The sequence below is a fragment of the Lygodium microphyllum genome, chromosome 29 (assembly GCF_053477565.2).
Source record: "Lygodium microphyllum isolate KBCC chromosome 29, Lygodium_microphyllum_v1.1.10, whole genome shotgun sequence".
In the NCBI taxonomy this organism is placed as follows: domain Eukaryota; kingdom Viridiplantae; phylum Streptophyta; class Polypodiopsida; order Schizaeales; family Lygodiaceae; genus Lygodium; species Lygodium microphyllum.
Window position 1 is genome coordinate 28,641,355 of NC_141163.1, and position 144,179 is coordinate 28,785,533.

Here is a 144,179-nt window from a genome sequence, read left to right on the forward strand (position 1 = left end):
GAAAAGTTAGGGTTTATAAATCAACTTATACGTAGACAATGAATCATGTGGTTATGGAAATGATAGCATTATTATCTTCAAGATTAGACAAGTTAAATTGGTTTAAACCTAAACACCTAAAAACCGCGAGAAAGTCATTTAGGAAGGGCTAATTCAATGTAACATATCCCAAAGAGCTAACTAGGATTTAACACGTTGAGGACGTGACCTATTCGCTTGTATTGCCAAAGCTGAAACTCCTATACCCTAAAGACTTGCCCACATTCACAGAATGTAGGGACATTGGAACATACTTGCGAGAAGTGATCTAGGGTTTTTCCTAAGAATCTCTCGCTAAAAAGATGAAACTCGGAACCCTAGGACCGACAATGTCGGCCTAATGCAATCAGGAATGGATTGTTATATCTAATCATGATACCGTGATTAGAAGACACCGTTGATGGGTAGAATAGTCCCATAATCGATGTGACACTTGTGCAACAAGTTGCAGAGTCGCATAATCTTGTGATGTGATCACAAGGGAATGGCCAATTCCTCGGAATGAGATTGGCAGATTCTTACGCAAGTTTATCTTGCAAGAGGATAAATAATTGTCCTGATATAGTACCTTTCTTGGGTAAAGTGACCAAGATACGGGGATTAGATTTTTGATTGGAAGCAAAGGACCAATCAGTAAATTGAAATAACATATTTACTGTTAATAGCACTTAAGGTTTTGGTTAAGTTGGGTTAGTAGGGTACGGCCCTAACCCAAGGATACAAGGGTTAACAGTGAAACTCTTGGGGAACTTGCCAAGTTGCAATTGATCCCGGATCAAGTGCTGGGATGCATTCGGAAAGAAGGATTCACTCCTTAGCAGCTGGCCAAATAACGACCAATGGAAATGATTGTGCTTGTAACAGTTTTAAGAGCACTATTTTGCTTTGTTTGCTCAAAGAATTAAAGGATAAATGGATATCTAATGCTTCAGGTTAAAGGCCAGAAGGGAGAGGCAGCTTCAGTTACCCCCGACTGCCTGCCTGACCCTAACCAAGGGGGTTGTTAACCGCGCCAAGAAGGTGGACCGAACTCGCCGCGAGAGGTCTCTCCGTTGAGCGCTACTTGGAGCAGGAGGACGCTTGGGTGCCAGGGGGGCTCTGGCTGTAAATCCCTCGCCTTCCGGGCCTTGCACAAGAGGCCAACGTGACTCGGGATTGGATCTCGAGGTCCGCATACTAGTCTACGGGCGGAATCTTGGATTAGTAATCCCTGTGGATTGCTGGATAGCCTTCGAGTGGATTATGGATAAGCCTACAGACTGGACTTTATGTATTTCAAAGATAAATATGATAACCTGTTGAAAAGGAACTTGTTTGACATTGTTTTCTATGTCAAGTGCTATGATTACGTTAAGGAACCACTGCCTAACGAGATAATTAAGGAAGCTGATTGATACATGTTCAACTAAATGTGTTAGGTAATTAAATAACTAAAACAACGTGAGGAAAGTGCAGAGGATGTGGCCATAGGTCCGTCCTACTAATGGGTGGTCCCGGTTGGCCGGGAACTTTTTTCAATCATGATGGACAGCGAGAAGATCGTTTCAAAGGATATGAACAGAAAAAGGGCGCTGACCTAGAGTCTAAGTTATAAAGGATCCTGATTTACGTTGTTTTAGGGGAATGGAATTGGACTATGCCTTATGGTAGAGAGGTTGAGCTTCGCATCCCTCTCATTTGCCATTCTCCTTGAACCAAGTGCAGCGTGAATCCGCTTCGGACCTGGCGTTTCTGCGTAAAGTAGTTCGCTTGGGTTCAACGCTAGTTGCCATTAGGAAATGACCAATAGAGAAAACCCTAATTCAAGTCGGTCCTAAGTGGGAATGGCCAGAATACTTCTGCTACGTGGGAGACGTGGAAAGTCCTAGATCGCAAACCCCGTAGCATTCCATGGGAGTGCCAGGGCGGAGCTTTCTAGACATCCTTTCCGATGGACTGCTAAGACGTGTCCTGAAGATAACAGGTGGACACGTTACATCATCTCATGTCTCGATCTAGCATCCTCACTAGCGCATCTCAACTATAACAGTTACAATCTTGTGTACTCCATTTTTTATCTCTTTTCTCCGTCTTCTTTTCTCACTCCATCTTTTTGTTCTTTTTTGGTTGTGCACTCACACATCCACAACTGCATCATATACAGGGGTCCGAGAGAATTGCTAGAGAAAATGGTAAGTGATGTGATGGAACATGTAGGATGGATGGCATCCTAGAAACCATCCTTTGGATAGGTTGTTTTGGATCATGGCTTTAGTTTCCTCCTTTTGTGCAAGGTCCTCAACATCGATGTTTTGCCTCACCATCAAGATATCATCTTCTATGAAGATGGCCTACTTGATGAAGATAAGTCTAATTTCAAGTTAGGTAAGATCATAGATTGAGAGGACATACAAGTCCAAATTTGAAACATGGAGGACTTCCATTCCAAAGCTCCACTATAGACAATCAAAGAGTAACAATCTACACCACTAGGCACACAATGTCACCTACGACAAATAGCATGGTGCCCACACCACTAAGAGGCATGAATGATATGTCACTTACAATGAAGGAACCCTCCTAAGAATGAAGTTCTTTGAGCCAATCACACTTGTAAGTCATGTATCTCCAGGCACCACTATCCACAAGCCAACTTCAACCACATCCAAGGCTTCCTAAGAAGCCAAATAAGAATCATCCACCTAATGGATGTGAAGGGACATGAACTCAATCTAAATGTCATGTGAAGAGATAGACTCCTTCGCTCCACCCTTTGCACCAAGATGAAGATTGAGGGTATTTTTACAACATTTCTCCAAATGTGAGGTCATCCTACAAGAAGGATACTTTGGAAAGCTCTTGTGTTTTTCCTCTTTATCAAAGTCAAAGCATGATTCCAATTTGACTTTCTTTCCTTTCTTCTTCTTTTGTCCTTTCATGGAAGGATTAGCCATAAAAAACAAAGATGACTACACGTGCTCCATCTAAACCCTTGAGAGATGCATCATGCTAAATCAAAATAAACTCCTCCTAGGTGATGGTATCTTTCCCTGATGAGATGAGAAGTATTACATAGAGACATCATATTTCAATGAAAGAGGATGTGACAAAGTGTCACAACCATGTCCTTCGACTAGATGATCTTACAAAAGGAAGTTCGCCATCATGAATCAGCCCCATCACATTAATGTGGTCCTTCATAGTGGGAATCTTCGACACATTCCAATCATAGCCTCCTCGTGATGATCATTTGATGACCGAATGTCTTGACCTAGTATAAGGATGATAAGAAAGTCCAATTCTTGGTAGCATGGGGATGTATCTGATATGCTTAAGAACAATCACCGTAGTTAAAGTAAAAAAAAAAAATTGAGCTTCTCCCCAAGGGTTGGTGAATTTTCCAAAGCTTGTTACCAAAATCCATAGTAAGTTTCAAGGATCACATCAATCTTGCATGACTACATGGAGTAATTTGTCCCGTTCAACTTCTAGTTAGGAGAGCAATTGGAAAGAACCAGCACCTACACTTGAGGTGCCACAAGAGTGAGATGAGGATGTGTCACAAGAATGTGAATTTGTTATTCTTTGTTTGGCATTTGATTAAGTTAATATAAAGTGCAAATATGAGATGCACACAAAACTTGGCAAAGCTTTCCCATACAAGTAGAGAGAAGGCTATTGCAACCTAAGAGGAGCTCATTCCAACTAAGGATAACTTTTTAATGGGGGACATTGGAATATTAGAATGGCAACATGACAAAGTGTGCACAAGAAGGAGAGAGAGCTCAAGTACAAGAAGAAGATATTGCTTAGTAAGTTGCTCACAACTACAATTGGTACACTCTCTCTTACATTGAGAGTGACCCTTAGGGCTATTTAAATAGCCTCTGGATGGCTAGGGTTAGGGTTTCCCCTACCCCTACTCCATTCACACTCAACTACCCTTATCCACCCTTGGATACAGTGGGTTCACATGCATTTCTCTCAACACCCCCCTCAATGCTAGAGTGTCATTGGATTAGAAGACATATTAATGTTCCCCCCTCCTTCCCCCATCACATGGGATGCCTTTATAAATCATGCTACAAGAGTGCTTATAGGTAGAGGATTTAGAGATTTAGAAGAGTCGATCAGCAGGTGCTCTGGAGACAAAGTTGGCCTCTAATTCTTTTGGTACTTCAAGAGTGGTAGGGCATTTAACTAGTGATATGCCATGTCTTCTCACATTTTTTGCACTTCATTTTGTCATGATATTTCTTCCAGAAATTGCTTACAATATGTTCCTTTTTATTGCAAAATGAGCATTTAATGAAAATGTTAGGAACCAAGAGTTGCTCACAAGCTGTTGAAGTAGATGTTTGACTAGTGTTGCCTTCTTTCCGATTTCTTTTCTCCTCATTCAAATAAGATTGGATGGTGCTTTCCAAGGTTGGATTAGGGAATTTGTAATAGTTATAAGGGTTGGGAACACCGTAGCTTTCAAGAGAATTGCAATGGCAGCTTCATCATGAATTGGATCTTGAATTGAGGATAGCTGTGCCATGAGCCCCTTCATGTGAGAGATGAACTTACCCAAGGAAGTCCTTGCTTAATACTCCAAGCTAAAAAAATTAATCTTGAGGAAAAAATTAGAGTTCTTTCCTCTAGCCCCATAAAGATTTTCAAGCTCATCCCATTTCTCTTTGGTAGTGGAGAGTTTGTTAATGTGATAAATCAAAGATTCATCTAGATGAAGCATGATTATGGCTTGGGCTCTTTCATAGTCATCTACATCAATCCGATTAGATGGGTCAATAACTTTGGTCCCTTTGATGAAGGGCTAGTAACCCCTTTTGTACTTCGCTAATATCTACCATGGATGAATGTTTTTCCATTGAACTTATGAATGCGAGATCTGACATCGACATAAGCCATGGCCATAATAGGAAGGTCTTACTAATTGCACTAGGCAATGGTAGTGTCCAATCATTTACACAATGGCCAATAAGTGTCGAAGCAAATGAAATGATGTTTACATTAATAAGTAGCAAGCTCAATGTAGTGGTCTACAAGATGAGATAAGACATTATGACAATGGTTTATGTGTTTATAACTAACGCATAGCCTTACAATGATCAAATGGATGGTGATACTTAAGCACTTATGGAATCATGCTTAAGGTCTTGAACTTTTTAGATTTTGGAAAATAATCAACAAGCACTGATAAACAGATTTATTATCAGTGCTAAGAAACACTCATTGCCAAGAAGTGAAGCACTTAACATTAACCCGATTGTACCCAGCTTGAGGAGTCACTTTTGGTCGAAGACACTCTAGAGTTTAGAGCTTTCAGGTCTGCAATGAACTCCGCAAAGGCTTAATTAGTGATTAAAATCACTCTTAGTAACTTCATTGAGAAGAGAACTCAAAAATGATTAGGCTTTGAAGCTTTGGCTATGGTTGCATGCAAACACACAATTAGGGTTTGCTCTATGTGAGCAACAGACATGGGATTAAGGAAAACTGACTGAGGTGAAGATAGCCCACTTGGGGGGCTACAAATGCCTATGGTGGCCTCCCTAATTGTGCCTTTAGCAAGTCGTGCCATCGAGCCACAGTGCACACTACAAAATCTACGCCAAATTCTACTCCTACTATAATGTCAGGCTCCACATGCCACAATGTTGGGATTTGAAGTGCTAGGCCATTGCACCCTGAGCTGAGAAGAGGTCGCCAAAAGATACTAGGGCGTGATATGCTCTCTTTTGCTCTCCCCAAGTCCTCCAATAGAGATGGGTATGGTAGTAGGTAGCTATGGTGGTTAAGAGGTATGATGAAGAAATGACACACTCATGTGCACTTAGTGTGAGCTGGAGTTGAAGGAAGCTTGTTGGATGAGAGATGGCTCTGATATTGTTGGAATATCAGAATGGTAGCATGAAAAAGTGTGCACAAGAGGGAGAGAGAACTCAAGTACAAGAAGTTCTTTCTTAGTAAGTTGCTCACAAGTACAACTAGTACACACACTCTCTCTTTGAGAGTGACCCTTAGGGCTATTTAAATAGCCTCAAGATGGCTAGGGTTAGGGTTTCCCCTTCCCTCCGGTCCATTCACACTTAACTAGCCTTATCCACCATTGGATACAGTGGATTCATATGCCTATCTCTCAACACGCACACGCACACACACACATACAGACTGTGGATAGCAAATTCCAACCAGGAGGGGTCAAATGCAACCATCCAAGAGCATCCTAGAAGTATGCAATAGCATTTTTAGGCCTTCTAGGTATTGGTGGTAATAGCCACATCAAGGCAACTACATTTCTGGTGTCTCCAAGCTTCAAGCTACTTAAAAATTTGCTATTGGGATTAGGTGCCAACTTATTAGGCTTGGTTTTCACGACAAAAATTGGATATTTCTCTCATCTCGGTATTCTCTCTTATTCTTCAGCCATTCCTCCAAATATATTAACAATTCTCAATCATTTGCAACAAAAAATCAGCCATTTAAGGTGGACAACAATGTGTTTACTATTGTGAACCCTAATCTATAGTGGTAATTAGGGTTTAGCAACTACCTTGGGACATGTGCAAAAGATTGAAGTCTTAGTACACTAAAATCAACAAATGGAGTTCAAGGAATTGCTAGAGATTTCAAAAGCCAATCCATCCCAATCAAATTTTGGGCTAGATTTAAACTACCAATGGTCGCAAACCGTAAATGAATCAAGGGGCAAACTGATAAGAAGGATTGTTGGTCATTTGTGACACGCAAGAGGCATTTGGATTAGCAAAGGAGGTTGAAGAATCTCAGTACATTCCATCCATTTGCAACTTAAGCTAGAGAAATATCACAAGCAGCACCAAGGTTTGGGGCTAACCAAGTATGGAGTGTCCAAGATTAAGTGGAATTTTTTGCATTTTATACTATGTGAATTTATTTGCTTGTTCAATTAGAGTTAAATTAGATCATTACCACAATTTCTCCAAAGTTTGGTTCCAATATAAGATGTCTCAAAAGATGATGGGAGAGGGAAACATGGATGGATAAGGAACATAAGGGAGTTTGATCATGATCGACATCTCAAATCCATGTCACAATCATGTCGATATTGACATCTTGATCCACACAATCATGCCAATTGTCCCACTTCCACATTAAGTCCTTCAAAAACCTACAAAGAAAGAGATTTGTGTTTGATGAAGATTGCTACAAACAATCACCAACAACTGAGTCCTCAATAAACCTCTATGCAAACGATCACAAACAAGCTGAACGGAGGGCTAAAAGAAGGTAAAATGTAACAAATTATGGAGAATGCAACAAGTTGATTAATGTGTACCAAAATACACTTGGCAAAGGATACCATGTGAATGGGCAATACGGAAGCAAGGATACATAGAAGAAAAACATAGATGAGAATGGACACAAAAGACTAACCGCATTCATCATAAGCAAAGCTGAACAAACAACCCTTGCATGTTGGACTGGCCAAGCTAGTGAAGATGATGAAACTGTTCAAGACGAGACAATAAATCTAACTTAGGAGAGATGAGAGAGAATATAAATGATGGTTGACTTCAACAACAAGGCGTGTGCTCTAATCACAATGAGCAAAAGAGTTAACCGTATAGATAGGGAAATAAAAGCTAAATGATTTATCTTGCAACCCAAAAAGAACTGATAACAATAAAACCAAAACACGCTTTGTAAGTTTCTTTCCAAATGAGATAAAATAAGAAATGCAAGTTATGTTATGAAGGGATTTCTAATCGTTGGTGGAGATTTCATTTAGTTCTTGGACTCCATTACTCTAGTATTTATTATTGTCATGAGAGTTGATTATATGACTTGAGTCTAATTAAAAGCTAAATGATTTATCTTGCAACCCAAAAAGAACCGATAGCAATAAAACCAAAACATGATTTTTAAGTTTCTTTCCAAATGAGATAAAATGAGAAACACAATTTTTGTCATAAAAGGATTTTTAATAGTTGGTGGAGATTTCATTTAGTTATTGGACTCTATTACTCTAGTATCTATTCTTGTCTTGAGAGTTGATTATATGACTTTAGTCTAATTTATGAGTTATCCAAGATATATCATGATTCATTTTGGATTTTGACATTGTCACTTTGCTTTGGAATGAGAATCGTGTTGTTGCAACTTGACCCACACCATATTGTACCTGGCCTATGTAACAGATAGGAGAGAAAACAAATGCTGCTGTACCATGTGGACTGCCAAGCACTATTGTATGAAGGGCTAGGAAACCATAGTCTCCGATGGACGTGCCTATGATGAAGGCTGCTATCACAAGGGGACTATCCGAATGTGTCAGAGCTTCACACAAACTCACCAGACTCTTGCTGACACTCACAAACAGGAGATGAACTCAGAAGAGGACAGAGAACACACGCCTGCTAACATTCATAAGATGTTTGACTCCTAGGCAGGTGGCTCATCATCAATACTTACATGAACCATGACCAAGCAAGCTGCAATACATGACAACGTTTTGTGCCTATCGAGTTCAAGATGCCTCAAGGCTTCATGAGAATCAATTCTCGGAGATAGTACCACTTCTTTGCAGTACCCAGCAGCCACTCCAGGTGACAGAATAGTGGGCAAACATTAGGAGCAAAAGATGGCAGATGTACCATGCAGCAGGTCAGCCAGTTCGTTGATCAACTTAAGTCTGGTCAGCCAGGCCACAGGTCTGCTAGCTCACAAAGTTCAACCAGATATGCACTGCCCAGAGATTGAAAGTGGGGTGGGGTGTGTATCCTCAGCTCACTTCCAAGAACGCACACACTTAGATGAAAAGATTCAAAGGCATCCTATTATCTGGAATCTGGATACTTGTGTCACTACACCAACAGGGTCACTACACCATCGGGGTCACATGTCAGGGTCTAGACCTTACATCTCATGGAGTAACAATGGCCTAGCCAAATATCTTGGAGATAGTAGACAGTGCACAGCTCTGCTTCCTCAGGTGCAAGCTGACAAACTACAAGGATAAGAGCCACTGAGAAACACACCACCCCCAACCTCCCTTTTCCCCTGAAGTGGCACCTCTCCAAATATGATGTGGGTGGTAGTATACAGCAAAATGAGATTCATCTCTCTTCTTCCATAGACAAGGGCAGCTAGCACCTTGACAGTCACAGATGATGAGAAACTATAGAGACATGCTCTAAATATGGAGTTTAGAGGCTGGTCAAGGCAGAGTGTGAAGGTTAGTCTACTTCAGAAAGTCTATGTAGTTCATAAAAGTCTCCGTCTTGGAACACCTGATTGCACCCAAGGAATTTGATGGTACCTCTTGATGCACGCATTCTTAATGAGGACATCAAAGTCCACCAAATTCAAGCAATGCCTGTTCAATGCTGGCATTTATGTGAGCTTCTGTTAGCTTATTGCATGTATGGGCAGCTGTATGGGCATTTTAACTGCCAGCTTTGAACATATTTCCTCATTTTCTGGGCAGGTCATTTCTGGACTGGCCGACCTATATTTTAGGCATTTTTTGTGGTTGGCTGACCTGCTTGCATTATGGAGAGAGATTGGAAGCACTCTATAGTGGTTGCCCTCAGACTGTGTGGTTTGTACACACCCTTCCGCTTTGGTATGAGTTCCATTTCCCCAGTTCTGTCTCTGAGTTCATCTGTTATTGTCTTTCTATTCAGTTCGTTGTGTATACAACAGCTTCTCCATTTTGTTTCCATTGTTCTATATGTCTCACAGCTTCATTATTGACAAACATTCACATGATTGTGGCACACTTCCCCAAGGTTGTAGGGCCATCATTATTTAACTTGGTACATGAACACTAACCCTTCACTAGCACTTCAGGACAACTCTTGAAGCCTATATATGTGTAAGAGGATGCCCCTCTGTAACTTTGATGGGATCAAAGAGAGTTGCTTTGGAATGACACATTCGTACTACCAGATGCTGTGTAACCTCTTCTTTGAGTACTTGGGTGTCTTGGGAGGAGGTTGAAATGGCTGGGACCAAGGATATACCTGCTATTGCTGATCATTTAAGTACAATCTATTGCAAATAGAGATTTTGGAAGAGACTGGGAGAGTTTCAAACCCAATGGGCAACACTACTTATCAGAGCGGATCGGCCCACAAGAACAGCCACCTCCCACAAAGCTACTCACATATGCATATGGGACTGCCCTAGCACAAGAGGTTTGACAAAATAGTTTTAAGTTATAATGACTTGAGCAATTGTCATCCACTTCTGGGCGTACAAGGATTATCCACATAGCCTTGCCATAAAGCTTTCTAGACTCCCTAACCTTCAAAATTGTTCATAGCTATACTGACTGACAAGTTAGAGATTGTAGATCATTGGTAGCACGATAATATGGCATATCTAGTAGGCCCGATGCTGATAGGAGATCGAGCACCAAACAAACCAAGCAAGCCTCTGCCACAAAGCATCACAGGTGCTTTATCTACTTGCCTGTCACATACACTAACGTGGCATGTTATCAGCTATGTCCTGTATAGTACCTCACAAAAGCTTATAGTATAAGCAGCATTACATCATGGTCTGTTTTCAGTCTTAACATTAAAACAAAATGTTGGGAGAATTGGGGAATTAAGATGTAGGAAATCTCCCCCACACCACCATTGGTAAATAGATAGATGTGGGAATCAAGATACATGTGACCATGGCAAGGCTTGGAACGGTTTGCAGCTCTCATCATACCAAGTGCCAGTATTAGGAATATTGTGGGGCTTGCACATATCCACTTCTCCACATGTGGCCAAAAGTACTACAGTGCCAAACCAGTATTCTTGGTAGTTGGATCAATGGGAATAAGCTGCAAGCTATTGCAGGTACGAGGCTCATGCCCCATCACACAACAGAGCAGGTTTAAGCCAGACATGGACTTAAGAAGGGGATTATTTTGCACTCTCTTTTCCTGAAAGAGAATGGACAGCTACCCACATCCAATACAGCTCCAATGCAGAAGGAGCTAGGTTATCAACAAAATAGCTTGAGACAAAAGCCAAGTGCACTTCAAAAAACCTTGACCGTTATATTAAGACAATTTGAACAATCAAAAGCAATCATAGACCAGTCGTATGATACCATTCAGATGGTCTAAATCAGAGTGACACCTACATAGTAATCTGCAATATTTAGCTCCTCCACTTTATTTTGGTAATTGTAATTCAGACTTGCTGCTAGAGCCTCCACCAAAAACCTCAACAAGTCACTTCATTACTCAGAAAAAGGGAGCAGTGTGCTTTTTTAAGAACTGCAGTATCTACGGTTGATTTCAAAGAAACAATGCAGGTTGAAGCAAAGAAATGTTTGTATGCTGCTTATGTAATCTTCTTTAGATGCCACCAGACATACTCTACCTAGTTTTAATATCTATGCTGGTTCCCACTGTTTCACTAGAACCAAACAGATGAGCCATAACTCCCATGGATCCTACAAGAAATACATCAGTTTTCCAAGCAAGGATTCAATTGAAATGTTTTCTTCAGCTGATTAATGGGCATTTTCCCATGGAATGTAGTAGGAAATGACGAATAGTCCCCATCTTTGTAATAAGCTAAATTGCAAGACAATATAGGAGGAAAAGTTGGGAACAATACACTGCACAAATCTCAGTTATGTATCACACATTAATACTCCATTTTACATTGAGAAAACGACTGATACCAACAATTGAGCACAAATGATTACAGCTAAAAGGTTATATCATATTTGGCATGAAATAAGGTTTACCTTATATACAATGAATGAAGGTGAAATATAGTCCCATCAAGGACAAAGTCTTATGCAAACATATATGTATCATTACCATTTCCTTGATGAAAATGCTGCTTCGGCAGCCAATTTGGAAATGCACATTGATCTTCAAAAAAATCATCTGGGTTGGTTGCTATACTGAATGTCAGTTAAGTACAGGGTAGTTTAGCTGTGATATGGATACCCCAACAGGTGTAAACACCTCGTCTAATGTTCAAATGCTTTACAACCTTAAGAGTTTCAGGCTCAGTATACACATTTGTGAATTGTGACGCCATTCTAGCTTATTATGTATATGTAAGACAACCCTGTATGCTTTGTGCAGTTTGCCAACTCCTGATGAGAACAGTAGCCAAGATGCCACTTGTATACAATGCTTGATATTTCAATGATCCACTGAAACTTAGCAGAAAATGAATGTTTATTTACAACAAACTCAGCGGAGAAATAACTTTCTTACAAATCTGATAGGTTGTCTACACAAAGGACAATTTGGTTTCTTTTGCTTCAAAATCCTGCAAAAGGAAAATACAACATACTCAACTCTCTCTCTCTCTCTCTCTCTCTCTCTCTCTCTCTCTCTCTCTGCATGCAAGTGTGTGTGTGTGTGTGCACGCGCGCGTGCGCACATACATACATACATACATACATATGTTTCTTCTCAATCAGTAGATGAGACTCCAAACAAGGATTTGTTATATATAAATTGTATCTATTGAGCTAAAAATGCATTAGCTTTACTAAAACAGCCCTAAAACAGCCCCAAAACATGCGTTCCTAGAGAGTGTCTGTGTCCCATAAGCACAAACCCACTTGGGAGGGCCCAAACTTTCTATAAATAAGTATGATGCCCTCCATTCAGCCCTCAAAGTTTCAAGTGTTTTCAGCTTGCTGCCCACACCCCTCTCGCGGAGGACATCGCAATCTCAACTGTCCCTTGCTGTCATCTACAGTCTGGCGCCAATTTCCAGCCCTTCACCTCCCGTTTGCTGCTGTTTCCAGCCAGGCGACTACTGCTAACCACCTGCACAGCTGTCGTACAGCCTGCCACATCAGCATACTGCTGCATTTGCAGGCCCCAACTACCACCAGCATAGTTTTCTCTCTCTTGACTGCTCTCACTGCAGTTTTCTCTCCTTAGCCTGTCGCAGCAGATTTTCTCTCTCCACTCCTCTGTTTGCTGTTTTCTCTCTCCTACAACTTGCTTTTAGTCTTTCTCTTTCCTCACCTGCATTTTTAGTCTCTCTCTTCTGCATTGTGGTCTGCATCAAATCCAACCTTCCTTGGCTGTGTTTGCTAGTGTTCAACGTCCGGAGGCTGCCTTGCTACGATTTTGGGATCCGTTCGGAGTACGACACACTCTCCAGCTCATTACTCCTACATTGATCCTTGAGATACAAGAGTTCGAGGTTCAGTATTCATTCACTGCATAGTGTGTTTACTGCATGAGCATTGTATATTCAATAGTCATATCATTTCATTTATTCATTGTGTTCATTGTCTCTGAGTTACCCTAACTCTAATTGTGTTCTTTTATCAATCTCTGCTTTGTCGTATGATTGTTATTTGTGTTTCTGTGTCAGGGTATTTCTTTACATGGTATCAGAGCCTAGTACTCTCTGAGAAACTTAGGCCTTTGATCTGAAAGCTCTTTGCAGAAGCAAGAATAAAAGTAGGTTCAAATGACTTCGAACACAACACCACCAATTTAATCTCCAGAACTAACTATGCCGAGAACCGAGCCAGAGTGGATAGATCAACTTGCTCCACAAAGTTCCAACATGGTGGAAGACACTTCGGACCAGACAAAAAAAAAAGTTATACAAGCTGTCCACTGAAGAATATCATGTGATCATGGCTTTTAAACAAAAGAAGATTGAGGAGCTTAATCAAAAGATTGCCCTTCAAGAGAAGCTACTCAATGAAGGTATGCATGAATTTCTCTCTTCAAATGTTGTGCATAAATATGATGATATTGCAAGGCCGACGAGACCATCAAGGATGGGACTCTCTTGTTGGAGAAAGAGATCCGGAGTATGTTCCATTTTTTCATCCTCTTCTGTCCAGTCCGGTGCAAGGTACTTTAGATTTGTCTTTTGTTCCTTCTTCTTTTACTTCTTCTGCTTTGCAATATACTGGTAAAAATCATGAGGAAGAAAGAGTACAGTCCGGTGACTATGGAAAAGATTCTCTTGAGAACCAATTCTTGAATGTTAACACACATCGTGGGGATTATAAGAAAAAGCCAAGTACCTCTTCTTCTACCCTTCCTTCTTTTTAATTTACTTCTCAAGATCAGAATGAATTTGGTGTTCCTATGTCTACGTCATCTTCATGATCATCATCTTTTTCAATCATTAAATGGTAAAAATGAACAAAACGCATCTGCACCTTTCACACCACAAATTCAAAACCCACCCCTCCCACCACATTCTTCCGCTGCTTCTGCACTTCTATTCACACCATTCACTTTCCCATTTTAGACACCTCATGTTTCACCACACATCACACCGGGGGGTTATGGAAACATAGGCACCGCCTTTAGGACCTCATCCTTTCCTCAACCGGTTGGTGTTCCACCTTCTTCTCACACACTTTTGATATCATTGCAGCTTGAGTATCCCCCCCCCCAGTCTCTCCCAAGTGTGGATCAGTTGGTACCACAGCTTGCCTCTATGGCATTACCTAGTAGACCTTCTAGTCATTCTGTTGTGCCCCCAGCCAAACTTTGGACAGGGATTCCATGTCCCAATGCCTCCATCTCCATCGACACCTTATGCAAACATTCATGTTCTAGTGCCTCCGCCTCAATCTGCACTCGTTGGACTCTCACAGCCTGATTCTATCTAACCACCTCTTTCCCTTCTCCTTCCTATCAACCACCTCCACTACCACTCACTTACCCTTTCTCCTTCCTATCAACCACCTCCACTACCACCCTCCCCATCCATCTTACCCCACGTTCCTAACATCTCATGATTCTACCTCATCCTTAGCCAAGCATGCATTCAATGATAGACTCGTTTCAACAGATCAAACTTTACCACTTAGTCGAATCTAATGAGACATGTCCTTGACTCACAGAACCTATGGGATCTTGTGCAGGGATTGAGACCCCAACCCAATCCCACGCTTGTTCCATATGAGGTCATCCGCTCATGGAAGGCTAGGAATGCCTCTGCTATTATCAAGCTAATGCAACACTTATTGCTTGAGTTTCATTCTCAGCTTTAACATTTTGACCTAGCGTCAGAGCGATGGGCACATTTGACTGACCGTTATGCGGCTTGGGATAAGACTCGTCATATAAATCTTGACCATGAGCTTTAAAATTTCAAAATCTCTGACCAGGATGACTTGAAAGTCCAATTGGCTGAGTATTAATGTCTTCTTGCCAAATTCTCCACTACGGGGACTCCCAAGTCCTCTAATGATCATGTCACACTATTTCTAAACAAACTCCCCAAGAAATTCTTCAATTTTGTGGAAAGTACAATTTTCTAGCCCACCATGTCCACTTTCTATGAATTTGAATGTCAGTTGTTACATTATGCACGGTTGTTCGATCAATTTCATATAAATACTACCTCAAAGGGGACTCTTGTTGCTCATTCTCAAAAGGGGCAACAAGGGAAGGGTAAACAAAATCAAACTTCCACTCGAAAACAAAATCAATCCGAGGATTCACAAGGAAACTCCCAATCACAACTCAAACACCGGTGACAAAATGTACCTAAAAAGACTAGATATTGTCAACATTGTCAAAAGGTTGGCCATTTTAACAAAGAGTGCCAATCAAAGGTAAGAGGCACGTCACCAAAACCTAAGTCTCAAACCCCCACCCCTCAATCGAGCAACCCCCAACAGGGGAGGCAAGGTGATTACAAGGGGCAGTTTAAAGTTCAGACTCATATTGCCACCACTCAACCATCTCAATCGACAACGTTCTCAACTCCAGAGGGCTTGTCTGACTGGTCTGCAGAGGCCCACATTGTCTCCATAGAGAGATCATATGCGCGTCTCGTTCATATCTGTGAGTTTCTTCCTGACGAGATTACCGCAGAGGCCCACTCGTCACAGTCGAGCACTTCACCTCCTCTCTGGATTGTGGACAATGGAGCTACCCATCACATGACTCCTATAGAAGGCATCTTCCCTACCCGAGCCCCTGCAACCGCGCAAATCTGCATAGAAAACAACTCCTTGGTCAAGATTCAAGCTCAAGGTTGCATCAATTTTGCCACTGACAAGCATCCGGATGGCTTCACTGGACAATGTATACCATGCCCCTGAGCTTGGGGTAAACTTATTATCTATTCAACAACTTTGCTAATTGCGTTGAGCTGTTTTCTTTAAAGCAACCACAGTTGAGGTCCTTGACTCTCAAACTGGTTTAGTGATTACTCGCAGTGAGGCACAGCCTAATGGTCTATACCACATGACACTTTCTGACCGAGCCGACAACCGAGGGTCCATGTTCTATAGCTTCCAAGCATTAGCCACATCTCGAGAGCTTACGAACAGTGAGCGTCTTTGGCATTTTTGCTTAGGGCATCTTGGTTATGACTCTCTTTATGAGTTATCACACTGTGTGCTGGTTGAGAGCCTTCCATGCCTGAAGCTAGCTCGAGATATCTGTAAAGCATGTCAGCTCGGAAAGCAGCACCATACCCCATTCCCTCAGCAATCCACACATCATGCTGAGGCACCTCTTAGATTGATTCATGTTGATCTTTGTGGGTTGACATCCACTGCCGCTTTGAACGGCACGCTCTACTTTTTTATAGTGGATGATCATTCTAGATACATGTGGATGTACTTCTTCAAGCGTAAGTCAAATGCTTTCATATATTTTTTTGCTTGGGTACCGCTGGTTCATAACCAGATTGGACATCATCTTGGTTGCATGAGGACTGATAGCGATGGTGAGTTGGGTCACCACTATTAATATTTAGTGTGCATCCTCAACCAGTGCCCGACTACGGTTCTTCCTCAAAAGACCCTGTATGAGACATTCTTTGGCTCTCGGCCTATCGTTTCCCGCTTCAGAGTCTTTGGGTGTTGTGCCTACACACACAGACCTGATGATAAGATAGGCAAGCTCACTCTCCGAGATGATCTCCTTGTCTTTGTTGGATATTCCTCTAAAGTGAAAGCCTATTCATATATTTTTCTATTTGGGTACCACTGGTTCGTAACCAGACTGGACGTCGTGTTGGTTGCATGAGGAGTGATAGCGATGGTAAGTTGGGTCAAGGCTATTAACATTCAGTGTGCATCCTCAACCACTGTCCGACTACGGTTCTTTCTCAAACGACCCTGTATGAGACATTCCTTGGCTCTTGACCTGTCATTCTCCACTTCAGATTCTTCGGGTGTCGTGCCTACACACACATACCTGATGATAAGATAGGCAAGCTCACTTTGCGAGCTGATCTCCTTATCTTTGTTGAATATTCCTCTAAAGCGAAAGCCTATCGATTATTCGATTCTTGGACAAATAAGATGATCATTCGGAGGGATGTCATTTTTTACGAGAGAGATATCGTGCAATCCTCTATATCGGATTCGGATCCGATTCCTCCTTCCACATCATCGGAGATTGTGCCTACTGAGCTTGATCTACTTCCCACTCCTGACATTCCTGCAGATTCTTCAACTCCCAAGTCCCCCTCCACGAGACTCGTTACCTCACTGGTACCAGCAGACCATGCGAGATTCGGGAATCCTACCACCGGATTCCACTCCAAAGAAACCTAGAAGATCTGCCTTGCTTGCTCCTCAAGCATCATTTGCGTCGCTATTTACAGCTGATTACATAGCGCATTCTGAGCTGGATACATGGTAGGAGGCTCTTCAGCACCCTCAATGGCAACATGCCATGGAACAGGAGCTAGAGAATATTGACCAAAATGCGACTTGGACATTGGTGGATTGTCTGAGCCACAAGAAAGTCATTGGGACAAAGTGGATTTTTAGGACCAAGCTAAAAGCTGATGGGACTTCAGACAAATACAAGGCTCGCTTGTAGTGCAAGGGTTTCAACAGAAACATGACATTGATTATGAAGAGACTTTTGCCCCTACTACGCAATTAACATCTTTTTGGTTACTGCTCGCACTAGCCGCTCACCACGGTTGGCCAATATATCAGATGCATGTCAAGAGTGCCCTCCTCAATATATTTTTGGAGGAGAAAGTCTATATAGAGCCCAGGTTTTCCTTCAGGGTACCCGAGGACTAGGATATTCCGCTTGCAGAAAGGTCTTTATGGGCTGAAGCAAGCACCGCGGTCTTGGTTCCACAGGATGCACGAGTTCTTATAGACTCACAAATACCATTCTACCCCTTATGACCCAAACTTATATGTTCGATCTAATGTAAAGGGGGTCAGCTATATCCTATTGTACGTTGATGACCTACTTATCACAAGCTCAAATTTTGCTATCATAGCAGAAATTAAGGCCAAGCTTAGTGCTACCTTCGAGATGACAAACCTTGGTTTGTTGTCTTATTTTTTGGGAATGGAGGTAGTTCGATCTAGGGGCTGAATTTTCGTGTCACAGTAGAAGTACGCACTTTAGCTCATGGAACTGTACACTTTGGATTCGACATAGCCAGTGACCTCGCCTCTTGATCCTACTGTCCACTTATTGAAATATACCCTAGGTCAGCCCTTTGATGCACATACCTATTGATCTGTTGTAGGGAAACTTCTTTGATTAATTCAAACTAGGCCACATTTAGCTTACTCAGTTAGCATACTCAGTCAGTATCTCACAACACCTAAGACGTTACATTGGATTGCATGTCTTCGTGTGTTGCATTGTTTACAGTGTACTTATTCTTATGGCCTGGCATATGGTTCTGGTTTATATTTGCAAGGGTGCACTAATTCGGATTGGGCAGGAGATCCTGACACCCAGCGTTCCCATTGCCGCTACCTCTTTACCTTGGGCACGGCTTCCATTTCGTGGTCCAGCAATAAGCAGGAGATGGTGGCGGCTTCCATGGCCAAGGCGGAGCATAGGGCTCTCTTTGATGGCACCACTAAGGCCATCTACTTGAGGAGCTTACTCACAGCACTTCATTTTCCTTGTGACTCTCCCATCGTTATCTATTGCGACAACCAGATTGCTATTGTCCTTGCGGGCAATCCGATTTTACCCCATGGACACGGCATGTAAAAGTCCACTTCCACTTTTCCAGAGAGTAGGTTGAGCTAGACACTATCCACCTAGAGTTTGTGCATTCATAAGATAATTTTGGAAAGCCGAACAGTTGTGGCGTGAGGCCATGGAGAAGGGAACTGGATAGTTTTGGTTAAAATGGGACTTGGACATTGATGGATCGTCCTCGTCACAAGCCAATCATCGAGACAAAGTGGATTTTCAAGACCAAGCTAAAGACTAATGGTACTTTAGACAAATGCAAGGCTCACCTTGTAGTGCAAGGTTGCAAGCAAAAGCACGGCATTGACTATGAAGAACCTTCATATCTAACACTTGGTTGAGATCATTTCGCTTATTGTTTGCACTAGCTGCTCACCATGGTTGGCCAATCTATCAAATGGGCGTCAAAAGTATGTTTCTGAACGGTTATTTGTAAGACGAAATCTCTGTGGAGCAACCTGCCAACTTTTCTTTCACTGACCAGACTGGTAAGATATTTTCCTTGCGGAAAGCTCTTTATGGACAGAAGCAAGCGTCAAGGTCTTGATACCACAAGATGAACGAGTTCTTACAAATTCATGAATATCATTCTATTCCTTATGATCCAAATCTATAAGTGCACATCACTAGCGCGGGGATTAGCTATATCTTGCTATATGTTAATGATATCTTACTCACTAGCTCCAACTATGCGGCTATCGCAAAAATTAAGCCATAACTTTGCACTGCATTCAAGATGACCAACTTACGACTGTTGTTTTATTTTTTGGAAACAGAGATTGTTAGATCTGAGAAAAGTATCTTTCTATCACAGTAGAAGTACGCCCTACAACTGGTGGAATATTATTGTACTGATCAAATATGACCACTTGCCACGCCTCTAGGTCCCACTATCCATCTGCACAAGGATACCTCGGGTCAACCTTTTAATACATACTAGGCCAGATCTGGTTGATTTATACTAGGCCAAATCTTGCATTCTCAGTCCGTTTGCTTAGTCAATATTTCAATGCACCTCAAATGTCTCATTGGATTGCTTATCTTCGTGTGTTAAGATATTTAAGGTGTACCTATAATTATGGACTAACTTATGGTCATAGTTTATGCTTGCAAGGGTACACTAATTCTAGCTAGATAGGAGATCTTAACATCCCGCATTCCCATGGAGACTATCTCTACACCTTGGACACAGCACCCATCTCTTGGGCTAGCTGTAAGCATGAGACAATGGCAACTTCCATGACTGAGGTAGAATATCAAGCTCTCTTCAACGATACTGTAGAGGTCATCTAATTAAGAAACTTACCAGCCGCACTACAATTTCCTTGCAAGTCGCCTACAAACATCTAATGCGACAACCAAAGTGCCATTACCCTTGTAGGTGACAATCCCATCATCACCCCTCAGACATGGCATGTGGTGGTTCACTACCACTTCAACAGAAAGCAAGTTGAGCTAAGTACTATTCACCTACAGTAGTGACAATTTTGCAAATATTTTAACCAAAGCGATTCTACAGTATCTTCTACCACAGATTAGCTTGGATACACCCTTCTCTACTTCTTAAGATTAACAGGGGAAGGGTACTTCCCTTTTATTTCGTCTTCTAGTTTGAGAGGGTATAGTTTCCTTTTTATAATAATAACAATGATGATATTTACATTTTTTCTCTCTTTTAAACATTTATTACTTTGTATTATATATTATAAACACTTGTAACTTTATCTGCATTGTCAAGATGACATGATTGTAAAAGGGCACTTGGGCAAGCGAACAATTCCCCTACGAGAGCATTGTCCAAGTGACACCATTGCATCACATTCTACATGAGCATAACTACTTGCATTTTCCTTTGCATTTCTCTATACATCAGCAATCTGTTTATGTAAACATGGATTTGTGTGCACTGCGCATTTATCACCTTACATCACCCTTAAAGTGGTCAACTCCGAATCCACCATACTCATAGCACTGCACATGGCAATCTCCAAAGGCAAGTTTTTTCCCCTTTGCTTGCATACTGGCCTTACTTATCTTGCTTGCTCCCGTAGTTTTGCCTCTCTCTCCACATATTCTCCATATGATTGGCATACACACACACTCTCTTAAGAATCCCTAGGTCCTTATCCTAGTAGTATGTGAGATTGTTTTACTTATTTTATGAAGATAGTGGGGCTCTCCATTTCTCTTTTCCCATACTTCAGGGCACAATGACTCAATGGGACGAAAGCTGCTTTGAAACTATCACTTAATGCTAAATCTTTTGAACAAATTAAAACAAAGCCCTCAAATCAAAAAAAACAAAAAACAAAAATCCACTCTTGATTCCATCTACCTTTGCAGGACTTGGTAGGCTCCTAGGCAGCAAACGCACACCTTTGGTCCAATGCCCCAGCCTATTGGGCATGATCACTTTAGCTCCCTTGGTAAAATAACCATCGCCTCTGTAATCTTGATAGATCATTGATCAATGGACATGACTCTTTGCCCAATACCCCAGCTGCTCTGGTGTGCAATGCCTTGGGGTTTTAAAAAAATCCATATCAAGGGCTTATTTCTCACGGCTAAGTTTTGGGCCTAAGAGGGACTATTGAGCTAAAAATGCATTAATCTAACTTAAACAACCCCAAAAAACTCTTAATTTATGAAAAAACCATCTTATTTTAAAAAGAAATGCAATCCTAGAGAGATACTATGTCCAACATATAAAACCCTAATTTGGGTATCCCAAACTTTCTATAAATAGATATGCAACTCATCACTCTCCCTCAAACTTATTTTTGCACGTTTTAAGAGTCGTATCTCTTCTGCCCACACCCTGTTTGCGAAGGATATCACAATCCGAGCTTCCCCCAATCATCTGCTACCATCTGGTGCTTGATTCTCACTACCTATCTACAGTTATCGCCTAGTACCTGAGAGTTGCCGCTTGCAGTTTTCCTATTGCGTTTGTTGCTAACATCAGCATCTGGTGTTATTGCCAACAATCTAGAGCTGTCACCTCGATCTTTTCTCTCCTCCACATGCTGTGTTTACAATTTTTTGCCGTTGCTCTGATCTTCTCTCTTCTCCACAAGTTGTGCTTGCATCTAACAGTTGTCACCCAATTTTTCTCTCCCCTCAAGTACCTACGTTTTTAGTCTTTCTCTCCTACACTGCCGTGTGCATCAAATCCAACCTTCCTTCGCTATCTTTGTTGGTGTTCAACACTCAGAGACTACAGCCTTTGCTGCAATTCAGAATCCATTCGAAGCACGACACACTCTACAAGACATAACCTCTGCCTTGGTCCAAAGATCACGAGTTCACGGTTCAATATTCACTACATAGTGTGTTTGCTACATGAGCACTATATATTCATTATTCATTCACTTTATTATTCATTGTGTTCACTATCTTTGAATTACCCTAACAACGTTCTATGTTAATCCATTTGTGCTTTGTTGTGCAATTGGTTTTGTGTTTTTTGCGTTTAGAGCATTTCTTCACATGTAGGAGTTTCTTGTTACAAATGCTCCTGCCACTTAAAATCAGATGATGGACCGCATCTCCAAGCCACATCCAGCATTTGTAGGCACTTTCTTTGATGACATGATTGTCTATTCAAAGAATGAGAAAAAGCATAGAAAACACTTAAGTCATTGTGTTCAACGAACTGCATAAGCATAGCCTAGTTATCAATGACAAGAAATGTGAATTCTTTTTGCATGAAATTCACTTTGTGAGGCACATTGTATCGGCTCAAGGTATTTGTATGGACCCTGCAAAGATTGAGTCAGTATGTTCATGCCCACCTTTGAGAAATGAACATGAGATCTACAACTTCTTGGCTTTATGTTCTTACTATAGAAAGTATGTACACAGGTTTGCTGAAATTGCATCTCCATTGTATGCTTTGTAGGAAAAATGTGCCATTTAGATGGAGAGAAATGGAAATTTCAGCATTTGAAAAGTTAAAGAAAAAGATAACTTCAGATCATGTGCTTATGTTGTCCCATCTAAGGAGTCATTAGTGGTTCTATGTGATACATGTGGTAATAGCATTAGGGCTATTCTTATGCAAGATGACAAAGTTGTTGCTTATAAGAGTCGAATTCTCCATAATATAGAGAAAATTTTGCAAGTCTATGATAAAGAGCTTTAGGCTGTAATTCATGCACTATCTACATGGAAACATCATTTGTTGGGGGCTGATTTTACAATGTAGACGGACCATTTTCTAACGCAAACAAAGTTGTCAGAGAAGCATATGAGATGGACAACCTTTCTCTTTATGTTTCATTTTCAAATTGTCGATATTAATGATTAAAAAAAATGTTGTGAATGATATTGTCACATAAGCCACAAATTTCAGCCATCAGTATGGTTTATGATACTAAGTTGATGCCATGAAATAGCACTATACTATTGATTCAAACTTTGCTAATATTGATGATCAACTTTACAATGGCTAGAGGCATAAGCACTTTGTGCTTAGAGATGGATTTCTAAAGATGCATGGACGATTATGTATCACAAAGCACTTGAAGCCTAGAGTAATCGCTAAAAGTCGTCTTTCTCCATATAAAAGACACAACGATATTGATTCCAAAGTCAAGACACTAGAGCATTTTTAATTGGCCAACTTTGAGACATGATGTAGAGCAGTTTGTCAGGGCATGCATAATATGTCAAAAAATAAAGCATGATAGGCAAAAGATGCTAGGCTTATCACAGCCCTTGCGTATTTCAGATAGGCCTTGGCAAAGCATTGCTATAGACTTTATTTTTGAGCTTCCTAGGATACCTACAAGGAACGATGGGATATGGACTATCATTTGCAAGTTCAGCAAACATGCCCATTTCATTCAAATAAGGAAGAAAATAAAGACTAACCATATGGCACAATTGTTTTTACAGCACATCTTTAAGTAACATGGTATGTCAGAGTCGATGGTCAATGGTCAAGACCCCTAAAATGACCAATTTATTTTGAAAGGGATTGTTTGAGAATATGTATACCACGCTGAAATTCTCATCATCTTTCCATCCATAAACAGACAGTCACTCTGAGGAACCAAATTCCGCAGTGTTGGATCTTTTGAGGTGCTATGTTTCAGACCACCAGACACGGTAGAAGTAGTATTTGCCATTGGTTGAGTCTGCTTAAAACAACATGGTGCATAGTTCCATTAGCAAAGCTTCATTTGAGGTAGTTGAGGGTGGCAAGAAGGTACCACCTATCTCATAGACTACGGATAAAATCTTTGAGGCTGATTAGTATGTGGAAAACTTGGATGTAGCCTATACAAAGATAAAGTATGCACTTCAAACATCACAGGAGAAGCAAAAGAAGGCAGCTCATCATCACCATAGACGTGCTTTGCAATTTGCAAAGGGCGATGATCTATTGTTGCATTTTGAAAAGGCAATGCTAAAAAAGATGAAGGAAAGAGAGAGGTTATATCCGAAGTTAAGTATGAGATACTATGGGCCCTTCCAAGTATTGGAAAAGAACACTCATGTCGCATATTGGCTGAAATTACCTTCACATCAATAGATACACAATGCCTTTTATATCAATTTATTGAGGCCTTTTCACGGTGATATACAAGAGTATATGTCTGCTCTAATTTAACCTAAGGTTGAGGAGCTAGAGGAGATTTAGGTACTCAAGCTGATTTTGGCACATAAGGAAAGAAAGGTCAGAGGTAAAGTTTCCAAGAGATACTTGGTAAAGTTTCAGAACTATTCACCAATGGATGCAAAATGGATGGAAGAGGATGACTTGGCAGAAAATCCTCAATTGATATAGCTTTACATAGATGCCTTTCAGTTAGAGCCAACTTCAATTCGATCAGATTCAACAAAGCAAGGATACAGAGCATTATCTAATGCTCAAGGGGGAGGTTGCACTTCCACTCCACCAATTTTGAACAACTCTCACATGTAGTGGATCTCGGAAGTATCCAGCATGCATCAAAGGTATTGTACTGACAATGTCTGCCATGGGGTCACTACTCAATGTACAAGTCACTGTGAGATATATGCAAACGAGTATGGGTTTCACCACAATACTAAGACTAGACATTTGCATCAGTTTGGCATCAGCTTTTGCCTCAGTTTTGAGATCAAATTCTCATCGGTTTCAATTTAGTTTTTGAGCAGTTTAAGAACCATTTATGGTCACTTTTGGGATATACATGGGTTTTTGCATTAGTTACTACTCAATTTTTTGCAATTAATTTGTGATCAATTTTGGGTCGCATTTGCAATGGTTTATGACCAGTTCTTCGATCAGCAAGTGATCAATTTATGCTCAATTTTCAATGGTTTACAGTAGGTTCCATGGATAGCAGAGTACTAGTAAAATCCATTGATAGTTTCAGCCATGGTTTATGCTGAGAATATGCTTTACTATGATTATGAGGTCACAATAGTTGAGAAACATGAGTTATGGATGCATCCAATGGATTTCTAGCATCAGTTCTAAATGGTTTTTCCGTTTTATTTGATGTTTATGCTGACTAGAACTTGATAGCAAGTTTGGGGCATATGGCATGGTTAGACAACAGTGCCCAAAGTTGTGACCGTGATGCTCCATGAAAATTTCAATGCAATATGCTTTTGCTTTGGTACAATGCAATGCAATCGAGGACGATTACATGGATTTCAAGGGGGAGGTCCGTCACGAGGATGAGAAATTTTAAGGTACTTTAAACTCTCTAAGAACATTTGATTAAGCTTCTAATCAAATGTGTAGGGTTATTTAGCCATGTGATGCACATGGCAATTATTTCATGATAACAAGCCAAGGATCCTAAGGATAGAGTGGGTATCAAAGGCAAAAGTTGCGATAAGTTATGCCAGTTGGGCTTTGGGATTCAGCTGGTGGCAGTTTTGATCCTAGGATAGTTATTTGGCCCATAAGTATCAATGGTGACACTAGGGACTAGCATTAATTAATTAATTTAATGCTAGTCTAAGGGTCAATAGAGGTTAGAGACCACTCCATGTTGCAAATGGCCTAGCCAATTTAATTATGGATGGGCAAATTTAATTTTGGGTAAGGTTAGAAGGGCTAAATTTAATTTTTAGAATTATTTAATTTTGAAAATTAATTTATTGGCTGGGTAATGCTGAAAAATGGGTTTAGAAGGCTTCCATTTCACAAAAATGCCCATGCAAATTAAGAAAAAGTTTTTAAGAACTAGGTCTCAACCATTCAATCAACTTTTAGCTAGTAAAAGAGAGAGAAGGTTGTTGGTCATTCTACAAGTGCAAAAATCAGCATTGGATGCAACTGATAGCCATGTGGAATCTCCTAGGGACAAGCAACAGCAAGGAGACACTTTCGAGGGCTGGCAACAGCATTATTGTTCAGGTCATAGCATTTTGGAGGCACCTCACACTAGGTGACTGCATTAAATGTGGATTCGAGTAGGCAACAAGCAGATTTTAGGGTTTTCTCACAAAGAAAATCTGATTTCTCTCTCACCTTCTCCAAACTATTCTAAGGAGATCTTAGCTTATCTCAACTAGATTTGGTGGATACCATATAGAATTATACTGTAAACCCTAAATTTCTACAAAATTTAGGGTTTAGTAGTCACCTTGGGACCTGTGCCAACAAGAGAAGGCATCACACATTGAAATCAGCAATTGAAACTTTTGAATTGTCTAGGATTTCGAATGCATAGCTGTCCATTGTAAATTTGGGGCAGCATTGGGCCACTTGGGATCCAATTTAGAGCAAGTCCTGATGGCCAAGGATACCTTCACACATAAAACTCACTTTAACAGGTCGAGTTTCACTATTTGGTCAAACTTCATGCAACAAGTGCTTGAATCTCAAGAACTTTGGGACCTCATCATTAGTCTAGAGCCTATGTGGGACCCTCAATTAGCTTGCCCTAATCACATCTGTCAATGGAGAGCCTGCAATGCCACAACCAATGTTGAGCTTATACAAGGGTTGCTTCCTGAGTGCCACTCACTTACAGCATTTCCCCATCACATTTAAGCATTCGACTCATCTCATTGATAACTATGCAGCATGAGATCACACTCGGCATGTAAATCTTAACTTTGAGCTTCAAGAGTTTTCCATTAAGAAAGGGGATGATCTAAAAGTCAAGTTGGCTGAATATTAGTGGTTATTCGCTGAGTTTGCCACTACTAGCTCGACAATCAGGTTACATTTTTCTTAAACAAGCTACTTGAAAAATGCTTCCACTACACATTATCTTGCTGCCCAGATTGCCAACTTTCTATCAGTTGAAGTGTCGATTCTTGCGTTACCCAAGGCTCCACGATCAAGTCCACAAGAAGTCCTCCATATACTCTTATTTAGAGAGGGGTCTAGTTGCCTCTTCTTCGCAAGGGAAAACAAGAGGTGGCAAAAACTCACAAGATGCGAAGGCAAGCCAAAACAAGGGTGACACCCCTTCCTCCGAGGGAAACAAAGAAACAAAATCCATCTGGCAACAACTCCCTAAGAAAAATAGATTTTGCGCACACTGTTAGAGATCAGCCTATGTGGACGAGAACTCTCGTACCAAGGCCTAGGGTCTTCCTCCTAAGAAACCTTAGTAGACCACTATGGCTACATTCACTCCTCTTGGACAATCTCGTGAAGCTACATCTTCCGCTATTGTCCTATCTACTTCTTCCACCCCTGGGATCGTAGGACATCAACAGCCTATATCTTTCAGTATTCTTGAAGGATTAGCTCGAAGGATTAGCTGATTGGTTTGCTAGCTCCTCACCCATTACAGTATTTGCATCCATTCTTCTTAGAGCATCCTCTACACCTCCATCTAGGAACACTTCTTCCCCTCCTCACGCATTTCATTTACAGCAACCCATTGATGGACGTATGTGATGGTGGCTACATCGCTAGTTTTTCCTTCTTTAGTCTTTCGTTGCTTTCACTCATACACACACACACACTCATTGCATTGTTTTTTCATTTAGCTCTCATTTTCTGTTTTGTTTTGCTTTGGAGCATCTCACTACTAACCTCTGCTTTGAAGATTTTGATCTCTTTTGCACGGTTTTCTATTTCAATGTAGGGATAACATACATGTTTGCACTAGTCCTTCCTGGGCTTAAGACATGGGCTGGACACTGTTTTTTTCATGGTTTCATCTTCCAAGGAGATTTGATCTTCTACCAACATGGAGGCTTCTCCTCTCGAGGCAAATCGTGCAACATCTCTCTTAATGCTATCATGGTGGTGACTTCTACCTTGCTCTTCCAATCGGGATGCTTCATCCTCATCTTCATCATCATGATTCTTGGCACTACACAAAGACTAACAACAGGCTCCTCTTTCTCCTTCGGCATTGACTTATAGGGTTGAGAGGGAATTCCTACCCTTTCGTGATACTCTGCAAGCTTCGGTACTTGTCTTCCATATTAGCCTTCCCCATCCCTATTGTACCTTCTCCTTTGCATTGCATGATTTTATCATCCTTGTAAAGGACACTTGGGCAAGTGAATAATTTTCCCACAAGGCACACTGACAAAGTGAGACCTACTACATGCACGTTCTCATCATGTAGTATACTACTATGCATCTCATTATGCAAAGCACACCTAGGCAAATTCTGAGTTGTCTCCATCGACGGTTCCTTACCATTACACCACCATCCTTCTTTACCCCTTTCCCTCGTCATCGACACCCTCAAGTGGTTGGGTTAGCTTGTTTGTTTTGTGATATGTTAGACCTAACCATCCCTTTTCATTCTACCTACGAGACAATCACTCCACAAACCATATTTATTTCAAAACAAAAAAGAGTTCTATGTGATTCTATTTGCCTTTGCAGATCCTAGTGGGCCACTGAGCAGCCAATGAGCATCCTTTGTCCGATGCCTTGGCCTCTCCAGGGTGATCACTTGGACTCCCTTGATAAGATAACCATCACCTCTATAGTCTTGGTAGACCATTAGGCACCCAATGTGCACCCTGTCCTATGTCCTAGATGTCGTGGGGTTGGACACCTTGGGAGAAAAATGGGCTTGAGCTTCTTAAGTCCCTTCCTGGTTCCAATGTTGGACCTAAGAGGGGTTGTTGAGCTAAAAATTCATTCCATATTGATTAACTCTTTAAAACAGCCCCAAAACATGTAAATTATCAAAAGTTTCATTACACAGAGAGCATTTCTAGAGAGCTTTCGTATCCCACATGTAAAACCCTAATTTGGGAGGATCTTTCCATGTCTACAAATAGACAGGCCTCCCACCATTCAGCCCTAGCTTTGTCTTGTAGATTTCATCTATTAGCCCTCTTCCACTAGCTGTCCAGCACCCAGTGGCTACTGCTATGTGGTCTACCTCGCCCAACCTTCCACTGTAGGTTTCAGCCATTAGACCTCTTCAACTAGCTGTCCAGCTCCCAATGATTGCTGCTATGCGGTCTACTATGTCGCCCAACTTTCCACTATTGCCGATGATCAACTATTATCTTCAACCGGTTGCTTTTATGTTTTCAGCACTTTTCTTCATCAATCTCTACTCTAACTAGTGATTACTACACTCGAGATCCGTCTCCATTGGACAACACATATCGACATCTCCCTCAGCGTGCTCCCACGAGCCACCAACTATTGGACAGTTCTGCCCTTCAGCATCTTGTAGATTCTTTCCTTCATTTACAGCATTGATTCATTCACTTCAAAGTTCTCTTTCTTCTTTGTTTATGCCTGAGTTTTTGTGTTTTGCGTTTAGGGTTTGAGTTTTGCATGTCAACATCTAAGTCTTTATGTTTCAATCATGGTCATGCATTCTCTGTTTCCTCACTGCAAACCCTAGCATATCTTTACAAATATACCCTCACCTTCATCCTAGTTCAAAAAATAAAGTGAAGAAGCGTACATCTTCTTCCACTATTACAACCGAGTCTATCTTCCTTCCACATTAATCAACTATAGGATTCTCCCTCAACTTGCTCATCTTCCCAGCAATCATGGCTTGTAGATAGTGCTCATTGCCATTAGCATGTGAGTGCAAACTCACAATTCAGGAATACAAGAGTTACCAGTGGAAGAGATTATATGTGTTCTTGTCCAAGGTTCCTCCCGTCGTGCTGTTACTACCGTTGTCGCGCCCTCGCACTACCCCCCATTTCTCCCGCCTTGCCCCCCTGTGGTGCGTTGCGCCTCCCCTACCCGCCAAGCAATCCCCCCTTCTATCCGACCCTCGCGCTGCCCCCGCCTCTCTAGCCCTACGGCCCCCTGTCCCGTCACACACCCCGCGTTGGTCCCGTCTCTCCCGTCTGCCCTCCCATGGCATGTTGCGCCCCCCTCCCTGCCAGAAATCCGCACGTCTGCCCCTCCTTGCCACCGCCCCCTACCACACGACCTCTCCTCGTCCCCAAGCTGCCCCCTTGACCTCCCTCTCACTAATCGCCGCAAGCATCCAATGAGCCACCGCCACCTAGGACAAACGTCCCCTCCTCTGCCATTTCGACACCGCTACCTCGCCTACTTCGCTACCAGCACCTGTAAATAGCGACAGCCCAAAGCAATCAACCACCCCCTAGTTGCTCCCTCCGTCTGCAACAACATCCCCCCCCCCCCCCCCCCAGTAGCACAGCACCTTGCTCAGTAGGTCCTCAACAGGGACGCGCAATGGAAACCTCTAGTCAAACACCGATGCATTCTGCGAGTTCCCCCCCCAGTTAAACACCTTGCACATCATCCTTTCTGAGGAACAACTCTTAGCCATCGGTGCCACGGAGCTGAAACTGAAAGAAACAACAATCTTTGGTCAGGTCGTAGGACACTCTCCATCCAATGCCCAAACTTCAAGATTGGCACAACACAGATCGCGGAGGCAATTGTCATGGGTCAAGGGATCTTCATGGTTCGGCTCACCTCCGCAAACACAACTCATGAGCTAGTGGATAGCTCACCTTATGCCTCCACGAAGGGGGTCATCTATATGGTTCCCTGGTATAGTGACTTCACAGTGGAGGAATTTGCGCTCCACAACACGTTTCTCAGACGCCCAATCACCCTTCTATTCCCCGGACTGGCAGTAGAGTATCGTCAGTTAGTGGAGGACTTTGGACGGCTCTTCAGCACAGTTCTTCTTGCCTCCTTCGTGGATGCAGTGACAACCGCAGGAGTCCCGAAGGTACAGGTAGCAATGAAAGATACAAAAACATACCTAGGTTTTTGGAGATCAAGGCAAGCAGACACTCCTTCAAGCAACAAGTTATTGTGACTGGGCAACTTGGGCAGTGCCTGCGATGCCATGACTTTGGGCATCAGGAAATAGATTGCACGTGCTTCGGAGAAAAGGCAGCTCCGCCGGTAGACCCACAAGTGGATGCTAACGGTTTTACATGGGTCCAACGAGGACAGAGGGGGAGACAATAAGGGGGGGCCTCAGTCAACCCCTCAGACACAACCATGCCAACAGAGAGTAGGAGGGCGGGCGACAGACCCCCGACAGAGCACCCTGCAGCACCCCCCATCTCGTCCCAGTCAGTAGGCTCACAAACCTCCACCCCCGCCACCCACGGAGACATCGCAAGCTACCCCACCCGAGATCCCACAACCCCTATACCCACCCCCTCCTCATGGATCCCCCTCAACCCTATCCCACAACCTCCCCCTTCCAAGGCCACTTGCCTCCCCCCCCCCAAACACCTGCCTCATAGCTCCGATTACCCCACCATCCCCCAATCTTCCTCCTCCCCACCATCTCCCTCGCCGATCAGTCCCCCTGATCCTCACCCAGTACATGTAAACCCCCCCCCCAACCCATCCCTCGCCTTCCCATGGGGGTGACGAGCCTCATACTCCAATATCTTCTCCTCACCAACACCCTAGCCCCCCCCCCTCCCCACACAGCCACTAGCTCATCTGGCCCAACCGCCTCTCACTCTTTCCCTAGACAGGCACAACTGCTCCCACCGAAGTTTTTCCACAATGGTCCTTGGTCCTACTTGAGAGTTGCGAAGCACAAAGAGTTTCCACTACCTCTAGAGGTGGGGATCTTCATGGTCCGCAAGTCAAGGAGCGGCAAGGTCCATTTACTAGCACCACCCGATGGACCAAACTATGCTTTCTTCTTTCAGACCTCTCATTCAGGAGACTGGACGATCACACAAATAGCAGAGGAGGTGAGGGGCCAAGTTGCAGACCACGTCTCCCAGTGGATGGGAGAAAAAGGACTAGCACTCTTTTCCCAACAGTGGTCAGGTTGCATGATGAACATTAACTGGTGGGCTCGAGCCGAGGTCCCACATCTGAGCAATATTTTTCGAGCCCCTCCACAGTGGAGTTCACCAATGGATGTGATTGAGTGGCCCCTCGCACAGGCTGCCCGCTTCTACCAGTGTAAAGAGTCACACCTCTCAGCCTAGTGGCTGATAGACGCCCTGATGGCACCACCTAGAGCATCTATTACCCCCATGATCTGCCCAAGAGCCACCATGGGGGAATGGAGTTCACCTTCCAGGCCTGTGGCAAAGCGCATTCGCATGCCCCATAGCTTCCCGATGAGTTTACGCCTAGCATCCTGGAATGTGAATGGCCTCCACTACAGTGGGGCATGTGGTTCCAGGAAGTTGAGTGTTCGGCAACAGTTGCAGCCTGTCCTTGCCGGACAGATCGACATCTTACTTCTTCAAAAGTACAAGCTCACTCTCGTCCAAGCCCATTGAGTAGGGGAGGTACTTCCAGGTAGCTCACACACCCAGTGGGAGCACTCCATCAGTGCCCACGACAAGAGTAGAGGCGTATGCACGTCTATTGGCCCGAGGCTTACCGCTTGTGTGTGAGACCACGAAACAATTGTGGCAGGGAGGGTCCTATGGATCAAACTGGGCATAGGGAACCCATGCCTTGGAGTCCTCAATGTCTATGCTCCTACGGAGGTTAGGACACACAACACGTTTTGAATGGAGATTGTAGCAAAACTTCAAGACATGGACTCTTGGATTATTGGAGAAGACTTCAATAACCTGGAAGCCTTAGAGGACCAGCAGGGCAAAGACAGAGACTACCAAGGTATGGTAGGCGAGGAGAAGAGGCATGGGAAGTCTTCCTCCTCGCGGTAGGAGCACGTGATGCCTAGCGGGACCCAGCTTTTCACAAGAGGGAGAGGTCGCTGGACTTCTCTTGGAGATACAGGCGGCTAGGCGGAGCTCTCTTGGAATGGCTGGACCGGTTTTATATGGGAGAGTGGGGATGCTCTCGAGGAGGCAAGGTACAGCAGTTGGCTGGCACCACCTTGTCTAATCACTGTCTGGTTCTCCTCACACTTGATGCACCAATTTCAGCCCTTGGCACGCAATTCTATCGGACCCCTGACTCGATCTACAGGAGGGAGGACGTGAGGAGGCAAATTGAGCAGCTTTCAACTAGGGAGTGGGACAAGAGGGGACCGGATCGCAGAGGAGGTTGCAAAGGTCTTAGCCAAGTCAAGTAGGATCTACCAAGAGGCAGCCCTACAGGCCACAAGCAGCAGAGCTGGGAGGAGGAGAGAGCACTCCGACGAGACCTAGCAGTCACACAGAGACTACTCCAGGAGGCACTAAGGGCCCCTTCACAGAGAAGGAATTAGCAGAGGCTTTCCATGCACAGGATGGGCAGAAATGCCCGGGTGAGGATGGACTTTCTAAGGCGTTCTTCACTACCTACTGGGAGGTGATGAAGGACTCTCTACTGCTAGCCTTTCAAGAGATTTTCAGCTTAGGAAGGATGCCAGGGAGTCTATCGGCAGGTCTTGCCAGTGTCCTCCCCAAAGGGGGAGACCGTTTGGAGCTATCCCAATGGAGACCAATCACCTTGTTGTCAATGGCCTATAAGGCACTGGCCAAGATGATCACTAGTCAACTCCGCCCCATGCTTCCAGACATCATTCATGACACACAAACAGGTTTTGTCCAGGATAGGAGCATGCTAGAGAATGTTCACCTTCTTCGAGGCGATTGAGTAGGCTCACCACAGTGGTCAGGGATTGGTTGTACTCCTCCTGGACTTCGAGAAGGCCTATGACAAGGTTGACTCGGACTTCTTAAAGAACACTATGGTGAGGTTGGGATTTCCCCAGGCATGGATCTGTAGGGTTTCTGCACTTTATAGATCGGCCACTAGCAAGGTTCTCATAAGTGGCAAGAGGGGGGAGGAGTTTCGACTGGAGAGATCCGTCCAACAATAGGGCTCTCCTCTTGCCCCCTATCTCTTCTTACTCTTTGCAAAGGCAATGTCATACTTCCTCCGCTCACATATGAGCGAACTACGTGGCCTTCGACTCTTAGTCAGGGAGGAGACGGAGCTGCTAGACTCAGAGTATACAGATGATACCGCCCTTTATATAGAGGATAATGAGCTGACGTTGGAGAGAGTGAGACTAGCTTTGGAGGTGTTTTACACTACAGTTGGAGCGAAAATCAACTAGCAAAAGTCGATTGGTTTTCTTACAGACCAGGACTCTAGCATGGAGTGGGGCGTCCACTTGGGGTTTAGATGGAGACCGTCCAATACCTAGGGTTCCAACTGGGCCTTGACATCACTCCTGCCCAACAGTTTCTTCTAGTTTATGACTCTTTTAGGCAAAAGATGACCTACTGGAGCACTGTCCGTCTTTCCTTAGTGGGCCGAGCCCTGGTGGTCAATCAGGTCATCCTAGCAACGGCTTGGTACACAACCTCGTGTTGGTGCTTCTCCTCGTCTTGTGTGGTTCAACTTCACTGCCTAGTGTGGAATTTTCTCTAGGCCGGCTTAGACGGTTCTAGGGATTCTCGGGCACAGGTGGCATGGGCAACCATCATCTGGAATCGGTCTGAGGAAGGGCTTGGGCTCATCGACCTAGAGTTCCAAAGCCTGGCCCTTTTGGGCAAGCTAGTAGTCTGTGGGCTCACACCAGAAGGGCAAACCTGGAAGGTCCTTTTGGAGAAGGGTCTCCAGGAGTGCAAACCGAGGCTTGGTGGTGGTTGGAGGCCATCTTTGAGATGGATCTTCATGACTGCCTAGATCACACCACCCAGATCTTCCTTCCTCCGCAACCTACTTCGTGTATGGCAGGGCCTCCGCAAGGCCCTAATTCAGAGGTCCCCAAGATGCCAGGAGGAGACGAACCACCAGTCGCTGGTCTGGAACCCCTAGGTCAGAGATTGGGACGAGATACAGATTGGCGAGCTCCCCCATATCTAATGGGTTGGATGGGAGGATGGCCCTGCTCGTACTATCAAGACATGGCGAGAGGTGTACAAGATGGTGGATCAGGAGGTGTTGCAATGAGAACCAAGTTGTCAGCGAGGAGTTAAGGTGAGGAGAAGAGAGATTGACTCAGTGATCCCTCAGGAGTGGCTTGGACCTCCCGGTCTGAGAGGCAGCGGCGCCTAGTAAGGTATGGGCCGCTAGATTCTCACCGGCAGATATCCCTTTATAGGTGACAAGTAGAGTGGGTGGTGCCTCCTACAAGATTTTTTTCACTGTGCAAGATGGGGGGGCATTTTGTCCTTGACAGAGCGCAACAGGATGAGGAGATTGTTGTCCTTCCTTGAAGGAGAATTCGTGTGGTTGGTCTCCAGGGGAAGACCTGGCATCTGGACCCTTATGTGCCCTAGGAGGAGTTCCGAGAGTGGCACCTCTGGATATGGGAGAGCAGACCACTAGATGAGCTGAAGTGGGACCTTGGAGAGTGGCTATGGCTGGGCCACTGCGGTCGCCAAGACACCATTGAGGTTCCTGGAGTACACAGCCAGGATTGGTACAGGATTGGTAGATATGTACTGATGCAAGAGGACATGGATTTGGCGCCTTCACGTAGCAGATACTAGGTGGAGCACAGCATCACGGATGCCTTTTGTCAAACTTTTTGGCACTACCTGTGGGACAGCTGGAAGCTGAGAATGGTGTCGTATTTCCTTTGGCTTTTGGCACATGGAGGTCTGGCAGTTGGGAGTTCGTTGGCCCAGACACAACAGGATGAAGGGTGCAAGCGCTGCCCACAACAACACTTGGAAACCCCAAAGCACTGCCTTTGGTCTTGCGAGGCGGCACAACTCATGTAGAGAGCAGCCTACCGTATTCTCCGCCGTGTAGCACCCAGTCTTGGATGTATCTTGTGGGGGGCTTTTTGCTGGCAGATAGTTAGTCAGGGCAGTCACCTTTTGTACAAGGCCAAGATGCAAGACACAATTTTCATCATTGAGGCTAGGTCTTGCACAGTGGTCGGCCTGGAGGCTTTACCCAACTGCCAAGTACTGGATCCCACAGCAAACACTCAAGAGGTATGGGAGATCATAGGAAGTCTTTCAAGATGGCACATCTAGAAGGGACACTGTCAAGAGGTTTTTGGCGAGCAGTCCCTTTTAGTACAGGTGACTTTGGCAGAGCTTTGGACTTCCATCATCCACTCCCTCCACGGCCGGTGGGAACAGTTGCAAGGCAAGTCTCAATCTCGTCAGGAGCTCCGTCTTCACTTTCTACGCACTTGGGGCGGCCAGGACCTGTTCTTCATGATGCAGGCAAGCAGCCCCAAATGGCGATACACCACCACCCCCCCCCCCCCCCCCCCAATGGCTTTTTGCCCCCATTCCCCCTAGACCGCCTTGAGAGGCTTGAATACATGATGGATTTGTGATTTGCATCAGCTCCGGCTAGTCTGCTGAGCATGAGCACTCCATTGTAATCAGCCTTTTGAGTAATATATTTAGCCAAATTTTACTTGCAAAAAAAAAAAGAGTTAGCAGTGTACATATGCTAGGCGCTGAAGTACATATCTTGGGTGCCTAGACCTTCTATCAAAGTACATTTCATTTTTGAAGCAAGTGCATTGGATGTGGCTGGCTAGTATTTTGAGCCAAATTAAATGCTGGCTGATTGGTCATTATTGTTGCATTATTCTTGTCTATTTACAAGTTTGTCTCCTCTGAGTTCACTTGTGTTATTCAACAAATACTCAATGCACTGCCTCCATTGGAGTTGCTAGCATGGTATCAGAGCCTATGTCTCTTGGTTTTAGTGCTGGCTGCTTCTGTGTTTGACTGCTGTTTTTGGGTCTCATCGTGCAGAGACTGTTCCAGAAATTCATTCAGTGTAAGGTGAAGTAAACATCACTATCATTACAAGCATGCTCCTTTTCTTAACCGCTAATATCACATTAGAATTGTGGTGTGCAACAGAGAAAAAATGGAGGATTGGCACTGCTTATCACCTACTTGTTTGGATACATGTAAGATCTACGCCTCACATTTTCTGTTTGGATACATCTAAGATGATCTACATCTCACATTCGCTGTTGCCTTGCATATGTTGATCCATTAGTCTATAGGACAGTCAGCTTTGAATTTGGTACGCTATGGACAAGGCTTTGGTCTCTCTAGAAACTTTGGAGTCTCTGCAGCCAGAAACTTGATCCCCTTACTAGGTCTCTAAATCGATCACTTCATGCTCGCTTTCAAATAGAGGATAACCCTCAACAAGAACTTTATACCTTCTACCATAGTTCTGCAGTCCTTTGTAGGGAACACTGCTGAATCACTATTGGGCACTAGACTAGCAAGTTAATCTGAAACTACAGTTGAAAAGTTGTGTGAAGGGTCAGTATGTGTGTTTGGTAATGAAGAGGACTATTATTGACAAGAACTATCAGGCTAAGGCCGTTTTCGAAAATGATTGTTCTAGGGTAAAGGGGCCAATATAGTGACATCTAACAATCCTCCGTTATAAAAGAAAATTCCAAGTGAGTTGCATAAATGTTTTTTAATGGTTAAACTATTTATATTATATAGAGCTCAAAGAAAAAATATTGGGATATTTTGATATTGTTATCAAGTAGCCTTAGTTACAAATGAAAGGTTCATAAAAGAGGGATAGTGAGGGGCCAATAGAGTGACACTCCAGGATGCATTGCTTTAGGGTTTTACAAAATCTAAAATATGAAAAATTTTACATGGCTCAATTGTTTGACTTAAGTTAAGCTCATTTGTAATCTTAAAAATTCCATATTATATTGTTAAGTGGCTAAAAAAGCCACATCTTTCTTGTAAAAAAATTTACATGGCTTAATTGTTTGACTTAAGTTAAGCTCACTTGTAATTTTAAAAAATTCATATTATATTGTTAAGTGGCTAAAAAAGCCACATCTTTCTTGTAAAATTGTCACTCAATTGGGGTGGGGTGTGTTTTCCTTTTGGAGGGCACACGGCGCTACTTTATTGGCCCCTTTACCCTAGCTGCAGCTAAGGTGCACCCATCATCAGGCTATTGTGGACCAGCCATCTAACAATTGCCTGCTATGACCAAGTTATTTCACAATTACCTTAATTGATACAACAGAGCCCAGGCATAAGCTTGAATCCTTGATCAAAACTTAAAAGAAATGATGGCAGAAAAAGAACACTTACTTCATACTGCATGAATAGCATGTTGCACAATGCCCACATGGATCAAAGAAACAATTTCTGTATCTTTCAAAACATATTATACACATGTACTCTTCCATGAGTTCACCCACTTCTTGATCAAAATCAACAGGCATATTTGAAGATGAAGTCTCTGAAAACTCATTTCTGACCAACTTTTCTTCCTCTTCTGTGCCACTTGTAAGAGCGGTTGCCTCTACAACAGGCTCTTGGCTCTCTTGTGAAGTTTCAGTCTCGTGAGAAGGCCTACAGAACACTAGCAAAATCAACATGACAACTGCCATGGCCCCTGCAATATAATACCAAACGGATACTTTAAATGCAAATCTGTCCTACAGCAAAACAAGTTAGGCTTAAACAGCATGTACAATATAGGCAAAAATACTGTCTAGTGATACGCCACTTACCCCAAAATATAAGGTAAGTAATCCATCTCTGCTCAAATGCAACACCCACACTCCATGTGTTATTGTCTTCTTGCAGGAGTCTTGCACCTTCAGTAACCTTTTCACAGGCAAGATAATAGATGTTCTTGTTAAAATTGAAACTTTGGAGTACATTATGCCTAATTTACAGTGTGCGTCATCTCATGAAACAGCTGTTGTTCTATGCACACCATTCCTGAGTCATTGGGCCACTACGAAACAAGATAGAACTATAACAACTTGCAGCAAGTACATGCTAGAGCATTGGTGTCTAAATCTCTGTACTGAGATGCAGGCATGCATGCATATAAAATCATTCAAAAATGTACTAATCTACCCACCACACACGCACATGAGTCATGTTGATTAGTGTACATGCAAACATGAATCAATAAAATAGAAAGATGAATCTTCTTTACTCAATTTATTGAACAACAAATGCTTCCTCGTTTATTAAGAAAGAAAAAACGAATCTTCACTTAGAACACAAGCTGGAAAAAGAGTATCAACTTGTCCCCTCATGGTTGAGTGTCACAGGGACATGTATTCTTTAATGCTTAGATTTGGCAATATTATTGTGCACATGTGAAGTGCAAGTCATGGTGATTGGGACTGGCTGACTATGGAGGAAGCCATTTAGAGGCTTAGTCAGGAAGGAGGGGCTGTTGAATGTTGTTGGTGCATTGTGCGACTGCCGGATTAGCTTTGAGACACGTGATAGCTGATCACACTGCATGACAAGACAAGGGTAGGAGGCTTCCTTCTCTCCCTCGGTGTAAGGTGGGAATAGAAAAGGAGGGCTTACCAATCGCACCAGAGTTCTACCTCCCTTTCAAAGCTGTTGGCACCATCTAAATTGCCAATAGAGCTACCATTCAAAGGTAGTCTTTTTCATCAACTTTCTCTCTCATCCAATGACATTCCCTCAAAAATTCTCAGAATATTCCAGGCCCTCATGACGAATAGCAATGGTTAAGAATGCTTGGGTAATCCTTCATAAACTTTTCATCTATCCATGGCACACCTGCTACATGTAAATTTTAAATTTTCACAAGAATTTTTGTGTCACAAGGCCCCTTCTTGTGGTTCGACCCTTGTGAAACAAAGTGTGTTCAAGTTCAAAGAATTGTTATGTTTCTTCGACTTCATGGGGATCTTCAATAATGGGTTCCTATAACTCTAATATTATATAAGGCTTCAACAAACTTACACGTGGTTCCATACTTGTGAAACAAAATCTATTCAGCTTCCAAAAGTTGTTCTATTTCTTTGACTTCTTACGGATCTTTAATAACAGCTTCCTCTAGTTCTAGTCCGATATAAGACTTCAACAAACTTATATGAAAAGCATTGTCTATTTTTCGATGAGTAGGAAGATCAAGTCAATAAAAAACTTCATTTATCAATATCAATATGGTGGCCTTTTGGCCTTTCTAGGGAAAGTTGATGGTGAAGATCTTCCAAAAAATAATCTTAGATTTTTTCCAAGAGTTTAAGTTACTCTTGGTTTTCATTATTCTTTTCATATCATTGACATGAAGTAAACAACATTAAACACAATCCTTAATTGCTCTAGAGACTTTACACTTATCGTATTGAGTGCTCCCTTATCTCATGGACACTTTTTACCTTCTAGCTAGGAAAGGGTTTTTCCCCTGTGGAAACACCCGTCAATGAAAGTGGTACTTAGTACCTTAGGAATTGTACTTTCATTCATTCTCACGTTTTCGGCATAAGATCAACATAAGATCAAGATTCACGAAGAATTAAAGCATTATCTTCCCTGTTTTGAGATCGGTATTAGTAAATATAACCTTCCAACACTCTCTTCTCTCTTGCTATTCACTTGTTTATTGTAAGTGTGTGTGAGTGTATACGTGTTGCTAAACCCTAACCTAACAATGGTATCAGAGCATACCTCTTCTCAAAGGCCACCTTGCTTACGTAGCGCTATAGCCGCTATTGAGCATTCAACTCGGTTCCTCTCTCTTTTCTCAGTTTGTATACCACCATCAGTTCAAGCTTAGTTTCCTATTGCATTCCTCGTATTGCATGCCATCAATTCATCTCAGCAACACCGGCTCAAGTTTGCATTGACAATCCATTTTCTTGTTGAATCGTCAAGGCAACCTCGTTAACCCCTCACATCACAACTCTCCATCCTTTCCAACTCCTCACGTCACGCATTTGCCTCATTTCCTACCAAATAGATCACATTGATTAGATTCATCAATTTCTGTCATGCTTGTCAATCCCGACCAACCACCACACACCTATCTACCGCAACCAATCTGACATCAAACACGCCACACTAAATCTGACACCCGCTAGTCTGACACTCAGCCAACATCCATTTTCTACCTATGCACATGGTTCCATCTTTCCAAAAATATTTTTCCATTAAAATATGCAACTCCCAAATCTTAATCAACATTATGATTCTATAAATTGCTTATGTTTGCATGCAATGCCCCTGTGGAACACAAGATTAGGAGATTTTGCAATACCAAATTTTTTCCAATTTTCTTTCAAATTTCTTGGGCTTTTGTCTGAAAATCCTGAATCTCACAAAAATTTCGGACATTTTGCACTCTATGTTCATCTTGCACTGATATTTAAGGTTGTTCATATTCAAGCTCCAATTTTATCAAATTTTACTAACTAAATTTGCAGCTTTTGCAAAATTTTTCAAAATTCATTAACATTAAGACCAATTACACCTAAATTGACATTTACACACATTGAATCCCTTTTGATTGAAGATTCCTCATCAACACCATCAATTTTTTGAAAATTTGACATTTTTTTATCTTCACTTTGCTTTATTTTTGTGTTGCAATTACATTTGTACTTAGAATTGCGACTAGTTACAAAAAAACTAAAAATTTCAACAAGCAATGGCCAAAAAGAATGATTTGCTCAACATGCTTTGGAACTCGAAAAAATTAGATAGTACTAATTATCCTGAGGATACTAGCCACCGTGTATACCCACATGGATTAATTAGTGCCATCTAATTTGTCCGATTCTCCAATAATGTTGAGCAAATCATTTTGCACAACCATTGCTTGCTGAAATTTTTCATTTTTTGTGTAACCAAATACTGTCCCAAGTATAAATGCAATTGTAGCACAAAAATAAAGCAAAGAAAATACTAAAATCTCACAATTTTTCAAAAAAATCAAGGCATGGATGAAAATTTTCCAACAGAAAGGGCTCCAATGTACACGAATATCAATATAGAAGGTATAGTTAGCCTCAATGTCAATGAATTTGGAAAAATTTCACAACGGCTGCAAATTTAGTCAACGAAATTTGGTGGAATTGGAACTTGAACATGAAACACCCCAATTTTAACACAAGATTGAGCAAAAATTTCTACGCATTGAGTGTAAAATCCCCAAAATTTTTATAAGATTCGGGATTTTCAAGCAAAAGCCCCAAAATTCGAAAAAAAAATTAGCAAAATTTTGAATTTGTTGCAAAATCTCAAAATTTTATACTTCATAAGGACATTACGCACGAATAGGAGCAATTTAAAGGTCTTAAAGCTGATTAAGATTTGGGAGCTGAATATTTTAATGAAAATTTTATTAGACACACAAGGTCATATGCGCAGGCAAAAAAAGAATTGTAACCTAACTGTCGTGCCAACATACATCAAATTCAACATGATAAGTCTAACAACGGACTGGCCAAGGCAAACAAACATATCGCAGCTAGTCAAGGCAGACAAGCATCACAAAAGTTGACAAGTCTTAACAAGCACAATCTATTTAGCAAGAAACGACGCGACTACGTGACGTGAGGAGCAAGAAAACATGCAACTACGTCATGTGAGAAGCTAACTAGGCTTGTCCTGATGATTCAAGAGAAAAACCCATTGTCCATGAAGGCCTGAGCCAGTGCTGCTAAGACAAATTAATGGCACGTAATATAGAGAATATAGCAAGCAGCCGAGCTCAAACTGCAGGTGGTGGCATGTAAACCAAGAAAAAGGAAAGCAGCTGAGCTTGAGACTCAATGGTGGCTATGGCAACATAGGACCAAGATGGCAGCTGAAAGGTATGGCTTTGATACCTCTCTTGGGTTACGGTTCAGCAGCACATGCACAGTCACACACACTCATAGTGAACAAATGAATAGCGAGAGAGAAAAGAGTGCTAGAAGGTCACATCCACTATGTGAGAAAGAATAAAACTACAATCCCTAAGGTACTAAGTACCACCCTTTCTGATAGGTATTCACACAAGGAAAAACCCTTCTCTTGCTAAAAGTTATAAAGTACTCATGAGATAAGGGAGCCTACCAAAACCTAGGAGAAACACAATAAGTGTAACATGCTTTACCTAATACTTATTACAGTAAATGGGGATACTCTGGCCAACACTTCTCCTCGAGATAAGTACCCTTGCCATAGTCTGGGCACTTGAGCTTTTTCTCCTTTTTTTCATCCTTCTTGTCCTCTTACTTCTTGTCCTTGGCTTGTGTCTTCTTCTTCTTTCCTCCACTTGTACCTGCAATAAATGCCTTGGCAAAGCCTAAACCACTAGCCCCAATCTCTCTGAGTTGTTCATCATGCTCCAAGACAAGCAATGAAAGCTCCTCCCACAAGAGTATCTCTTGAGTCCTCGATGTGATAAGGCTGGTGTAGAAGACACCGAACCGAGGAGTTGGCAATTGAGTCAAAAGGATCATAACCATGTCTTTAGAGAATATCATCTGACCAAGAGAGGCAAGCTCGCGTCTCATGTCCTTGATCTTCCTGATGTGCTCTTTCATAGAGAAGAAATCATCAAGATCAAGGTACAATCAAATACGATCCATTCGATCCGTCCAGTCCGTGGACTTAGTACGATACCCAACATACACAAAAAAAATATCGGATAAAGTTCGATGTTCCGTACGGTCATTAAAAAATGCATAGAAAATTAAGGGTTATGCTAATCAATATTACTTGTTTTAACATGAGAGTCGCTACCCATGAGGTAATATCCATCCAATACTAATACAATTTACAAACCACAAATATCTTTGCTTTAATTTTCAACCACCAATCATGGACATAATGAGAGGTTGAGACAAAATGTAAATCCAAGACTCTACTCACAAGTAACTTCCAAGATCCAATTTTATTTATAAAATTAAAGATATATGCAATAGCTCAAAAAAAAAGCTAGCTGCAGTGATGGACCACGGTTCATGGATTACAGTATAACAAGTCACAAGTGCCAAGTGGCAAGTACAAAAAGTAGTAGATAGTAGATACAAAAAGAAACTTAAGGCTAAGACTTAAGGTGAGCTATGTATAATGGAAAGGTTTCATAAAGAGACTTAGGCATTGTAAGAGAAGTAAAGAATATAGAGATGTAGATAGAGGCAAGGGAAGAAAAAGAAGAGCAGGTAAAGAAAGAGGAAATAGTGGATGGAGGAGAGAGAAAAGTAGAGGAGCTTGTAAGAGAGAGGTAAAAGAGGAGGAGGTAGTAAATGAGGTATAGGTAGAGGTAATGAGGAGAAAGAGAAAAAGAGTATAGCAAAAAACAACTATTCTTTGAACACAAAGTTTTTTTCTTTTCAAATGGACAAAAATTGGACAGATTGTACACATCCGACTCGACTGGACAGATCATACTATATGGATCTGTCCACCAACGGAATACAACCAAGATCAAGATTGAGCATTCACACCTTCTTCTCAAGGAAAATCTTGTGGGCAAACATCTTGTGCTAATACAAAGATGCAAGCTTTTTCCACACTACCACTACAATCTTCAACCTGCAAACATGTACAAAGAAAGGATCGGGCTCGAGACTTGGGCCAATCCCACAAGGCTGCACGGTCCACAGAAGTCCCATCAACTCAATCCTTCATAGGGCTGGGGATGAAATCTGAAACAAGAGCCCAAAGATCAAAGGTGTTGAGTATGCACTCCACCTTACACGACCACAACGAATAGTTCAAACCATCGAGTTTATCTTCTATGGGTAACGACAATAAGATAGGCACTTGTACTAAGGGTATCAAAGACGGCATCTTCACTGAGGATGGAGCCTTTTGTGAAAGATGAATAGAAGGGAGACAAATGCAAAAGAGGAACTTCTCTCGTCGACAATAATCGCGATAATCGCATCTTTGCTAGGAAGAGTATCTGGGAAAAGCTCCTTCTTCGAGTCATCAAAGCTTGTGAACTGGTAAGACATTTTCAATCCTGCACTCACCCAAAATTCTGTATTTATCAAATAAAAAAATGTTGTCTGTCACCAAGAAGTTGTCGCCTACACAGAAAGTTATTGCCCACAGTAGAAAGCTGTTGCTTATACCCAGGAAGCTGCTACCTATAGCAAGATGCTATCGCCTACACCAAGGAGAGGTCCCCTACAAAACGCAAATTTGTGTTTTCTGCAAAACCAAGAAAGCTAGGGCCACCTAGTGATTGGACAAGGTCGCCTGGTCCTAGATGATGTAGCCTAGTCGTCGAAAGGGTCGACTAGGATCTAAAACACCTATATGCGTCATAAACGTAGTAAATGCGGGCTAAAGATATGCATTTTGAAGACCTAGTCTACTCCTCCGCGATAAAAACCTACTCTTCTGCAAAAAATCTCCAAACTATATCCTCACTTAAGCGATGATACCATGTGAGAGTGCGCAACGGAAGAGAAACATGAACACAGAGAGAAGCAGAGAGAGAGAGAGAGAGAGAGAGAGAGAGAGAGAGAGAGAGAGAGAGAGAGAAAAAGAGAGAAAGAAAGCAAAAGATTAAGGAAGAATACAATACTGACAGAAGAAGAATGCTAATACAATGATGATGAACTGATCAGTTCCTATATGCAACCCAAAGCATCAATGAGGGCATCACATCAAGCTGATGACGATGGCAACACCAAGCACGGAGAGTCGGACTGTATACCTGCAAAGGGAAGACTAAAGACTAAATAAAGAGAGAGAGAGAGAGAGAGAGAGAGAGAGAGAGAGAGTGAGTGTGTGTGTGTGTGTCTACCAAGTGGAAATAGCTAGCTATAAATAGCCAAATCACCAAAAAAATGGCCAACCTGCTCATGTAGGGGCCATAAATACTTGCTGACCAGCATTTAATGTTGGTCACTAAAGGAAAAAATGCCAAAAAATTAGGGGTGACCTCGAAAAATTCCCAAATAACAATGACAATGTCTGGCAGGTGTAGGCAGATTGTGGAAAGCAGTAACTAGCCTAGGAATGCACACAATAACCAACAAATTAAAATAATGCATCTATACTGTCAAGGTTCTATGTCTCCGTCAGACTCTGACAGGAGCTCACAACCCCATGAAATGATAAACTAACATAACTAACAGAGGCAAGCTAACACATTGCACACTTAATAAAATGATGCAAGCTCCTACCATGCATCCTTGGCTATCTTGCACGATCGGATGTGAGGGATGATACCTCTCTTCACTGATGAAGAAATTAAGGCATGCGCTTGGGCATCACGGTCATCTCATCGAATTTGATCTTGAGTAGGAGACATTGTCAAAGAAGAGAATAATTCGGCATCATGAGAGCCACCTGGCCATGTGAAGGTTGGGTGGTGCCGGCATTGGAGAGGCTGCCTTTGCTCAATGCTGTTTGCAATATGCCACAGCTTCTTTACGGCAAAAACAAGTCACATCATATAAGCCCACATTGAGTAATTGGAGTTGTCGAGCTTGTCATCAGAGCTAAGCATGCCCAACAAATCATTTATTATTGTTGGCCATGTGTGAAAATCAGCAATAAAATAATATTTTCCAAGTGGAGAGAAAATCGATGCCCAAATAATAATAAGCTGCTCATAGAAAAGATGCTGCCCACCTCAATGAAGTTGGATCATATGAAGAATAATAAATTTTTTCTTGCTGTTTTCCTGCTAAGGAGAGAGAGAAATATGCAAAAAACAATTATTTCCAGAAATAAAACATTACCCGATCGAGGCGGTAATCAATAATATGCTGGAATCAGAGATTAATGGCTGAAAATGCTCCAATAATGTGGAAAGCAGCAGAATATAATTAAAATTCACCCAATAATTCATCAAACTAATAAAATTTGTCTTCAATCTTGATGGAGATAGGCAGGAACAGTTCTGTAAAGGACGTCTTCAATGCACAACAGCCAAAGGAGATGATTTGAAGCAAAACCCCCAAATTTTGGTAGCCCAATGATGAAGCAGCGCCAAGACAATGTTAGGAAGGGTAGTTCGTATGCCAAACAAGAGATGGGCAAAAGCCCCGAAATTTTCTGAAAATTGAAAACAAATTGAAGAAATTGGATAAAATTAGTACCCAATTGACATCAAATGCTGAAAGATACCAAATGTTGTGCTTGATGTTGAATTGAAGACAAATTCTGAAAAAGCCCCTAATTTGGCAGCAAAATTGGAGTGAATTTTGGCCAATTGATTAAAAGCCCCAAATTTGATGAAGATCAACAGCTAATCTCTTCAACTTGATGAATAATTTGAGTAGAATTGATGGAAACCCCAAATATTTGTTAAGATGGGGTGCAAATTGAAGAAAATGTGAGAAAAGCCCCAATTTTCGTCCAAAATGTGCTTGGAAAGGGCAGAGTGCAAAAACATATGCTTGTTGGAATTTAAAAGAATGATATTTTTTTAAAAATGGTTGTCGAGGATGTTTGGGCACAGAGCGCACATTGTCAACAGCTAACGTGGAGCAAAGGTGTCTATCAGATGACATGGCATGTCAAGGCACGTGGCGGCAGCATGTCAAGTCAACTATTGGGGAACGAGTGGTGTGTGTGGCAAACAAGCAGCGCCTAGTCATGAGGCAACAGGTTGGTGATGCCAAACGTGTTGATGTGGCAACAAGGTAGACGACATTTGTGAGCTATAGGGTGAAAAGGCTGCATCAAGTCAGCAGCTTTGGGCGGTGTGCAAGTCACCAAGTTCATGTCGACAGACTGGCATGGCATTTGGTTGGCAGCAAATTGGAGTGACCAGCGTCACTTTAGGCGGTGACTGGCTATCCTGCAATTGACAAGAAGGCGCAATCAAGGAGGCTTGGCATGACAAAGAGAGAATATACTAGCATAACAATCCTTGTTGAGACAGAGAGGCAGTCAAAAAGCAATGGGAGCTGTGACCAAGCGTTGCCGGGAACTACAACTGTGAGGCTCTAAGTGGCAAACCAAGTCAATTCGAGGTAGAAACAAGGTGATCAAGGCACTAGTGTCAACAGGAGCTTGAATGATGCTACAAACGCACAAACATAGTTGTACACTTGCAAGATACTCAAGCACTGAAGAGACTAATTGGAGGCGACAATAGCAATATGGTAACATGCAACTGTCGAGACTACTGATCGAGACGATGAAAACCAACCCAACAAAAGCTAGCACCACGGCAATGGCTTCAAGCAGCAATCGGCCGAGGTGTGGCACTCAATGGCAATGGTTGCCAGCGAACTATAGTGAGCAATGGTGAGGGTGAAGAAGGTAAGTGACTCTAATACCATCGTTGGTCTAGGCGTGAAGCAATTGTGCAATAAATTTGATGGAAAATGAATGAGAATGAAAGAATTAATCAATGCACAACGATACTCAATCACGAATGAGTAGTGTATTAATGAGTGAGAAAGAGTAGAAAGCTCAAGGTGAACACACTAAATAATGCCAAGGTTATGTGCTAATGTAGCACAGAGTGTCTATTTATAATAAATAAAAACCCTAAAAGCTTAACCATCATAAGAAACCCTAAAATAAACCCTAGCCCTAGTGTTAGCGCCTAAGACACTAGGGGCAACAACTGCATTTAATGACATCTAGGGAGCACAAATCATGGATCAAAGGGCATCGACGTGTAGCCCACAAGAGACCCTAAATGCGTTCATATGAACTTGTTACGGCATTTTCATGATGATGTGCTAGAGGATTTGTTTGCTGAAAGTCAACCAAAGATAGAGGAGCTATATGAGATTTTGGTGCCTGGACTGATTTTGGCACATAAAGAAAGTAAGATTAGAGGTACTAAAATTTCCAAGAGGTACTTGGTGAAGTTCTAGAACTGCTCACCAATGGATGTCAAATGAATGGTAGAGGGTGATGTAAAGAAATACTAATCTGCAAATAACAAACACATTTGTACGACAAAGCATTAACTAATAAAGAACACAATTAGGATTAGGGTAACTCAAAGACAATGCATTAACACTGAATAAGATAATGAATAAACAATGGATGAATATATGTACAATGCTCAATGCAGCAAACACACTATGCAAAGGTGAAATACTAAACCCCAAACTCCATGTCTTAAGGACTGGGGCAGAGAGTATGAGCTAGAGAGCGTGTCATACTATGATGGATCCCGAAACACAACAAACAGCTTCCTAAGATGTTACGCAACAGCACACACAACTTAGGAGAGGCTAGATCAGTGCCTGACAGAGCAATAGGGGACAGAATCAGCAAAATGCTGATCAGAGGATGATGTGGCAGCTGCACAACAGGATGGAACAGCAGATTGCAGATCTGGCTAACATAAGGTAGTGCTAGCACAGAAAATATAGGGTCTGCAGATGATGTCAGCAGCTGGCAACAGCAAGGAGAAGATAAATCCAAGCCCAAGCATGATCTGCAACAGTAAACGCGACTGTTCTGATGATGACACCAGGCTGGAAACAGTCACCAACAGCAGCAAGGTGCTGGACAGCAAGCACCTGATGATGGATGGTAGTAGGCAACAACTCGAACTGAGATATCCTCCACAAACAAGGGTGTGGACAGTAGAAAGAAGACAACTACAAATTGCAAAAACAAGATCGAGCTGAGCGGTCGCTGGGCAGCCCCTCTATTTATAGATGGATGGGTCCTCCCAAATTAGGGTTTGGCTTATGGGACAATCTCTCTAGGATTGCATTTCTTTTTAATATATATTTAGTAATCTTGAGTTTGGGGCTGTTATTAAGAGCTAATTAAGTTTAGAATGCATTTTTATCTCAATAGGTGACTTGGCAAACCACCCTCAATTGTTGCACCTTTACCTTGAGGCATTTCAGCTAGAGCCAACTTTAGATCGAGCTCTTTCAAGTTCAACAAAGCAAAAGGTCCAAAGCATTGGCTAATGCTTGAGAGGGAGGTAGCAGTTCCACTCCTCTAGTGATGGATAGCTTATGTATGTAATGGATCTTGGATGTATTCAACATGCATCCAAGGTACTATTTGCTCGTAGTATGTTTGCCATGATGTCACTATTCAATGTATAGTCACTGTAGTTTGTATGCAAATGGGTATGGTTCTCACGCCAACTACGAGACTATACATTTGCATTAATAATCAATGATATTCAGCTAAGTTTTATTGGACAGCAATATTATGTAATGCCACTAAGAGTTCAGCCATGGTTTATGCTTAGTTCATACTTTACTATGGTTGCATGGTCAAAACGTTTTTGGTACAAAGTTATTGGATGCATCCTATGTGGATCTAATAGCAGTTCTAATTCATTTCGGTTCAGTTATAACTTAATTATATGGGCTATTTGGTAGTAGCATAGTGAATAGTACCTGGCAACGTTCTTAGACCATGATGCCTAGGCTTTTTCCAATTGAGTACATGTGCTTGTGTCACATTGACATACAATCGGGGACGATTGCAAGGATTTCAAGGGGGAGGCCTATCATAGGGACGTGTATTTTTAATGCTTAGCTTTGGTATAATTAAGTTGTACACATGTGAGGTGCACTTCTGAAGTGGAAGTCGATTAAGTCATGGTGATGGCCTAAGCACCACAAGGGAGCAATGGGTGGCATTGACAAAAGTTATATAAAGTTATGCAGCATGCTAGCATGTACCTATAGGTGCTTGGTGTCAATTTGGGTCTAAGCCATTCACTAGGCTGTTAAAATGTCCAATGGTGACATTGAGACTAGGCATTAATTAATTAATTAATTAATTAATGCTAGTCCTAGGCCAATTAATGTTTAGAACAACTTAATGTTCCATGGGGGTTAGCACACTAAATGTGAATGGGTACTAGCCAATTCTTCGGCAAGGACAAATGAATAATTAACTAATCTTTAGAAATTCAATTCTGAAAATTCATTAATTAATGCTGAAATTTGACTTTCCAAGGTTGCCACTTAGCAAACTTACCCATACAAGTTGGCATAGGTTTTTTTTGGGTTAGCTGACTATGGAGGCAGCCGATTAGGGGCTTGAGGGAGGAAGGAGGAGCTATTGCATGTTGTTGATGCATTCTAAGGCTTTCCTTTTCCGCCTCGGTCAGAGGCCATGGTAGAAGGGGAGGGCTTGCTAGTTGCAATAGAGTTTTTACCCCTTTCGAAGTTATTGTCACCATCAGAATTGCCATCAGAGCTACCATGTGAAGATATGCTAGGGTTTGTAAAAAGAAAACATAGCATGTATGAACACGACTAAAACACAATAATGCAAAAATGCAAAATGCAAAAACACAAACACAAATAGAGAAGAAAGAGAACTCTAAAGTGAATGAGTCAATGTCGTAAACGATGGAGAATGTACAAGATACTCAAAGGTAGAGAAATAATAGTCGGATAGTGATGTCCACCACAGACAATTCTGGAGTATTGTAACCACCAATTAGAGCTAAAAATGGAAGGGCAGCTAACTGCAAACCAAAATGCAGCAGTTTGGAGGGCTGGAACTGATAAACACAGCAATGTACCACCTGGAAGATGACATCAGCCAATCACTGGCAATGAAGTAAAACTAGGCAATAGCTAATAGAGGCCAATCAGGTGTTGGCCAGCCTATGCAACAACCAAATGCAGGCTGGAAACTAACGCCAACGGTGCCGGACCAACGGGCAGTCTGTTGCAGCAATAAATGCAGCAAACAAAGGGAAACATCAAGGTAGGTGCCAGCTGAGGAAGGTGTGGCAGCAGTCACGAGGGCTGGACAACCACTAGATGATGTGGGCCGATGACTAAAATTGTGCAAAAGAGTGATGACCTGCAAAAACAGGATAGATTGAATGGTGGGCCTATCTATTTATCAATGGGTGGATCCTCCCAAATTATGGTTTGGCTTATGGGACACTGAAACTCTCTAGGATCATGTTCCTTTTTAAGGAAAGTTTTGATAATTACATGCTTTGGGGCTGTTTAAAAGAGCTAATCAATTTGTAATGCATTTTTAGCTCAACATATCACTCAAAAGAAACTCTTTTCAACAAATTTTCTCTCTCCCTGTCACCAGGTGGTGATACTTTTTGCAGTTGCTTTCCTTATTTACTTATATAAATATTTTATTTTTCTTTTCTTTAGTTGTTGTTGCTTTTTACTCCCACATTTCTCTTGGAATAAGCCAAGATCTTTACATGGCCAAAAGAGGCATCCATTGGAACAAATTGGACTAATGGTTTGTCTGAGCCTTAGGATTGGCAATGAGCCTAGCCAAGACAGAATATGCACATGTAAGAATGCTCACGGAATAAAAGTCACTCTAACTGAGCCACATTACACTTTTTGATGTGGTTGCAATGATAAAAGTTGCTCGGAACAACTCGAGGAATGCAAGGGTCACCATCCCTAAAATTTAGGGAGTTACTATTTTTGGACCCCAGAATCTGTTCGCATCATTATCTTTGTTTTTACACGAGGATTAATTTCTTTGGTCTGTGCCGAGGTTAAATTTTGCACCAATCATGGAGAATTTTAGACCGGAAGGTTTAAACGAGAGAATTGTTACATGTATGCCATGTGGCACAAATTCCCAAAAGAGAGAGAGAGAGAGAGAGAGAGAGAGCATTAAAAAAAACGTAATAGACATAAGGGGCAGATCTGAGAATGAAGTTTTGGAGGAGCTGAGGGCAGATTGTTGCAGCTTCATTAGCCATGGAGAATACTTCGTCGTCTCTGACTCATGTACGGAGGTAGAGCTTGCTCCCTTTGATCAACTCTCTCTTTATTCTCATAGGAAATGCTTTGCATGATGGGCCGATTCCATCGAAGGTACAATTCTGTGTTTTCTTTGCACTTCTGCTGAAGCAAGAGCCTCACTATCCAGATTCAGGAGCAACTGTTGGCTTCTCCAATGCAAGAACTAAAAGGTATGTTGTTTTGGACATGCTGGACAATAAGAACAATGAATTCAGAGATCTACAAACTGCAATTCTGCACATGAATCATTGAGTTTTGGTCATAGAAAATGCTTTCCTAAAAGGGATGTTGTTTTGGACATGCTGGACAGTAGAAACAATGAATTCAGAGATCCCCAGACTGCAATTCTGCACATAAATCATTGAGTTATGGTTACAAAAAATGCTTTTCTAAAAAGGAAGGTTGTTCTGGTCATGTTGTACTGTCCTTATGCACCTGGGATTTACTCAAGGGGCCAATTGGGTGTCGGTTGTCCAAATTAATCGGTAAAGTGTGTTATTTCAGATTTGTGAATTTAATGCTTGCTGTAATTTGAATTAAATCAGGTCATCTATCACCCTTGCCAAGAAGAAACGCTAGCTTCATTGAATGTAGTAGTTTTGATTTGACGAAAGTAAACAGGATCAAGGAAAAGCAAGATATTACAGGCTAATTATTGCGAGATTGAATCGAGGAACACTTTGCTTTATGAATGCTTGTTCATTGACATGTCAACATAAAAAGGGCTTTACTTTTCATCATATCTCCCTTCTAAACCAACTGTCTATGCTAAGGCATGATCTGTTCATATGCCTCCTTGTAAAAAGTGGGTTGAGTGCACATGACCATGCTAGATGTTTGGTCACCTATATAAGAATGAAAAGCGCCACAGTTTGGATCATATCTCCCTTCTAAACTGACTGGTTATGCTCAACACTTTGATCTGTTCATATGCTTCCTTCTAAAAGTGGGATGATTGCTAAATAGTACAGGTATGCACACTTGAAAAAAGCAGCTCGTAGTTACATGAAATTTAGTATGACTGAATATATATTTGAAAAATACCCTTTTCTCTACTGGACAAGACTACCCCTTATTTCAATGCTCACTGAAGACTCACAACATATATATCTTGTTGGAGAAATACTTTTAATAAGCTCCTGAGACATTTCTGGTGCAGATGTTGGAAGAAATAGTTTATTTAAACAGCTTTTAAGCATTCCTATGCAAATTAATATACTCATCAAAATGCATGGGGAAATGCTTACATAAATATTTAAAAATCTTTTAACTGTTCCTATGCAAATTAATATGCTCGTCAAAATGCATGGGAAAATACTTACATGAATATTTAGCATCATGTTTTAGCCCACAAAAAAAATGTATTGCTTGCCATTTTCAGCAAAAGCAGCCATTTTCAGGATATGCATAAAGCTATTAAGGTGAATGAATCTTGGCATTTAAAACTCTCTGATGAATGCCCAAAATATCTAAGAGAGACGTAAGCATTTCATCAGAAACATGGGGACTGACCTAGACACGTGGGATGGACCATACTGCCAAAAGTCCCTAATGGCTGATTGTAATCACTAGAGTCCAGTTTTCCAGCGGCCAATGGCAGTTACACCCCCTTGCAACATGTACTTCCTATCATTGAAAGGAGAAATACTTGAGCGCCTTTAAATGATCTAGCACACATGGAAAAAAGTCATTTCTTTTGCCAGCAAAAGCAGCCCTTTTGGCTATGGATAAAGCTCTTAAGACAATGCATCTCGACATTGGATCTTGGGAACCCACCAGTTGGAGCATAATGATGGACAAAACACATAGATATAAAGCAAGCATCTGATAGGCTGGCCAATATATGTGGATTGGAATGATGCATCTGAGCATCAAAACTTCCTGATGACTGAAGTAATTATTGAATCCCAGGTTTCCAGCAGCCATTGGCAGTCACTTTCCTTCATAAATCATACTTTCTCTCATTGACGGAATCAAAACTCTATGCCCTTTCCATGTGATCCTGGGGACAAACTGATTGTACATAGAGTGAGGCAGAATACTTTGCAGAGGAGGAGGTTAGTATCTTTCCATGTGCCTCCACCACAATTCAAATGCTATGCTTGATTCCCCTCCACAGTTCTTAAATGTGTTCTCAAGTCTTTTGCAAAACCCATATTGAGGGACTCAAAAAGTGTGTTTATTTTGGGCATCAAAGCATCAATTATCCATATGGCAATTTCTGTCTGGAGCCACTTAGATTGTTGCCACCATGCTATAGAAGTTCTGCAAGTTTCCCACAGTTGGACACAGGAACATACCTCTACTTTGACATCAAACTATATCTCAAAAAACAGGGACCAGAGGTTTGCCAGTGGCAGTGGCAGTGGTGGTGGCAATGCACTGAAGAGAATGGCAGGCAAGATTGTAAGTCTCCTTAGAAGAAGGGTCACACTGAAAAGACTTGCTAGAGAAAAAGGAGGACAAGGCTTTATGTGATCCAGGCAGGCAGATTCCAGTTCTGCTTTTGATGCTGACACTAAGCCGAAGCATTTTCCAGAACCAGCAATATATTAGCCAGGCAAGTACCCTATCATATAGGAAGTAATAGCACTGCAAGATAGAGTATATGAAGTGCTTCAACGATGTAAATATTTGAACACTCGAATAACTCAAAGCAACACAGTTTTCTTCAAACAGGCACACTGAAGGAGACAAAAACTGGTTAATAAAACTTCTGCAAGAAAAAAAACTCCCAAGCTTAAAACATGACAGTATCACTCACTATATCCTTACAAAAATTAAAACAGGACATTCAGGCTAAGACTTTTTTCCAATAGATTTTTGGTTTATACCTGTGTTACTTGTGGTGATGTTAGTAGCAATACATCACTCCCAAAAAGCTTTAAATGCACAGAACAGGTCGAGGATGCCAGGTAGCACTGTGATGTAAAGTTCTCTGTGTTGTGTACTTTGCTATTGAATGCAAACTGTAAGTTCACCTGGCATCCAAAAATACTGTTTGTGGTTTGAAGATTTTACGCACCCAGATCAACAAGAGCAGCTTCCTCTTCAGGGTTCAAAATCTCTCAAATTTTTAAGGAAAATTCAAGATGTTTTAAATTACCTGCACATCTGAAGAATGAAAATTCCCCAAACTTAAGTAGTAAGTATGATCCCTTTCAACTTCATAGTCAAGAGTCCCAGCACCTAGCAAATACAATGCAGGCCAGATTTCAATATACACTGTACAAAACTACAGCACAAACACGATCTAGCAGCATCCTCAACAAAAATCCCTTAGAGAATGATTGAATGTTGTTTGACTACCTTGAGCAACCTTTCCAGAGGATATTGGATCAGGACTGGTAGGATCTTCAATCCATTTCTGCATGTTCTCTTTCCCTGCCGGGTTTATGCATAAGCCAGTGATACAGCTTTGAATCTGAATGGGGAAGGTGAATGCAGGGAGAAGGAACAGATTGCTTGCTTACCCTGAATTACAACAAGAAGCAACTCAAAGCTTGGATCTGAAATGTTGTATTGTATTCCAACCTGAGATCCTCTATTCAGCCAAACAGCCCACTCCTACAGACAGAATCAAATGACAGGTCAGAAGCTCTCATGACACAAACTTCAAAGATGTCTCACGAGTTAGCTTCATAAAACAGTCTCCAGCAAACATTTTTCAAAGACAATCAAATGTTACAAACAAGTAGATCTTAACAGAGTTACTAGGTGTACCTGGTGTTCATTGCTGGGAATAATTGCATCATGAGCTTCAATCCAGTTTATTTCTTGGTCCAATTCAGGAGGTTTAGAGAAACCATAGATAATGGGGCCTTCATTTTGTAATCTGTTGGTTACCTGAAGTGAAACTGTCACTAGAGACCTAAATGCATGTTCCTTATGCAGATAACATGTCAACAGCATATCTTCTAAATCAGAAGGTAAGAAAGCAAGCAGAATACTCACAACAATTTCCCTTACAAACAAAGGATTGGCTCTATATACATGCGAATAATTTGGCCCCATCTCCACGTAGTCTGAAGCATAGAAGCTCAACAGCAACCACAGCGATCCTAAGGCACATGACACAAGTTCATATGTCAATTCTGGGCAGCTAAACACTTATCACTTGGAGAGAATGTTTGTTAGTCAACAAGCTGGCACAACTTCCATTAATGTTTCTAAAGTTTCACACAGCCTAAGTCAAAACCAATCACAAGTTGAAATTCACTTAATCTTTTCGATAGCCATAACTATTTAATACCACATGATTCATTTGTAACTACAACAAAAAATAAGCATAAGCTGACTTTAAGGTGACACCTAACAAGAAAATAGGGCAAAAAAGGTTCAAATAGTCTCCTCAGCAATTCGTTCAGAATGCTTCAAACAATCAACTTCACCTTGCTGCATTTAATAGACAGCACAGTCTTAGGAGGAACGCACACATGCCTTCTTGTCACATGCACCCAAGATTGGGCAGGGGCAATTGTAAATACCAATAATGTGCATGATACATCCTTGAACATTCTAGATGACACCCACAGCATCGGCCATTGACCATTGACCATTTTGGCATTTAGTCACTATGGCTAGAAGTCGGGACAGTTAAGGAGTCTTGTAGTGTGAATGAGACCCAAGACTAGGGCAGTTAAGAAGTCCTATAAAAAAGGACTCAAGGCTCATTTGTACAACATCTATTGCAAGATCCACTCTTGGACTCTAGACCATCGCCAGGCCACAGCTCTATCCATACATCAAGATGGTGTAGGCTGCTGGTATGGGAGGTCAGTCCTTTTGATGGGAGCTTGACCCTGTATGCTGTGGGTGCCCATCCAGAACAGGTGTTAGATTCTCAGACATCATGAATGTCATCTGCAGCATTGGTCATTCACCATCGACCATAGCCTATAGGTCACAAGGTGAATGCAACTTAACAGTCAGGACAGTTAAGGGGTCTTGCTGCGTGAATATGTCCTAAGGCTAGGGATATTAAAAAGTCCTATACAAAAGATTTGGGGCTCATTGTGCAACCTCTCTTGCAAGATTCACTCTTTGACCCTAGAGTCTAGACACTAGGCAACTCCATCCACAATTCCACACACGAGATGGTGTGGGCCGATAGCATGGGATGTCAATCCTTGTGATAGGAGCTTGGCCCTGTATCCTCTATGCTTGTGTGGCTTGTGGCATGTAATGCATGCAGATTGGACATAGTGACAGGAAACGGCCGGAATGGCCCCCCGGCACGTGGAATCGCCGTCCTCGGAATGTATCCGTCATGGACCGCGTTTCCAAATGATGGAACGTTCCCTGTCTGAAACGGGACAGGGAACAACACGTGGCAGGCGAAACTTACCTGCGCCTAGTCGTCCGCATTCTGCATCCGCCTGCGCTTCGCGTTCTACTCCCGCCCGGCGCCCAGACTCCCGCCTGCATCCTGCTCTTCGCGTTCTACTGCAACCTGCTCCCGGGACCCGCCTGCATCCTGCCCCCAGCGGCCAGCGGCCCAGCCACCTTCATTCTCTTCCTTCTTCTTCTTTCTTCTCTTCCTTCTCTTCCCTCTCTCCCTTCTTCTTCTTTCTCTTCTTTCTCCTCCCACCTCCAACCTCTTCCTTCTCTTCCTTCTTCTTCTTTCTCTTCTTTCTCTTTCTTCTCTTCCTTCTCTTCTTCCTTCTACCTTCTCTTCACTTCTCCCTTCTCTTCTTCCTTCTTCCTTGAACCTTCTTCCTCCTCTTCCTTCTTCTCCTCTTCTCTTGAGTCTTCCTTCTAAGTTCTTTTCCAAGTTCCAAGTTCTCCTCTTTTCTTCTTCTTCTCCCTTCTCTCCCTTTCCCTTCTCTCTCGACTCTTGAGTGAGTCTTGACTCTTGAGCCTTCTCCCTTCTCTCGAGCCTTCGATTTTCAGCCTTCAATTTTTCCTTCTCTCGACTCTTGAACCTTCAATTTTCAGCCTGAAATCATAAATGGCTTCATCTTCCCGCCCCGCTCGTCGGGTTGGTGGTCGAGGAAGAAGGTCTGATGATTGGTCATGGTGGGAAGAGGTAAATGCTGACCGCCCTTTGAGTGGTGGAGGATCTCGACCATGGACTTGCAAGCTTTGCCCATACAAGCGAACTAGTGGAGCAAACAAGGTAATTCATTGAGCCGAGCATTTGTATTTCAAATTTTTATTGATTTTAATTTTTCAAAGTTCCTTAAATATTAGAATATGGACTACCAATTGCCACTTGTTCCATTTTAATATTTATGCATAATCAGGTCCGAGCTCATCTCCTACATGAGCCAAATTCAGAGGTGCAGTTTTGTCCAAATGTGACCTTGGAGAAGCAAAGGGAGCTTCGTCACCGTGTAGCAGCAACAAGCTTATCTTGCATCTAGACCACGACGTGTTGCAGTTGACCCTGCAACTTTTGTGACACCATCCCCATCAGATGTATCTAGAGCAGGGTCAGTATCAGGAAGTGCTACCTCCACACCTACTGCAGGCATTGCATCGGCCATGGCATCAACAACGCCACATGTTGCACGTAGACAAAGCACACTTGATGCTAGTTGGGATCCCAAGAAGAAGGAAGAGGTGGATACATCAGTGGCACGCTTTTTTTATCATGACCACATTCAATTTCGTGCAGCCAGGTCAGAGTATTTTAAATTGATACGCAAGAAGATTGGTGAGTATGGCCGTTCGTATGTACCTCCATCATCAGAGACCTTACGCACCACTTTGCTCAACAAGGAAAAGCGCCTTGTTGAGCAAGCAACAGTGACTAGAAAGAGCATGTGGGCTAAAAATGGAGTTTCCTTGATTGCTGATGGTTGGAGTAATACACGCAAGCGATCCATTCATGGTATGGTTGCTTATTCTCGTGGAGAAATGTATTTCATATCTTCACATGATGCATAGGGGACAGGAAAGTCAGCAGATGTACTTGCAGCAGAGTGGGTTACAGGTGTTGAGCTTATTGGCCCAGAGCATGTTGTGGGATTTGTTGCAGATGGAGAGCCTGCAAATAGGGCAGCAGGTGCTATTATTCAGGGATATTATCCGCATATCACAGTTTCATATTGTATGGCTCATTGCTTGAACAACCTACTAAAGGATATTGGTAACCTGTCATGGATTGCACCTGTCATAGAGCAAGGAGCTCAAATGGTTAGCTTTGTTTTGAATCACCAATTTCTTCGCCATCACTTCTCTTTGCGGTCGAAGAAGACACTTTTAAAATACTCTGATACCAGATTTGCCTTTAACTTCTTGATGCTAGGCAGATTAAGAGAATGCAGTGGTGCCTTGAGGCAGTTATTTCTTAGTGATGAGTTTACCTCATCAACATTGGCAGATACTCCTACACGTATCTTATGCTTGGAGAAAGCAAATAACTCCACTTTTTGGGATGATGTAAAGCGGATAGATGCTATGCTATCACCCATTGTACATTTATTGAGGGTTATGGATGCTATGCAACCTTGCATTGGCAAGATATATGAGGCTATGGACAGGCTGAATGAAAAGTTGCAGGAGTTGGCACCAAATGATGAGGTGTATGAGGAAATACACCATTTAGTTGTGACGAGGTGGAACTCCTATAGCTCACCCATGCATGCAGCTGCATTTGTTGTGGATCCTGAGTTCCAGGGCAAGGGTCAGGAGAATGACGCTGAGGTTATGGATGCATGGAGACTTATATTGTCTCGTCTAGTGCCTGATCATGGCACTAGACGAAAGATCAGAGATCAGCTTTCATGTTATAGGACCTTTCGGGGTTCTTTTGGTTGTAGGGATGCAAAGAAAGATCGCTGTAAGATTGGGGCAGCTTTGTGGTGGGAGGACTATGGTTCGGATGGTCGTGAGTTGCAGCAACTAGCCATCCGTATTTTGAGTCAGTCAGTTAGCTCCTCTTGTTTGGAGCAATTGTGGAGTACCTACGCTCACATTGCTTCAAAGAAGAGGAACCGTCTTGGTGTGGAGAGGGCAAACGATCTAGTATTCATTAGTGCTAATTTGAGGATGTTATGTAACAGTATGACAACAAAGCCTGATCCATTCACAGAGTGGGAGATGCAGCAAGAAGAGGAGACACATGCTGATGTTGAGGGAGATGCAGCAATTCATGGTACACATGATGATGAGGCTGGCACTTCAGGAGTGGCTAGAGCAGCCTCAGATCATGATCATGATCTTTGATTTAGCTTACTTATCACGAGTCTCATGATACATAAGTCATGACACATTTACATTATATATGATATTATGATCATTGATGACACTGTGACACTTGGGCTGTTGACAGTTGTGCCATGCCGATATTATATTTGTACTTGAGTCTTACAGTCTTGCAGTTGCCCTTTGGGCTATTTTGGCATGCCGCATTTTGCTTCAGTCTAGAGATTAGACTTTATATTTGTAGTCTTTTTTGGGGCAATGAGCATGTTCTTTCAAAGATTAGACTTCAATTTCATATTTGTAATCTTTTAAGTTTTTTGGCAATGGTACCATAGGCATGTTCTTTTAGCTTAGACTTTAAAGTTTAGTTCATTGTTCATTGTTTTATCATTTATGATTTTTGACATATGTATTATGGATTTTATTATTTATAATTGAATAGCTTACCTCTTAAGCCTTGTAAGTTGCAATTCAATTTCTAATGAGTAGTTTTAGAATAATGCATGATATCTTAAAGTTAAAACTTAAAATGATTTGTCCTTCTGGATTATATACCTTGGTTTTAAGTTTTAACACTCCAGAGTCCACATGGATTATAAGTGAAATATTAAATTTTTTTCATGAATTTTGATTTTTTAAATGCCGTTCCCGTTCCCACGTCCCCGTTCCCTAGGTTTGGCGTTCCCGTCCCCGTCCCTGTTCCCCGTTCCCGTTCCCCGTTTCATGTTTCTATGAGATTGGACATCTATGGGGCATTTCAGTGCATGTAATTCCCATTAGGATCATTTTGTCGTAGGCCCTGGGTTAGATCCTTAGTTGCATGTCACATGAGCAATAGATGTGAAATGTTTGAGAGAGAAGAATAAGTTGCATTAGATGCATTAGAGCGCAAGTTTAGACTTCAGGATAATTTAAGTGCATGAAGGTGTGCACTATCTTTTCTATAGTACACATCATTTTATGCAGCTAAAGTTCCATACTATGTATCCAGAAAAAAAGGCGGCCCTCCAATGTAGCATGCACGTATTCTTGCTGCAAGAACATATTTTGTTTCTACTGCTAGTTTGCACAGTTCTCTTGCTTGGCCATCCATGGCAAGAGGGTTGTGCTCAACACATGGCTGAGGCAAACAAGTGAAGCGTGGAAAAGGAGCAAAGTTGCTGTGTTTGCTATTCATGGAGGAGGAAAAGCTGTGTTTTCAATCTTTTGGAGCAGATTTTGAGTTTTCATCACCTTTGATGGTTGAGACAGGTTCAGGACGAGCAATGGAAGCCCTAGCAGGCTGAGTTATCGAAGTTAGAAGGGCCTGCACTTATTTTCGTGCAAGTTATTTAGGTGACAATGTCTTCTAAGATCAACATGGAGTTTCAGACTATTATGTGTTAACCTGCCTATTTTAGCATGTCAATCTGTCATCTCCTGGTTGTGAGCTCCTATCAGAGTCTGGCAGGAGACAGAGGAGCTCTGTCAGCTCATTCAGCATTTGTGTGAGTTTGCAATTCCTTCTTGGGTGGCAGGCAGCCCATTTTAGGGCATTTTCTGCAGGTTGGCCAGATTTAGGGCCAGTTGGCCAGTTTTGAGCCAAATGGTCAACCAGATTTGAGGGGCAGGGATATAGCAGCCCCCCAGTCACTCACATACACTCTCTTCTGCAGATTTCAGCACTCCATCTCCCGTTCCTCTCCAACATTGGTGCTGCCATTCATTTCAGCCTGACCTGGTGCCCTCACCAATGCTCCAAACTGCGTGCAAGGACTGATCAGTCCACATCATTGTATTTAGCATTCATTTCAGTCAGTGCAGTATTTCTTCTCTCTCTCTCTCTCTCTCTCTCTCTCTCTCTCTCTCTCTCTCTCTCTCTCTCTCTCTCCGTGTTCCTTCTTCCGTTGTGCACTCTCACATAGTATCATCACCTACCTGAGAGCATAGAGGAGAACAAAGGAGGACACCGGCCATCAACCCCCAACCTTCCACCATCAAATGTAGTGGAGGCGACCATATCTAGACACTCCCCACCTTGCGTTTTGCTGAGGCGGCATCGTTTGGAGGAGGCAACCACATCAAACATTGTGTTTGGCTACAGGCGGCATCCACACGAGGAGATGACTTCATCTGGCATTGCATTTGGGTATAGACATCACCTGGGCCAAGGCAGCAACATCTGTGGTGGTTGGTGACAATTTTTTGTGCAATCGGCACATTCTCTTTATGTCTTGTGTTGCCAATTGCTTGGTGATTACAAATTCAGAAGATATCTTACCAATTCTCAAGCTTTGATGCCTTGGAGGAGGAGCTCCTTTCTCAGCACTCCTCTCAGTAGAGACGTGAATATCATGAGTTTCGTGATTGCCGACAAGAGTCTCCTCGAACCCATCCTTCTTTTGTCCATTTATCTCAAAGGGTTCCGTCTACAGTGAAGGCTCCGTCGAAGAAGCCTCCATCGGATGTTCGTAAGCCTTCTCTGATTCCCTCTATTCAAGTGCCTACACTCCCTTCTTTACCCAAGGAAGACAAATTGGATGGTTTCAACTATTCATAATAGTCTTGTAAGGTGGAGTGTATCCTTGACACCTTCAACCTATGGGAGCTTGTTTCTTCACCGATTGCTCGTCCCGAGGACCCTGATGATGGGACCTCGATGGACTATGCAGCCTTATGGGATCGGCTCAACTCTCAAGCCCGATCATTTCTCTTCATGAGTCTACAAGATTCTATTCTTGCATGTTCACAGGTTGCAAACTGCAGTGGAAGTGTGGAAGAAGCTTGCGTATTTGTATCAACACGAGACTTTTGCCCACAAGATTTCCCTTGAGAAGAAATTGTGAATGCTCAGTTTTGATGATTCTTCTTCCATGAAGGAGCATATCATGAAGATGGAGGATATGAGAGGTGAGCTTGCCACTCTTGGACGGACAATCTCTTCTGAGGATATGGCGATGATTCTTCTGACTTAGCTGCCATCTCCTTGGTTCAATGTTTTCTACACCAACCTCGTCACCTCGAGAACCCGCAACAAACTCTTATGGAAGGGGCTTTCACCGCTTGTCTTGGAGCATGATGAGCGACTCAAAGAAGTGGGGGCCAGTGGTTCTGGCTCCACCAAGGCTTTTAGTGCAGCTACAAGTGGTGGGAAGAAGAAGAAGCAGAAGGAAAAGGCCAAGGACAAGAAGGAAGAAGACACGAAGGATTCGAAGGAGAAGAAGCCCAAGTGCCCACACTATGGAAAGGGCACTCATCCCGACGACACATGTTGGCAAAAGTACCACCATTTAAAGCCCAAGGAGAAAGATTAGAAGGCAACCCCAACCACGACAGAGTTCATCTTTCTGCATGTGTTTGTCGAGGAGGATACCACCCTTGCTTCTACCACTCAAGAGAAGCCTTGGCTCGTGGATAGTGGTGCTTCTTCTCACATGACCTTCAAGAAGGATTGGCTTCAAGACATCCGTTCTAGAGGGGGCACACTCACCATTGGTGACAACTCTACTATTCCTGCTCGGGGCATGGAGATTTTACCTTTATTCTCTGACAGGCAGTCTTCTTCCACCAAAGTTCTTTATGTATTGGATTTGGGCTTTAGCCTATTGTCTATCCATGGTCTTACACAACTAGGTACCCAAGTCATTTTTACCCAAGATACAGTTGCCGTAGAGGATGCTTCTACAAGTGCAGCTCTTTGGACAGATACACAGGAGGTTGGGCTCTATAAGCTCATAGCCTTAGCCGTGCGGTCTTCCCATGAGCTTGGGCTACTTTGGCATGCTCATTATGGGCATCTTCATCTTGATGCAATACGGCAGGCTTCGTGTAAGAAGATGGTGGAGGGACATCTTGATTTCTCTCCTCTTCACACTTTATGCCCTAGCTGCTTGAGGGGCAAGCAGCATATGCGCCTCACCCACTGGTTGCCTCTAGCAAGGCTTCTTCAACATTGGAATTGGTGCATACCAATCTTTGTGGACCTACGGTCATGGCCTCCCTTGGAAAGGCCAAGTATTTGATACTAATTGTGACAACTTCAATCGTTATGTGTGACCTTACTTTCAGGAGTACAAGAGCAAGGCATACTCCTGATTCTGCAACTGAAAGGTGTTTGTAGAGACGCAAACTACTTCCAAAGTCCATGGCATACAAGCCAATCATGGTGGTGAGTTTACGTCTCACCTCTTTTCTCAGTTTTGCACGGACGATAGCATTCGGGTGGAGTATTCCCATCTAAACACACCATCAGAGAATGGTGTGGTGGAGCGTGCAAATCAGACCATGCTGGAGATGGCATGTTTGATGCTAGGGCATAGAAGTTTTCCTCATTCTCTTTGGGGTGAGGCCGTGGCTACTGCAATTCACATCCACAACCGATCTCTGACTTCTACTTTGCAAGACATGACTTCATATGAGGCTTTCTTTGGGAAGAAACCTTCTGTGTCTCATTTTCGCATCTTCGAATGTGATGCATTTGTCCACGTGGACAAGAAGAAGAGAAAGATGAAGCTCGACTAGAAGTCAAGGAATCTTATCTTTGTGGGCTACAGCATGACTATTGGGATAAATGCCCATTTGACCTCCGTGTATAGTACACACACATTATTTAGCTGTACACGTGAATGCACCCTTACGTTCCCTAAGTATAAATGCATTTTATTCTTTATGTACCCACACATTGTTGGTACAATTAAATCTAATCGTACTTTCACTCTCCCTCTCTGACTCAAGTCGTCACTCTCACGCTCACTCCTCGAACTGTTGCACATCCCCAACTGAGTTCCAACAATTGGTATCAGAGCTTAAGGTTTCGCGTGTTTCGTAAGACCAACAACAGGAGACGAGTAGTGGGCAACAGTCAGGCGACAATCAAGTCATAGTTGACGGGCTCACTACGAGGGTCACAGGCAGGTGACACTGCAACGTGTGGCATGCAGGCAACGTGTCGAGCAGCAGACGATAGGTGGGCAGCAGTCGGGCGGCAATCGTGGCAACAGTTGGGCAAACGACGCACAAAGCCGAAACCATCGTGGCGGCTAGTCGACAATTTTCCACAAGGACCAAGCGCCAGCAGGTGACGACCAGGCGTGACAACCGTCAGTGCGTCAATCACGCGACCGGGCAAGTTCAACGGAAACCCACCCCTTTTTTTTTAACAAAAAATTTCAAATTTCTTCTATCCCTCTCTTTGTCAGGGGTTCACGACCTCAATTAAATTGGGAATTTTACCAAATTTGTCAGAATTTCACTCTTTTGAGTAAAATTTCTTGACATTGGATCCCAAAAAATTGGAGCTTTTCATGTATTGGTAAAATTTTTCTCAGTTGGGTCAGATTGGCTGACATTTATGCACTTTTGGATTTGAAATTTTAGGGCTTTGTGCAAAATTTGGTAAATTTCTACATTTTTGCCCCTGTGGTGGCTGGTTCATGTACAAATAGCAAAGATTTATTACTGTTTGAGGAAGAACAGCAGTGTGTTTGTTGGTTCAGCTTGTGTTTCTACAGTTCAAGGGCATTTACTCTTGTGTTTGTGATAAAACCGCTGTAAATTCTTCCAGTTCAAACATCAAGAGTTTGATGGAAATCAAACAGTTTGATGGTCATGGCTTTGACCTTTGGAAAGACAGTATCCAAGGCATATTGTTCCTAAAGGATTGTGAGGATGCTTTGCAGAAAGATAAACCCGCACAAATGTCTAATGCAAATTGGGCCAAAGTAAACAAAAAGACTGTGGCTTACATTAAGATGGGTGTCGCTGATGACAACTAGACAGACATTAAGGGTTTAGATACATGTTATGCAATATGGGAGAAGCTGAAAACTACCTATGAGATCACCACACCTATTAATCAGGTGCATTTAATGCACAAGTTGGTGAATATGCGATTGGATGAGTCGAAGCCTGCAGCTGAGCACTTGAGTGCATTTACAGGCATTTTAAATCAGTTCAAGGATACAAATATGGATTTTGATGATAAGTTGAGGGTGATCTTTTTTATCATGACACTGCCTAACTCTTGGGAGACCTTGGTGGTTTCTCTCAGTAATAACCCCAATCTCTCATATGATGGGGTGAGGGGTTCAATCTTGAATGAAGAAATTAGATGTATGTCTAGTGGAGAAGACAACAACTCAGCTTATAATGTAAGAGGCAGCCTGTGAAAAGAAAAATGCAAATGCAAGACAAAGAAATAGAAGCAAAAGCAAAGGAAAAGAAAACAGTAACATTACTTGCTATCACTGTGGTTGGAAGGGCCACAAGAAACCTGATTGCAAGTATTACAAGAAGGAAGAAGAGAGGAAGAAGAATGCAGGAGACAAAAAGAATAAGGAGGATAAGATAGATACATCTGAGGTAGCCAATGGCAAGAAAAAGACCAATGTGGCCTCCAATGTGGTCATAGAGGAGCTTTCAGATACAGAGGCAAATGTATTATGTGCAGTTGATTATGATGCCCTTGTATGTCACATGCAGGATATGCATATTACTAGGGTTGATGTGACTGATGCACTTTTATCAGTTGATAATAGTGTCACTCAAACTTGGATTGTAGACTCTAGTGCCTCTTTCCATGTAACTCCTTGCTTGGAGTGTTTTGGTATATTCAATGCAGGTAGTTATAGAAAGGTGTATCTCGAAAATAACCATGCTTGCAGCATTGATGGGATTGGCACTGTACACTTGTCTTTAGACAATGGGCAAGAGCTTGTGTTGAGAGATGTCAGTGGCATTAAAAAGAGTTTATTTTTTATTGGTCAGCTTGACTTGCATGGTTACACTACACTGTTTGGTGGTGGTTTGTGGAAAGTGAAAAAGGGTTCCATGCTGATTGCAAAAGGAACCAAGAAGGACACTTTGTATTATTTGCAGTGTAAAGCTTTGAATGCCAAGTTTCTCGCAATTGCTAAAATTAGCAGTCACTTGGAATTATGGCATAAGAGATTAGGCCATATGAGCCAAAAAGGACTTGATGTCCTTACCTCTCTGAAGAGGGTTGATGGAAAGGGCTCTAAACTTGACTTTTGTAATGAGTGCCAGTTTGGAAAGAAAATAAAAATTTCCTTTTACTTTGGTGTCTCTCGTAAGTCCAATGTCTTAAACTTAGTGCATTCTGATGTATCTAGTATGCCCATGAAATCGTTGGGTGGTGCTGCATATTTTGTCTACTTTATTGATAATTGTTCCAAAAAGATTTGGGTATACCTGTTGAAAAAGAAAAGTGAAGTGTTTGTTGTTTTTAAAACTTTTCGTGCATTTGTGACCAGTCAGACAAGTAGAAAGCTAAAATGCTTGAGAACTGATAATAGGGGTGAGTTCACATCTATTGAATTCAAGTCTTTTTGTGACTTGCATGGTATTAAGAGGGAGCTTACAGCTCCTTACAGGCCTTCTTCAAATGGGGTGGCTGAAAGATATAATAGGAATTTATGTGAAAGAGTGCGATGCATGTTGTCCACTACTAATCTCCCTCATGAATTTTGGGGAGAGGCACTCAAAACAGTGCTTCACATTTGCAACCGCTCTCCAAACAGGTCCTTAAATAATGGCATCCCTAAGGAGGTTTGGTCTAGCAAATCAACCTCATATGACCATTTACGCAGATTTGGATGTGATGCTTTTGTGCATGTTCGAGATGAGCTGAGAAACAAACTTGACCCAAAATCCACCAAAGGCATCTTCATGGGCTATGGTGATGAGGGTGAATTTGGCTACAGAGTGTGGTTACCTTAGTGCAAGAAAATTATTCACAGCCGTAATGTTATGTTTAATGAGGCAAAATTGCTGAAATGTACTTTAGCCTCTAATGAAGATATGAAAAAGGTCAAATTTCAGAATTTGCAGCCACCTATTACTTCAAATAATGAGCCTCATGGTGCTGTACCACAGGCTGAAATTGATGATCAGCCAGTTATTTTTGAGCCAAATGATGATGGACAGCAAATAAGAGCACAAGATGGTCATGGACAGCAAGATAGACTTGCTGGTTATGAAAATGCAAGCACTGGTAATGAAAATGAGGGTGCTGTACAGCGTGAACAGCATGCTGAAAATGGCCTACAAGAGCCAATAAATGCTGAAAATAACATACCTCCAGATGTGGACCCAATTCCTGAAAATGTTGATCATTGGGTACGCAGGTCTACACGCATAAGAAAGCAACCACATAGGTTTGACCCCTCCTTGCATTATGTGATGCTTACAGATGAGTGTGAGCCTCTTACATACAAAGAGGCCAAGTCATGCAAATTCAGTAGTAAGTGGGAGCTAGCTATGCAGGAAGAGATTAAATCTCTATATGCAAATGATGCTTGGGATCTTGTGTCGTTGCCCAAAGAAAGGAAGCCTCTTCCAAACAAATGGGTTTACAGAGTAAACACAGTTGATGGGAAACCCAAGTACAAGGCAAGACTGGTTGCTAAAGGATATGCACAGAAGGAAGGGATTGACTTCCATGAGGTCTTCTCACCTATTGTGAAGATGACCACTCTACGTGTCCTTTTTGCTCTCATTGTTGTATTGGACTTAGAGCTGTACCAAATGGATGTAAAAAGTTCCTGAAAAAGAACAGATGGTGTGTAAATTGGAACGCAGCCTGTATGGGCTGAAGCAAGCACCACGGCAGTGGTACCAAAAGTTTGACACTTTTATGCTATCTCATGGGTTTACACGCAAGCATGCAGATCATTGTTTGTACATGAAAAAGGATACAGATGGCAGCCCCATCATACTTGTTTTGTATGTGGATGATATGTTGCTAGTTGGGAAAAGAAAGACTAGCTTGGATGCTGTCAATGTAGAGCATATTTTGGGCATGAGGATTTGCAGAGATAAAATGCAGAAATTGCTGTTTTTATCTCAAGAAAAGTACATTGAAAAGGTACTGGACAGATTTAACATGGCTGAAGCTAAGCCTTTTCGGATACCCTTATCTCCTTATCTTAAGATTAGTAAAGCCAACAGCCCAAAAAATGACGTGGAAGCAAATGCTATGAAGGGAGTCCCTTATGCATCAGCTTGTGGCTCTCTTATGTATGCTATGGTTGCTACTCGTCCAAACATTGCTCATGCAGTGGGAGTTGTTAGTAGGTTTACGTCAAATCCTGCCAAAACACATTGGGAGGCTATCAAGTGTATTCATCGATACCTAAAGAGTACACAAAGAAAGTGTATTTGCTATGGGCAAGGTGCACTTAGTTTGCAAGGTTATTGTGATGCAGACATGGAAGGTGACTTGGACACTCGTAGGTCCACCATCAGGTATGTCTTTACAGTTGCTTGTGGGGATGTTTCTTGGTGTTCCAGGTTGCAGAACATCGTCGCACCGAGTTCTACTGAAGCTGAATACATATTAGCTACTAAAGATTCTAAGGAAGCTACATGGTTGAGCAGACTTGCAAAGGATCTCGGCATATCTATGGGTATTGCAGTTTTGAGATGTGATAGCCAGAGTGTTGTGTATCTGGCTAAGAATGCCATGTATCATTCACGCAAAAAGCATATAGATGTGTGATATCACTTCATCAAACAGATTCTAGAAGATGGTCTAATCACATTGACCAAGTTCTCACTCAAAGTCTAAGCAAAGCTCAACACGAACATTGCATATGACTAGTGGGAATTGGTTAGAGGTTCACTTCGGACCTTCTAAGTGGAAGGTTATTAGGATAAAGGCTCGTTTGACCTCCGTGTATAGTACATGCACATTATTTAGTTGTACATGTGAATGCACCCTTACGTGCCCTAAGTATAAATACATTTTATTCTTTATGTACCAACACATTGTTGGTACAATCAAATCTAATCGTACTTTCACTCTCCCTCTCTGACTCAAGACCTCACTCTCACGCTCACTCCTCCCCGAACTGTTGCACATATCCCCAACTGAGTTTCAACAACGATGAGTTCCAACACACAACCACGAAAAGATATCGGCTCTATGACCCGACGACACGGAAGATTGAGATGAGAAAGGATGTGATCTTCGATGAGGCTACGGCCTCCGAGGATCCAATTGATGGCTCTCTTCTAGGTGATACTTCATGATCGACTAACCCTCCCCCACCTTCAATACCTCTTCTTCCTTCTAGGTTGCCTCTTAGCGCCCCTCCTTCATCTTTGGCTCCTCCCCCTTCTATTCCTCCTCCTCCTTCTTTACCCTCTACCCCAGCTTCCCTTCCAAAGGGTTGGTGATGTCAAGATATGCTAGGGTTTGCAGAGAAAACATAGTATGTGCAAACATGATTGATACAAATAATTCAAGCAAAATGCAAATGAAAAAGAAGAATTAATGTTGAATGAAGAAACTCAATGAACAAACTATATATGTGAGGTATCATACAATGTCTGCTCAAGGAGTGGAGGGGTGTTCAACAACCATTTCTCTCATAGGAGTGGGATGAGGAGAGTGTTGTCCTCCAAAATGGTTTCCAAATGCAACAAGTCACCAAGCTTGATGCTGGATGATAAGGATGTGAAGCTATGCCAGGGTTTGCATGTGGGACACAGAAACTCTCTAGGACTATTCCCCATTTAATGAAACTCTTGGTAATTTACTGTTTTGGGGTTGTTTTTAAGAGCTAATGAGAGGGTAATGAATTTCTAGCTCAACACCCCCTCTGAAGCCCAAAACTAGAACCAAGAAGGGACTGGAAGAGAAGCTCATAGGTGACAACTCTCGAGTCTCTATCAAAGGAAAAGGTGATACAATTGATTCAAGATGGGCAGAGTGGTACCAACACATCAAAAGTTCTCTATGTAATGGGTTTGGGATATCTTCTTTCAATGAGCAAGATGTGAGCTCTTGGTCTCACGGTCGATTTTAATAAGGACTCTTTCTAAGTTCTTGATGGAGATTCTCAACAATTTCCTGTGCAAGTCATTAGGAGGATGGAGTCTACAAGATGCAGACTTCATCAACCTTTACTTCTCTTCTTCTCTCTTCTCAAAATCAGCCCGAGCTATAGCATGCTCAGTTTAGCCACCTCAACTCGGAGTACCCTAGAAAGACATCTCGTGGTCAGCTTGTGAGTGGATTGCCAAAGATTAGGATGAGCCACCTGCTATATGTCTTACATTCATAGCAAGTAGCATAGAGATGTGATTCCCAGCAAGGCTTCGCATAAGGCTAAGCAGCCTTTGGAGCTTGTTTTGAGGGACTTATGTGAATTGATGCAAACGGAGTTTCTTAAAGAAACTTATACTTTATGCTAATTGTCGATGATTTTAGCAAGATCACTTCAGCATATTTCTTAAAGCTGAAGTCAAAAGCATTCTCTTAATTTAAGGATTGGTTGATCTTTCAGGAGAAAAAGTCTAGTAGGAAACTCTCAAGTCCTTACATTCCAACAAAGGGAGTTTCTCTCCAACAAGCTAGCTAGGTTTTGTGCTCTTGGTACTCACCAAGAGTTTGCCAACATGAACATGTCAGAGTGCAGCGATGCGGAAGCGTAGGACAAAGACTGAGAGAGTGAACACAAAGAGAAAAGAGAGAGAGAGAGAAAAGAGACAGTGTAAATACAGAAAATCTGCGGTGTAATATGTTGTATAAGAGTGTAGAAATACACAAGGGGGCAGAGGAAATATCTGCGTATGTCTCCAACTTGATGACCTCAATCTCCGTCAGCCCGAGCACAGTCTATCTCAGCCAACAGATCTTCAAGATCAGAATCTGAATAATGAATGCTGGAGTGAGACACGAAACCGGCTATAAATAGCCGAAAAAATAGGAAATCCCAGCACCAGGTCGGCTGCATTTAATGCAGCAGACTGCAGGAAAACTGGCCGCATGGACCGTCGTACTGCTCTAACTGTCCAGGAAATGACTGGTTAACACCCCCTCTCAAATCCTGGATGGGTGAAAAGACTGAGGGATCTGGAATGCTGCCAAAGAAGAGCTTGGGGAAGCGCCTTCGTAAACAAATCTGTAAGATTATCCTCCGTCTTGCAATACTCCACATCAATGGTCCCATCCAGAAGCTTCTCCCGAATGAAGTGATACTGGATCTCAATGTGCTTCGTCCGGGCACGAAATACTGGATTCCATACCAAGGCAATGCAACTCTCATTGTCGCACTGCAGAAGAGTAAGACGAGTCTGGGGGCAGCCAAGCTCCTCCAACAATCTCCGAAGCCACACAACCTCACATGTGGTGGAAGATGCAGCCCGAGACTCTGCCTTAGTAGAAGAAAGGGCTACTGTGGGCTGCTTCTTGCTACTCCAAGAGATAACACCTGTACCCAAGATAAAACAGTAGCCTGTAGTAGACCATCGGTGGTCGACATCGCCAGCCCAATCCGAGTCACTCCAACCTGCAAACACCAGATCTGTAGCATCTGTACCTGCGGGATAAGAAATCCCTAAGTCAGAGGTCCCCCTCAAATACTGAAGAATCCTCAAGGCAACCTGCCAATGCACCTATTTGGGTTCCGTCATGAACCCTGCCAAAAGACCCACAGCAAAACAAAGATCAACACGAGTGTTGAGAAGCCAAATCAAGGATCCAATCAACTGACGGTAGCGTGAAGCATCCATCACGAGAGAATCTGAGTGTGAAGTGGCCTTCCAATTCGGATCCATAGGAGTAGTAATGGGCCGACAAGTCTCCATCGTGAAAGTCACCAAGAGCTCCTGAATGTACCTCTGCTGAGAGATGAAAATCCCCCTCTGAGACTAATAAATCTCGTAACCCAAGAAGAAATAAAGAAGCCCCAAATCCATCATCTCGAATGCCTAATGTAAAGCTGTCTTGGTCTCTCGGACCTTCTGTGCATGATCCCCTGTCAAAATCAAATCATCAACATACAACACAAACAACACACGACCAACCTCAGAAGTGTGCACATAAAGCTGCAGATCCGCCGTGGAGCACCGATATCCCAACTTCGACTGAAGAAATGAGTCAATCTTCTCGTTCCATGCATGCGGAGCCTGCTTGAGACCATACAAGGACTTCTTCAACCTGTAAACTTTTCCATCCGAGGATCCAAAGCCACAAGGCTGCTCAGCATAGATCTCCTTCTCCAAGTCACCATTCAGAAAGGCCGACTTCACATCCAACTGATAAACAAGCCATCTCGTATAGCCACCCAAGGCAAGAGCAGCTCGAATAGTCGCCATACGAGCAGTGGGGGCAAAAGTATCATGGAAATCAATGCCCGGGCGCTGAGCAAAACCTTTAGCAACAAGGCGAGCCTTGTGCTTGTCCAAAGAACCATCGCTAAGGTACTTGGTCTTGAAGACCCACTTGACACCAATCACCTTCTTGTGAGAGGGACGAGGCACAACAGACCAAGTGCCATTCCTCTCAATAGCCTCCAACTCGGCTTCCATGGCCTTTCGCCAACGATCAGACTGCAAAGCCTCCTTCACTGAAGTAGGCTCTTGATCCTGCATAACACAGGTCAGTAAACAATAGTTGGAGTAGACAAGCTCCGAAGAATGTGCCTGGTTCCTCCGTGACCTCCGCAGTCCATCCTGCGGTTCCCACTCCTCAGGGACCCCCTCGATCCCTGAATCTCGAAGGGTGTCACAGGCCCAACGAGGAGGAGGATGAACCTCTCCCCATCGCTCTCCATCTGCTGAAAACTCAGGAACATCCACCGACGGAAGCTCCTCGGGGGTAGCCGGTGGAAGAGAAGACTCTGAATCCGAAGAAGAATCTCCATTAAGAGGCTCTGGCTCCAAAGGAACTGTCCCGGGAGCCCAACTCTCCCCTGGATCTCCAAGGACGGGGTGCTCCTCACCCCCCTCTGTGACCGGTACTTCCACGAACCGCACATCTAGGCTCGTGTAGACATCCCACTTAATGGGATCAAACAAACGATAACCTTGGGATTGGGAGCTATAGCCAACAAAAACCTGTCGTCGGAAAGTTGCCTCAAACTTATCATGTTGCATCTTCGGAATGTGCACATAAGCGTCACACCCAAAGATCCTGAAATAAGAGACATCAGGCTTAGTCCCGAAATAAGCCTCAAAAGGTGTCATCCTATCAACGGCCGAAGTGGGAGATCGATTAAGAATGAACTGCGGTAGCCACTGCCTCGGCCCACAGAAACTGAGGTGTCTTGCGGTGCCCTATCATAGTGCGTGCCATCTCGATCACACTTCGGTTCTTCCGCTCCAAAATGCCATTCTCTTGGGAAGTGTTGGTGTTAGCAAACTCCTGGTGAATGCCCCTATCTGCACAAAAACAAGCAAACTCATTAGACATAAATTCACCTCCCTTGTATGAACGCAAGGTCTTCAGTCGCCGGCCAAAACGGTTCTCCTCAAAGAGAAGCCAATCCTTAAAATGAGAGAAAGCCTCCGACTTCAAAGTCAAGAAATAGGCCCAAGTCATCCTGCTGTAGTCATCTACGATCAACATGAAGTACAAGCTCCCCTTCAGGGACTCTGTCCTCATTGGGCCACTAAGATCCGTACATACAAGCTCCATGAGTGAAGTAGACCGCCTGGAAGCTTTGTTGGGAATCGCATCCCGAATCAGTTTCCCACGAATGCAAGAGACACACGGCTGATGGCTCACCACTATGTCCGGCAAGCCTCGAACAAATGACCCTCACAACGCCTTCCGAAGATACTCGTAGTTCAGGTGGCCAAACCGAGCATGCCATAGCTCAGACTATGTCTGAGAAGTAAGAAGAAGAGAAGTAAGAGCTGAAGAAGACTTCAATTTGTAGACTCCATTCTCCTCATACCCTGCAGAAAGAACCTTCCTCGATCCACGATCAAGGACTCGAACAGTATTACTGTCAAACTCCACCAAGAGGCCAAGAGCACAAATCTTATGAACCAAAAATAAATGATACCCCAATCTAGGCACATGCAACACCTTAGAGGTGTTTATAAACCGAAAGTAAATGATACCCCAATCCGAGCACATGCAACACCTCAGAGGTGTGGGTACCACCAAGTCCATCTGGAATAAGCTGCATCTCACCCCGTGCAGCAATAGACACAGAAGAGTTGTCTCCAATGAGAATCTGCCCACGCGAAGGTCGCAAATGGATAACACCAACGGACGAAGGAGTCATGTGCCATGAGACACCACTGTCCACAATCCACTCTCGAACTTGTGGAGCTGTCATCACAGCATCAGAAGTTGTCGGTGTAGAGTCCTGAATGACGGCTAAGTGTAGAAAAGCAGCTAATGAGGGTGCAGCCACCGCTCCAAAGTCCTTTGTGTCCTTCTTCTTGGTATTCTTATTGTCTTTGTCGGGGCAATCCTTCTTCCAATGACCGGTCTTACCACAAATATGGCAAGTTGATTCCTTCTCCTTGTCCTTCTTGGATTTGTTGTCCTTCTTATACTTCTTTTGGTCCTTCCCCTTCTTCTTAGAGGCTTGACCAACCAATGCCTCCAATTTGGAAGCATTCTGTCCCTTCAATTGTTCCTCCTAGTCCAAGACCATAGGAACCAACTCTTCCCACCGAAGAGTCGACTCCCGCCTTGAAGCAATAACAGCGGAATAAAAAGTACCGAATCGTGGCGGCAATTGGGATAGTAAAGTGATCACCATGTCTTCGGAAGAAATAGGCTTTCCCACATTTTGAACCTGCATCTGAAACTGCCGAAGCTTATTGATGTGTTCCCGAAGAAGCGAAGAAGACTTATTCACGGACAAAGTCCGCATCTGCACCTCCAAAGAAACCCTCTTCATCAAGGTCATCCAGTTGTACATCTGGTCGAGCTCCAGCCATATCTCACGAGCCACCATCAAGTGCTCGATGTGAGCTATCACGGCTGTGGTGCAAGACAGAAACAAAAAAGATCGAATCCTGACATTCAGTTTGTCCCAATGAGACTGGGCCTTGGTCAACTCCGCACGAGCATTGGAAGAGAGTTTGGACTCATCCCTCACCGAGGGCCTGTTAATCTCCTCCATCACCAGTTCTGCCAAATCATAAGAATCTAAAATGGCCAACATCATTACCCGCCAGATGCGGTAATTGTCACCATCAAGCTTTTGATCCGTTGGAAGAGCCGGTAGGACAGGCACCTTCCTGTCCATGATTGCCTAGAACTCCAAATCAGTCTCTGAAGACATGTTAACCTGCAATACCTGCACAAACACAAAAGCAGCCCCCTCTGACTGTGAAAACGCAGCCTTCTAGGATTGATTCCTCCGCTGCCCAAACCTTCTTCACCCGCAGGAGGCGATGAAAAGGTAAAATCTGCAATGGAAGGCCTCAAATGCAACCTTCCTCACCTACGAACAGCAATAACCTGCAGCAAATTCACCGATTAGACTCCTTTCCCGCACGCCCACACTCGCTTCAGCCCTGATCCAATGCGCAGCCCTCTCGCTCGCCCTCGAAACCTGGAAACGCAACCTTGTGTCGCGCTGAAATCTCCTCTTCAGATAGGTTCAGCCCTCAGTCGGTCCATCTTCACCGCTCTGAAACCATGTCAGAGTACAGCGATGCGGAAGCGTAGGACAAAGACTGAGAAAGAGTGAACACAGAGAGGAGAGAGAGAGAGAGAGAGAGAGAGAGAGAGAGAGAGAAAAGAGACAGTGTAAACGTAGAAAATCTGCGGTGTAATATGATGTATAAGAGTGCAGAAATACACAAGGGGGCACATGAAATATCTGCGTATGTCTCCGACTTGATGACCTCGATCTCCATCAGCCCGAGCACAATTTGTCTCAGCCAACAAATCTTCAAGATCAGAATCTGAATAATGAATGCTGGAGTGAGCCACGAAACTGGCTATAAATAGCCAAAAAAATAGGAAATCCCAGCATTAGGTCTGCAGCCGACTGCAGGAAAACTGGCCGACTGCTGACGTGGACTGCGTGGCCTGCCATATTGCTCTAACTGTCCAGGAAATGACTGGCTAACAGAACACACCTCAGGAGAATGGCATATGGGAGCAGAAGAATCGCAATGCGATCGAGATGGCATAGACTATGCAGAAGCATTGGCAAACACCTTAATGTCTATTGGCTGAAGCCATAGGCACCACCATCCACATTCTTAATTGATCACCTATATCTAGCACGTTTGATATGACACCTTTTGAGACTTACTTTGGTCAAAAGCCGCATGTGTCTCATTTTAGGGTGTTCGGATGAAATGCTCATATTCACATCCCGAAGAAACAAAGGGATAAGTTTGAGCCAACTCCCAAATGACAAGTCTTCATGGATTATAGCTCACGATGAGACCAGCCTTCCTCCTTGGATAGAATGGTAAATAACGTGATTAAGCACTAATTACAGTAAGCATAAAATTCACATAAACTAAAAATGCACACTTTACCACTTTAATCTTGGACATTGGAAACCCTATTGACCCCAAAATCGGTGCCCCTTGCAGTATTTCTTTATCTTATATTGCAAATAAAAAGAGTACAATTGAGATTCTCTAATCTCCTCTATTAATCCAAGTGCCTTTTACTATCAAAACTAACCAATAAGCCTCCAAACAAACTTGCTCCTTGGTTTGCTTGGGGATTGGCCTTCACCCTACTTGAAAGACAAATTCAACCCCAAATTTGATATTGACTGGCTGGCCCCTTGAATCTCCCTAAAATTCCTCAATTTTAGCTGTTGAAATTCAAGTCCTAGGCCCTCAATGATGAGCACGCATCCCAAGGTGGCTGTCAAACCCTAACTTCTATTGTAAATTGGGATTTACAATAGAGATTGACTAAAATCTCTTCCTCTGATGACTGAAACTACTCGAAAAATGCTAAGATAACTTGAGAGATAACTAGGGGATAAGAGAGAATGCTATAGAGAGAAATTTCAAAGTTTCATCATCCGAGAAATGCTAAAAAACTATTGCTTCCCTACTCAAACAGCCATGGAAGCTATCACCTATGTCAAAAGTGGAGCAGCAATGGAAGCGTAAACATATGCCGTAATAAGCTCCTAAAACACAAGACAAAAGGTAAAGGGAAAGAAAGAACACTAAAGAATACAATACAAATGAGAACTCAAATGTATGTTCGCGAAATGGAATCCATATATCCAACACGAGATAGTCGCATACAACAGTGAGTCACTAGCTATGTGGGCACCGGCGCTAGCTCTCTCTCCAGAGAGTCTCCACACGTGTGATGGTAGATGAGTGACTGCATGAGGAAAAGGAGCCTCAATATATAGGACAAAAATATATCCTCAAAATGATCAGGTCAGCCAGCATTTAATATTGGTTGGCCAACAATAAATGCTAAATATGACCAAAATGAAAACTATAAAAAAGGCCTAAATTTTCCTGAATAATGTGCCCAACCTCTACATACACAGACTCACATATGAGCTAACATATCCACTAACACCCTCTCTCAGATCATGGGTGATCTGATACAATATAATGTGTCATGAGGACATGTATTTTTGAAACCTCACTTAACATGTGGATTATTTTTTAATCACATGATTAAGTAAATGTTACACATGTGAGCTACAATTGGGGTTAGAGTAAATTTACGAGCCTAAGACCCGAGAAAATCACGAGATGTCAAAGGCAAAAGTTGTTGTAAGTTATGTTGCACAGGTACTTAGTGGTATCTGGTGACACTAGAGATGTGGCGTTTAATGGTACCTAACGCCGATCTAATGGTCAAACATGGCACAAAAAGACTCGAGAGTGGAAGATGCCTAGCCAATGTAATTATTGGCCTATCAGTTTTTTTTTTTGCACCGAAATAATTATTAGATTAATTTTTAAAAATTAGAGACTGAAAAGTAATATTTAATGATGGATAATGTTGGAAAAACCATTTGGAAAGGCTGCCACTTGGCAAACTTGCGCATATAGGCTGGTAAAAGACTAAAGAAGAGAAAAAACGAGATCATTCTTGCTGTAGCAAATGTGGGAGAGCTGTGAGCAGCCATGGCCAGCCTATTTTCAGCCATTGCAGCCAGCCACGAGTGAGTTTTGAGGAGGCAATTGCAGTTTCGGACCCTCCACAGCTAGGTGATTGTATCCAAGTACAAAGTGACTGCCGATTTCAATGTGTCACCTGTAGGCAACAACATTTAATGATGTTGTGGCAAGACAGCAACTGCTTTTGACCGATTTTTCAGTCATTCTTCACGACAAAACTCTGAATTTTCTCTCTCTACAGCTTTCTCTCTCATCTCCCAGTCATTTCACAGTCTTGCTCCAAAGATCTCAGCATTTGGACCCTTGGAGGCTGAGAAATTGCAAATTTCTCTACTATAAACCCTAAATTTACAACAGAAATTAGTGTTTGGCAATAGCCTTGAGAAGCATGCCAGAAATTGGAAGCTCCAAGACTTGGATTTTCCAGGGCTGAAGGTGAATTTCAACTAAATTCAGGTGGAGAACTAGCCAACCATTGAATTTGGGGCATTTCCATCGTCTATGAAGTGGGTGAATGCCAATTAAGTGCCCGAATCAAGGGGCAAATCAGATTGAAGACTTGCTGGTCACTTTGGACAGCAAGGAGAGTTTGGATTGCAAAGGGGATCGGGAGAATCCATTTGTAAATTTTCTTTTTCAATAAAGCTAAAGAAATACCGAAAGGGGCACCAATTTTGGGGCCAATCAGGTGTGCATTGTCCAAGATCAATAGGTAAATTTGTATTTTCAGATTTGCATTTATTGTTTGCTGCTATAATTAAGTTGTAATCAGGGATTTACCACCCATCCACGAAAGGAATGCTAGTTTCATGGTTCCATTGCCAAGATACCATCAAATCCTTTGAATTGGCGGGCCCATGGTACTTGATTGCAACTTGGTACTATTGCATTATTGCTGAAATTATTCTCAGGAGTGAATTACAGCAAGCATGTCTTCACATGGTGATACGGGATCAAGTGGAGAGGATGCATCACTCCTTGGTCAATCACATGGTGAAGGGGAAAATGCAATGACTGATGTTGGGCATGGTTCTCAGCATGGACAGCATGCTGAAAATGTGGAAAATGACCCAAATGTTGGCACTTCAATGCATAAAGAGACTGATGACCAGCAAGGGGTTGAAGAATTTGATCATAGCTTCAAGGATCGAATGCGTACAACAACAAATCTTTTTGCTGAATTGGCAAAGGATCCCCAGTTTACTCAATTCTTGAATGCCCCAAAGAAGGACAGCAAAGGCAAAGAGAAGAAAACACCTTCTATAGCTTCGAGACAGCCATAAGTATCGAAGGAAATGCCCAAGCCTTCTTTAGAAGAGCCCAAAATGCCTAATGAGCACAAACAGTTGGTATCCGTGGGGTAGCAAGTGCAAATGCATGGCCAACTTGGTAGTATCTATCTAAAACACCCTTAGCACATTTGTACTTTCATATATATCTATCTAAAACCTTAAGAGGTACACTAGTCTTTTGTACCCAAGAATGCCATGCTCACTCTCTACTCTACACTCTCTCTCTCTCTGTTGTGAGGAAGCATTGCATGTCTCGATCCTCGCGCTCTGTCATAATAAACTAGTATCAGAGCAAGCAAGGAGTACACACTTCTCGAGACGAAGTAGGTCGCAAGCTGTAAGAGACGTGGTTGAGGCAACCAGCAGGCTCATGCCACACACTGCAAGAAACAGTCGAAGGCTAGTAGGGAGGTCGTGGGCTGTAAAAGGCGGGCTGTTGGAGAGAGTGGGCTGTTGGAGAGTACGCGACAAGCGACAGTTGCTACAGGTCGACAAGGCAACAGTCGTGACGGCTAGGTGGCAGGCAACAGTTGCTGCTAGAGAGCTGGCGACCTGCGTGACAGATCTGCGAACGAGTGTGTGACAGGTCGTGACAGCAGGTCAATGGACCTCATCACGTCAGCCTTCAAAGAACCACAAATTCGTTTTTTTTCCTTCAAATTTCTCCTTGAATTTTTCCTTGACCTTACAAGCGTTCGTGCGTGTAAGCACAGTTCAGGAGTTTGGGCAGATTTGTGCCAAAAATTTGGGGATTTGTCTAGATTTTATGCGAGCAAGACACAACAAAGATATTTGTCTCAGAAATTGCAAGAATTTGTGACATTTTGCCTCCAACATTTGGGGCTTTTCATGTACATGAAAGAATTGGGCTGAAATTTGCCCAATTTCTCGACATTGATGCACATTGGACCCCGTGCAATTTGGGGCTTTTGCTGTTTGGACGAAATTTGTGCGCCATTTGGTCATTTTATGTACATGTGGATTTAATTCCATGCAATTTGGACATCTAGCACTTGAAAAAATTTGGGGGTTTTGCTGAAACTGCTCTATTTTGGCAAAATTGCCCTATTCTATACATGTAAGAGACAATGCACATGTATGGTTGATGCTTTCAGTACAAAAATTTTGGGGCTTTTGACCGTGCGTATCAAATTTTGTGCCTGTGGGTGCATGTACAACAGAAATTACAGCTAAAATTTGGGACTTCTCATGTAATGAGATGTATTTGTTCTTGGAACAGCTATAATCAGTTCTGGAGTGTTGTAGCACAAGGTTTGGTGCTTCTAAAAATTTATTTGCAAAACCTGAAATTTCTGCTTTTATGTGGTTATTTATTGCTGGTTGGTACTTGTTTGTACCTTGGTCACTTGTGTGATAGTTTGGGTCTGCATTTGCTGAATTTTTTGGTCACATTTGGGCTGAAAATCATGGCTGTCAGCAGTGACAACAGTCATCTCATACACATTAAGAAGCTTGAAGGAGCACATAACTTTGTAGTCTGGCAAAAACAGTGCTATAATATCCTGTTGCAGAAGAAGTAGGCAAAGACGATTAAGACCAAAGGAGCAAAGCCCGCAGATATGAAACAGGAAGACTGGGATGAGTTAAATGAGCTTGCACGCTCAACCATAGAGCTATCGATTTCTGATGCCTTGTTGTTTAACATTGACGGTTTGGATTCTGCCTATGCTATTTGGACTTGACTGAAAGAACTGTATGCACAAAAGAGTGCTGCAAGCAAAGTTTATTGGTTGAAAAAGCTTATGGATTTGCATATGAAAGAGGATACCAATTGAGTAAGTTTAACTCCAATTTCAGCCAGCTGGTTGCCTTGAAATTCATGATTGATGAAGAATTTAAGGCTACGTTCTTGCTTTGCACTCTGCCACAGAGTTGGGATACATTCAAGACTGCTATGAGCAATTTTGATGCGATCCTTTTGTATGCCGATGTAGAGAGTGCTCTACTCATGGAAGAAATGAATCAACAAAACAATGCATCTAGTAAGTCTTCCAGTGCTTTACATACTAGGGGCAAATCACAGCAAAAAGGCAAATTTGATAGCAAGGGACACAGTAAATCACGTGGTAAGGATGTTGAATGCCATCATTGTGGCAAGAAGGGTCACTTTAAACATGACTGCTACAAATGGAAGAAAGAGAAAGGAAAGGGCAAGAAGACAAATGATAGCAAGGAAGAGAAGAAAGAGAGAAGAGCAATGTTAAAATTGAAGAGATGAATGTAATCACTCATGGCAATGACAGAGGGAATGACAAACTCTTTGTTTCTTCACACTTTAGTACACATGCTTTACTTGCAAATACGGATGATGTCATGCATACATGGATTCTAGATTCAGGTGCTTCCTTTCATGTTACCCCTCATCGTGAGTGTTTTTCTGACTATACAGGGGGTCAACATGGTGTTCTCCATCTTGGGAACAACTATGCATGTGACATTGCAGGCATTGGTAATGTGCAGTTGCAATTTCAGCATGTTTTTGTCTTCACACTTCAGCATGTACCTCAGCTCAAGAAAAGCTTGATTAGCACAAGGTAGCTAGATGGCGATGGATTTCATACCACCTTTGGTGATGGGAAATGAAAGATTTGTAAGGGATCTAGAGTGATTGCCAAAGGTTGTAAAAGCGATACCTTGTATCCTCTCCATGTATCTAGTGTGCGTGACCATGTTGTTGCCGTGACCGAGCAGCCAAGTATTTCTTTGTGGCATGGCCAGTTAAAACACATAAGTCAAGCTGGAATGAAAGTGCTTTCTCGTTTGGGTAACTTGCCTTGTCTTCATTATGCTGATTTTGAGCATTGTGATCATTGTGTTTATGGTAAACATGCACAGACATCTCATAAGAAGTCTCTTTCGCTGAAATCTTCTCCTCTAAAGTTAGCACATTCCGATGTATGTCAGATGCCAAGGTTATCTTTAGGGGGAAATAAATAATTTGTCACCTTTGTCGATGATGATTCACGGAAGGTATGGGTTTACCCTATTCGTAGCAAGGACGAAGTGCTTGACAAGTTTAAAAAATTCTTAGCATTGGTTGAAAATCAAATTGATAAGACACTTAAGTGTCTTTGCTCAAACAATGGTGGGGAATATGTGTCCAAGGCCTTTCAGGCATTTTGTGACAGCAAAGGGATAAAGAGGGAGCTCACTGCTCCTGATGATCCACCCCAAAATGGAGTTGCAGAGCGTATGAATCGCACCATACAGGATAAGGTCCATACAATGATGTCTCATGCTGCGTTACCCCATGGTTTTTGGGAAGAGTCTGTTATGACAACCGAACACGTGATTAATCGGTCACCAAACATGTCTTTTTTTTTTGTGTGCAAGGGGGAGGGGAGGAAAAGAGGAGCGGGGGGGAGTTCCCCAAGAAGCGTGGTCGAGCAAGCCACCTTCATATGCACACTTAAAAGTGTTTGGCTGTGAAGCATTTGTGCACATATGTAAGAAAGAACGTAGCAAACTTGAGCCAAAGTCCTGTAAATGTATTTTCCTAGGATATGGTGATGAAGGTGAAATGGGATATAGATTATGGGATTCCAAGAAAAGAAAAGTAGTACGCAGCAATGATATTATCTTTCAGGAAGATCGCATGCACAAATAGCCCAAAAGAACAGAGGAAGTCCATAGGGTTATATTCCGGGAAGAAATACCTTTTGGACAACCATTTTGTTCTTGGTTGCTGCTGAAGATATGGAGCTCATACAGATGGATGTAAAGACTACATTCTTATGTGGTGATCTGCATGAAGACATATATATGCACCAGCCTGAAGGGTTTGTGGCAAAAGGGAAAGAGAAGATGGTATGTAAACTCAAAAGGAGTTTATATGGACTGAAACAAGCACCAAGAGAATGGTATCATAAGTTTGATACATTTATGCAATCTCAAGGTTTTCATAGAAGTCAAGTGGATCACTGCTTGTACACCAAGAAGGCAGCAGATGGCAACTTGATTATCTTGGTTTTGTATGTTGATGACATGCTCATTGCTAGCAGGGATACTCATGCCTTGGACTCACTGAAGCAAAGTCTTCATGGCAGCTTTGACATGAAGAATCTTGGTGATGCAAATCACATTCTTGGCATGCGAATACTCAAAGATAGGTCAAAACGATTACTCTATCTATCTCAGCTGGAGTATATCTCCAAGGTTTTGCAGTGTTTCAATATGGAGGGGGGGAAAACAATTGGGGTTCCATTGCCTCCATATGTGAAACTCAATGCACAGGACAACCCTACATCTGATGATGAGGAGGCTGAAATGGCCAAGATACCATATGCTTCAGTTGTTGACAGTTTGATGTATGCTATGGTTGCTACACGTATTGGCATTGCATTTGCAATGGGAGTGGTTAGCAGATACATGGCAAACCCTAGTAAAAAGCATTGGGAAGCAGTGAAAGGTATTATGGGATACCTCAAAGGCACAAAGAATTTGTGCATCTGCTTTGGAAAGCAGAAGGCATCTGTCGTTGGCTTTACGAATGCAAACTATGCTGGTCATGCGGACTGCAGAAAGTCCACTTCTGGGTATGTGTTTACCTTCACAGGAGGAGCAGTCTATTGGATCTCCGGGCTACAAAAGTGTGTTGCATTGTCTACTACAAAGGCAGAGTATGTGGCTGCCACCCACTGAGGCATGCAAGGAGACTTTATGGTTTTCACGTCTGGCGGGAGAGCTTGGCATTACAGAGTTAGTCAGAGTGCTATCATGCTCGCACGGAATCCCATCTTTCATACAAAGACGAAGCACATACAGGTGAAGTATCACTTCATTAGAGATGTACTTGACAACAAGAGCATTGAGCTTGTCAAAGTGCATACAGATGATAATCCTATAGATCTTCTCACGAAAGGTCTTCCAGCAGAGCGGTTTGCTCATTGATGACAAATGATGGGAGTTAGATAGGTATATGTATTTCAGCTTTATACATACCTAGACTTAGTTGATTCTTTTCTCCTCTTAAGGCACATTGCCTTTAGGTGGGAGGCTGTTGGGAATAAAGTGCCATCGTATCTTTTATATATGCACGAGTGTAAACACACCCTTAGCACATTTGTACTTTCATGTATATCTATCTAAAACCTAAAGAGATACACTAGTCTTTTGTACCCAAGAACGTCATGCTCACTCTCTACTCTACACTCTCTCTCTCTTTGCTATGAGGAAGCATTGTGTGTCTCGATCCTCGTGCTCTCTATCATAACAGTATCAGCACCCCTAGGGACTGTTGAAGCACAAGGATTTGGTGTTGGTCATGTAGGTGCTTCAAATAGTGCTCGTTTTTATGCAAATACAGTCACTGCACCCTTTTTGCAGCAGCCTAGTTATGATAACTTGACTCCCATAGGTCCACCGAAGGACTATGATGAAGGTGACAAAAGCATGAAGTTTGAGCCTTTCAATGGTGCACAAGATAGGGTGAAAGCACTTGTTTTTATTCAGCAATTTGATGCAGCCTATTCCGGAGGAAACTTCACAGAGGCATCTAAGATACGTAAGGCAATCACATTTTTCAAGGAAAATGCATTGCACTAGTGGTCTACATTTCTTATTCAAGGGAAGTCAACTACCACTTGGGTCCATTTCAAGCAAATGTTTGCTTCAAATTGGTTGACAAGTACCTTTGAAGTAGACATTATGATAGCTTGGAATTAGCTGAATTCCAAAGACTGCAAGAACTTGGATCAGTATAAGAAGTTTTGGGATGCATTGCTGCCAATTACTTCTTATTGCACAGTACCCCTCCATGAGCAGGTGGAAAAGTATATTTGTGGTTTGCCAAAGGGTATTCGGGATTTTTGCCTTAAGTCCACTGTTTCCAGCATGTCTCAACTTATAGAAATTGCTACTAGCCTACTACAACCAACACATTGGTGCGTGAAAAGGATGTAGGATTCCACGATGATGATGCCAAGTCACATGTCAAAGAGGCAAAGGCTGAGAAAAAGGCTAAATCTGAAAATAAAGCTGAAAATCAGGGCAGATCTGAAAATAGGACTGGAAAGAGGAACAAATCACAAAGAAAGAGTGGGAAAAGTGATGCACAATGTAAGGAGCTGACGGCTGCAAATAAATGCTATATTTGTGAACAGGAAGGGCATATGGCATGTAGCTGTCCTAATAAACAAGAAGCTGAAAAGGATGATAATAAGGGAAAGAAAGGCAAACCCACTGCTGGTTTAGTGCTTGATGTAGTGGCAGATCAGCCTAATCAAGATATTGTTGGTTTAGTGCTTGATGTAGTGGCAGATCAGCCTAATCAAGATAGTATTGAACTTTGCAAGACATGGGGCAAAATGAGAGATCAACATGCATTGATTTTTCTTGATCCAGGGGCATGATCAAAATTCATCTCTCTTGATATGGCAGCCCGTTTAGGCATCAGAGAGGATGAGATGGGGCCCATGGGTAAGATTGGTATGGCATGCAAGGGACATGCAAAGCTGGTCACTCCTATCATTGGAAAGCTTCGTTTGCACATTCAAAGTTATGTGGACAACGAAGATTCTTTATTGCTCCATTGGAAGGATGTGATGTCTTGCTTAGTATGCCTTGGTGTCATCGTGTACATGTAGTGATTGATACTCATGATAAGATTGTGACCCTTTTCCATAAAGGCAAAGTTCATACTTTGGATGTAAAATTGAAAGGGAAATCCGTCCCTATCATATCTGCTTTGCTATTTCCAAAGTAATGAAAAATCATCTTTCAGCTTACTTAGTTTTCACTAAGGATAAAAGTGATAATGGAAATGTTGGGAATGTGACTACTTTGAATAGAAATCGCATGTCATTTTTGTAAACGTATGCTGATTGCTTTTCTTAGTCACTTCCGAGACACTTGCCACCTGAAAGGCCTAAGGATCATAACATAGATTTGATCCTTGGGAATAGCCCACCTAATAAGCCACCTGACACGGTTAGTGCAGCCCAACAAGAGGAGATTATGAGCCAAGTAAATGAGCTGTCAGAGAAAGGGTTGATTCAGCACAGTTCATCTCCATTTTGCTCTCCAATGCTTCTAGTGCAGAAGAAGGATAGGTCATGGCGTATGGGCATTGACTATCGTGCTTTGAACAAAATCATGATAAAGAATAGATTTTCAATCCCTAGGATTGATGATATTTGGGATAGATTGCAGGGAGCAGCCATTTTCAGCCGTATAGATTTGAAAAGTGATTACCATCAGATTTAGATTAGGCCTGAGGATGTATCCAAGACAACATTCTGAACATCTTTTGATTTGTATGAGTTTCTTGTCATGCCATTTCGACTTACGAATGCTCCTACCACGTTTAACAAAATGATGAATCGCATCTTTCAGCAGCATAGGGAATTTGTGGGCACTTTCTTTGATGACATGATTGTCTTTTCAAAGAATGAGGCCGAACATCGCAAGCATTTGGCCATAGTATTCAATGAGATGCGTAGGCATCAGTTGTTGATTAATGACAAGAAAAGTGAATTCTTTTTGCATGAAATTCACTTTTTGGGCCACATTGTATCAAGTGATGGCATTCGTATGGATCTTGCTAAAGTTGAGGCAATTTGCTCATGGCCACATCTTCGAAATGTTCATGAGATCCATAGCTTTATGGATCTATGTTCATACTATAGGAAGTATGTACGGAACTTTGCTGAAATTGCTTCTCCATTGCATGCATTGCAGAAGAAGAATGTGTCATTCAAATGGATAGCAGTGGAAATTTCAGCATTTGATGCATTAAAAGAAAAGATGACTTCAGATCCTGTGCTTGTATTGCCTGATCTCAAGAAGTCATTTGTTCTGCAATGTGATGCATGTGGAAACAGCATTGCGGCTGTATTAATGCAAGATGGCCATGTGGTTGCTTATGAGAGTCGTGTTCGCCATGGTGCAAAGAGGAATTTGCAGGTCTATGAGAAAGAGCTCTTGATTGTAATTCATGCATTTTCCACATGGAACCACTATCTCTTAGGGGCTGATTTCACAGTGCAGACAAACCACCGGACTTGGCGCTACTTTTTGACTCAGACAAAGTTATCTAAGAAGCACATGCAGTAGGCAAACTTTTTTTCTATGTTTCACTTTCAGATTGTGTACATAGATGGCAAAAAGAATGTAGTGGCTAATGCACTGTCATGTATACCTCAATTGTCGGCTGTCAGTATGGTTTATAACACTGAGTTGGATCCCATGAAGGATCAGTATGCTGCTGATTTTGACTTTGGAAATGTCTATGATCAGCTTTGCAATGGCCATAGGCATGATCATTTCGTACTTCGAGAGGGCTTTCTGATAATGCATGGACAACTGTGTGTCACAAGCAATTGAGAGCCAAGGTGATGACTGAGAGTCATGCTCCTCCTTACATGGATCATAGGGGTATTGATGCCACAATTAAGGCAGTTGAGCACTTCGTTTATTGGCCAGCTATGAGGCATGATATTGAGCGATTTGTCAAGACATGCATAGTATGCCAAAAAGTTAAGTATGACAGGCAAAAGATGCCGGGTTTATTGCAGCCCTTACCTATTCCCGATAGGCCTTGGCAGAGCATTGCTATGGATTTTATCTTTGAGCTTCCACGCACACCTACAGGGAATGATGGGATATGGACTATCATATGCAAGTTCAATAAGCAAGCCCACTTCATTCCAATGAGAAAAAATATAAAGGCAAATCATAAGGCACGGCTTTTTATGCAGCATGTGTTTAAGTATCATGGTATGCCAGGGTCGATCATTAGTGATCGTGACCCACGGATGACAAGTTTGTTTTGGAAAGGATTGTTTGAGAACATGGGCACAATGCTAAAATTCTCTAAATCCTTTCATCCACAAACTAATGGTCAGTCTCAGAGGGCAAATTCCACAATGTTAGATCTTTCGAAGTGCTATGTATCAGACCACAAAGCACAGTGGGAACAGTATTTGCCATTGGTTCAGTTTTCATACAACACCATAGTGCATAGTTCCACTGATAAGGCTCCTTTTGAGGTGGTAGAGGGTGGTAAGAAAGTACCCCCTATTTTGCACACAAAAGATAAGATCTTTGAGGCCGATTGCTAGGTGGAAAGCATGGATGCAACTTTTCAGAAGGTTAAGTATCCGCTTCAAAGATCACAGGATAAGCAAAAGAGAGCAGTTGATCGTCATAGGCGTGCTTTGCACTTTGCAAAGGGCAATTATGTATTGCTACGATTTGAAAAGGCACGGCTGAAAAAGGTGAAGGGCAAAGAGCGATTGTATCCAAAGCTATCTATGAGATACTATGAGCCATTTCAAGTGTTGGATAGGATCAATGATGCATGCTATAGGCTGAAATTGCCTCCGCATTGGCGGATACACAATGCCTTTCATGTGAGCTTGCTTAGACCTTTTCATGGAGATGTGTCAGAGGATGTATCTACTGAAATTCAATCAGAGGTTGAAGAGCTCGATGAAATATTGGTACCAGAGCAGATCATGGCACACAAAGAGAGGAAGATCAAGGGTAAGGGTTCCAAAAGGTACTTAGTGAAGTTTCAAAATTATTCACCAATGGATGCCAAATGGATGGAGAAGGATGACTTGGCAGACTATCCTCAGTTGTTGCAGCTTTACCTTGATGGTTTCCAATTAGAGCCGACTTTAGTTCGGGCTCAATCAAGTTCAGCAAAGTAGAGATCCAGAGTATTACTTAATGCTTGTGAGGGAGCTAGCACCTCCACTCCTCAGTAATGGACAGCTCTAGAAGTAGTGGATCTCAAATGTATTCAACATACATTCAGGGTAGTGTAGTTGAACAGTATGTTTGCCAAGAGATCGCTATTCACTGTACTAGTCACTATGTTTGGTATGCAAATCACTATGGTTTTCACTACATCTCTAAAACTGTACATTTGCATCCATTATGCTCGGTGTGTAATCAGTTATGCTTAGTATGGCATTGGTTATGCTTGGTCTAGCATCAATTAATGATCATCAAGGGCTGATTATTGAATGTTGGTTTTCGGCGTATAATCATTAATATTCAGTGGTATTCAGCTGGTTTTGTGGACAGCAACATGTCTTACGATGCCATTGATGTTTCAGCCATGGTTTATGCTTGGTTTTCGCTATACTATCGTATGGTTTTGCCAAATGAGTTGAGCTCATGAGAAATGGACATGTCACATGATAATCTAGTAATGTTTGTTGAGATTCTTTGTGAGTCTTATATTATGTTATATTGGCTGGTAATTTTTAGCATATGTTGGGCATATGGAATGGTTGAACAGCAGTGCGCAATGTTGTGTTGACTATGATGCCCTATGGAAATTCCAGTGTAGTACTTTGCTTTTGATGCATTTGGTAGTGCAATCGAGGAGGATTGCAAGGATTTTAAGAGGGAGGGCTGTCATGAGGACATGTATGCTTGAAACCTCACTTAACATGTGGATTAATTTCTAATCACATGATTAAGTAAATGTTGCATATGTGAGCTGCAATTGGGGTTTGTTGTGCTAAGAATTGCTCTTAGCCACTTAAACAGCCCCAAAACATGCTTATTTTAGCCAAAACCCTAAAACGGGGAGCGGATCGAGAGAGTTAAGTGGGAGAGGATCTAGAACCCTAATTTTCTATAAATTGGCAGCCAGCCCTCCACTCTTCCCTTAATCTCGTTCTCAAAGATCAAGGTCATTGTCGATCTTCCACCCCCGGCTAATTACAAGGGTGTTCAATGCTTCTTGGGACATACCGGGTACTATCGACGGTTTGTGTTAAACTATACATTAACTGCTAGACCTCTATACAAGCTAATGATTGTATTCTAATGGACTGTGAAATGCCAATGCGTGTATGAGGAACTAAAAAAGGCTCTAACCACCGCACCGATACTATGAGCCCCAGACTAAACACTAACATTCCATGTGCACATATACGCTTCGAAATTTGCGGTAGGAGCTTAGTTGTGCCAACCCGGTGAACACAACCTAGATTACCCAGTGAGCTTTGCTAGCAGACAACTCACTGAGACCGAAATGAATTACTCAATAACAGAGAGAGAGGGCTGGGAAATGGAATCCATATATCTGAACACGAGACAATCGCATACAACAATGAGTCACTGGCTGCGTGGGCACTGGCAGCCATGGCTCTGGCTCCTCTCTCCACAGAGTCTGCAGATGGTGAAGATGATAATGATGACTGAGGAAGAGCACTAAGTATAAATAGGCTGAAAAAGTGGGGAGCAATAATGCTGATCAGATAGCATTAATGCTGGCCGACTGGTGCACAAAAATGCCCCAATGGCATAAAATGCCACACCAGAAAAAACCTAAAATACCGAATAAAAATGCCCAGCCCAGATCAAGCTCAGACTCACACATGAGCTGACAAATACTCTGCTAACACCCTCTCTCAGATCATGAGTGATCTGATACAATACAATAGTACAATGAAAAGGGATCAGAAACTATACAACATAGAACCACCAAGTAGAACCATGGATACCCAAGCACTGGGTGATCAAGCCACCACCAAGGTGCCTCGGAGAAAACCTGATGTCGATGTCGATCGTACCAAACACCTAAAAATAGAGAAGATCATAGCATGTCTCTGTGTCCATCACCAATGTCTCGCAGTAGCATACAAGACCATCCTGTCAAAAATGCCCCTGAACATAGGTGACCAGGGATTCCCCGCCTTTGGCCAAACCGCCAAAGTGTCCCCTCATGTGAGCTCCAGACGAAAGCCTCCCGCTCTCTGTCAGATAACCAGCTCATCATGAACCTGGATGTCAATCCCAGCTCCAAGATTTGATTCCGCTAGACAGAAGTCGATGCGTCAAGGACGTCTCTCTCTGGAACCTGTGCACCTGTATAAAAGTATAGATGAGGCGCGACTGCCCCATCTGAACACCCGCTCACACTCCCTCTCTGGCACAAGAGAGTCGTGAGGGATGACCCCATCACTACCACTAGAAAGCAGCCGAGGAAGGGGCCACCAAGCCCTTCCCGCAATCCGAAGAAGAGGATCCCTTCCACACCTTGGACTTCACCTTGGTCGGAGGATCTGAGTCGGAGCCTGATGAAGGAGAGGACTCATCGGTAGAGTCAACATCCCGCTTCAACTTCTGCTCTTTCTTCCTGGAAGCCGCTAACGCCTTGCAGTCCTTCCGCAAATGTCCCTTCTTGCCACAGTGGTAACACTGGCCTTCGACTTCTTCTTCCCGTCACCCCTCTCTGAAGCTACATAAGCTTTGCCTCCATAATGTGCCGGAAGCCGCCCCTGTAATCTCAAGGATGTCTCATGCTCAAGAAGCATCGAGGTCATATGTGTAAAACTGACAGGAGTCAATGATGTCTGCGCCCGGAAAGCATTGGCCACTCCATCAAACTCCGGGGGAAGCTTGTAGAGGACCGCCCCGACGAGATGCGCCTCGGGAAGTGCAGATTGCATGTGCCGAAGCTGGTCCTGTACCTGCGTAACACGAAGAAGAAAAGACTGAATAGTATCTTTCGGCTCAAACTTCATCTGCTGGAGCTGGCCATAAAGTGTGACTGCCCGCATGGTGGAAGGTGCCTCGTACATCTGCTGCAACTTCTGCCATACTTCAGGAGATGTCCTACAGGAGGTAACCACCGGTAAGACCGCTTTAGAAATACACCGAAGCAACGCCGAGTAAGCACGGGCATCGTCCAAGTCCCATGTGAGCACCGCTTCCTCATGGTTGTCCTCATCAAAGTCGTCAGGAAGAGGAAAAGGACGGAGAGGTCGAGGAATAGCTCCACAGACGATGTACCATAACCGCTTCTGCACAAACCAAGCTTTCATGACAGCACTCCATGTGAGATAATCAGGTCCATGTAACTTATCATCAGTGGAAGTGCACGGAGGAGCCATATGGAAGGTAGAGAGGAAACACAGCCAAAACACAAGCACAAACTGCAGAAAAGGAGAGTTCACATGCAATATAACCCAAAATCTGATCAATAGGAGACAAAATCTGTTGCAAAAAGTCAAAAAAACAGTCAAAAACTGCCAAAAACAGCAAAAACGGCCTGAAGTAACAGTCACCCAGCCACGAGAGATGCTGAATCAGCAAAATGCAGGCTGTAAACTGGAGAAAAACAGGTAGAAAACTATCGCCAGCAGCTGCAGATGAAAAACGCAGGCAGTAGAGGGTGCGTAGGCAGCAGACGATGGCAAGACTGCAAAAAACGTAGGCTGAAAACAGCCCCAAAACAGGTCGCCTGGCTGCGACAGCAGTCGTCTGATCAGCAGGGGTACAAAACAGTCCTGAAATCAGCAAGAAAACACAGCAGAAACACACATCCTGAAAACCGATACCATGTCAGAAGTGGAGCAGCGGTGGAAGCATAAACATGTGCTGAAATAAACTGCTGAAACACAAGACAAAAAGAGAAAAGAAAAGAACACGTTACAGATGAGAACTCAGATGTATGCACGGGAAATGGAATCCATATATCTGAACACGAGACAGTCGCATACAACAGTGAGTCACTGGCTGCGTGGGCACTGGCACTGGCTCTGGCTCTGGCTCCTCTCTCCACAGAGTCTGCAGATGGTGAAGATGATGATGATGACTGAGGAGCACTGAGTATAAATAGGCTGAAAAAGTGGGGAGCAATAATGCTGGTCGGACAGCATTAATGCTGGCCGACTGGTGCACAAAAATGCCCCAATGGCATAAAATGCCACACCAGAAAAAACCTAAAATACCAAATAAAAATGCCCAGCCCAGATCAAGCTCAGACTCACACATGAGCTGACAAATACTCTGCTAACAGCCGCCACATCATTTCCAGCATTTCCGAGCAATCAGGCTGGCCAAACATAGGATGCCATGTGGCAATCACATTTATTGCACAGCATTTTATGCATTTGCTCGTGGGGATACATTCAACAGCCCATGTACACATCTGCCTTCTTCATCTCGGCATTCATCTACTGCAGATTTCTGCGTTCTGCTGTCTTTTCTCTCTCTCTCCCTCTTCTCTGATGTTCATTTGCTTGCAGTCCGGTCATACACTTCCGCATTCACTGCACTCTTAACACCAGGAGGTCCTTTCTGGGTCTATCAATGGCATGGCATTGATAGAGTTTGTGCGTAGCTGGCATTATCATGAAATTTTATTGACAACACAAAGCAATCAAGTCTACAGCTAACAGGGTCCAATGCAAGTATTATAGGCATTCAATCCATCAACACATTTGCGGGAGGAAAGATGGATATGCACCTACAATCTGTCTTGGCTCCTATGTAACAGCACTCTCAAACCATTAGCACACCATACTAGCCCTCACACTTTGGTGTTTCTTGAATTAACCAACTCCGTGGACCACCTCAAAGACCATTTATTACTTGCTCTCTAGACTCTATTCACAATTATTAGCACAGGTCAATCATAACGGATTCTCTGCCCTTGCAGATAATCCAACATCCGATTCTTTTGATCAAAACTTCCTCCGCAAAGGACCCTCAAACCAAAACCTCACACTCCCTTGTCAGCATGCAAGCAATCTGTACTTTACTTATATATTTGGAAAAGTATTTCAAGTACAGCTGCAAAAAAGAATTAGCAAGAGAAGCATAAAGGGAAAGATTCAAACTGCAGGTAGCTACACGGCACAGACATATCTGGCAGATACTAGGCTAAGACCAGAAAGCTACACATCACAGTTGCATCAACCAGATACTAGCCTAAGACCAGAAATCCTTGCACTACACTTGCATAATGACTAGAAATGGATGCCCATCATACTAGAGCACTGGGAGTAGTACTGGAGTATACAATATAAAATGAAAACAAAGATACTGTAAGAGCATGCTTTTGTAGAATTCTACTATCTCTATCAAGCGAAAACTCCTTGTATAAATCCGAAATGTTCCACAATTCATGTATTGCTTCACAAACTCAAGGAATCGATGTCCATTTTGCTTCCAGGTTTCTTGATGACTGAAAGTTTGGATTTCTCAGTTAACTCTCCCCAAAAACCTCACAAAAAGAAAGAAATGATGCCAGTATTCAAAGGCACAGACACAGCACAAAAAGTTGCACACTGATACCAATGACTCATGCATGTACCGTGGATAGCTAGCATTCAAAAACTTCACAAGATGGAGTAACGTAAGTACCAGCTAGCAATGTTGCAAAAAAAAGTATGCCAACGGTGCCAAAAATCCATCTACTGGGGCAGGACCTTCTTCGGCGCTGCACAGCTCGGACCCTGTTCATGTGGATAACGTACGCTCGTGTTGCAGGATAACAAAAACTGGAAGGAGCCATTGTTACCGGATGATCACACTTCATGCTCATTCTCAATATAGAGCTTCTCTGAGCATAGTGACCTTGACTCCTGCCGAGAACTGAACCGGGGGTTCAAGAAATGGCTGCACTTGCAATTAAAAGCTGAGAGCAAATGGCTCCTGATCAGCCAGCACCCATATTCATGTGCAGGTGTACACACTCCCCTATCCTTGTGGCTCCAGGAATGGTGAATTCAAGGTGGATGTTGGCTTTCTTGTCGATGCACCGACACTCTGCTACCTGCTGATACAATTTGTTATCACAAAAGCTAGATTATAGCTCTCTTTCTTGATGCACCAATGCTCTGCTACCTGCTGATACAGGTTTTAGCTCTCTTTCTTCATGCACCAATGCTCTGCTAGCAGCCAATACAATGTTCTGCTTTCATGCAAGCTGGATTTTTGCCTTTGGTGAAGCGACGCACCAATGCTCTGCTACCTGCTGATTACAATGCTTATGTTGTCATACGGGCTGGAATGTTCTTTTGTTGATGCAGCGAAACTGTGCTGATCAATACCTGTTGAAATACCGAAATTGAGGAGGTTCTCAAGAGATCGATGCGAGAGTGTGAGCTTCTGAGTGACGGGGGTGAGGAACCCACAGACAAGGACTCGTGCCAGGAGAGCCTGTTAAAAGGGAAACTTCAAACGAGATGGAAGGGAGCAAAGTCCTTGAACAGGGGAGGAGCTGAGCTGTCCGAATGGAAGAGACGGGAGGAGGGTGGAGAAGCCAGAGGCACACACGCGATTTACACCGGTCCCTTCTGGTGTTAACTTCTTAAAGAAGGAAGAGTGCGACAGAAGTAGTGGCGAGTGTCTCTCTAGAGAGAGAGAGAGAGAGGGAGGGAAGGGAAGGAGAAGGCCCCAAGGCCCCACTCTTCAGGAAGCAATTCTATTTCCATTTGAAAATCAACCTCATGAATCCTTGTCACATCATTTGTTATCTTTAAGCATCGTTCATTGGTAGTAGCATTGCCCTTATTGTAAAGTAATGGTTAGCACATCTAGCCCATCCTTTAAAGCCCTCCCACATGCACCACCACCATAGTGAAGGGCAAGTGAACTTTTTCATATACACCATGACATGTTAGCAAAGATTCCTTCACTTTGATTGAATTATGGTAGCCCCCTAAAACTATGGGGAAAATGTATGTTCAAGGGTCTTGGAGCTGGGTCGCATCGAGGGGGAGTAGGGGTATTGGGAACTTGCCAACCCCACTCCCACTTGCTCGCACTAGTAGAGAGTGGGAGGAGTAGGGTTTCGGCACCCCTACTAACACAAGAGCAAATCACAAGTTTAGCAAGAGTTTTGTAGTTCTAATGAATGAAAACTACTTTGCATCTATCCACAACAAATGAAATGAAGCCAGCATGAAATAGTTTGATGATCACCATTTATTGTTGCCCGTTACAATCGAATTAATGAGCCCTTTGCATGCTGGTGTGATTGCAAGGAAGCCCATACTCCTTCATTAACCCTATTGACATTGGCACAACCCAACCCTTACCACTCTTAAGACTAGTATTTCACAACACCTGGCTTAATCTTGTTTGCCTTTTCTAAGAAAGTGATTTATTTCTAAACAATAACTATGAACTTTATGTGCACCCAATTCGCTAATTTGAGAAGTGTTGGTTGATAAAAAGTTGGACTGTAGCCTTTTACCACAGTGCATCATGTGTAAGGGTCAAGAGGTACAATTTACCCCTAGTTGTTAGCTAGCACTTTGTAGGTCTTTTCTTCCTTTTTTAAAGGGCTTAATTTTTACAATTGTAAACATCAAAGATAAGCACAATAGAAATTAAGAAAACCAGCCCCGGTTAATGCTCTAACATGCAATATGTGCTCTTTTTTTTTCTTTTAGCATTTTTCGTTTATGAGCATATGATATTGTTCAACTTCAAGTACTCCAATGGTTCTTGGTTAAATCACTTCATGTTAACTGAAGTTCTAGATAAATCAAGGCCATTGTTGATTTTCCTATTGAGCTTTAGGAGCCTCATTTTCATTTTATATATCTTATTTAGTTGATGCCACAACAATGCCACAAGATTGGAACCCAAATGATCATTGTGCTTTGATAACATTTTGGTTTCATAAGCTCAATTGATATTTTCTCTACAAGTTAGAAAGTTTGCAAGTATGTTATCGATTGCACAAAGAACAAATTGCAAGTGGATTTTCAGATTGGAGGACAAGCAATCATCATTTTTGTATTTTTTAGGTCTTGATTTACATGTAATCCTATGGCTCACAATGTTTGTTTCTAAATCAATTACACAAAGAAATAACTTTTCCATTGTATAGATCAATCCTTGTGATTCTCCTATGCAAGATTATAATACTTTCTATATTATAATTGTGTTGTTATCACATTGTGTTCTCTTTTGAATGCAAACTACTTATTTACCCCACAATTTATGACTCCAAGAATTCACAATACAAAAAATCCATATATGACGGTTTGATAATTGTCCCAACTAGAGTCTCTAGAAGGGTGTATTAAGGATCAATATGATGGTTTGATCATTGTCCATCTAGAAGTCTCCACAAAAGGTTATTAAGGATCAACGTGGTTTCGAAGACTTGACCTAGTCTCCATTAGTTAGTTGTTAGTATATAAGTCATTACTTTTAACAAATGTATGATATATGAACCCAAATATCTGAAAACATTCGAAACCCTTTTACATTCACTTATTTACAACTTTGCAATTCAATAGTGAGCAAAAATGTTACGAGCTTGTTTGATGTATTTAGAGCTTCAAAACAATTTGCGAGAGTTTATGCGCGTCTCTCTCTTTCATACGCATGCATACACGTAGACTCTTGTCAGTTATCTACATGGCAATGTTTTAGCAATGCCTTCTTTAATTCGTCCATTAAGATTTTCGCTCCATCTTCTCTTCCTTTTTTCTAGACCATATGTGAAATCTTGCATTCTCTGAATGATAACATTAAAGTTTGTCCTTGTGCTACTATGTCCTTAGGACACTTAACTGTATGACAAACAAGAAGATTCAAGAATCTTCAAAAGTCCATGCCACTTGTCCTTGTCAAAGAGTCCTAACTTCAATAGGTAGCCTCTATTTACAATGTGATTGCATAGTTCATACAAATTTATGGAGAGGTTAAAAGCCATAATATCCCTTATGGCTTTCCCAAACACAGTCATGCATGCATATAATCATATATACATGAATGATGAGCGCGCATTGATAGGTATACAAATGTACATATACACATACAGGTACATACATACTTGCATGCATGCACTCGTGCTTCTCATAGCACACAAATCAATGGCTACCAAATTCTATTGGTTATTACATTGCTTCCTTGCCTACGATCTAGCACATGTGCATGAATCCTTGTGTAGAGAATTTATATGATTGTTGTTTAAACACTACGTTACTACAGCATAAATAAATAGGAGGTAATTTGCTAACTTATTTGTTGGCTGAAAACTAGATCTCTCCTTTTCAATGTATGTCTCATACGTGGCTCAACATGATTCTAGCAATTGACATTGTGATCCTTCCATAAGAGCTCTTTAATGCCATACTTTTAAGTTTCTCCCACGAGGTGCCCATGACGGACTATTCTAGTCAAAAGTGTGCATTCAATGAAACCTAGCAACAAGTCAACTCATGGACATGAACAATATTTGTCCAAAGAGTTTCACTTTATGTTGAAACTTGGGTTCACAATGGATTACATCAAAGCATGAATAGCTAAGAGGATGAATACAAAGAGAATACAAACCATATTTCCTAATCCCTTGTTGCTTGCACGTCCTATTGTTCTTTAAGCAATGGGAAATAGTCTACATGAATAGAAGTATCTATTCCTCCCTTCACCCCCCATCTCTCTCTCTCTCTCTCTCTCTCTCTCTCTCTCTCTCTCTCTCTCTCTCTCTCTCTCTCTCTCTCTCTCTCTCTCTCTCTCTCTCTCTCTAAGTACACACCTATCTATCGACTCCATTCATCCATATATCTACCTATCTTTGTGTGTGTGCATGCGTGTGCACGTGTGTGTGTGTGTGTGTGTGTGTGTGTGTGTGTGTGTGTGTGTGTGTGTGTGTGTGTGTGTGTGTGTGTGTGTGTGTGTGTGTGTGTGTGTGTGTGTGTGTGTGTGTGTGTTTTACAAGTGAGTTTATCAAATAATCATGGTTACATTTCCTAATCAAATACATATGGCGGGACAATGAGCCATCCTTAATAAAAGAAATAATCAATTGGAGTCATGAAGCATGATGAACATTGCCTTATACCACACTTTTTCACAACATAAAAATTGAGGATTGTCTTTTCCAAACCATAGTAATAAATACACATTGAAGAGGTGATCTTGTTTCCTGATTTTAGGTTAGATTTAATGCAAAAGGTTGTTTTGTTGAAAAACTTTAACAATAAGTACAAGTTGGTTGCAAAAGAAAATAGAGTTGGATGTATGTTTACTTTGGATGTTGGAATTCCTAGGATAAATGCTATTATGTATGCAAAAGGCAAAGGCATGGTTGCAATCATTGAGGTACATCGCAAATGCATTGGACATGCAAATTTGCAAAGGATAAAATTGATATAATTGAAAGGGTTGGTTATAGGTTTGCCTACATTCAAAGTTGCATAATTAAGTAAAGTTTGTGAAGCATGACAATTTGGGAAGCAAGCAAGGCAACTATTTTTACATGACTTTCAAAAGAAACTGAAGATACTAGTTACTAAGGACTAAGAAGTGCCGACAAGTTATTGGTGTTAGGGGACCACCACAATCGTTATCCCCTTCACACCATGTGGATAGTACGTAGTTTGAAGCAAAAGAAGACATAGCCATTGTGGAATACAAAAGGTTCCTTTTCATCTTTACAAACATTGATCCAATTGTCTTTGCAAATAATATTGTAGTATGAAAGTTGCCATAGCTTGTGAGAAAAAAACTATCATATGGGTGTATATTTGTTAGACTTATAGAGTTCTTAAGTTTTCATGGGATTGGTGGGTTTTCTTTGGCTTCTAATTATATTTATTGGGTAGAATGTTCATAGAAGAATTGCAACAAGTAGTGGATTAGTGGGTGGATCAAAATATTTTATAGACTCGTAAGTTAGCTAGTAGGCCAACTATAAAGGGGCATATATAGTAGGGTATATAATTTTCAAAGGAATAGGATTAGAGTAGTATAGACATATGGATTAGCTAGTGGAGTAGTGAAATTCTTCATATGGGTGTATATTTATTAGATAATATGAGAATGGTGGTTTTTTCTACTTAAATTTATTGGGTAGAATGATCATCAAAGAATTACTAAGATTATTGAGTGAGTAAGCTGATGAGTACTGGATTAGTGGGTGGTTTAAAATATTTATAAACTCACAGATTAGTAAGTAGGGTAGCTACTTTAGGGCTTCTATACTAGGGTATATATTTTAGAGGAATAAACTAAGACAATGAATTTGTGTAGCATAAACTTATGGATTAGCTAATAAAGTAGTAACTTAATAGTAATTACTTCCTTAGGATATATCTGATAGAGTATAAATAATCTAAGTGTGTTTGTACTATGAGTGATCATCTAAATGTGTAACTAGAACATGTGTGTGTGTGTGTGTGTGTGTGTGTGTGTGTGTGTGTGTGTGTGTGTGTGTGTGTGTGTGTGTGTGTGTGTGTGTGTGTGTGTGTGTGTGTGTGTGTGTGTGTGTGTGTGTGTGTGTGTGTGTGTGTGTGTGTGTGTGTGTGTGTGTGTGTGTGTGTGTGTGTGTGTGTGTGTGTGTGTGTGTGTGTGTGTGTGTGTGTGTGTGTGTGTGTGTGTGTGTGTGTGTGTGTGTGTGTGTGTGTGTGTGTGTGTGTGTGTGTGTAACCATTTTGGTCAAAATGCCCAAATCATGCTTTACAAAATCCAAAAGTTTTGAAGAAAAAATCATTTTGATCAAGAGTTTGAAGAAAAAATCCCACAAAAATATCTAAATACAGCTTAAAGAGGGGAGGATTTAGTCTCACGTGAGATAGTTCTTAGTAACTTACCAGATTCTTGAATACAAGAGTGACAAGTTAAAAGGGTAACAAAAACATGGCATGTCCTACCAACAAATACATTATATTATATCCTAGAGACCTAAATCATTAGGTATCCTAGGAGGCATATAGGCATATGAAGGTTCACACCATGTAGCAAGTTGAAGCAAAAGAGTCCTACTAGGACAATGAAGTGGTATATCTCCTTTGTTTTTAATTCTATATTAAGTAGGATAGATTCTTTCTTGTGGGATGCATCTATGCTTGAAAGTGGAAGATCTAATCTAATTTCTCCTATTGTAATGCCATACTAAAGCGAAATTGTGACAATGCAATTGACTATACTAGTACAAATGTTGTACTAGTGGTGATGATGAGTACTAGTGCTAGGTTGTGTGTGCAAGTGTATCAATGTGCCCGAACATGCTACTTGTCATGCATGCACGAGTGATGTCTTAGTGTAATTTATGCACGTGAGTGCCTTATCGTATGTGAACAAATGTGTCTAGACTAGTGTGCACAAGTGTTTTGGCTCGTGGTAGTGTGCTTTTGATGAGGAAGAATTATTCTTGCAAGCAAATCCTTTTGTAGTTCTAGTGTTTGAGATAGATGTTGATAGTATTATCTAGGAGTATTAGGATTCTCCACAAGTGATAGAAATGCAACTTTGGAATACCAAACTGTTCATTTTGTTGGCCAAAGCCAGCCAAGATAGCATTTAGTTAGACATCTTGAAGATCAAGAGCAACCTAACTTTCAGGAAATGACAGGGATGAGGAGCGTAAATTAATTCAAGACTCAAGAACTGGTCATCCTGAAAATGGATTGAAAGAGGAATCTAAAAATCAACAGTCTAAGGATTCTAAGGGTATGGACAACCTTGATGGGCTAGAAGAGGAAGGACGGAAAGCCATTATTCAAGCTGAGCAGAGGTATGAGCACACTATGAGAAGATCAGCAAGAATAGTTGAAGATGAAGTTCAGGAGGTCAACTTGAACGAGCAAGGAGAGAGTAAACCCATTAAGATGAACATTTATGTGGAGGAAGCTTTCAAGAAGGATCTTATCGAATTATGTCAGCAGTTTCAAGATATCTTTGCTTGGGATCATATAGATATGAAGGGGTTTGATCCGCCAGTAGTGTGTTAGCATAGGATCAATCTAAAGAAGGATGCTAAGCCAATAATTCAAAAGAGATATTGGATGAATCCAATTTATGCCAAGCAAGCAAAGTAGGAAATTGACAAGTTGTTGAGGGTTGGGTTCATCGAGCCAGTAAATGAGGTGACATGGTTATCTCCTATTGTGATAGTACCTAAGAAAAATAGAAAGATCAGAGTATGTCTGGATTACAAGAAATTGAATGCAGCTACAATCTCGGATCCTTTTCCAATACTGTTTACTGATTCCTTGTTGGATGATGTAGCAGGACATGAGATGTATAGTTTTCTGGATGGGTTTTTAGCATACAATCTAATTAGGATGCATCCGATTGGCATGGATAAGACTGATTTTAGTATAGAATGGGGAGCCTTTGTCAGTATCATAATGAATTTTGGCCTTAAGAATGGACCCCAAAATTTCAGGGAGTTGCATATAAGACATTTGGTCCATACTTGACACCTTTTGTGTGAGTCTTCATTGATGATTTTTGTGTCTTTGGCAAGAGGCAAGAGCACTTGAAGCATCTTAGGGTTTGCTTTGAGCGGTGTAGGGAGTTTGGTATGTCATTAAATCTTTCAAGTCAACATTTGCAACAAAAAGGGGAGTATTGTTAGGCCACATATTGTTCGAGGAAGGTATGACAATAGATCCCAAGAAGATAGCAATAGTCCATAAGGCTAAAGCTCCATATAATGTGTAGGAGATTATGAGATTTCTGGGACAAGTGAAGTGGCACAATAGATATATTAAGTATTTATCTCATATTTGTTCACCTCTTACCATGTTAACCAGATGGTACCTACCCTTCCATGTATTTGTGGATGCTCCTGATCTAGCTTTGGGAGTTGTTCTTATGCAAGATAAGGTATATGGTTAGTATAGACCAGTCTATTATGCAAGTAGGAGGTTAAGTGATGCTGAAATGAATTATTTAGTCATAGAAAGAGAAGCACTTGGCATGGTTTATTCTATGTAGAAATTTTGGCATTATTTGTTGGGTAATCATGTGGTTTTCCATGTCGACCATTAGGCTCTATTATTTTTTACCAATAAACCTTAGTTGATAGGTAGATTGGCTAGATGGATGTTGTTACTACGAGAGTTTGACTTCAAGGTTATTCATACTCCAAGGGAAGAGCATGCTATGGCTAATTATCTTAGCAAATTGGAGAATGATGATGTAGAAGCATGAGTTCCTAATTAGCTTTCTGATGTTGAACTCTTTGAAGGTTCAGGTTGTAGACCCTGACTCATATTATGACCAGCTGTTACATTTCCTAGCACGAAGGGGTTATGTCGGTACACCTTACACTTGACCAAAGAAGGAACTTGGCATTGAAGAGTAGATCCTTTTAGGTTATTATGAATACTTTGTACAGGGCAGGAGTTGATAATGTATTAAGAAGGTGTGTACATGAGTATGAGCAACCAACTGTCCTTCATGAAGCCCATTCTGGATTGTTAGGAGGCCATTTTTTTGGGGAGATTACAAGTAGGAAAATTTTGCAGGCAAGATTATGGTGGCCTACTATTTTGAGGGATGCTTATCGGTATGCTAAAGAGTGCTTGCAATGTTTGAAGGAGGGTCAGCCAATAGGATGCAAGACCATCATGTATTACCGCTTGAACCATTCCAAAAATAGCTCAGGCTTTAAAAGTAAAAATTAGCTAGTTTGGCCAAGTTTTTATATTCTAACATCATGATCAGGTTTGGAGGCCCTATAGAGTTGGTCAGTGATAGGGTTAAGCACTTTCTAAATCAAGCTCTTCAGGAGTTGATAGCTACACACATGATTTTGCATAAGAAGACTACTCCTTATCATCCCTAGGCTAATGGATAGGCAAAAAGTTCCAACGAGATTTTGCTCTATATTTTGAAGAAAATAGTCGAGGATAACATGAAAGATTGGGATTCAAAGTTGGATTTTGCATTGTGGGCTATCCATTCAACCCTAAGGCTCAAGACCACAAACTTAAACCTTTCAGACTTGTATATGGAGTAGAGGTTGTGGTGCCTATGGAGTTTGTTGTCTCGAGTCTTAGGGTTGCTGTAGAACATAAGCTAGATCCTGAAAAAATAGTGTAGCATAGGATGGAACTTCTAAAGTTAGCGGAAGACAAGGTGTTAGCTGCTTATGTATCAAGACTTACACAACAACGTAGACAAGCTTGGGTGAATGTGCACATCAAAAGGAAAATTTTTGAAGAAGGGGACTAGGTTGTGGTTTACAATTCTTGACTTGACAAATTTCTCAGTAACTTGAAGCTTTTGTATGCATGGCCATTTATTATTTGGAAGGACCTTGGATAGGGTGTAGTTTTCTTGAAGGATTTGCAAGGTAATGTCTTGAAAGTTGCAGTCAATGGCTTTAGACTTAAAAGTATTGTTCAACCTTATTATTCATCTATTAATTTAGTTGTGCCCACTTGGACAAAGGAATATGTTAAGGACATTTATGTGTGTTAAAGGTCACAAGCTCATGATCATGAAATGACATTTGGCACAAAAGGGCCTAAACTCAATGTGGACTTGGACTTCTTTATTTAAATGGAGTTTGAAACTGATTGTTTTTCCTTCTCATCATCATTTTCTCAAGGTGTTGCAACCTATTGCACATGTCATGATTCACACTTGGTGCACTTTAGCACGCAAACTCTCACTATCTAAGCATGCTTGGTTGGATGTGGATGTGGATGAGGATGATGACTTGATGATGTCGATGATGACAAGTCTACGCAGCCAAAAGAAGATGAGCCAACATCGAAGCATGGTGGTCATGTCGCTAGCTCGAGTGCTATAGGCACTCCTTTGTTGATTTGACTTTGATTATTATGTTGAAGACGAGGTGCATTGCATGTGGTTGGAGAAAATTGGCCTGTATGCATATGCCCAATCGCCATGGGATAGATGGGGTTCAAACATTCATGCATCATTGTAATTGAATATTTTGAGGCAATGGGATGGCTGAATTGCAAGTCGGATAGAATTTACTATAGCAATGGTCAGTTTGCTCTCCCCATGAATGTCAATCTGACATCATGGGGGTGTTTGGAAGAACAAATGAGTTGTGCTTTTGGTAATCGTACATGTACTAGGAGCATTTCTATTATGAAGAACCTTGATGCTATTAGTAAATTGCAATTGCGGTGGTTCATGGAGAGCTTCATGATGTTCATAAAGACTGATAAGATTGCTAGAGAGACCTATGGCATTATTTATTATGCCAAAAATCTTGGAATGCCAAATTGGGCAGGTTTGTTGCATGAAAGGCTAATGGTTGAGATTAAGGTGTCCAAATCAAAAAGGTGTTCCATAAATCTAGGATGGGATGTTTCTTAGCCACATTGTATGAACATGCAAGGACCAAGTATCCTGAGTTAACTGTAGAGTATTTACTAAAATTGGACCCAACTGCTTTGTCAGACGATGTAGTACATGTAGATGTTCAAGTTGATGGTTTTGATCAAACTCAACATGATAGGGATCTTGATGACATGTTTGATGGGGATAAAGATAAGCAAGTCATTTACAAGGATATGATACAAGTTGGCTATGAAGAGGCCTATCCAAACAAATTGCTTTAGAGTTTGTGAAACAAGACAATAAAGATGTTTGTCTTGTTGATGCAGTAAATGCAAGGAAATAGGGTAATGTGGATATATCTAAAACTGAAGGCCATATGCGTAGAAAGAAGAAGCAAAAAAGTGGTAAGATTTGGTTGCGGAGTATGCCTATGTCAAAAGAGAACCATCAAGGTGTTTCTCTTGATTCTCGAGTTCATGTTAAGGATTAATTGATTGATGAGCATGTGGATACTCAGGGAGTTCATGCTCCATCTACTTTTATGCATTCTAGGATGGATGGTTCAACAGTTGCTAGTGTCATTGATATAGTGTGGATGTAATGTAGAAAGTGATGGGTTATTTGCAGCAGCATGGTCAAGATAGTTTTCGGTCTGTAGCAATGGTAAAACAGTTGCATGTTGAGCTCTGTATTGAACAAAATAAATGTGATAGTTTGGCTAAACAATTGCACGAAAAGTAGGTTAAATTTGATTCATTGGAATCACAACATGTGGAGAAAATTGTAGAAATGTAGTAGTTGATAGATAAGGGTAAAATGCCTACTACCTTATTCAAAAGATGGACACATGAGCTTTGAACTAAATGTATGGCACAGATGGAAAGTTTCATGGAAACGTATGTCAATTTGACCATAAACTTTTGTTTGAGAGATTTCAACCTCTTCAAGAGGTGGAAAAGCAAATTTTGTAAAATCTAGAAGTTGATGTGAATGCTTTTGTGGTCTTGGAATTTGAATTTGAGGATATCTGAAATGATTTAGTTGCTGATGTTAAAAATGCATGGCAAATGGTGGTTGAAAAGCTTGATGGTGTTATGTCCAGGCCATATAACATGCTTAAAGATATCTTTGTTTCAGCAGAAAATGATGCATTGGTGCAGGAGAAGAATGCATTAGCTCAGAAGGTTCATGATTTGGAGACTAGATGTTTGGATTTGATTGTTTGCAAAGTTGGAAAATGTTGTGGAAGCAAAAAGACAAAGTGATGACTATGTGGCTTCTTTGTTGCAACAAACAATTTGTTGACAAGGATGACATGCTACAAGAGATACTTCATGAAGTTAAGGTAGAGGTTAGAGATGTGGACCATGATTCTTCTATATTGGCTATTGCTCATTCAGCCAATTATGGAACTTTCTTTATGCATGGCTATTATACCCTATGTATCTAGGCATAGTTTTTAGTTTGTAATAGTTGCACTTCCTGTTTAGCTTCATCACAATTACTAGTTGCATTTTGTTGGCACTTAGGACTACTTATACAACTGTAGAGGGATTTGAGTATCCTAGAGGGGATCTATTCAGTGCTACTCGGTGTGGCTTGTCACAAGGTGCAAAGTCTCTGGCAAGGTATAACTATGTTCTCTGGGTTAGTCTTCGTGTCATTTAGATTTCATACTTCAGATCATTTAGCTGCATGTTGGTGGGTTCAGGTCCTAACTATCCCAATCATCCATTGGGCTGTGCCAGGTGTTAGTGCTTGGATTGCATCATCTATTTAGTACTTTTATACCTTAGTACTTATATGCATGTATGCTCATAGGATCAACATGTGTGAAGTGACTTTATATGTTATATGACTTCACGTGAAGTGAAGGCACATGCTGTCTTGAGTACCAAGAGTTGTAAACCTTCCAGATTTTTCATGATCATGAATGAGAAAAATCTTCAAGATAGCGCTTGACTACGGTTTTGCTGATGTCTAGTTCTATCTATCTGTATTGGTTTTCGAAAAACTAATGTTGTCTATTCCGAGTTATTCATTCAAGAATGGTCATGATGATAGTAAAGTGTGTGATATTTTTCGAGACAATAGCTCTGTATTAATGAGTATAAGATGTATTTCATGTTTGCATATTGTTCTTGAATATTAAATACTTAAAATGGTTATAAATTGATTCAAAAAGTTATTTGTAGTAATAGGGTAATTTCAAGAAATTTGGTGTTTTTTGTGTTCATGTTGTGGTCTTGTGGCTTCCTAATGACTCAACTATGGTCACTATCAGTAATCTAATATTGACCTAAGATGGTCACAATTTCATGAGCCATCGGGGACTCAAGGCGGGCAAGCACTATACTTGGTTCAATGAGAGTGAGAAATGAGGGGGAGCTGAGTGTCAACCTCTCTACCCATAAGATATAGTCTCACATCGGTCCCCTAAAAAAGTGCTTAGCTAGTTCTAACACTTGATCCTAGGAATAGTCATGTTTTTTGATCCTTTTCTAACTCAATGAAAGCCATTGACTAATTAGGTCCACCTTGAAAATATGGGAGGAGCGAGAGGGAGCTTAAGCTCTTGCAAGACACAAAATACATAGAGAGAATGTATACAAGATAGAAGTTGAAACCCTAATCTTTCTTCTTCTTCTTCTTCTTCTTCTTTATACAAGTCTACCAAGAATAAAAGAGAGTATAACATACATAACATACAAGTGGTCCATAGTGTGAACATGCTAATTAGAAAGATGACTAGATAGATATCTTGTAACTTGGGTAGGTGAACTAATTGATGTTCAGCTTAAAATTATCATTGGAACGATATGCCGATGTAGGTACCAACCATGTTAGTGATATGAATGTGAAAATGATCATCCAGTTACATGACTATCAGCTCGTGTTGAGCTTCATATCTCAATACTTCCCCTCAAGCCAACTCCATGACTTATACTCCAAGTAAGCTTCGAAAACACTAAAGCTTTTTTGCTCCTAGGGCCTTGGTGAAAATACATGCAACGTGCTCCTCTATGCTGACATATGTGAGATTAATGTCACCTACCAAGACCCACTCTCTAATGAAATGGCAATGAATCTCAATGTGTTTTGTACATGCATGAGACACTAGGTTCCTATCCAATTGTATGCTACCCATGTTGTTACAATAAATGATAACTCTCTTGTCTATCTGTATCTTGGATAATGTAATAGTGGACTATTTTTTATTGCTCCAAGTCACAGTCCCGCTCCCAAAGGAAAATACATTGCCACTAGCGGACTTCTTGGTAGATACATTGCCTAATCTACATCAGTATAACCAAATAACTACACCACCAAGCCAGCCTCCTAAAAGATACCATAGTCCAATGTGGCCTTAATGTACTGCAAGGTACTTCTCATACTATCCAAATGAGGCTTATGAGACACTTACATAAACTAATTCTCTAAGCTATCTTTGTAGCTACAATCTAGCCTCATGATAGTAGTGAAGATCAAACTTCCCACTATCTTGATGTACATTGTGGGATCCTTTAATATCTCATCCACATTAGCACTTAGCTTCAAATTATGATCCAATGGCACTAAGATTGGCTTACAATCAGCTATACCATACTTTGTCAACATATCCCTGATCAACTGCCTTTGTGAGAGCCATATCACCTTTGATGTTTGTATCACCTCAATGCCAAGAAAATACTTCAACTCTCCCAAATCTTTCATCTCAAATTTTTTCTTGAGAAGACTCTTCACAAGCTCCACCTCTTGCACATTATCACCCCCAATAATCAAATCATCCACATACAAGGCAATCACAAGAATGTCCTTGTCACTCTAATGGCCATAAGGTAAGTGATCTACATTTCCAACATGGAAACTAATAGAGACAAGGTATTGTGCTATCTTGTCATGCCATACTCTTGGTGCGTGTTTCAGTCCCCCCATACAAGGCTTTGCATAGCCTACACACATAGTCAAGGTGAACCATCCTCTTATAGCCCTATGGCTACTTTATGTACACTTCTTGCAATTCACCATGCAAGAATTCATTCTTTACATCCATTTGATGCAAACCCAACCTTTTGCTGCAGCTTTTACAATGATAGCTCTTATAGTTGCCATCTTTGCCACAAGAGTAAATATCTACTCATAATCAATCCCATAAGTTTGTGCATAACCTTTGGCAATCAATCTTGCCTTATACTTGCTCAAATTACCATCTGCATTATGCATTACTTTGTAAATCCACTTGTAGCCTATAACTTCTTCCTCTCACGTAGTGGTACTAAATTCCAAGTTTGGTTTACATCCAACACAACCATTTCTTCATCCATGGCTTTCTCCCAATGCACATGACCAATAGCTTTCTCAAAACAAGTGGGCTCAATTGATTTTATAACCTTTACCATATATGCATAACAGTGAGCAACATAACCATCATATGTCAATATGTTTATAGGATATCTTACTCTCATTGACCTTTACACTTGCAGAACACTTTCTGATCCTTTTATATCAGCTTTGCTTTTCCTTACACCACGCATATGAATAATTGGAAATACCAAACTCCTCTTCCATACTCTAATTTGAGCCATTAAACTCACCATTTACATGTGAATAGCCTACATAAATATTTGGCACACCAAGTGACTCAAACACCTTTTATTTTTCCTTGTGTGATACATTTTTTGTACTTGTATGAGTGCTATTTGCACACAACATGCCACTACATGGTCTCTCAATAAATCTACTAGAAGAGGACTCTTTTGGCCACTCAATATGTGTGACTATTGAACCATATTTTTTGCAATCACCTTTTCTTTTGCATTTCCTTTTGCATCTACTACAACAATTTGTTTTTAGTCGTTACTGCTGATGCATCTACACTTACTGCACTTATCATATGTTGCATGTCAAACAACTTTTCACTATCAACATGATTATTGGTAGATGCATAATTGTTATGCTATCTTCTCCCATTTTGTTATTTCCACCTCTTCTCTTTTCTGGGTAATCATATGAAATATGACATTTTTTACCACAACTATAGCATTCCTTATTATCAAAACTTGCATTTTGTCAGTCACATTGTCTATGGCTTACCTTGCTTGGAGTCAGATCTCTAACAGTTGTATATGACTATTCTTGTGAGTCATGAGATTGCCCTTGATTTTGTCCATAATGGCAAGAAACTTGTCTCATCACTATTGGGTTGAAGCAATTGCTACTGTTATATACATTATGAACATGACATCTACTACTATTGTACATGGTATGATACCCAAAGAGAAGTTTACATGTAGAAAGTCAAATATGTCCTATCTAAAAGTATTTGGATGTATTGACGAGTTGCATAGTAAATTAGATCCCAAAGATGAAAAATGTGTATTTGTTGGATACACATTGCTATTGTACATGGTATGATACCTAAAGAGAAGTTTACAGGTAGAAAGTCAAATATGTCCTATCTAAAAGTATTTGGATGTATTGACGAGTTGCATAGTAAATTAGATCCCAAATATGAAAAATGTGTATTTTTTGGATACCCATTGCTATTGTACATGGTATGATACAAGTCAAATCTGTCCATCTGAAAGTATTTGGATGTATTGATGAGTTGCATAGTAAATTAGATCCCAAAGCAGAAAAATGTGTATTTGTTGGATATTCTCTTTAGCAGAAGAGATATACATATTATAACCCTATCATATGTGAGTTGAGAGTTAGTACGGATGTTGTTTTTGATGAAATGACTAGCTGGTATAGTAATGTGCAGAATGCAATTGGGGTTGATGAACATGAGAGTGTGGCTGTGTAGAACACAAGTAACAGCCATAAACATTGAGTGGATCATAAGAGTCTCCTAGTCATGGTTCTGTTGATAGACCTTGGAGTGGTAGATTGAGGTCATAGGTTACTCCACCAAGTACATTATAGATGTCAAGAAAAGGTAAAGAGAAAGTTGGGGACTCACCTATTGTGACAGATGTATCATTAGGTTTCTCCCATGTTGACGCTGATTCAGATAGCTTTGAGTAGAGTTTGGATGAGGAGTTTGGGATTCCATTTATCAAAACACCTAGTGTGCAGAATGCAGAAGAGGATGCTAAAGCAGCTCGTAGTGATCTAGGTTCATGCAGGTCAAGTAAAGTGAGAAAGCCAATGCAATGATTGACATATGATAGCTATATAGCTCATCACTATGCATAGGGTAAGGTTGTGTAGGATATGGAATCCACTTATTTTGAGGATACAATGGATAATGAGTATTGGGATTGTGCTATGGATTAAGAAATGGCTATATTCATGGATAATGTCACATAGAAGTTGGCAAGAAGGCAATTGGTTGTAGATGGGTTTACAAGGTTAAGCATAAGTCAGATGGATCTATTGAGCACTATAAGGCATGGTTGGCTGCCAAAGGATATGTGTAGAATTATGGTATTGATTATGAGGAGACCTTTGCTACAGTGGCTAAAATGACCATATAAGGGTTGTCATAGCAGTGGCTGTATCAAAAGGTTGGATCATGCATTAAATAGATGTTAAGAATGCCTTCTTGTAGGGGAAGTTGTAAGAGGATGTTTATGTGGAGCAACGACTTGGTTATGTGAATGAGAACCATCTAGATTATGTATGTAGGCTTCATAAGGCCTTGTATGGGGTGAAGCAAGTACCTAGGGCATGCCATGACAGGATTGCAGAATACCTTGTCAGGATTGGATTTCATAAAGTACAAGTTGATCACTCACTCTATGTATGTGAGAGTGATGCAGGTGTTGTGGTCATTACTATATATGTGAATGATTTGATCATTGTGGGTGATAATGAGATAGAGATTGACAATGTGAAGGGTCTTCTCAAGGCTGAGTTTGAGATGAAGGATTTAGGAGAGCTATGCTATTTTCTTGGTATAGAGATAATTAGGACTCTAGAGGGTATATGGCCGTCGCAGAGATAGTATGCATTGGATATGTTGAAGAAGTATGGTATGGTTGATTGCAAGTCTATTTCTATACATTTGGATATTAATGTTAAGCTTAGTGCACATAAGGGTGACTTGATTGAGGATGTGACTATGTATCAGAAGATTGTGGGTAGTCTTAACTATTTAACGATAACTAGGCCAGACCTAAATTATATAGTTGGTTTGGAGAGCCACTTTATGTAGCTTCCATGGAAGCCACATTTGCATGCAGTGTGGTGCACATTACGCTATGTCAAGTCCACATTGGACTATGCCTTATTCTATGGTGCAGGTATACCATTAGAATTGCATGTTACATAGATGCAGATTGGGATGGTAGTATTTTAGACACAAGATCTACCAGTGGTTTTACATTTCCCTTTGGTAGTGATGTTGTTACTTGGAGCAACAAGAAACAACCGATGGTTGTCTTGTCTAGTACTACAGAGGCAGAGTACAGAGATGCTGCAATTACAACATGTGAGGTAGCTTGGTTACATAAGCTACTTGGTGATTTGGGGATGTAGGTGGATAAGAAGATTATCATCTATTGTGATAACCGTAGCAGCATTCAATTGGCTAGGAACCTAGTGTATCATGCACGGACCAACAAACGTATAGAGGTCCATTACCATTTCATTCGAGAGCGGGTTCCAGTAAGTTTTATATTGACTTGGTTAATGTTAGCACAGAGGATCAAGTTGCTAATATTTTTACCAAGACCTTGGGGGCTGAGAAGCTTTAACGCTTTCGGACTATGCTTGGAATTCATGAGCTCATGGTTATCTCGAGGGGGATTGTTGAGATGTCAAGCTCTACATGAATTGGCTTTTTTTACTTCATTCGATGTCTAATTGGTCTCCAATTAAAATTTTCATGCTTTTTCGACTATTAGTGTCCCCACATGTCATGTGAAAGCCCGGTTCTTATCTCATGATGCATGCCATTAGATCCACCATGGCGCATCCGACGCATTTGTGTTCTCCCCGCTCGCGTTTGATCAACTTCAAAATTTTTTACCCCATCCTACACTTATGCACGAGACTGGGGGGGGGGGGGGGGGGGGCAACTATAATTCATCTTTCAATTAAATAAAAAACAAACACAAAAACAAAAGAAAAATAAAATTAAAAACCCTCCTCCCTCCCCCAATGGCTCGTTCTCGTTCTCGTTCTTCTCTTCTTCTTCTTCTTCTTCTTCTTCTTCTTCTTCTCTCCCTCCTTCTTCTCCTCTCTTCTTCGTCTTCTTTCTCTGCTTCCTCCTCCTCCTCCTCCTCCTCCTCCTCTCTCCTCCCTCCGTTGCCTCCACCCCCTCCCAACCATGGCCCATGGCCTTGCCACCTTTGCTGTCGCCACCACCTCCATCATTTCTGTCTCAGTGACGCCGCTTGGTCACCCGTTTCCTCCTCCTCCTCCTCTTATTCTTCTTCTCCTCGTCCTTCCTCTCGTCCTTCCTTTTCTTCCTCTCCTTGCCCTCTTCTCCTCCCCACCACCACCACCACCACCTCCTCTTTCACCCTTTCACTCCCCACCCCCTGTTTTTCAATCCCCATCCCCCCCCCCCCACCCCATTCCCACCCCACCATAAAATTTTCCCTCCCCCCTGGCCCAGGTTTTTCCCCACCACCCTTCCCATAAACCCCATTCTCACTTTGCCCCATCGAATTCCCCACATGCCCTTAGTTTCCCCTCCCTAGCACATGTTCCTAACCCCCATCCACACCCAAGCCCACACCCTCCAACATATAAATTCACGTCATCAACGACCCTACCCCCACGCTCTCTTCCCCTCATGGCATCCTCTTTTCGATAGTAGGTGATCATGCGTTGGCGTCCACATTAGTTTTTGCGAGTCCATGGTTCGTGTTCGTGCGTGTTTGTGATTCTTTACCACCGTTCATGCAGTGCAAGGATGCACATGGGGTTTTGTTCGTACCGTGGGGCTCATTGCTGATGTTCATGTTGCACAGCATGGTGAACCATGGTACCCGTCTTTCCTCTAATTTGAAATTGCTGAAAACTTTTAAATACAAAAATAAATATTGTTTTCTAATAAAGTAAAAACAAAAGTAAAAGCCACAAAAAATCAAATAAAAGCTAAAAATTTACAAAAAATAATAAAAATAAAAATATTTCTGTAATTTTTGAAAATTGAATATCATCAATTTTTAAAAAATAGAACAAATAAAAAATCCACTAAAAACTTGAAATTTTCATTAAAAATATTTATTTTTTTCAAAAATAATAATTAATATCCCCACAAATTCCATTTCAAATTCCACACTTTCCATCTATCAATCTTTCTAAATTGGTTCATTTTAACCAAATAAAAGAGAAAAAATTTCATAATTTTTTTAAAAAACTATAAGAATACAAAAATGAAATACAAAAAAAAATTCATGCCATCTTTTTGATATTTTTTCTCATGCTATCAACTTTCAGACTAGCTGGATTGCATTTTGGTTTCCTTCATGGATGTGGTTATTCCTTTTTAGTATGCACATTCAGATTAGGGTGCATACACATACCCTGTAGGTATCAATTTTTTTTCATTTTTCAGTGCACGATAAATCATATTTAATTTCTAAAATGAGAACATCTGATGACATTTTTCCATGTGCATCCATACCTAACAAACCATTAAAATAAGCTAAAATAAACTCATTGTTCACATGGCACATGCTTTATGTGCCAAACACACAGATCATAATTTGTAATAAAAGGAACTAGCAGTCACTCATGTACGCACTGGCCAAAAAGTGCTATATACATGATAAATTCTAAGAATGAATTTTGTAGTTAGAGACCATACGAGTTGGGATCACAATCATGGGTTGTGCTTAATACATTGATCAATTTAATAAAGGTGTAATTAATGAATCGCCATTTTCTTTTCTAAGGTTTATCACTTAATAAAAATTTTATCCATTGGTAATAAATTTTTAAAAATACATCATGAATTAAAGCTAAATCTGCTCACTTTTCACTTATCATTAACTCAATGAACGCGCTACATGGGAGTGTGGGTGACATAGTTTACTCATTCCATAGGCATCGACATTGTCAGTTCAATCTTGGCTCATTGTTATCCATGTGTTGTGGTTTGATATTCTATTGGTCATGATGTTGCAATTAGGGGTACGATATGTTTGTTTTGACTTTTTAAACTACCTAATACGGGGATTAAGGTGCCTATGTGTTACATCTCATGAAGCTTTTGGTCGTATGTGTGGCTAGGTCATGTCAAAATTTTAGTGTGGCTAGGTCATGTCAAAATTTTATAGGATATGGTTTATTTGGGGTGGTCAATGGTCCTATGTGTAACAGTTGATACTTGGTTGATCTTTTATTTATTTTTGTTCTACTGTTTTGCAAGCACTCTTTTTGTCTGTGTGGTGTGTGTGTTTTGTTATCATCTGAATGGCACCTCAACCCGTTTAATATGTTCATTTGGTATATCGAGATTATTCTCCACTGTTGAAATCAGACCTTATTGTTAAGGCTGATCTTTTCAATTCTATGGCTCTTTCATTGCCCACTGATTCTAGATGATCCTGCTTTGCGTGATGAGTTTTTATCCTCTTATAACAAGGGACTTGGCTCAATCTGAGATACCACTATTATGATGACACCCAGAGGCTTGGGGAAGACTTTCTCTTTCTTATTATGGAGAGATTTTTCTAGTAGCCGATCAACTCTTAGTTATCAAGGTGTTGCAGAAACAAACTCATACCATCTTGGATCTTAACAAAGATCTCATCACCTCAGGTGTCTCAGTAGTAATGATCTTTGATCCATTTTGAGAACCATTGTGTCAATTTCTTCAAGACATGTTTATGCTTGCCAAGATTTCATTCAATTACCTATCCAAGGAGTTGTTCATTACCTGGCCTATGGATTTAATTCTTATTATCCATACTTCAATCAACTCCCCATGTTATTCCTCCACTTCTTTTTCAACCTCAATCAGATCCCCAAATTTCTATTTTTACTCATTGTTCGTTCATCATAGATCGTGTTTTTTCATCTCCTCTTCCTTGTCCTTCGCCATCGTCTACTACACTCCTTTCTTCTGTTTCAACATACTACTTAACTTCTTTCTTATTGGATTCTGTTAAACTACTTGAATCTCTATTTTTAAGCCTTTCTTCTTTTTATGTTTTTTCATATCTGTCACTTCATCCTTTAATACTTGTTTCTCTTCCTTCTTCTATATCATTTATTTTTGATCCACCTCAGTTGGTTAGTAGCCACTTAGGTTGCTTCTATAAAAAGTGTTTTGATGGATGGATGTTTAGCTTGGAGATGTTGTCTAATATTGGAAAGAGAAGAATGAAAGCTCTTAATAGCTCAAGAAAGTAGTGTTGGGGTAAAGGCGCCTCCGCTGTGCCGCCCTGTGTATTACTACACTGACAGTACCTGCCACTGCACATTGCAGGTGGCGGGTGCCCATCACGTCACTTTATTCCTTAGATTCATTTTAGTGATTAGTAAATAAAGGAAGGCCCGGTCACACATCGGTCACACATTGTGACTGTTGGAGTTCCCATTTCTTGTCTCTCTCTTTCTTGCTGTTGCTCTCCCGCCATAGCTCACGTGCAAGCTTTCGATCCTTCTCACCTTTCAACTGGTATCAGAGCTTGGCTTCCTCTTGCTCGAGCTCGACTCGGTGCTTCTCTACCTTCGCATCGACTCCCTTCACGCATTGGGTCTCCATCCCGGCATCCATAGCCGATCTCCCAAGCTTCCGACTCTCCCCGGCTTCCCGAGCTCCCTCCCGGCATTGTTGGGCTTCTTCAGGGCCTTGTCCTTGAGGTATTGCATCAGAGTTTGAAGGGTTTTACTTCAGTTCTCAATTTTAAACAGGTGGAAGAAGAGGGGCAGCCATCATTTGAAGCTTCCCCGGGCAGCCCGTCAGCAGTTCCCCCTTGTGCTCCATGTGGTTTGAGCCCACTCAAGGCTTCTTGGAGCACTACTAGTGCCTACCTACCCTCCCTATTTGTCTTCCCCATCACACGTGGCAGTCCAGGCCTGCTCAGAGATCACGCAGGCTGTGCCCTGTTGTGGCAACACTTTACACACGTGGCATTCCTCTTCCTCCAGCTCCCACTTCCTCCTGGAGCTCATTGGGCACTCAATAACCACCTTGGCCTTGCTCTATGCCCTTTGGTATTGATCTATGGCACTTAACCTTTGAGCTTTGAGCTCCACATTTTCAGATAGGCTAAAAATCACAGGTCTACATGCTGTAATACAGGGCAGCCCCCTGCTTCTCATGCCTGAGATCAGTGGTGATGGTCCGATGATGCCCCTTTTGTGCTCGATAAATGCCTATATGGTTGGGGATGATGTGCCATTTTTTGGATAGGCTTTTGGAGCTAGATTGAGCCCTTGTTTGCTCAGATTTTTACTATTATACAGTGCTGGAAACAGGGCAGCCACACTTGGCATTGGCATTTGATGCTTATACTCTACTCCGGTTACCTTCTTTGATGCCCGTATGCGGCCTACATGATGCCTAGTGCCTTGGGAATGTATGCACATGATTATGCCATGATTTTGGCCTGAAATATTGGCTGAAATTTCTCAGTTTTGATAGTCAAATTTGGCTGTAATAACAGTGGGCTAAAGGTACTTTGGATGCTTTGTCACTTACCTATTGGTACCGGATGTATGCTTTGGGATTTGCCATCATGTATCTGACATTTGGGGACGACTTTGAGCTCATGTTTGAATCTATGGAATGTATTTGAGCTACGCGTAAGCTCCATCTTGGTTGGTATTCACTGGCATTTGGACCGACTTGGCATGCTCTTGGACCGCTTATGCGTCATGTCTATGCTTGACAGTTAGGCTTCATACATTACGTGCTTTGGTTCGTGATATATGCCGCTTGGTTCGTCTATGCTTTACCGACATTGGGAGCTTTGCCTTGGATGTATTTGAGCATTTCCGACTCATTTTGATCATTTACTTGGTTGCTATCGGATGTCATTGAGTTGACAGAGATCTTATTTTGGAATTATGTATTGCTCGTTGGTTGCTTCCATCAGTTGCTTCATGTATGTCATGCTCTTGGGATGCGTATGACGAATTGACTTGGTCACTTGTTGTAACTGGTACTTTGTCTTGGGTTGCTTGAGCCCTTGAGCTCGTTTGTATACCTTTTGTGCTAGTGGGAGCATCTTGCATGCTTACTTGACCTTGACCAGGGATTACATGCTATTGGAGCAGTCTATGTCATTGAGCAGTTACAGATGTATTGAGACTTTGGGATTATACTCCGACAATTGGATGTTGCATTGAGTATATGTCTTGGCTCGCAGGATGCTTATGAGCTGAGTCTCAGTTTTGGATCCGCTTTCTTTTGAGCAGACACCTATTTGTGTCAGGTTTTGGCAGTTGCAGGTACATTTTGCCTAGATTGTCTGGGGTGTGCCTCTTACTGGCAGATGCTATTTGACATCTCTCGGTGTTATGCTCATGTATTTTCACTGTCATTTGGCTTTCCTTTGTCCTCTTTATGCCGGCTTTGGACCTAGCATTGTTTAGTTGACATTAGATCCAATTTTGGGACAGTTTGCTCTCATTATTGCAGTTCTGAAATTTATTACAACAAGCATTTATTGGTGGACTGAGCAGTATTTTTTATGCTGAAATATCCTGATTTGGTGTATCGCACCTAGTACTAAGTGGGCAGCATCTTTTGGCACACTTTTCTCGCCATTTGGAGCTCATTTCAGTGGATTTTGGGCATTTTCTGCAGTAAAATAGCCAGCAATTTTACATTGTCTGTGCATTTCCAGCCTGCATTATGGCATCCTCTTCGACTGATAATGCCATATTTAACATCACAAAGTTGGATGGTACCAACTACTCTTATTGGAAGAGTCAAATTTGGCAGGTCTTGGTGCAGAAATCTCAGATTAAGGCACTTCAGTTGAGCGGGAAGCAGCCTGAAACTATGGACAATGACGACTGGCTTGAACTTGATGAGCTATGCAAGTCCACGATTGTATTGTCTCTCACTGAACAGGTACATTATAATGTATTTGAGGAAGCGCAGAGTGTATGGGATCTATGGAATAATATCAAGAATCTTTATGATAAGAAAAGTCCGGCGAGTCAGATGTACTGGTTGAAGCAGCTTATGGATCTGTGCATGAAGGATAATGCGACTATGTCTGCTCACTTGAGCCAGTTCCATGCTATACTGAAGAACCTGACTTCGCATGATATCACCTTTGGAGAGGAAGTAACTCCTCTTTTCTTGCTTGGGACTCTGAATGAGTCATGGGATGTATTCCGCACTGCCCTATGTGCCTCTAGTGCTACTCTGAAACTGAATGATGTTGAGAGTGCTCTTCTGCAGGAAGAGGTTAATCGCAAAAACTTGGATGCCTCTCGTGTTTCACATGCTTTGACAGTTAGAGGCATGAATGACAGGAATGATCGTGGTCATGGCCATGGCCGTGACTCGCAGAAGGGTCGGTCTAAATCTCGTGGAAAGTTGCGTAGTAAGTCACGTCGGCGCAACGCTAATGTCACTTGTCATCATTGTGGAAAAAAGGGCCATATCAGACCATAGTGTCCATGAGTTGCGCAATGAGAAGTGCAAGGATAAGGGGAAAGAGAAAGTGTAGGAGAAGTCCTCTGATCGCAGCATAGTACCTGCGAAGTCCAGCGTCAAGATTGAGAAAATTAATGTCATGCAAATCGAGGATTCCGATGGTGGTGATGAGTTCATACTTGCAGCTAGTTCTTCTGATGCCTCACACTTGACTGAGACACCTAGTATGTATGCACAGTGCTGGTTATTGGATTCAGGTGCGTTCTTCCATGTGATGCCTTATCATGAGTGGTTTTACTCTTACCGTACTGTATCTGGATCAGTCAGACTTGGAGATGATAGGTCTCTTGATATTGTGGGCTGTGGAGATATTCAGTTGCAGTTTTCCACTGGCAGTTCCTTTTTGCTTAGGGATGTACGTCATGTACCTGCTTTTACGCGCAGTCTTATGTTTGCAGGACAGTTGGATGATGCAAGGTTTCATGTCTGTTTTGGGGATTCTGCCTGGAAGATTACCAGAGGCAGACTTGTGCTTACTAGAGGCACCAAGGCTGGCAGCCTCTATCCTCTTGTTGTATCTGGGTCTTCTGTAGACCATGTTTTGGCAGTGGGCTCTATCCCACATGTATCACTTTGGCATGCCCATTTGGGGCATATGTCTTTGAAGGGAATGAAAATGTTATCTGGTTTGCAGTATCTTTCGCCTTTGGACTATGCACGTTTTGACTCGTGTGATCATTGTCTTTATGGTAAGCAGAATAGGTCTACGCATAAGAAATTGGGTAGGCCATGCATGAGTGAGCCCTTGGCTTTGGTGCATTCAGACGTTTGTGGGCCCATGCCCTGTATGTCTATGGGTGGCGCGAAGTACTTTGTTACCTTCATTGATGATTTTTCTAGGAAAGTGTGGGCTTATCCCATAAAGTAAAAGTCCGATGTCTTGGCAGTCTTTCAGCGTTGGCTTGCTCTTGTTGAGAACCAGACTGGGTATAGGCTGAAATGCCTTAGGACTAACAATGGGGGAGAATATGTCTCATGTGCTTTTGAGCAGTTTTGTGATGACAGGGGTATTAAGCGTCAGTTGACCGCCCCTTACACCCCACCCCAGAATGGTTTGGCTGAGCACATGAATAGGACTATTCAGGAGCGTGTCCGCTCTATGCTTAGCCATGCAAGCCTACCACAGAGCTTTTGGGCTGAGGCAGTTAGTACGGCAGTGCATGTCATAAAGGCAACTGGGCAGGCAGCAGAGCCTGTAGTGAGACGATCTGCTAGAGACAGACGTCCACCTGATAGATTTCAGCCCTCTATGCATTATGTTTTGGTTACAGATGCAGGAGAGCCTTTCACTTATGATGAGGCTATGCGCAGGGGTGACAGTCACTCCTGGGAGAGGGCTATGCAGTCTGAGATCGACTCCTTGCATAAGAATGAGACTTGGGATTTGGTTGCCTTGCCTAAGGGCAAGAAGGCTTTGCCATGCAAGTGGGTGTACAAGCTGAAAAGTACCCCTGGACACCCCAAGTCGGCATACAAGGCTAGACTGGTAGCAAAGGGTTTAAAGCAGGAGTATGGTATAGAATTTGATGAAGTCTTTCCTCCTATGGTTAAGATGACCACCCTGCACTTGGTCTTGGCTTTGGTTGCTCAGCTTGACTTAGATCTATATCAGATGGATGTCAAGACGACTTTCTTACATGGGGACTTGCATGATGAGATCTATATGGAGTAGCCTAAGGGCTTTGCAGAATCTGGAAGGGAGCACCTAGTGTGCAAGTTGAAGAAAAGTCTTTATGGCTTGAAGCAGGCACCTAGGGAATGGTATCATAAGTTTGATGCCTTTATGCAGTCACAGGGCTACAACAGGAGTGCTATGGATCCATGTCTTTACACGAAGAAAGCCCGTGATGGTTCATTGCTTATTTTGGTACTCTATGTGGATGATATGCTGATATAGCAGGGAAATCTCATGATGAGCTAGATGCTCTTAAATCTCAGCTGAAGAAAAGCTTTGAGATAAAGGATTTGGGACAGGCCTCTCACATCCTTGGTATGCGCATTAGACGAGACAGGCATCAGGGACTCCTCTACTTGTCATAGAGGGAGTATATTCATAAAGTCCTTGAGCGCTTCTGCATGCAGGACGTAAAGCCTATTGGTTGTCCATTGCCTTCTTATGTGAAGGTATCACAGGTCGATTGTCTGCAGAGACAGATGAGCAGAGGGCCGAGATGGCCCAGATCCCTTATGCTTTAGCCGTGGGCAATTTGATGTATGCCATGATAGCCACTCGTCCAGATATTGCCTTTGCAGTTGGTGTTGTGGCATGCTATACGGCTACACTTGGCAGGAAACATTGGGATGCCGTGAAGGGTATCATGAGGTACCTGAAGGGCACAACAGATATGTGTATTTGCTATGGCAGCCAGGATACAGGGGTCGTGGGGTACACTGACTCCGATTATGTAGGACATGTAGATAGTAGGAAGTCCACTTCTGGCTATGTATTCACCTATGCTAGAGGTGTTGTCTCTTGGATGTCCCGGGTTCAGAAGTGTACGGCTTTGTCTACCACTGAGGCCGAGTATGTTGCAACCACTGAGGCTTGCAAGGAGGCCATATGGCTAGGCCGTCTAGTTGCTGACCTTGGGATTGATGCTATACCTACACTACATTCGGATTCTATGAGTGCCATTCAGTCGTCTAAGAATCCGGTCTTCCATGCAAAGATGAAACACATTGAGGTGAGGTATCACTTCATACGTGGTGTCGTGGAGGACAAGTCTGTTGACCTTGTCAAGATCTCCACTGACCAGAATCTTGCAGATCTGCTCACGAAAAGCCTCACTACTGAGCGCTTTGCCTTCCTCAGGCGATTGATGGGCATTGGATGAGATGTTGCCTTTTCTCATCCCTTGTACCTATGTACAGTTGTACTGTCTTTTTTCTTTCCTTTTCTCTCTCACTGGGGCAGATTCGCCTTTAAGTGGGAGGTTGTTGGGGTAAAGGCGCCTCTGCCGTGCCGCCCCGTGTATTACTACACTGACAGTACTCGCCACTGCACACTGGGTAAAGGCGCCTCCGCCGTGCTGCCCCGTGTATTACTACACTGATAGTACCCGCCATTGCACACTGCAGGTGGCGGGCGCCCGTCATGTCACTTTATTCTTTACATTCATTTTAGTGACTAGTAAATAAAGGAAGTCCCGGTCACACATCGGTCACACATTGTGACTGTTGGAGTTCCCATTTCTTGTCTCTCTCTTTCTTGCTCTTGCTCTCCCGCCATAGCTCGCGTGCAAGCTTTCGATCCTTCTCACTGTAGTGGCTCTGGTACCCCTTCATATCAAGCATACTCTTGGGAAGGGTATCCACGACCAAGAAAGGATTATTAAGTATCATTATTTATTACTCTCATATACTATTGAGAGAGATCATAGGTGAGATAGATAGTTATGATAGAGTTAATTTCTATGAAAAAACATTGTGTCTACATAAGAGAGATTGAAAGACTATGAAGACTATAAAGATGATGAAATATGAATACTATGTGATGAAATCCATTCAAAGTTGATGATACCCTTGTGTTAATTTGGTTTCTTGATGGTTTCTATGAAAAATATGTTGAAGATTTGTTGTGATAAATCCGTGGGAGATTTACTATAGGATGGTGTGTGAATATTGGTTGTTCTTGGTGTTCTTCTTTTTCTCGTGGTTGATTAAAGTATGAAGAACATGCTTATTGGTGTGACAAGATAGATTTTCTTGTAGTAGTTTTCCCATTTTCTTTGTGTTCCTCTTGGGGCTCCATTGGATAGTACTATTTGTCCTCCTAAGATTTTAGATTTTATTATAGTAGCCACCTTATAAAGAACAAAAGGGTTTGTAGTGGGATGGTCTATAAACCATCATAGGCCTAGCGTTATCATCAGGTGCACTAGTTGTGGATGACTTGTGTGAAATTTAGTTGGATTTTTTTTGAGGACTTTGGTGGCTGGAGTTGTTTTGCTTGGTCTTTCTATAGTTTCTCCATGAGGGTGCAATGGTAGGGGCTAGGGCTAATGTGATTCCCATTCTTGCTGCTATTATTAATGGCTTATGTAGAATGGGGCAATGACTCCTAGCAATGCGATTGGCAAGGACTTGGATTGCTTAGGGAGCCAAAAATATTGACAACCTTGATAGTGCCCTTGCATATATAAGAGGGCATTGGGTACTCATTGTGGCTTTGTATGCATCATTTGTTGTGAAATGTGCAATCAGACCCACTATGGCCTCTTTGTAAGAAACAACAAGGCAAAGAATCACATTGAAAATAAAGCTTATACTAAGTCATGTATGCATGGTTTATTAAAACCACAATTGGTGAATACCATGGTCCCTTTTCACATTTTTCCACCTACCAATACCACCTACTGTAAGCCTATAAAAGGCACTCATCCCCACACTCATTTGATCAGTCATTTCTCATTCAGTTGGTCTTGCATTATGCTTGGATAATATCAGTTGTTCTTCTTTGTCATTACTTATGCCTCATTATGATTGTCTATTTGCTTATCACTGATCCACCTTAGCATGCATCCTTAATATTTAACATGGTATAAGAGTAGGCTTCAAGCTAATGAGTCATTAGGCCACTGATTGGGTCACTTTAGTTTGAACTTTTAGCCCCCTCCACTTTCCCATGAATCTCTCACCTACCTCCATAGCTACCCATCTTCATTGGAGGGCTTGAATCTCTCTTCCCACGCATTATTAGCCTATGCTTCCTTCTAGAGAACTCTTCCTCTATTCCAGGTGCTCCTTCCTATCACCCAAACCATGACATTGTGCACTTAATGATTCAGCATTGCGTTTGCAACAAATCACTACCCAGATTGCGCCCCTTCGTGTTCGTATTCTTCATTCCACATGTGCACGCAACAATGCTAATGATTTCCATGGGGCTTTTGAAGCCTACTATCAAAGCTATCTCCCCATCAAATCTCTTTCCATATAATTGCATGTACGTGTTGCAATCAGGAAAAAACAATCGCCTCCTGCAAAGCCTAAAAGGGCAGCCAAAGCCATTGATCTCCAAACTCATATTTTACTTCATTCTCTCACTTCCTTTGGCTCAAACATGTCACTGACTCTTTGATTTACTACAACACTTAGGTCTCAGCAAAACTACCACTTCTAATCAGCAAGAAGAAGACTCAACATCAAGATCAACACCAAGTACATAGTATCTCTCTTGATACTAACTAGTGTTGGTTAACACTAATCTTCTTGTGTCCTTTGACACACAAATTCAACTCCTTTGTTGGTCTATTCTCAGTTAATTGTTGCTACTCTTGCCAACAAAATGGGCAAAGATTCACCCTCATGCCGGCTCAACAATGTCGGATTCCACACATGGCAAACTAGGATCAAACTGATCCTAATGAAGAAAGGCTTATGGTCAATCACAAGTGGTCAAGAGAAGAAACCAAGGGAAGCTGCACTCTCAATCATATGGGATAAAAATGATGATAAGGTTCAAGCTATTATCAAGCTTGAACTTGATGACAGCTACATTCATCATGTTGATGATTGTGAAACCTCTCAAGCAACATGGGATTGATTAGAAACCCTGTTTGGAGCTCACTCAAAATCCTCCAAATATGGCTTACTAGTTGAATTTTTTAGGCTTGACACGAAGAGTAGCACCTCACTTGCAACTCATTTGAATTATATGGAAAGCTTGTTGACACAACTTGCAAGAATCAAATTGAAGATGGATGAAGACATTTGCATTGGAGTGCTTCTCAGAGTCTTCCACCTAAGTTTGATAATGTGTCTACCACATTAATCAACATGCCAAAGGTGGAGCTTGTGGATATCAAAGCATCTCTCTTGGAAGAGGAAAAGAAGATCAAGAGCAAGGGAGAAACAAGCACCCCAAGAGGAGACCAACAACTCCTCTATGTGAAGGAAAAAGGGAAGAAGAGCATAGTTTGTGAATTTTGTAAGAAAACTTGGCATATTGAGAAGTTTTGTCATGCTAGAAAAAGATCTCAAAGAGCATATCTTGCAATAGTCAAAGAAGATGAAGACAACAATGGAGAAGATGAAGAAGAAGACACCCAAGAACAAAAGGATAGGACTCACTAGTCCCTCTTTTGTAGGTCATTTTCTGAGACTTTTTAAGGTTCTATATGTGTACTTGCCTAATGTTCTTACCATAAGCATTTGTACTCCTCATGTAACCTTTGCACACTACAACCTCTACACACTTAATGAGGCCTTGTGACAGCCTCTAGCTTTATATGGTTGTTTCTTTCCATGTCTACACTTAGCAAGGTTCTACTCATGACAACCTTTGTATACTTAGTGTCTTTCTTGGTTGTGATTGAGGAGGGTGTTGGGAAATCTGCAATCACACCACTATAGCCTCTTTGTAAGGAACAACAAGGCAAAGAATCACATTGAAAATAAAGCCTTAGACTAGGTCATGTATGGATGGTTTATTAAAACCACAGTTGGTGAATACCATGGTCCCTTTCCACCTTTTTCCACCTACCAATGCCACCTATTGTAAGCCTATAAAAGGCACTTATCCCTACACTCATTTGATCAGTCATTTCTAATTTAGTTATACTTGCATTATCCTTGGATAATATCAGTTGTTCTTCTTTGTCATTACTTATGCCTCATTATGATTGTCTATTTGTTCATGATCACTGATCCACCTTAGCATGCATCCTCAATATTTTAACATCCTTCATAGTTTGTGTTTTATTTTTTGGATTCTCCATGAAAAAGATGTAGTGGTCCTCGTTGGGCATGGGTCTTCAACCTCCATTACAATTGAAGTGATGGGCTATGCGTGCTTACAAGTTGTTGATTTCAAGGTTGGGTAATTAGGAGTTGCTTAAAGAGAGTGGTTTAAGACATTTTGGATGATTATTAGGGCAGGGGAAGTAACCTATGCATGCCCTACAGTCAAATTCTTGGGATTGAAGGGTGAGATGACCCATGCTCTAGTGAACTTTGAGTGGATATGCTCATCAATATATTTGTTATTGTAGTCCATGAGATATTTGAATGGGCATCCTAGTAATATTTCAGTTTTCAACTCCTTTTTTGTTGGGTAAAACATAGAAGAAAATCATAATGCTTTCAATCTCCATCGTCAACATTAGTCTACAGTTTCCTATAATCAATAGGGTTTGCCTCCATAAGGATTCAAGTTAGCATTAGCTATTGCTATAATCCATTGTCAACATTAGTGTGCACTTTTCCAGTATAACCAATAGGGTTTTCCTCCATAGGGGATTCAACTTAGCATGAGTTGGCTATATCAATAATTGACCCTATTCTCTCTAATAAAAATAAGGAAGAGTACTAAAATCAACTCCTTCATCAATGAGTGTATCAATTGTTAGAACCTTGGCCACAATCAATTGGATGCAAAGCTAGGTGGGTGGAATTATGAAATCGTCCTTCAATCCTAAGCTACTACCACCCTTTTCCCAAATGTTGAAGCTTGCAATTATGGGGGTAAAGTTGATTGAAGATTGGGTATCACGTTATGTTTATTTCTCCATTTGCTCGTACCAAGTTTGATTGATTACCATGATGGATTTGATAGGAATTTCGAGTTTCTTCATGGGTAGCTCATGTAAGTAATGCCCTAGAGGGTAGCATTATTTGCTATAGCTATTGTTTAATATATCCAATGCTCTACCATTTTAAGGTCTTTAACACAACATTACATGTTGTGCTAATTACATAGATGCAATAGGGTTTGAGGCCTCAAAGTTTAAGCTTCTATTTATGGCCTTTGATTGAATATAAAAGAACTAGTTACCTTTCTCAAAGGATTGCTACTTGATATCTTCTTATTAAACCGTACCTTTCATTGGGCCTTTTTAACAAGTAAGGCATCAATTAGGTTTCTGTAAGGTGTTCATGTTCACCCAAGTCTTAGTGCCTTCCATGTGTTCTTACACTATGATATGAAGACTACGGATGAGGAATTTGACTAGCATGTTTCGGCTGAATCCATAAGTAAGCCTAAAGGGGGTTTACCCTATAGCCATCTTGTGAGTTGCTCAATAAATCCATAGTTTGCTATGGGCTTATGATCCTAGTCTAATCTTGAGATTGAGATAGTCTTGTTTAGGAGAATAATAAGGATCTTATTAGTGGATTCTACTTGGCACTTTATTTGAGAGCAATTATGGCTATACTTTTGATGTAGGACCAATAAGATGGACAAGAGATATTCAATGACCTCATTTAGAAAATGTGTTTCATGGTCATTGACTATCTCAATGGGGTAGCCAAATCATGAGATGACTTGGTCACATAAGAATTTTTCTGTGGTGTGGGCATCATTCTTACACAAGTGGCTCTAGCCTTTGCCCACTTGGTCAATAAATCAGAAGTCACAATGGTGTAGCATGCTTGGGAATACTAGCAGTGGGACTAATGGGTCCCATAAAGTTTATACCCCATTTTTCAAAGGATTGTGGTGATTACAAGGTAGAGATCCATCTCATCTTTCCAAATTGGTATTTTGATTCTTTGGAACTTATCACAATGTATGATAAAATGGACCACATCCTTAAAGAGGGTTGGCCACCATAACTAGGATTGTAAAACATTCCTAGTTATGGCTTTTTTGTCAAAATGATCATATGAAATCCCTTTGCATGTTTCTTATAGCACATCCTTGATTTCATGCTCTTACATACATATTTGAAAGAACACCGTCGATTGATTAGTGATTATTTAATAGGGTTGATTCTTGATTAAGAGATGGGTGAACCACATCTTTTTAATAGGCCAATCTAGCATACCATTTCCTAGAATGTGAACAATATCATCTGCCTAATGGACCCCTTCTTGAGTGCTTCATATGAAGCTATTGGTACATTCCCAAGTAACCAATAACTTATAAAGTGGTCTTGCTATTTTGGTATAGTTAAGCATGAAATGTCAGTGATACCTAGCATGTCCCAAAAGTGCTAAATTTCTCTTTTCTTTATGGGTAGCATGAGATCAATTATCACCTTAATCTTTGCAATTGCAATGCCATTCTTGGATATTACATAGCTCAAGATGATATATGCTTAACCCAGAATTGATATTTCAATGGGTTCAAGGAAAGCTGATACTAATGACACATTTCAGAGACCAAGAAAAGCTTTCTCAAGTTGCTCCTCCCAACTAGAGTGGACATAAAGATCATCCATGAACACCTTAGGTCATCATCTTAGCATATCCTTAAAGATGGTGGACATGAGATGTTGGAAAGTGGTTGGTGCACTGGTCAAACCAAATAGCATGATAACATAGGTGAACAATCCGAAAGCAATCTTTGGTCTATCATTTGGGTGCATTTGTACCTTGATTATAACAAGAAAACCCATCCAAGAATATGTAAGCTTTCTTGCCTATGATAATGGTATCACTTAGTTGTGATGTTAAGATTTTTATAGTTGATGCATATTCAGATTTTCCCATTTTTCATGAGTCCATGACAATAGGTGATACCAAATCCATATGCTCAATATCATAGATGAATCATACTTTCTACAACTTTTCTAGCTCTACTCAAACTTGGTGTATATAAGGAGGAGATTCATGGGGTACAATCTTTGTTGTATAGGTTTAGTGTTTGATTTAAGTAGGATTGTATATGTTAGCACTAGAACAAATCATTGAACAATAAATCTAAAGCTAAGATTTAAAAAAGGCAACAAGAATCCCAAAGCAATTTATAAAATACACGAAAGGAGATCTAATCATGTCATGATTAATGCAAAGAGGGAGGGACAAAGTCCATTTTGAGGGCTTGGCAAAGGTGAAGAAGGTAACAATTGTTGAACCATGGGAACCTCTAAAATCTATCTACATCACCAAGGATCTTAGTGTAGAGGACATCTCATTAAAGGAGCAGTGTGTCTTGTTCCCTTGAAAGTACTTGTGCTTGCATCTAAGATGGATCAAGTGTATTGTTTTAGCTTTGTGGGACTTTGTGAATGGTGGAATTTTAGGGTTAGAATCAACTCCCATCCATCTTTGAGTCAATATCTTTTATGGGTGAAGCATCAAAGGATAAGCCAACTTTCCTATCAGCTATTAGGACTTTTGAGATGGGAATCAAATCAATAGATTGATATCCCATTCACTAATAATTGAATACTTTTAGATTCTCCAACCGTTCCAACTCCATTACACTTGTATTTATGAGCAATCCTGTTTTTGTCTTTAATTATTTCTTCTCACTTTAGTTTCGCTTTCCTCCTTAGTGTCCACACCTTGCTCTTGCATTAAGGAGACAAAGAGGTTGTTATGGTGATCAAATAGGACTTTGTGGAGGTTTGTCCATTATCAAGTGGGCCCATTAGTTCATTTGTCAAAGATTGAGATGTTTACTTTGAGCTTATTGTGGAAGCATGGTCACCATTGGGTTACCATTGGCTTAATATTTTACATAGTTCAAGCATGTTCATAGGAATGGGATAGTCCTTGCTATAGTTTGGTGGCACTAAGTAAGGGACTATCATGAAGAGAGACACTAAGACATATTCTATTTGGGGATTGATCTAAACTGTGGATTCTTATGCTTTTACTGACTTAAGTATTCATTTACCTCTCAACAGTCCAATTCCTTTGTACATGATAATCTAAGTATAGCAAGTATATACATCCAAGCTTGCTCATCCTTGGGGCATGTAATGTATCTAGTGAGAGGTTATTTGTGGTTAGGAGGGTAGTTAGTATCTCCATGCAACATGCTAGAAATTATATCAAGATAAAGTAGAAAGGTTCTCCAAGTCTCCGTTTCAAATAGTACTATATTTTTCCTATTTCCTAGGAAGGCTAGACTATTGTCCCAGTCCTTAAGCCATGCATTGTGTATCCAAGGATGTCCAAGAAACAAATTCTTAGTCAACCCCTTTCATGACAACAAAGTTAATTGAAAAGTACATTTTGGCTATTTTGACTGGTGAGTCTTTAAAAACAGCTTGTGGGCAAGCTTTGAAACTATTGCTAATAATCAAATTGAAATGAACAGATCTAGTGGGTGGGTCTTCCCATGCATAGAGCACATCTTGGTCAATTAACTCCAACCCCTATATCAATAATACCACATCTAATGGAGTCATTGAGGGATTGTGCTAGGAGAATATTTTGACACTTTACTTCTTTCCAAAAGGTGTTTATCCCTAAGGCTCTGAGAGACAGAGAGGTTGAGAGGCTGGATTTTGGTTCATGTGTTGATCACTAAAGTTTTATTCGTCGATCAAAGCGTTGAAAGCGCATGTTTGTTTTGCAGTGACCATGATATGGAGGTATGCGGGTTCTACGGCTTCCTCATCCTCATCATCAATCTCAGTGATTGTGGCCACTCGTATCTTGACAGGCAATTCTAACATCGGGAGCTCGTGCAAAGGATGGGTGGGAGGGTAGTACTTCTTGACGCTACTGCCATTGAAGAAGCCTATGCCCTCACCGTCTAAGGTCTCAAGCTCGACATTGCCTGTGCGGCTGATCGCACGAACTTTGAAAGGTCCAAGACCTCTAAATTTCATTTTCTGCTTATGCCCCTTAACTGAGTAGAGGAGCACTAAGTTGCCCTGTTCAAAGTCGCGCTGCTTGACATGCTTGTCAAACAAACACTTGCATCGAGCCTTCTCACATATAAGCGCATGGGTGGCTAGAAGGCGAGTCTCTGAGAGGCGTTCGAGTTCGACCAGGCATTGTATCCATGCCTCCTTCCCTTCCTATCATTCTTGAAGTGCTATTCTCAGGCTACGAATGAAGAATTCTAATGGTAGAACCGCTTCAGTTCCGTAGGTCAGCCTGAAGGGGGTTTGACTGACATCCGTTTTATAAGCTATGCGGTAAGCCCACAAAGTTGCCATCAGCTTGTTGTCCCAGTCACACTACGTGAGGCTGAGACCACCTTGGTCAGGACATTAACAAGAATCTTATTCGTGGATTCTACTTGACCATTTGCCTGAGGGTAGTATGGCGAGGATTTGCGATGGATGATGAGAAAGGTGGACAGGAGATGCGCTATCACTTCGTTGATGAAGTGCGTGCCTTGGTCACTGACCAGTTCGATGGGGCAACCAAATCGCGAGATCACTTGCTCCCATAAGAACTTGGCAGTCATCCTAGCGTCATTTTTTCGTGTCGCTCTTGCCTCTGCCCATTTCATGAGGTAGTCCGTGGCCACAATGATGTACTTGGCCTGTGAATATTGTGCCGCAGGACTGATGGGTCCTATGAAGTCAATTCTCCATTTTAAAAAGGGTTGCCGTGCAATAACTGGGGTCAACTCCATTTGATCCTTGCGAATCGAGACTTTTGTCTGTTGGCACTCGTCACAATGCTTGACGAATCGCGCTGCATCGCGGAAAAGCGTGGGCCATCACAGTTGAGATTGCAACACCTTTCATGCTGTTGTATCTCCGCTAAAGTGCCCTGCAGCAATGCCGTTGTGTGCCTCTGAGAGCACATCGTGCATCTCATCTTCGCATACGCATCTGCGCAGCAATCCATCTTGCCCCAGCCTATAGAGTTGGCCTGCGATCAGCTGATAGGGATGGATCTTAGGATTAATTGCCTAAGTCGGGCTTTTTCTATCGGTCGATCAGGCAGTCCATGTTCAAGCACTTGGACTATGTCATCCGCCCAATATGGCGTTAGATCAGCCTTGAATAAATCTCTCTCGTTGGACAGGTTAAATAGATGGGCGTCGGGTAATTCATCAACAATGCCTTGTTCAGTGGCTTCTCCCGTGGGAATGCGTGACATATGGTCAGCCATCTAGTGCTGCTTTCCTTTTCGTACAACCACGGAGAAGTCGAATTCCAAGAGCAGAAGGAGCCACCGAGCTATGCGTCAGAGTAGGGCTTGATGGTCCACAAAAAAGGTAAAAGGTGTGGCCAATAGATAGTGCCAGAATTTCTTCACAACAAACACCATGGCTAATCCTTCTCTTTCTGTCGTCGAGTAGTTCATTTCCATCTCAGTGAGTTGTCTGCTAGCAAAGCTCACTGGATAGTCTAAGTTGTGTTCGCCAGGTTGGCACAACACTACCCCCACGGCAAACTTAGAAGCATCGATATGCACGTGGAAAGTAATGGTACAATCTGGGGCTCATAGAATTGGTGCTGTGGTTAGAGCCTTTTTCAACTCTTCATGTGCTCGTTGGCATGCCTCGGTCCATTCGAAGACGATCAGCAGCTTGTACAAAGGTCTGGCGATCAATGCATAGTTCAGTACAAACTGTCGATAGTACCCCGTATGGCCTAGGAAGCATTGAACTCCCTTGTAGTTGATTGGGGGTGGAAGGTCAACAATAACCTTGACTTTCGTGAAGTCAGTGGCAATGCCGTTCTTGACACCACGTGCCCTAAGATGCATCCATGCTTTACCCAAAACTGGCACTTTAAGGGGTTCAAGGAGAGACGATATAAGTGACACCGCTCAAAGACTGTGCGAAGTTTGTCTAAGTGTTCGATCCAGGTTGAGTGGACACAAAGGTCATCGACAAAGGCTTCCAACTCCTTGCAAAGCATGTCTTTAAAGATGGTGCACATGAGGCGTTGGAAGGTGGTAGGGGCATTAGTCAACCCGAAGTGCATGACTATGTAAGCAAAGGCGCCCCATTCAGTGGGCGAAGGCAGACTTGTGCCTATCTGCAGGATGCACTTGCACCTAGTTGTACCCTGAGAAGCCATCCAGAAAACTATAGGCTTCCTTGCCTGCCACTCTCTCAAGCATGTGCTCAGTGTATGGCAATGGATAATTGTCCCTCTTAGTAGCAGGGTTCACCTTCTTGTAATTGATACACACTCGGATTTTTCCATTCTTCTTCATCACGATGACTATGGGCGATACCCAGTTTGTGTGTTCAATTTCGTAAATGAATCCCGCTCTCATCAGCTTATCAATCTCCTCTTTGACAGCATGAGCGTGTTTTGGATTCATAGGGTACGGTCGCTGCTTAATCAGCATTGCGTCTGATGTCATGGGTATGTTGTGTCATGACACTCAGATCTACCCCCTTAAGCTCTTCTAAGGACCAGGCGAGCATGTCTATGTACTCTCGCAAGAGAGTGACAAGACTCCGTTTCTTCTTCCTCAGTCAAGTCATCGGCAATGAAGACTGGTTGGGGTGTTTCCCCTTCCTGGGTTAGGTTCACCTCCTTGACCTTGGCTGGTCCCTTGATCGGTTCGCTCGTTTTCCCTTGACACTTGGCATCTAACAGAACTACTACCGTATCCCCTTTTTTGAATTTTGTAAATCGTTTAGGGAGGTCCTGCGGTTTTCGTTGTTCTTTTGTTCGTGTATCCCTGGGTTGTTTTGCCTTTTTCTACCTTAATCGTCTGCGCCTCAGGTGGACGGGTAGGTCCCCCTTGGTGCGTCTGGCCGTGGGCGGCCTAGGGATTTCTGGATCACTATCCAAACTAACCTCCGACTCAGAGTCGAACTCCCCGTCCTTGCTAGAAGAGGTGGTCTCCCCTGGTGGGCGCAGTTCGGACGGCGACTCTGTCTTAAGCACTGATGTCATTCTTGGCTGGGCTAGGCCTACTTGCTCAAGGTCTATGGCTAATATGTGTTCCAACCAGGCATGATCACATTCCATGCGCATGACTCCTCGCTCTATCCTGAAGATACTTTTTTTTTGCGGCTTGGAGGTTGCTCATATTTGCTCTATTTCTTGTCCTTCAGTGTCGTATTCCACGCTATCTACCTCACCCTCACTTTCATCACTGAAGGATTGGCAGTCTTCGTATTCGTCGTTAGAATCCTCTTCGTCAGACTGCGTGTCGTCTCTAGGGCTTGGTATATCTCTTGTCGTCGGTCAGGAACTACGGCCCAGTTATACATGATGTTTAAGTCATGCACTCTGGTCCATTGCCACTTGGATTCATGTAAGAGATCCTGGAGTGGTTTGAAGTTTGCAGCTGGATTGCCAGCTAGCTTGTCCATGAAGTATTCCAGTATCTCCTGGAGTTCCCTTTTGTTGGTTGGGGCTAGCTTGGGTTTCCCACGAAGGGTTCCTGCCATCATGCAGACTGGTACGGAGGGTGTGTCGTTAGACTTGCCGATTGTTTTGATGGCTTGCTCATACGCCTCATGATATGAGAACGGCAGGTCGATTGTAGCAAGGACGTGCATCCAATCCCGCTCGTCCTTTGGCCATGGGATATACTTGGTCAAGGGCCCATAGGACTTCTTGACCTGGGTGTTACCCTTGAGCATAGCAGAGATGGCATCTAAGTTGACTAGTGAGGTCTTCCAAGTATCCATCTCTATTCTCATGGCATCCGTTCTATTGCCAATGAAGATCAAGCCGTTACCCCAATCTTTGATGACTCTAGCGTTGCGCATCCAAGGTCGGCCTAATAGGATATCGTAGTCCACTTCCTTCATGACTATAAAGTCCATAGAGAATTAGACACCTGTGATCTTCATTGGCCAATTCTTAAGCACCCCGAATGGCTTGACTCTCATACCGTTTGCTAATGTGACATTAAACCTAGCAGTTTCGACAGGCGAGTTTTCCCAATTCTGAAGCACCGCGTGGCTAAGCACACTAACCCCAGCTCCCGTGTCCACGATTCCCTTTCTTGTTGTATCGCCTAGGGCTAGAATTGGTAAGACCGCATGCATCTCGGAACCTTCCCAGAAGGCATTGACGTGTAAGGATTTAGGCATAGAGTGTAGCGTCAAACTCGGTATTTGCGTCTCTGCATCATGGTCATGAAGGTCTGCCGTGATTTCCTCTCATGACCCTTCAACCCACTGCTTAAGATCTTGCCATAGGGTGGGATGCTGCGTAAGCAGATCTCCCAGGCTAAGTGTTACAGGGGTAGTCACCAACGTGGTCAGGAGATCGTTGGGTGCTCGTCTTTCTCCTAACCTGTATTGTCTTGGCCAATGGCTGTGAGACTGATCTACGGCCTGTAGCATCAAGGCTTGGCCTTAGCGGCATTGCTTGTGGTGCAGTTGCTTCTCCCGACTTTGGTTGAGGAGGTAAGATTGGCATGCTTATGCTGGAGAGATCATCGATCTTGTCCTCTATGATGGGCTCAACGTCTTTTAGATGAGCCTCCTTCACCCATTCCTTCACTTTTTCTATGGCCTCTAACTGTCGCTTCGGATGCGGGTATTCCCTTGCCTTAGCACTTCCCTTTTTGGCCGTCTTAGGGGCTGAAGTCTTTGCCTTTGCATCAGAGACCTTATTTCCAGCAGGCAGAGTTGTAGCACTCTCTGTTTTTATTGCGATTTTAGCTTCCGACCTCTTCTTCTTCCGCCTGTGACTTTTCTTCCCTATCAAAGCTGCGTCAAGGTTGCTAGGTCCTGGCAGTGCTATGCCGGCCTGCTTTGTCTGGGCACGGGTCATGACCCGCAATGGGATAGGTGTAGCCCCCCCATCGAGGTTCTCGACACCAAACAACCCCAATGGGACAGATGGTACGTTGGCTGAGCTAGAAGACAGCTTTCACCTTGGGCAATCGACGAAGAGATGAGTGGTCAGCCTTGTCTCTGTTTTGCTGCTCCCTTTTAGGGCAGCATGATGAGACATGACCTGGGTGACCACAAGTCCAATAGGTGATTGGATCCTTCATCTACCCTCCTCGGCCTCTACCTCGTCCTCTTCCTAATGCCATCACCGGCACAGGGCGATAATCCATGAGGACAATGTTGCCCTCATCGTCATGTGAGACGTAAGGGCATATGCAAGTTTCTTCCTCATTTGGTTCTTCCACATAGTGGACTGGAGCATCGCTCGGTGGATGGGTCACGTAAGGACCAGGTGGTCTGGGTATGCCAGTAGGGTTTATGTCCATCCTAGGAACAACTGTCTTAATGTCGTTAGGTGCAGGAAGGGCCAATGGGGCTCCCCTTCCGAAGAAAGGCTGCGGCCTGTTCGCTAGGTAAGGCTGGCCGTAGGGTTGTGAGTACAAAAGTCTTCTCGGTAATCTACAATGCGCGACGTCATGACCGAACCTACTGCAGTTAGCACAAGGTCTTGACCTAGGGTCGACACTCGACTGGCAAGTGGTTTCCGCCACAGTACACGCATTGGACATGTGGGCGCGTTGGTCGTCTCAACATGTCTTGCAACTTGGCTAACTCCATCTTTACATCAGCCACGTCTTGGTTCGTCTCGGTGGCCTTCCCCTTATCTTGGGATGGTGGGATTGATCGTTCACTAGAGGCTGACGCTCTCTCTGAGCTTCGCAAGTTGGTCTCTTCTAGGTTCGAGCTCATGGAGCTCCGTTCTTTCAGCTGATCATCGACTCTGATGGCTTCCTCAAGCACTCTAGCTAGCGCGTCTCGCTGCAAGCTCGAATTGCCTACCAAAGCCTTATATAACTCCTCGTCTCGAATTCCGCTGATAAATACAATCGAAACTGCTATTTCAGTCAGTCGCTCACCCATAGGGATTCTCTTGAAGAGACTCCTCACGTGGGTTACGTAGTCGCGAATGTCCTCCTTCTCTTTCTGCTTGACGTTCATCAAGCGTACTAGCAGATTATCGGAGTATCCAGACTCGGCAAATCTCTTAATGAAGAGATCCTTGAGGCCACTAAAGTTGGCTCGTTGTGTGGCATCTAGGCTTGTATACCAAGTTCTTCCCTTGTCACCTAAGCAGAGCCCGAACGCTTGAGAGCGTTGAGTTAGGTCGTTGAGGCCGTTGGCTTCGCAGACTTGCTCGAACTGCTCTACAAAGCTGTATGGATCGTCGTGGGGTTGGTATTTGTGGAGTTGCTTGGCAACAATAGGGATTTTAGACTGGCTCTTTGAGCCTTGGTTCGCTCCTAATCTTGCGAGCAGCGATGTTGCTAGTGCCGCGACACTTTGCTCTGCTGCCTGTTATTTAGCAATCGCTTCATGAGAAGATCGCTCAACGTCAAGTCTCCTTCTAGGGCCCTCTCGTGATCTGTTCGGTTTCTACCTGTTAAGTTTAGCACTCGCTATACCTCACGCAACTCCGTGCTTTGCCTTTGGCTCCTAGCCTGCTGGGCCCTATTGTATTCGACTATGCTTTGCAAGGCCTTGTGGGCTAGTTTTCTCTCTTCCTCTAGGTCTGCGATGATAGCGTCGCCGTCCTACCGTGGTGCTCGTATTGGGCGTGTGCATCATAGCTGCTAACCAGCTCTACTGAATAGCCTCCGGAAAGACGTTCAAGTCGAGTTCCTCATTAGATCTATGGTCTAAGCCTCCTTCTGCCATAGTCGTGTTGTCGTGCTCCACCAAGCTGTCGATCAAGTTGAGTAGATTTGTCAAATCCATATCATTGATGCCACCTACTTGGTCCTACTTCGTGCGTTGATGGTTTGTCTACGTCTTGGGTTCTCTCCTACTGATGGGTTCCTTGAGTGGTTTATCTGAGTGAGTTCCTTCAGTTATTGAATACAATCCTCAATTTATGGTCACTCAGTGTGCGTGTCGCTTCTCGTGCACTTGTGCTCAATCAGGCTTTCAATTTCCTTAAGTGCATTCAAGTGTGGAAATTCAAGGTGAGTGCAGCAAACAATCTCGAAGCATCTTATGCACTCTCGCTTTGTTTCGGGCCTGATAGGCTTGTTGGTCAATTTTCTGGCCGCCTTGATAGGGTTCAGGGTTTTTCTAATATGTTGCCTTGTTTGTTTTTGGCCAATTAGGTTTTAACTGCTCAGCGCTTTGTGTCTAGGTCTTTAGGTCTTGCTGCTGCCTACTTTAAGCTACTAAGCGACTGCTCCCTACGATTTCGTCTATTTCGTGTGCCAGAATCAAGTTCTGAGCGTCAGAAGGACTTTCGATAGTTTGCGCTGCTGAGCTCTAGCCGGGTCAGGTTAAATTTTTAAGAATTTGATACAAATTTACACTCGGCCCAGCTGGTCCGAATTGCAGGGTCCGAGTGGGTCACTCGGACGGGCCGAGGTACATGGGCTGAGGGCCAAATTCGTGACTCGGACAGGGTAGACTCGGATGGGCCGAATGGTCAATTCAGATGAGGTCACTTGAACGGGCCGAGGCACTTGGGCCGAGGGCCGAATATGATACGTGGCCGAGGGCCGAATCCTATGGCTCGGATGGTTTGGCTCGGACTAGTCGATGGTCCAAATGGTTGACTCGGGCGGGCCGAGTAGGTCTGGGGGCCGAGGGTCGATTAGGGTTTTGGGTCGAGTGGGCCGAACGAAAGAGGGCCGAGGGTCGATTCTGGGACTCAGCCTAGAAGCGTCTGCTCGGATGGGCTGAATGCGGTGCGACGACGACATCGAGAGGTAGATTTTGCTCGATTCTTGCGATTTAATCAATCATAGCAAGTATAAACCTCCAGATCCTATCTAGGAGGATAGGGGAAGGGATTCATATACCTGAATAGAGCGGTAGGCTCGTAGATGGTGCGATCGGATCGAATCGTGCAATGGCTCTCTCTCTCTCACTCTCTCACACTGAAATGGTCACAAATGAGCTCTCCCTTGGCCTCTTGGCATCACCAGCGAGCTTTTTACCATTTTTTGCACGATTTTTGCCCTGTTTTGCAATAGTAAACCCTACCCTTCTCCGGTGCGATTTCCTAATCCTAACCTATGCTAAATGCGACAAGAATCGAAAGCAAAAAACTGAAATAATTTCTCCATGTTTCCCAATCATCAAACAAATAAAATATCCCAAAATACTTACTTATTTTGAAGATCAAAAACACCCAAACTTCCTACCTATCTCAAGCTCTGTTTTGGGGATGAATCCCTTACTAGATGCAATCCAATGCCCATTAGAACTCTACAGTGAGCAAAGTATGAAAATGTAAAGTCTTTGTGAGAAGATCTACAAGATTATCATTAGTATGGATCTTGACGAGCACAATATGCTTATTCTTAAGAAGCTCCCTAATGAAGCAATACTTCATGTCAATGTGCATTTTCGCTTCATTAAAGATGGAATTCTATGCCAAGTAAACAACACTCCGACTATCACAATGTAATGCATGTAACTCTCCTATAATACCCAAGTCTCTCATTAGATGAGTAAGCCATATAGCTTCGTTGAAGGCCTTAGTGGTTACAACATACTTTGTCTCAATAGTAGATAAAGCCATACATGTCTGTAATAAGTAGATCTAAGAGCGGACCACTTGCAAAAGTGAAGACAACAAAACCTATAGTAGTACTCCATGCAAAATCAACATGTCTATATCCAAGCCATTCAAGTATCTCATGATACTCTTTATTTCCTTCCAATGCTTCCTCCTAGGGTTTTCCATATATCTACTAACCACTTTCAAAACAATATTTGGATATGCAGTAACCATGGCATACACCAAGCTACCAACTGTATATGCATATGGAATCTTGGCCATTTTAGCCTTTGGCTAAATTGACTCAGTTCTTTCTTCTTGGGTAAGTTTCAAATATGGAGGTAATGGGACATTGATAGCCTTCTCTTCTCCATATTGAAATGCTCCAATACCTTCCCAATGTATTCCTTTTGATACAAATTAAGTATCTTTTTGTTTCAATCTCACATAATGCACATACCAAGAATGTGATTAGCATTCCCAAGTCCTTAATATCAAAGGTTTCATAAAATATTTTTTTTAATCATCCATATCCATAATTGACTTCCTAGCAATCAACATGCTATCCACATAAACAATCGAGATTAGAAGGCCATCATCCCTAGCCTCCCTTGTGCATAGGTAGTAATTGGTCTCACTTTTGATGTAATTCTAAGATTGTATAAAGGGATTGAACTTATAACAACATTCCTTAGGAGCTTGTTTCAAACCATAAAAGCTCTTTTAGAGCTTACTCACCAATTTCTCCTTGCCTTCCACCACAAAAAACCCCTCAATTTGTTGCATGCAACTATCATAATGTAAGTCACCATACAAGACATTGATCTTTACATCCATCTCAACCAACTCCATCTGAACCAACTCCATATCCTCATGCAAGTCCCCATATAAGAAAGTGGTCTTTACATCCATTTAAACCAACTCCATATCCTCCTTAGAAACCAAAGAAATGATTGTACAAAGAGTAGTCGTCTTGACTATTGGGGAAAATATCTCATCAAAGTCAATCCCTTCTTCAGCTTGAATCCTTTGGCCACCAATCTTGCCTTATATTTAGGCAATACATTAGATGGAGATACCTTCAACTCGTAGATCCACTTGCATGTCAATGCATGTTTACCCTTTGGCAAAGGAACTAGTTCTTCAGTAGCATTATTTTCCAAAGAATCCTTCTCCAATTGCATAGCCCTCTTTCACCTATTATGACTATCATCCCTAGTCATTGCATTTGCATAACAAGAAGGCTCACCAAAATCCATGACCATGACATAGTCTATAGATAGAGTATATTTATCTGGCAGTCTAAAAATCCCCATGGCCTATGTAAAACTTGCTCAATAGGCGCCTTTGACTGTTCCAGCTATCTATCCATAAGACATGATATTTTCTATCATCTCATGGTACTCCCATCATAGCATTAGCAAGTTGTCTAAGCCCAACATTATGTGGAATTATACAATTTTCTCATATATTGGCTGTTCATCCTCTTGAAATACCATTTTGCATATCCCAATTGTTTTGATAGGTTGCTTGTGCATCTTATGCTCATTAAAGATGACATCATGGTTGCATACTATCCTTCTAGAATGAGGATCCCACAAGTGATAGCTCATTTCAACAGATTCTCCATAACCAAGTGTGGGAGCCTTCGCTCAACCGCCAAGACCCACGGACCGCTTATTGTTTCAAGCGTTCCAAGCGAGCTCTCATGGCTATCTCTCACCTAGCCGACGCACCGTCAATCCTACGAATGCAGTGAACTTACCTTAATGCTTGATCGAGTACCCTCCTCTCTCTCACACTTCGGTAGCTCCACGATTCTTGATGCTAGCTCAAGCATCCTCAAGCCTCCTCCATCTCCAAGCCTCATCCTCCATAGCTGCGCGCGCAAGAGAAGATAAGAAGAGAGAGAGGAGAAGGGAAGAGGAGATGGTGGAGAGCTTCACCCTCTTGATTCCTCACTCTCTCACACACTCACTCCCTCACACTCTCACACTCCCTCTCTCAAGAGCATACACAAGCAAGAAGGAGAGAAGACGAGAGGAAGAAGAAGACTAGTTTTGCCACACCAAAGAATGAGCTCTTCATTCACTTTTCAACTTTATATACAAAACCCTACTTCCCTTTTGGGCGGTCATTCCCTTTTTCCATTTTTTACATGGCCGATCATAGCCCAGGCCCTGTTTTCCATTGTCCTTTTATCTTCCTTGCTTCCTTTTCACTACCCTTCTATATTTACAAATAGCACGGGTGAGAGACCGGCACTCTTTTACAAGATTTTAGGGTGCGCTTTTTATGCGCCTTTCCCTTTTCGTGGTTGCCTTGGTCTTTAACGGTTGTCCTTGCGCTTTTGGCCTTTTCTCATTCTTTTCCTTCCGTTGGGTTACCTTTTTTTCCGCCTTTGCCCTGCGTCTTTTCCACTTTCTTTCGCTCTCTTCATGTTGGGGTTAACATTACCCCCCTCCTAGACGAGTGCCAGTCCCATGGGACTTACTGGCGCAGGGAACAAGTGGTGGTATGCACTGAAGACTTCGGGGGGAATAGGGGCTTGGGGTCTGCACTGGTGACTGGTTACGTGGGGGTTGGTTGGGGATGCCGCGTAGGATGATTTGTTCGGCTCGCTGGATGCTGGGTGGGAAATTAGCATTGGAGGTCGATGAAGAGCGAATGCCACTTGGGTTGTGGTTGTCGACACCTGCAATTGAAAACCTGTCAGGTGGTCTCTCCCTAGGGGTAGTGCTAGTCTCTGTATTGTGCACAAGACTTAGTTTGGGAGACAGGTCGAACTCTAAGCAAGCTGAGAGTGTAGGTATTATATGAGTGCCGTGCATGTGCATATTTAAATATTACGTAGTTAGAAGACTG

The 144,179-nt window shown here is 42.1% G+C and overlaps 2 protein-coding genes across 5 annotated transcripts; one reads left to right on the forward strand and one right to left on the reverse strand.

Annotated features, from left to right (window-relative positions):
- Positions 1–11,712: 11,712 nt before the first annotated feature.
- Positions 11,713–97,002, reverse strand: LOC148010481 (E3 ubiquitin-protein ligase APD2-like). Of its 4 annotated transcripts, none has more exons than XM_087671853.1 (11): positions 96,752–96,991; positions 96,063–96,672; positions 56,614–56,720; positions 56,383–56,505; positions 56,133–56,226; positions 55,969–56,043; positions 55,766–55,848; positions 55,494–55,640; positions 38,740–38,836; positions 38,315–38,621; positions 11,713–12,305 (listed from the first exon to the last, which is right to left on the reverse strand). In XM_087671853.1, exons 2-11 carry the CDS (start codon positions 96,241–96,243, stop codon positions 12,227–12,229), a joined length of 1,293 nt encoding a protein of 430 aa, XP_087527979.1. In that variant the 5' UTR covers positions 96,244–96,672; positions 96,752–96,991; the 3' UTR covers positions 11,713–12,226. The 4 variants fall into 4 exon arrangements, with proteins under 4 accessions (XP_087527979.1, XP_087527980.1, XP_087527978.1 ...); XM_087671854.1 differs by having other exon boundaries at positions 96,063–96,675; XM_087671852.1 differs by having other exon boundaries at positions 96,063–96,991.
- On the forward strand, positions 59,678–60,847 carry LOC148010482 (uncharacterized). The gene has a single exon (XM_087671795.1). It carries the CDS (start codon positions 59,716–59,718, stop codon positions 60,829–60,831), a length of 1,116 nt encoding a protein of 371 aa, XP_087527921.1. The 5' UTR covers positions 59,678–59,715; the 3' UTR covers positions 60,832–60,847.
- Positions 97,003–144,179: the final 47,177 nt, after the last annotated feature.

Coding starts and splice junctions, on each gene's coding strand:
- LOC148010482 (XM_087671795.1), top strand. CDS start 59,716: ATGGCTCATTGCTTGAACAACCTACTAAAGGATATTGGTAACCTGTCA.
- LOC148010481 (XM_087671853.1), bottom strand. CDS start 96,243: ATGAGCATGAAGTGTGATCATCCGGTAACAATGGCTCCTTCCAGTTTT. Junction 56,721..96,062: donor TTTTGCAACATTGCTAGCTG/GTACTTACGTTA, acceptor CATGTGCCTTAG/GATCGCTGTGGTTGCTGTTG. Junction 56,227..56,382: donor TTCCCAGCAATGAACACCAG/GTACACCTAGTA, acceptor TTCTGTCTGTAG/GAGTGGGCTGTTTGGCTGAA.